General features: G+C 38.3%; 5 protein-coding genes across 10 annotated transcripts; 4 read left to right on the forward strand and 1 right to left on the reverse strand.

The window, feature by feature from the left end:
- Positions 1-1193: 1193 nt before the first annotated feature.
- Positions 1194-26051, reverse strand: pnpla6 (patatin-like phospholipase domain containing 6). 4 transcript variants are annotated; one of them, XM_056738248.1, is made up of 35 exons: positions 25941-26051; positions 23076-23158; positions 21267-21320; positions 21074-21161; positions 20708-20882; positions 20471-20611; positions 20156-20315; positions 19993-20073; positions 19744-19872; positions 19353-19433; positions 19150-19270; positions 18993-19067; positions 18781-18884; positions 18061-18228; positions 17726-17803; positions 17429-17634; positions 17137-17268; positions 15468-15591; positions 15143-15332; positions 14918-15067; positions 14771-14834; positions 14518-14686; positions 12543-12725; positions 12335-12453; positions 11956-12112; positions 11726-11842; positions 11479-11548; positions 9437-9553; positions 5969-6085; positions 4778-4926; positions 3774-3926; positions 3464-3580; positions 3087-3174; positions 2833-2981; positions 1194-2749 (listed from the first exon to the last, which is right to left on the reverse strand). In XM_056738248.1, exons 2-35 carry the CDS (start codon positions 23118-23120, stop codon positions 2675-2677), a joined length of 4146 nt encoding a protein of 1381 aa, XP_056594226.1. In that variant the 5' UTR covers positions 23121-23158; positions 25941-26051; the 3' UTR covers positions 1194-2674. The 4 variants fall into 4 exon arrangements, with proteins under 4 accessions (XP_056594226.1, XP_056594218.1, XP_056594233.1 ...); XM_056738240.1 differs by having other exon boundaries at positions 19150-19279; XM_056738255.1 differs by lacking the exon at positions 9437-9553 and having other exon boundaries at positions 19150-19279.
- Positions 26052-26903: 852 nt separating this feature from the next.
- Positions 26904-28222, forward strand: lipt1 (lipoyltransferase 1). Its single transcript, XM_056738290.1, has one exon. The coding sequence runs from the start codon at positions 27092-27094 to the stop codon at positions 28202-28204; it is 1113 nt and encodes a 370-aa protein (XP_056594268.1). The 5' UTR covers positions 26904-27091; the 3' UTR covers positions 28205-28222.
- Positions 28223-28629: 407 nt separating this feature from the next.
- eif5b (eukaryotic translation initiation factor 5B) lies at positions 28630-41253 on the forward strand. The gene is made up of 24 exons (XM_056738277.1): positions 28630-28740; positions 32464-32574; positions 32680-32767; positions 32883-33522; positions 34286-34497; positions 34576-34726; positions 34800-34892; positions 35006-35104; positions 35360-35428; positions 35813-36105; positions 36193-36300; positions 36408-36518; positions 36604-36671; positions 36761-36902; positions 37237-37368; positions 37583-37765; positions 38125-38286; positions 38414-38545; positions 38633-38764; positions 38890-38966; positions 39041-39205; positions 39310-39448; positions 40047-40208; positions 40291-41253. Exons 1-24 carry the CDS (start codon positions 28706-28708, stop codon positions 40396-40398), a joined length of 3612 nt encoding a protein of 1203 aa, XP_056594255.1. The 5' UTR covers positions 28630-28705; the 3' UTR covers positions 40399-41253.
- A 1179-nt stretch (positions 41254-42432) lies between these two features.
- On the forward strand, positions 42433-61760 carry arhgef7b (Rho guanine nucleotide exchange factor (GEF) 7b). Of its 3 annotated transcripts, XM_056773430.1 has the most exons (23): positions 42433-42505; positions 42672-43053; positions 44536-44619; positions 50554-50638; positions 50733-50866; positions 51067-51268; positions 52543-52631; positions 55949-56043; positions 56292-56387; positions 56877-56999; positions 57110-57248; positions 57355-57414; positions 57505-57651; positions 57755-57841; positions 58062-58140; positions 58219-58358; positions 58438-58659; positions 58761-58854; positions 58995-59084; positions 59753-59923; positions 60301-60400; positions 60481-60535; positions 60628-61760. In XM_056773430.1, exons 2-23 carry the CDS (start codon positions 42889-42891, stop codon positions 60748-60750), a joined length of 2580 nt encoding a protein of 859 aa, XP_056629408.1. In that variant the 5' UTR covers positions 42433-42505; positions 42672-42888; the 3' UTR covers positions 60751-61760. The 3 variants fall into 3 exon arrangements, with proteins under 3 accessions (XP_056629408.1, XP_056629402.1, XP_056629417.1); XM_056773424.1 differs by having other exon boundaries at positions 42473-43053; XM_056773439.1 differs by lacking the exon at positions 59753-59923 and having other exon boundaries at positions 42476-43053.
- Positions 61761-125748: 63988 nt separating this feature from the next.
- sox1b (SRY-box transcription factor 1b) lies at positions 125749-127479 on the forward strand. The gene has a single exon (XM_056729475.1). It carries the CDS (start codon positions 125960-125962, stop codon positions 126986-126988), a length of 1029 nt encoding a protein of 342 aa, XP_056585453.1. The 5' UTR covers positions 125749-125959; the 3' UTR covers positions 126989-127479.
- The last annotated feature ends 16700 nt before the right edge of the window (positions 127480-144179 follow it).

The raw sequence follows: 144179 nt of genomic DNA on the forward strand, positions 1-144179 counted from the left end.
ATTTAACAAAATTAGTTAAAATGGGTCGTGTAACTTTTCGCATTTAGGTTTAGCCAAGTAACGGTTCTTCTACTGGTGGTAACCCGGAAATAATAATGGCTAACATACTTTTAAAGTCTACAGAGATTCTGTTCTTTGCGGATGTGTACCAAAAGTTAAAGTCTATCTCAGACAGTTTCTGCATATCTCATGTTAATGAGTACCTACAGAATAGTGTAGCACCCTTCAAATAATCCATAATCCTTAGTTTGATCACATTTATATAAAACTGATACAGATTACACAATATAGATGTACGATTATTTCCGAAGACATACGACGCGTTCGAGAGGGATGGGGCCGTGAAACTAAGGCACATGGGCACCCATTGCAAACAAAACACCGTCATATGATTGTTTCACTTATCGCGTACGGTTCACATCCGGCATCTTTTATCACTGGGACCGCGACATCTATCAGTTTCAAACGAACTCCAAATCCAGGGTTATATCCAGCGTTTATATAACAATGCCGTGAAATGAAATGCCTGTGAACAAACTAACACACACCTCTCACTATTGCAAGAGTAACGAGCTGCAGCTGCAGGTCCACAGCGCAGCCAATCTTGACGCAGCGCAGCCTATCTTGATGGTAAGCGGGTCTCGCTTGTCACTGATACGGTTTGGTGGGCTGTTTCTTTCGGCTTGCCGAGAATTGCCCAATAAGGGACTAAGAAAAATTGTTACGAAACGGATTTTCATGTTCGAAAAAAAACCCTGAAACCTATATGAACGCTGGGGGAGTGTATCGAGATGTCATACGTCCAACTCGTTTTTTGACAAGTTGACCATGTCAAGCATGAAGACAACATACAACTTTGTAAATAAGTCAGAATGCATGAAACACCATTGCATGGCCGCTTTAAGTTTGGGTCATAAAGGCGCCCATACAAAGTAAAGTTTGTAGTAACCTTAAATCTTTAAGTTTATATACTTAAACATAACAACCTTTGTCAGTATTAATGCCTTTGTAATGGTGTGCTGCAGGAAGCAATTACATTTTTATGTGCTCTCATGCTTTTATCTCCCGATTTAAAGATTTTATAGCTAAAGAGTGCTGATGTCAACCCTCTGTGTTCAATTTTGAAGAACAAAGATGCAGAAATGCAGAGCTCACGGTTGATAAACATGAAGAGTAAAAAAAAAATCAAACCGTGACATTAAATAAGATTTTATTCATTAGAGTTTTTTTAATTCAACAATTATTTCCACGGCTTCCAACAGTCACACATGACCTTTTCTTATTCTCATATTAGACATTCTAAATGAATATTTTTCATCAGTGCAAAAATGCTAATCAAGCAAAATAAGAAACTCTCTTCTGTGTAATAAACCATTTGCATCTCTATGTTTTCGGTAAAAATCGTTAAAAAAAAGCCAGTAATAAAACAAATAAATTAAATCAAATACTTGGCAAATCCATTCAACTCTCCTGACAATTTAAAGCAAACGTCTCAGCGAAGTCACTGAGACGAAGCATAAGCGTCGATGTCTCTGTACATCTCAGTGGGGGTTAAACGTTGATTATAGACGGTGTTCAGGTTGAGGATGAATGACATTTGGATGTATAGTAGGACCTGTTGCAAGAAATCTTATAAATAAGAGGCAGCGGCTTTACACAACACAAAACCAACTGACCGATGAAAACCTGCTGTGGTCTTTGAGACAGTCTATATCTTCATGTTCAATATCATTACAGGTGTTTTGTTATTCACCTTGACGACCTGAAGCACAAGTAGATCTTCGTTTAAAGGCTAAACATAGACGCACACAATAAGCCATACAACACATTTTTTGGCATAAACAGAATTTTATAAGTTACTCAGTTCTTATTCCTCACTTTTACAACGTCTACCTCACTCTCTCACCATCTACCTCATTTCCTCATTCACACTGTCTACCTTAGCCTACTCTTTCCTCTCTCTTTCTCTTCTCTCTCTCTCTCTCTCAGTTTTTACAGTTGACCTCACGTCTACCTCATTTTCTTACCTCACCCTCTACTTCCCTTTACACCGTTATTTCTTCCCACATTTCATTGCTTAAATCAAAATGTTCCATGATATTCCTTCCTTTTAATCCATCAATACTTTAAATATTTCTTAAAACCGTTTTACTTTCACAACCATCTTAGCAAACATGACCTCCATTCATCTGAAACATTCACAGTCACTCTCCCGATCACACAGGCACACATTCCCACTCAAATTCAATTCAAAAGCAGACCTACTGAACTAGTGATGTACGGAAGCAGAAGGTTAAGCAGGTTATGGAACAAAAGTATATTGGTCTGCGGGTCGTTGCTCAAGACGTCAAGTCAGATTTGTCATCTGAGATGTTTGATATCAAACATAATGAAAACTGAATTTCAGTGGTACAGTTTCTCCTTATTGTGGGTCCAGAGTCTCCGAAGCATGCCACTGCGGTCTTCAAGACCTCAATAAAAAACACACCAACAAACGAAGGCAAAGCGACACCAGTGGGACCTTGTTAAGGTACCGTGTAATGGACAATGTAGTGTCAGCGGGTCTGTTTCACAGCATCTATGGTGACTTCCCAACGAATCCTTTTGTCACATTTCTGACGGCGCTTTACGACTTGTTTTAATGACCTTTGACCTCTACATCCACTGTTTCCTATCAGCAATCTGAGACATCAGAGACATTGGATCCCCTGGTGATGGTCTTCCTCTGACGGACCGAATTCTCCTCATCCTACACCCACACGAAAAAGAAACGTATATTTTTAGAGCGTCTCTCCAATGCATTAGTGTATATAGTCATTGTGATCAATGTACCGTCGTGAAGACGCCGTTTGGTCCCCATTCTCCTGGAGACTGGTCATCGGGGTCTTCACCCTCTTCTTCCTCCTCCTCTTCCTCACCCTCCTCTTCTCGTACCGGGTCCATACCGTCCTCCTCATACTCAGTGTTATAATCGGACTCTTCTGCTAGACGCACGTATTTATGAGACACGTACAGATAACGCGTGCATCATATTCGTAACTCGCAAAAAACAGAAAACAAGAGAATCTGAATCTCTAGAAACTGACCATCGGCTCCTAGGAAGCTCTGCACAGGTTCAATCCTCGACACTATCTCGGCTAGATCTGTGAAATCTGCACTGGGACACGTGCAGGACTGAAACAATGAAATAACATCATATAAAATACAGACGTTTAAATTACATGTTTAAATTAAATGAATATGAAGTTTTTTTAGTAGCTGATGATGAAAGTGATAAAGTATGCATATAATAGCACTTACATTCACACAAAATTGCTATATTTAAATTATTCATATTTATAACAGATATTTATTCTATGCAATATTTGTTTAAAATATACACAACAACAAAAATCTGAAACAACACAAAATATTGCATAAATGTGCACATTTGCTAATGCCTGTGATTTTAGTGGAAACTCACATCGGTCTTCTTGCTGTCATTATAATCCGCTGATCTATGGTCCTTCAGCATGTTTTCAATGATGTCACCACGGGCACACTCTGTAAACACCAGTTTACCGTGCTGGTACCCCACATCCTGAGACAGAAAAACAAATCATTTATTATTATAAATTTAACTATACGGACTGCAATGTTATTCAATACATAACCTGGAAACAAACATCAGGCATTGTGTAACCATATAATATACCAGATAAGGGAAGGACTTTATAGTATAATTATAACAAATCAAACAGAATAGTTACTGTCATGACGGACTGAGTTCTTACATAGATTTCATCAAATTTTCCAAAGTCCATGGTCTTGAAGCGGTCGATGGGTGGGCGGATGTATTCACAGTAGGCGCTCTTTTTGACCACTTCCAGCTGCCGTACGCAGGACACGTAGGCCAAACGTGACTGTATTTCAGCCATATCAGGCACCTGTGATACAAAGAGGATACACAACGTTAATACACACTACGTTTCAAATCGCCTTCCTGCTATTTTAAAAGCATTCTGAATGTGTTTCCTAAAGGAAGCTGATGAACTTAAGTCCATCATGGAGTTTTAAAGGGTTTGTAAAACTGCCATGAAATTATATTATTTACAAAAAGTAAAAGCTGGTGAGTATATAAAATGATACAATTTCTAAATATAAAATATTTTAAATAACTTCATTACAATGTTAAATTAAAAAAATATATAAAATTATACAGGCATGGAAAAAAAATTGAAGACATTTTAGAAACGATTTTCAGCTTTTACATTTACTATTTATAGGTATGTGTTTAGGTAAAACAATGATTTTTGTTTCATTCTGTGAAGTACTAACAATACTTTTACCAATTTTAAATAAAAATATTCTTTCTATTTGCATTTATTTTCGGGAAATAAAACTGGAGAAGCAGGTGAAAATAACAGAAAATATGCTCTGTATTTTTTCAGACCTCAAAAACTGTAAAGAAAACAAGTTCATATTTACTTTCAAGCAAAAAATGTGTTTAAGAAAAGTTAAAAATATTTTTTTTATGTGATAACCTCATATTTGATCATAGTTTAAAAGTGTATTGTCATGCTGCAATTCTTTCATATTGCTGTTGGATGATTTTGTCACTCCTGATGTTTGATTTTGTTGAAATACAACATACACTGGACTGGAATGGCCACAATACATCTAGAAATGCTGCATATTATATTTTTTAAGAGATTACAGCACTAGTCATAAATCACAAACCAAGTGTTAAAAATACAAATGTCAAGAAGTGTACTTATATCACGAAACACCGTCTCACCTTCACTTTCTCTGCCCACGGGTTGATTCGTTTCCACAGCAGCCACCAGCCAGAAAGACTGTCGCCATAGTTACACAGATCAGTCTCATCCTGGCTGCCCACGTCAATGGCGATGACAGCTTTTGCACCCATGTTACGCGCTATGTCCGCTGCGGGTGTTAAGAGTGCCAATGCCAACACACATAAACAAAGACGGACATCCACAGGGTAGCAGCAATAACAAAATACTGTTAATATTGCAGAAACAATACAAACATACATAATCACCAATAAACACCGTTTCAACAAACCATCATCTGAATTATGTATGTGCCATTGTCAGTTATCTTACAATTGAAGAGATTTTGAAACTTTTTTTAAATGTAAGATGTAGGATGACGTTTGTGAAACAGACTTGCTGGTGTTTCAGAACAGAGCAGGGATGGAAAAAGACAATTGCATTTAACAAACAACTATGAATAAAAAATTCAATGCATCAACCTGGAAAAAAGATGCATTTAAAAAGGGATTTTAAGTTTCAAACATATCCAATTATTTAAAGATGGTAAAAACAGGTGATATTCATGCATTTTTCAGTTGTTGTTTACACATGCAAAATCTTGTCTTTTTCCCCATCAGTAAGATTAAGTCCTCGGTTGAAATGCAACATCTAAACTTTTGTCTAATATGTTGCATTGCAAACTGAAGAACATTAGGTCATTGCTGTCTGGTGACCCAAAGGTCAGTTTTTGTCCAACTTTGTGTTATTTTCCCTTCTTTGTAATCTTGGAAGATAAAATTATTTGCATACATGAACTCAAACCAATTTAATCAGACCAATTGCACACCAGACAACATCATTTATAATGAAATCAATTTATGATTTATATATTTAACAGGCTGATGAGGAACTAGAGGTAAAGCAATAGACCGTCTAAGTCCACACCGCCTGATCCCTGCAAAACTTTGTCCATTTGTGTCCATACCGTTCCATTAAATGCTCAATTGACCCACAACCAAATAAACCCAAATTGTGACTACAAATGGACAAAGTAAAACCACTCACTCTACCCTCGAAATGATTAAGAAACACACAACATACTTACTCAAATCAACACTGCTCTTTAAAACCAAAATAAAGCAACCCAACCCAGATTTTGTTTCGGGCCTTTGAGGCTCTGGGGAGTTTGGGTTGTTCTAGGACACACTTGCCTGGCAGGTTGTTGATGTATCCTCCATCCATGAGCAGGTTTCCATCTTTGGGGTCGCAGAGGGGTGGCAGGTACCCGGAAAGGGTCATGCTCGCCCTGACATAACGCCACAGAGAGCCTGCCACACCGGGAGGGGATAATAACCTCTTAATAACGTCTAGAAAACGTGCAAATAACGTCCCAGCAACGTTCGGAGGCGATGCTAAAGTCACATATTTGGTTAGTAGCGCACAGACCAGCAGGGAGAGACAGTGATGGTCACCCCAAGGACGATGTGCGTGATTTACCTCATCCGGTGAACGCCACCTCAATGGGCGGAGTAAACAGGAATGAGGTAATAAGGCGGACGTATCTTTCACACCAGTCTCCAGTCTTTGTTTTTTCTCAACATGGAAAATGTTTGATTTGCCTAAACTAGTGCACTTATTTTTACGTGAAATCTGTCAGTACTCATAAAGGTTTGTTGCAGAAAAGGTTTGATTCATCACAATTTACCACAAGACAATCGGGATGCACTTTTTGGCGGACAGATTTGAAGAGACGGTGTAAAAAGACAGTCGCAGTGAACATATTGGGCACTGCCAGCCATTCCCAGCCTGCAGTACGACACTCGGCCAGCAGGTGTCAGGAGAGGCGCAGCAGACGGCATGGGTTGGAAGGAGAGAGTAAATCAAGAGAGGCAGGTGCATTCAACATGTGTTAAAGGGATAGTTTAGCCAAAAACTCAGATTTACCATTTATTTACTCACCCTCAGGCCATCAGATGTAGGTGACATTTTTTCTTGAGGAGAACCATAAAGAAGATTGTTTGGTAAATCCGCAGCCCTCTCTGTTTCATATAATGGGAGTCTATAGGGTCCACCTGTCTAAGAGTTCCTAAAGCACATAATTCCAAAAAAGCAGCTCCTGGCGACATGATGACATTTCGTGAAGCAAATCCTTTGGTATTTTCGTAAAACTGAACGTCATTTTTAATAATATTAGCCATAATGTGCAGCCTCTGCACACAATCGCAATCTTCCTCTTGTAGCTATTGGTGGCGGATGGAAAACCAGCGTTTAGCCCCACCTGCAGAAAGGCAGTGCTGAGGCTGTACAGAATGGCTAATATTATTAAACACTATGTTAAAATTTATGAAAATATCAAGCGAGTTACTTCGCGAAACGTTAACATTTTGCCAGGAGCCGCTTTTTGGAATTATGTGATTTAGGAACTTTTAGACAGGTGGACCCCATAGACTCCCATTATATGAAGCAGAGAGGGCTGCGGATTTACCAAACAATCTTCTTTATGGTTCTACTCAAGAAAAAATGTCACCTACATCTGATGGCCTGAAGTTGAGTAAATAAATGAAAAAATTGAGTTTTTGGCTGAACTATCCCTTTAAAGCAAAAGAGCTTTATGATTCACGTGAAACAACTGAATTGTAAAGCCAAACGTTTGTATTTGTTTACGGTTTTGTGGTTTTGATTTCTGTGTGCTGTAGGATCCAGAACGACACTTCCCTCTGTTTTTACCATTAGTCTTATGAGTACTGTGGCATTTGAAGAATAACAGCGTGATAGGCATGCAGTCACATCAACACAGAACGTAAGTGTGTGGCGTGCTCGTGACAGGCAAGCTCAATGTAGATGGGAAGTGAAGCAGCGCATGGGAAATACACAAACCTTAATGGCCAAACACAAACTATGCACAATATAAACATAAGGCGAAATAATGAGACAAAGATGAAGACGGAATAAAATATAAATGAAACTAGAAAAACATTAATGAAAAATAACAAAGCAACCGTCAGCACACAAACTGAAAGCAACAGAAACCTCAACATTATGCTTCCTGGTTGCCACTGTACGCAAATAAATATGCTTTATTCGCACCAACCTGACTTCACAAGAATTCGTAACTATTTTATGTAGTCTCCAATTCGTAGAATTTGTAAGATGTGAATTGTTCAAAAGTGTATGAGTATAAAAAAGTCATACTGAAGCCCCACCCCTTCAATTAACATCTCTGCTGTGAAAGCAAATCGTACCACAATGTATGAATAAGATCGTATGACCTCAAACAAATTAGCCACTTCGTAAAATAGTTACGAATTTCTTTAAGATCGTGTTCTTCAGACACACTAACTCCAAGGAAAAGAACTAAAAATCACTTATGCTTCTCTACTACGCTTTTCCAACCCATAGTTGTTCCATTACTCTTAAAAATAGAAACTCAAAATGCAAGATCATAAATAGATAGTCGCTTTACAAAACCGTTGTAAAATAGACAATATACATACGCACACTGTGACTGCACTTTAGCTGCACTTGGCTGCACTTGTAAATGATACAAGCTGCAACAAAACCATAGCATAATAACCTACAAATACTTTTTATTCTATTTCCATGATTAATAATATTACTAGAACCCTTGGTATCCATAACTTTGGTCTCTCTATCGCCACCACTGTTTGGAGCATAAAATTGCGGGGTATTTTACACACTTATCTTTGCGTAGGGTGAAGTCAAATGACGTTGAACTGACATTTCTCAAAAAACTGTAGATAATAGCTCAATTTATAAATCAATATGTTGCTCAATTACAGTTTTATTTTTAATTCAGGCAAAAATGTACGATTGCATACAATAATTAGTAATCGGATTCTGTAGGCAAACTGAATGCTGAATACGTGAATATTTACTGTGTGTTCACCCTAAGATCGAATTAAACTATTTGCACGGTAACTTACATCCATTGTCTATGCAAAGTCTCGAACAGACGTGAATATGCGCCGTCGCCTCAATCGCGTCTTCCACCCAAGTTAAAAAGAATGAACTTGACTGGGAAATTTGCGCAAAAAGCCAATCGAAATGTCTGGTTAGAAACGTAAAGACGCATGAAGACACTCGCCATCGCGTGATGTTTTTCTCACACAAACAAAGCCAAGTAATCAAAAGAATTAAACAGGGTCAATTGAAACTAATCAGGTACACAAATGTCAATAGGTGTAAATAAATATATATTTTCATTTTGCTTTAAATATATATATGTCTACATGAACCCTACTTTAAAAGTACAATTTTAAGAAATTTGGACAGTTCTTGGTGTCATTCATTCTCAGTACTGTACATTCATCTTTTATTTTTGTATCAAAGTCGTCACTTTCATTACACAAAATATATTTTCTACTTTTGGTCTTTTTTGGTTTCAGTGTGACCCAATCACATTCCAGTGAGTTTTAGCTCAATGTAATGTCTTAACTTTGTTCTGAAGGCACAGTCTCTCTATTCTTTCTCCGGCGTTCCTTCCAAGCCATGAGCTCCCAACATAAGCATGCAAGTTAATTTTTTCATACAGAACAAGAGACATTCAAACACACAGGGTAACTGAGTGGTCGCAGGGATGTTGGTGTAAACTGCTTTCTAAACCTCATGTTGGTTTCTAAAGGGTGGGTGGAGGGCGAAAATAGGGGCAGAATCCTGACCTGGGACATTGTTAACATAGCAACCATCCACGAGGAGGTGACCGTCCTTAGGGTCGCAGAGAGGAGGCAGATAAGGGGTATAGGAGGCACTGGCTCTAACATAGCGCCAAACACAGCCTGGCAAAATGAAGATGGACAGTAAATCAAAACTGGACAGGACACAGAGAGAGAGGAGGAAAGAGAAGACAGTAAACAACAAAAAAACAATGCGTGAGAATGAGGGGGTGGGACATCTCAGAAACATCGGGCTGCCGCTTCTGTAAACATAAAAATCCTGCCATGTGCCAATCAAATGACCTATGAGACAACAAAATCCTAAACCACCAAACAATACGTGTGCAAAAGTATATATGTCATGCTTTAATAAAAAGATCAGAACAGAACGCAGGAGATTGAAAAGCAAAAAGGCAATGAGAGATCTGCAGGCTGTTAGGTACACAGGACATTACACTAAAAAATAAAATAACAGCAGAACCCAAATGAAGCTATTTTGAAGATTGTTGCTAACCAAATAACACTAACCCCATTGACTTCCATTGTATGGACCAAAGTACAGAGACATTTCTCAAAATATCTTCTTTTGTGTTCCAATGAAGAGTCATATACAGATTTTGAATGAAATGACAGTGTATTTTTATTTTTGGATGAACTGTCCCTTTAAGAAGATTCACCATTTTGAATGGCATGAATCTTTATTTGAAGAAAAACATAAATATGTTTTTATGCGTCTATTATTTGTGCGGTGTGATCTCTAAACAATACTACAAGAAAAGCAGGAAAAGGAAATAGTATTAAAAGGGTGGGATTAAGCACACAGGTCATACGTTCTGGATCCTACCGGCGACGCTAACAGAGGTTTTACCCTCTATGACAGCAAATGGTGTTTACTTGGAACAAAGCAAAGGTATTTGAGATTAAACAAGAGAGGAAAAAAGCAAGAGAAACGATGTGTGAAAAACCCAGGTCTAGGACACAAATGCATATTGAGATGAAAGGATGGACTGACAATACGGTTTTATGGAAGAGGGAAGAGAAATATAGCAGGAGGAAAGAAAGCAGAGAAAAAGCAGTCCTTGAGGTAGGACAGACATGCAAAATGCAATCCCATAATGCATTTGGGCTACCTGGGGTGACCATATGACCACTGTATGGCCTATAAATCCAGTGGGTCAGGATATACATATAAGCAAATCTATATGTTACTCAGTAGCGTTTTGATTTTGGACAGTATAACACATCATACAATTTCCTTAAATTTAGGGACCTGACCCAGAATTTAGAGATCCAGCATACTGTATGTCATTGGTCAGATTATTAGTATAATGACTGATGATACATTAACATGTGAGTTAACAGTAAAGTGTAAAGAAACAGAATAGTTTTCCAGATTCCTCCCACAAAACCATCACTTATTTTAGACTTTGCAAGCCACATGCATCAGTAGCTTCACTTGCTTTCATTCAACTGTTACTTTAGAACTCTTATACAAATACCCAAATGACAGACTTTAAAACTACTCCAAATGTTACTGTTATAGACATACATCCCAAAACTAGTCTTAAAACAGCACAATATGTAAAAATATAATAGGACAATACAATAGCAAAATATCACTGCTCTCCCTCTGAAACCTTTGATCTCCAAAATGATTAAATACTGTTTTGTCAAAGTTGACAAGCACTTTTTTTGTATTTTAAATGGTTTGATGTGGTCACAAATTCAGTGACAAACATAAAGGGTGACTTATAATAATGATTTGAAAGAGAAAATCACAAAATATGGAGATACGAGGTTTCAGAAGGACAGCAGCGATAATACAATACAAATATAATGATATTATAGTAAAAAAACTAAAGATTATACTAAATTGTTCATTAAAATGATCTTATTTTTTAATATATTCCTAAATATATTGAAAATGCAATACTTTTACATAATTAATGGTTTATTAAAAGAAAAAATCAAAAAGTGACATGTCCCAAACACAGACACTTGAGGAACCCCTAAAGAGGTCTGAAACAGGAAGTTCTGTCATCACTCACCATCTTTATGAACCCGCATAGCAGACGCTGTGATGTCTGTGGTCACGTTGAAGTAGGGAAGCCACAAGTCCTACAGATAAAAGAGAAACGGATGAGATGTTCACATTTCCTTGCATGTAGCATCACATCAGTCTTATATGTAATCACTTAATTTGATATTTCATCCTTTTTTGTTGTAAACATTGTATATTAGAAAAAATGAAAATGAAAAAGGATGAAAGCTCTAAAAGCTGAGGTAATATCTCACCTCAATTTGTTTGTCCTCAAAGACTTTGGAGATGCTGGTGTTGAAGGCAGAGCCGGAGAACATTGATGTGATTGGATAAGTCAGATCAAGAACCGTTTTGAACACAGAGTTCATCGCCTGAAGGAAGGAAATGGGTTCAATAATTTCCTAACATGTAGATCATCTGTTTGATCATTGTTCCTATATCCAGATCAATGTACACACTGTTTTTTTACTTCCAGGCACATTACCTTAGACCACTCTCTCGCCCTCTGCTTGACCCGGACAGCACTTCTCTCCTCTGCATATAGAGCGCCGATGAACGAGCCGATGGACGTTCCTCCCACTATGTCGATGGGAATCCCTGTATCTTCCATGGCTTTAATAACACCAACATGAGAACAGCCTCTGCAAGATTGTAATGTGTTAACCAAACTGAAATGAACTACATTTTCCATTTCTTGAGCAAATTTCTCATTTACTAATAAACCACACAGATACAGGGACTAAACATTTCAAATAAATACTTGAAATGTGTAAAAAAACAGTGTAAATACTGTTGCTATCAAAACACTGCTGTGTGAGTTTAAAGTGGGACTATCGTTGTATTATGTAATATGTTGTGGTCACCTCGCTCCGCCTCCACCCAGCACGAGGGCGATGCTGTTTCCTGTAAGAACTCTGGCCAGCCGCGAGAAATCGCTGTGTCTGTCTGCGGTCTTCTCGAAAACCTTTTCATACACCTCTCTCTGGAATAAAACGACAATGTGAAAACAACGCAAAAGTGTTACGCTGTATCACGATCAAAATGCTGGTAAACTCGCATGGTCTTTTTTACCAGTTTGGAAGGGCTTCTTCGCGAGAAAATTCTACGAGGGCACTTTAGGTGAAGGTGTCCTGAGCACCAGCTTCTCATGTTCAGCCATTCCACGGTGCGAGAGGGGCCCGGACCGTCCTCACGATGCAATAGGATCAACTGCTTCAGCGCTCGAACTGCCGTGTTCTCCAACATCTGCTCCAACTGAGAAGGTTGGAACATGAAATAGAAATCATAACACGATAACTATACTAGCATTTACACCAATGCACATCAACGTTACATTAAATACATTTAATAAAACATCCCACAATGCTTTGTGTGTTAATGGCGAGGAAGTGGAGCGAGTTTCAAGTTTTAAGTTCTTGGGAGTAAATATCACTGAAGTTCTGACTTGGAGTGTAAATATCTCCTTTATCATTAGAGAGCTCCGCAGAGGCTGTTCTTTCTGAGGACTTTGAGACGCAATAAGCTTCCCCAGAGTCTGCTGATAAGCTTTTACCGCCGTACGATGGAGATTATTCTAGCATACTGCTGTACTGTGTGGTATTCCAGCTGGAAAGATCTGCAGAGGGTTGTGAAGACGGCTGAAAGGTTGTTGGTTCAGATCTCTCAAGTCTGTGTGACATCTACTCAAACCGTCTTCTCACACCAGCGACAAACATCCAGAAAGACTCCTAACATCCTGGGAATCACTATTTCACCACCCTTCCCTTAGGTAGATTGAGAGCCTAAGGAAAACGTACAAATAGACTACGGAACCGATTCTTTCCCAGGGCTGTGGATAGGTTGCAAAAGTCATGTAATTGGAATGCGTGCAATAATTATTTCGAACTGTGTTCTTTATATTTTATTTACTTATAAATATATTTAATTGTGCTGCATATTGGATGCCTCCAAAATAATTTCATTGTATTGTAATATGCAAAGACAATAAAGAACTAACTTACTAACTAACTAATAAAAGTTTTGCATTTTAAATGAACACCTTGAATGGTTCATGTTTTTGTTACTCAGACGATGTTTGCAAAACTAATATATAGGAAATGGAAATAACACTGTATTTTCTCAAATTTAAACTTTTTTTCATTTTTAAATAATGTGTTGTTAAAGTTGTCAAAATTATTTTAAATACTTTTTATTAGTTACATATTTATACCCCCCCCAAAAAAACATATTAAGGGTGACCTATAATGACCAACAGTTTCCAACAGTCAGAATAAACTGTATGGTTAATATTTCTCATTAAATATACCAAAAATGTTTATAAAATACTTTATATTAATAAAAATGTGTTAATAAAATATGCATATCTGAGGTGAAAACAGAGCTGAACACTACACAAGGGATAACTTTTTGTGTAACTTTCAATGTTTTATCGTTCATCAGTTGAAATTGTTTTTTTATTAAAAATAGACAAAAGAAAATAAATAAAATCATTGATAGTTGTGGTGTGGACTCCCAACAATTTTTATTCTGTCTCCATTTATTCAACCTTGAGTTGTTTCGAATCTGTTCTGAATTCCTACCACAGTAGGCACAAAAACTTTATAAATTTCTATTGAACTCAAAAGAAGATATTTTGAAGTATGTAGGAAAACACTTTTGACTACCACTGTCATTTTTCCTACTATGGCAGTTAATGGAGGTCAAGAACTTTTTGGTTACAAGCATTCCTTCAAATATCTTTCTCTGTGTCCATCAGAACAAAGACATTTATAAAGATTTGGAACGAATCGAGGGCAAATAAATGATACATTTAATTTTTTTAACATTTTCTTTATAGGTATCATTGATGTGAACAGTTTTATAAAACTAAATAACAGTTTAGTTTATAAATTCGGATAGCCAATGTTAATAAATGTACTGCTTTCCTGAACATGACTGTCATTTCTTGTGAGCTTTGAGCCTTCAGACGTTCGAGCGGTTTAGATTTTTTATCAATACACAAAGTGTGAAAACAAACACTAGACTCCACTTAAAAGAGGTCACGCACCTCTCCAAGTGCAGGTTCTTGGTCTCCGAGCCCCACAATGAGGATGCAGTCAGCCTGTCTAATGCATCGCTGAGTCCACGGGGTCATACCACTGTCTGTCTGATACAGGACTATACGATTGATGTCCTCCTGCTGAGCCAACCAACCCGATAACCTGTACTCATGAATACTTCATGAACACAAAAAGATAACCAAGAGTTAAAAGATAAATACAAGAGACGAATATGTATAGTTGTTGTGATGTCACACTTACCTGTCTAAAGCAGAAGCCCCTAGTCTCTCTCTGATGATGTCACTGGTCAGCAGCAGGGTCGGTCCTGATTGGAGAATTGAAGTTGGTTTAGTAACACGCTCTTTGTTATTAAGTCAAACATACGCTGTATATCCACCACTGGTGTACCTATGGCGTAGAGGGCGTGGCTAAGCTCCAAATTGAAGGCATTGATTGGCACATCATCACAAACAGGAAGTACAGCGACAGTGGACAGGTTGCTAGCTGGGTTAGTGACGTCTGGACTGGACGCCATGCTGGCAAGACCCAGTGCAGAGCCTAGAAAAGAGAAAGATGATGTGTTTATGTTTCCTTTTCATAGCATTTAAAGGAAATGACCAAAATTAAACGTACTTGAGAAAGGCCCCCGGGCCTGTTGAAGGTTCCCCAGGATCTTTTGCCCCAGCAGGTGGATTAAACGTGTCACCACCTGCGGGTATCTTCTCTTGATATTGTTGAGCGTTCCTTCCGGAAGCTTTACCAGTTCTGTGTCTCTGACCGCGTGAACCGTGGTGGCACGGGGCTGACGCGTCAAAGCCTCCACCTGAGAGAAAGAAATGAAAATTCGGCAAAGAAAAGTCAATAAGAAACGAAAATTCTTTCACATAAGATGTCGATATTTATTGTACACAACCTTAAGTTCATTTCCCCGATTTTTTTTTCAGATCTTTAGACTCACCACTCCAATGAGATCTCCTCGTCCGTACTCTCCAACCAGTTCCTTCTTGCCATTTGCTTTCCGTATGACGGAGCGCAGTCGTCCATTCAGAACGATATACGTGGAGTCGGACTGATCGTCCTGTCTACAGATCACAGTAGATTCTTTTTTAGATATGTGCCAATTTTCAATAATACAATACACTCCTGAACGAAATCTTAAGACCGGGTAAACATTATAAGTATTCACATTTCTCGCAAGAGAAAAAAACGTAGAGTAGGCAATGCCAAACAAGAACGTTTTTCAAACTGTTATTGTAACAAAATGAAATACAGCGATAACACTGTTTGTAAGTGATAATGTACAGGCAGTCGTTTGTTATCGCAGAAATCAGGACCAGGCGCGAAGAGAAGGGTCTAGTATCACACTAAAGGGGCTTATTTCGTGATAACAGCCGGCTGCTTGTACATTATCCCTCTTATTACACTGCTTCTTGCCACGTGAGGAAAAAATAGACATGAAATTGAATTTAAAATATTTCATTAACTCATTTTTACTGAATGCAGACCTTCCCTGAGGAAAAGCCATTTACTTTTGGTTTCAAGGTCAGAAACGACCTTCAAATGTCATGAAAAGGCAATTTGATCGAATCATTTGTAAAAACTAATGACATGTATGTTATTAAAAGACATTTATATTTAATTAAAAAAACCTGTCAAAATGATTTGCTGCATCCGGGTTCCTGGGTGTTATTAGTTTTAAGAGGTTGTTATCTCGAAATAACGAACATGCAAATGCTGCGATTGGCCATTCAGAATCAAACATTCCAACAAACCTTGTAATACACAAGGATAAAAGCTCCAGCAAAGATCGCAATATAAAAAATATATATAACATCACATGCATAGTTTGATTATAATAATATTTCACATGCCGAAACAATTAAACGTTAAGCAAAAATGTACAAAATGTACAAAATAATCAATTCAAAATAGCCTTTTTTGAGTTTATGACAATTCCATTGTAAAACAGTACAATTATTAAATTAACAATAATTATTCGGATACAAAGTATTGTTTGATTTTGTTTAAGACAGCAAATGTTGTCAGTTGAATAAACAGTTACACTGAAATGTTCAAGAAAATACACCTGCGGAAAAAAATAAGAGACCATTTCAAAATCTTTTTTTTCAGATTATAAAATGTACTATTTATAGTGTTTGTATGTGTTTAGGTAAAATTATATTTTTTGTTTCATTCTGTGAACTAACAATACTTTGCTTTACTAATTTGTAAAATTTCCTAATAAAAATATTGTTTCTATTTGGAGAAAATGAAAACTGGAGAAACAGGTCAAATTAAGAGAAGATATGCTCTGTATTTTTTCAGACCTCAAATAATGCCAAGAAAACAAGTTCATATTCTCTTTTAAGCAATACAACCGTAATATTTCTACACGTATTTAGCAAAAGATAAAAATATCCTGGATTTTTATCACAGTTGTCATGCTGCCAGTCTTTCACATTGCTGTTGACTTGTTGTCACTCCTGAGGTCTCATTTAGTTGAAATTCAACACACTCTGGACTGGGATGACCTTAATACATCTAAAATTGCTGATTAAATAAAATTTTGGAATGGTCTCTCAATTTTTTCCACGACTGTATATTTCAGGAAAATGTATTGCAAGTACCTGTATAGGGCACGCCCCGCTTCAACAGCCATCCAATCGATGGCGAAATCCATCTGCCGTACGAACGGTGACATGCGGGTAGCCACTGTGTGAGCCACACTGAGAACTACGCTCGGCTGCTCACGCATGATCCTGCAACAAAAAATACATAAACAATATGAACAATACTGCTGACTGGGTGATGTAAACCGCTCTAATAATGATAAGATTAAAAAAACATGGTCTTTATTTATTTATTACATCTGGTACCCTAAAGCACTGATGGTTTGTGGGATTGTTTGAAAGCACTTACTCGTAAAAGTCAGATTTGGAGATCTTAAGAAAGGTGCAGTCTCGCTCAGCTCTTATGGTGAAGATGAGGGGCTCTCCCGTCAGAACGGCCAGCTGACCCACCATCTCGCCCGGCTGGGTCACAAACAGACACACTGCCTCCTGTTTGTCAATCATCTTCTGATAGACGTGAAGGCAGCCAGAGAGGACAAAGTGCAGACTCACGTCCTGTTGAACAGGAAACACGCTCATATATTTCTGTGACTATGATTTTTTGCATTGAGGTGGAAGGACAAAGAAAATTAGAGAGCATGAGCACCTGGTCACCCTGTCGGGCTAAAACAGATCCAGCTTTAGCATGATGAAGCGTCACCCGTCCATTTAACAGCTGCGGGTCCTGATAAACAAAACAAAAAACAGAGATGATAAAAAAGTGGATCTGTTGAAATTATTTTTTGTTCTGCGTATTCTCGCCACTAAATGTTCATTGTAGAATTTGAGTTCTGGAGCAAACGTTGTTTCAACTTTAACTTTTTGGTCAAATATAAACTAGGAAAAATATGCAAAGACACCTGCAATTTTACGTCTCAGACAGAGATAGAGGCAAAAGTTACATATTGCACTGAAACGATTAACAAAACCACACACACACACCTCAATCTTCATAAGTTTCAGCATCTCTTTCTGGGCCTCCTCAAATACTGCAGTGTTTGGTCGTCCTGAAAACGACCCATAAACATTTTCCACACCCGACTCCTCCTCTGGATACAAATACACGCCTGACGGAACTTCATCTACAGTCACCTTCCTCTCCCGTTGCTCCTGCGACACCCAAAACATGCACGTTTGCCAAAATGTATATAGTTTTCATCAAATTATATGACCTCACCTATTTAATATTAATAGCCAAGATTAATTTAAGAATATTGGTATCTGCTGCACCCATAGACTTGCGCTGGTTTTATGTCCATGCAATAGAAGTGAATGGGTACCGCTGCTGTTCAGTTAACATTGTTCAAGATATCTTCTTTTGTGTTTTGCAGAAGAAAGAAAGTCGTACAGGTTTAAAATGAAAAGAGGGTGAGTGAATGATGACAGAATTTTCATTTACGGTTGAACTGGCCCTTTAAGACACTTGCAGCGGTTTCACATTTTAAATGGGCTTTGATTGGCTGTCAGTGTTTAATCGGCTGAAAAAAAACAATGACATCGTTCCTTTGGATGTGGTGCACTCCGCTTTTCTATTGCATTTTAAACAAAATCTTTATACTTCTTTCACCCTTGGTGTAAAAATAGCCTGTGTAAACATGCAAGCAACTCGGCCGTGTGAAAAACGTGCTTATCTCTGCGCACATCAATGTGAAAATAACTCACTCGAGTGAACACGGATAGAGTAGGTGCTCCTTCTTCGGCAGATACGGAAATTCGACCTCTCTCGTACGCCATGTCAAAATCAGACCGCAGACTCTTTTGCATACCTACAACACATTCAAACACAAGTATATTAGATGATGTCTGAAGGTCTCCATCACACATTTTAGCATGATTTTATAAGGGGCACAGGGATAAAAGATTTGAACAGCTACCTGCGATATCCACTGGCATCGATATGGTCCTGCTGAGGGTCGGGATTGTGCCGCCATCCCTCCCGTGATCCCCAGCTGCAGAGAAATGACATCGTGAAGATAAGAATTATAAAGTTTTGTATTGTCTGTTAAGTAAGCAGGTGTTGTGGTGCCTCACCTGTAGCGCTTTGGACAGCAGCATCGCGGTGTTTGTCGGGAACGGTGAGGCTGCCGAAGCGTCTGCTGTGCCGTATGGGGCTGGAGCGTGTCGGATGAGGAGAGACAGGAGAGGGACGAGGCTGCATGTCCTGAAAGATTAACACCAGAATGTAATCGTTTAATATAAATGTGTGTGAAAAAAGTGTGTGTGTGTGTACTCACGTGACTAAAAAGTTCATTGGTGAGCCCCAGATAGTTGTGCAGAGCCAAAACAGTGACTCTCTGAAGACGCACCATGATGATCTACAGACGGTACAAACAGAATACATGACATCACACACAAGCTGCTACAAAGCTATACGAGCTTCCCTACATACTAAATCAACATTCTAGTCGTCATGCCGCCATGATTTCAATTGAGTTTTATGTTAGTTAAGCTTACAGTGCGATACTTAGTTAGTAAAAGTATGTTTTTCCTTTCTTCGTCCTCCATCTTGAATTCATGTTTTCACTGCAAAGCATTATGGGATTGTCCCCTCTATGTATGATACAGGCAATGCTTCCTTTAAAATTAGATAATGTTAGAATCTATCGTATTTTCTGGTAACCAGACCTGCACCACTCGCACAAGGCTCTCCGGGTATTTCTCAAAGATCGACAGAAAGGCTTCGACGGGAAGCCTGAGGACGGTAGACACCTCCGCCGCTCTGGCCGACACGGTTTTGTACGCTCTCTGGTGACCCTAATAACAGAAGTTATACAACATGTTAAATAAAAAGTTGGCGGCTGTTTTTAGAGGTTAAATGTGTTCTGGGCTTGGGCAAACAGAGACACAGAGAATGGAGTTGTGGTTATTACTCACTGTGATGACATCAAGGATGCTCAGAAGACTGTGAACACTGTCTCCGGGGAAAACCTCTTTAACCACTCCATCCTTCCCATCCTGCCGAGAGAGAAAGAGAGAGAGCTAAGTCACATAGATAAGCACACACACGCATCACAATCCAGGTGTTTTTCACACACACCAGTGCAGTGAGACAGAGCTCCAGCTTGCCGTCCTGCACGACGTATATGCTGCTATCAGGCTGTCCGGGACGGAAGACGTATTCACCCTGCTGGAACTGCAGAAACACCATGTGCTTACATAGCTCCAGAAACAAGGGCTTCTCGAAGTGACCCAACACCCTGCACCAAAGAGAGAGAGAGAGAGAGAGAGAGAGAGTGAGAGAGTGAGAGAGACCAAACCTAAATGTATCACAGAGCATAAGACACTAGCTCCATTTCGATCATCGTGACAATGTTCTCTAGTGATCATAATCACACAAGCAGCAAGAGCTTACCGGACGTTTTTCAGCATGTAAAGCACCTCCGATGGCAGGTGAGAATTGGCCACATCAAACTCCGTAAGATCCGCCTCCAGAACAGATGGAGGAGGTTCCTTCATCTGTAGAATGGGCACCTCCTTCTTAAAGCGCAAAATCCTGACAGACAGACAGATCGAGATAGACAAACATGCAGCTGTGCACAAAGAATCCTTTGAGCCAAAACCACCAAATAATGGAGCCACCCAAACTTACTTTTTGGCAATGTTGAGCATCTTTTGTTTCTTTTTGAGGCGTGGCCTGGATGAGGAGGCGGAGCCAACCAGTGAAGAAGTGGACTGAGAAACTTTCCTCATAATCTTTCTCCCGTAAAACAAGACCTTGTCCCGTTTGCGAAAGCGATACTTGGGGGCTTCCTGAGCCTCCAGTTCTGAGCGCACAAACAAAACACGATAACAATTAGAAAGTGCTCATTAATCGATAATAACATTAATTAAACCTAAAACAAATATATATATTATCAATATAATATTGACAATATAATGTTTATAATATAATTCTATAATACACTAAATGAAACATGTTTTTAAGAAATTGCAAAATTGACTTTAAGGTACTTACTGCGTTGCTGTATCCTACGCAGGACAAAAAAGATGAGGGCCGCGATGAGGACGATGGCGACCCCAGCACCGATCACTATTCCCACCACCTGTGGACATAAAACACAAATGCATGAGTGATTTGGAAAGAAGTAATACAGCATAACTCAATTTTACCTGTAAATAAATCCAGTTTTAAACATGTTTTCATTTACCATGCTTGTCTGCAGCTGATCCTCCACTAAACTCTTGATGCTTCCAAAGCCTTCCTGGTGTGAAACACAAGGGGACGTTACTACAAACGATACTGATACTCATTAAAGAAATTCAAGTTAAATCATCTGGTTCATGATAAGAGTGATAAATACAGAAGAAAGACATTTTGTAACTTTCTGCTTTTCCTGTTACACCATTATGTAAACCAAACTTCATTCTGTTTTCTCTCCTCCGCACGCTCCTACTCCATCATTCCTTCATTCTCTCAGTCTTAGTTCAGTTATTTTTTTCAATACTGAATTGTTAACAAGATCTCGAGTGTATGCGCTCCTGTAGCAAACAGGAAAAGGATAGCAGTAATGCCAAGGTTTGAGTTTGAGCCCTATGAACCGTTTAAATACATATTTATTTTAAATATATTGTAAATGCAAAGGAATTTTTACTTTTAATGTGTCCCTCAAATGCAAAAAGAGAGCTTTTTCAGACTTTAAACCATAAAGCCATTGAAAATTCTGTAAATGATAAGAGCTTCCTGTTCTTTAACACGAGTTCAAGGCTTGCAGAAGTGGTGAAATGTATCTTTACATTCTCCAGTCACCACACAGTTGGGTTAGTGTGAAACCATCACAGAACGAAATACATATTTACTGGTGTTAGGTGGTCATGCAGGATTTAAATTCTCTTAGATGTCAAACATGTTTGATTTACAAGAGTTATCAAATAACTTATCATAACTTTATTATAATTTTCAGGATTGCCAGCAATGCAGGACGGTCAGAAAAAACATCTTTGAACTGAGGTATAGGTGTATTCGACTACATGCAATTTCCAAAACATCATGCCAGAGGAATAACTGATCTCTGATCAATGTTGGCATTCATGCTTCGGCTGAAGCTTCTTTTCGATAAGCAAGTCACATGGCCATCTTAGCCAATCAGCTGCAGCCAATCCACCCTGACTAAGGTTTGGAAGACAAAAGTGACATGTATCCATTGTTTATACAAGAAAAGACTGGGATGAACGAAAAAAAAGTCAATAGATGCTGTTATTGACGAGTGAACAGATTTTGCCATAGGGGACAAGACTTGGAAAGAGGGCATGGGGCATGTTGCATCATGGGAGTGCAGAACAGATACTTATCTGTGAATGAAGCGTGATGATTGTGATAGATAGAAAGAAAGGTGGAGTGTGTTTGCACACATTTACCCATAGAGAGGGAGTGTGCTTTTCACACTATGCTTGGATTGCACATGCAAATAAGGTGCATCACTGACTCACTGTCAATGCATGGTTTATAAATGAACAATTAAAAAAAACCTGAAAATCCAGTCTAACTTACTAAATAAAGTATGAAACTAATATGACACAACATCACATATTAACCCAGAGTTAAATACAACCCTGAGGGAACAATAAAGTGTTAAAAGTTCAATAGTTATGCTTTGGGGAGTGAGGAGTGAAAAAGAAAAGCAAATGTAATGGATGATAGACGGATGGAATTAAAGGGATAGTTCGCCCAAAAACTTCTGTCATCGTTTAATTAGGCCCATGTCGGTGAAAACCTGTATATGACTCGTATATAGGAGCGAAGCCGTGTAGTTAGCCGTTGTTGCACTCCGCAACCTCACCACTTGATGCCACTAAATTGTATACACTGGACCTTTAAAGACATGCAGAAAGGGTTAAGAGCAAACTGGGCCAAAAAATATTTGAACCCAAAATAGTGGTCATCTGAAGAGTTAGAGGGTGAGGTTTTGCGGGTGTGTACTGTGTATGGTCAAAAGCATGAGAGCGGTTCTTCTGCTCACCTCTGGAGGTTCTGGGGGCTCTGGGCCCGATGTACTCTGTCCCATTCTAGTTCAATACACAGCTGGGCCATCAAAGCCAGACGCTGGGAAGAAATGCAAAACAACAGGCTTCATGCAACATGCAAAAATCAAAGCACACAAACTATTACAATGTGAAAAAGCTCTTTGCTTAATCCCCTGTTATACTGAATCATTTTTATAAAATTATATACACTTGTGTCTGATTGCTATCAATTTGTCTAACGTCATTGGTAATTGAAAACAGGCTTTTGTGTGATGCTGCATTGACTCATGACACTACCCTGTTGAGGATAACAGCATAAGATGGGTTAGGTATGTTTTGATGCTTGTTTCCTGGTTTGTGCTGGTCACATGCTGGTTTAAACCTGTCATGTTCTGGTTTGAGCTGGTCGTGCTGGTTTAACATGATCATTTGCTGGTCCTTAGCTGGTCATGACCAGCTAAAACCAGCACATGACCATCTTAAACCAGCACAAATAAGAAAACCAGCATCAAAACATACCTAGCCCAGCAAAGCATTTTTAAACAGGGTAGTGTCATGAGTAAATGCAGCATCACACAAAAGCCAGTTTTCAATCACCACTGACGCTAGACAAATTGCTAGCAATCCGACACAATCGTATATAATTTCATAAAAATGTTAAAGTATTTCAGGGGATTACGTGCTAAAACCAGCACATGCCCATCTTAAACCAGCACATGGCCAGCTTAAACCAGCACATGGCCAGCTTAAACCAGTACAAGACCATCTTAAACCCGCACGTGACCAGCTTAAACCGGCATGTAACCATCTTAAACCAGCACAAATAAGAAAACCAGCACAAATAAGAAAACCAGCATCAAAACATACCTAACCCAGCAAATGGTGTTTTTTTCCACAGGGTACACATCAGCACAATCCAAGAAGGCTGAAATATCGGTTAGCAAGCAAAGTGCCAACCAAAACATTACAAATGATAGATGATAGATACAAAATCCATTCGATTTAAAAAGAGTGAAGAAAGAAAGAGAATCTCTCGCCTGTTCTCACTTATCTCCATATTTCGTGATTTTGTTTTTACATTAATCATTATGATTAGTCACCCTTTACATTTGTCACTGGGTTCTGCAAATCTCTAGCCATCAAAAAGTTTTAAAAAGTACATTGTTTTTTCCATTTCCTGAAAAACATTTGAATTTGGACATCCAAGGTTTCAGAAGGATAGCGAAATACATTTACATTTATGCATTACGCTTTTATCCAAAGCAACTTACAGTGCATTATCCTATAAATTTATACATAGGTATTTGCAATCCCCTGGGATCGAAACCACAACCTTGCGTTGTTAACACAATGCTCTTACCACTGAGCTACAGGAAAGCTGTATTAGCAATTATATGATGGTTTATATAAACTAACGTTAATATAACGACTCTCACTAACAGGTCAAACAAAGATGATAGTGAGTAGATAAGCTCTCCAATCATAATCCTTCCCACAAAGATGTCATCGCCTTTAAGAAACATCCCATAACACGCACACATCCATAAGGTGCATTTCATTCTGATCTTACTGTCCTGATTTACGCCACCAAAACATTCACATCCATTCAACCACACACACAGATTGTGCTGACCTATGCCCCACACACACAATTCACATTCATTACACAATAAGCATGTATATACCACGAGGGCCGAACGTCCAGCCAAAAAATTACACTTTGTCCCACATCACCATCAAACATCATGTACATTTAAGGCTTTCTGAGGATGATATCACAGCATCTGGGCGAGGGGGTGGATGAAGATTAGATTATCGAGAACATGGTGGATGTTTAACCGTATACACACATCTGAATGTGAGTGTGTACAAAATCCACTCCTAATGGCTGGGGTTGTAAGTAAGTGTGCTGGAGAGAAACCTTCCATTAGACCGAGCAAGTGATCGCATCACAGATTGATTTCAGGCAAACATTGAAGAACTCTTCCTTCGGCTCTGACATTCAAGAACAACGATAGGATGACAAAAAAGGGAACGGAAAACACATGGGAATACTGATAGCGGGCTGGGAGAAAAGAGAGAGAGGCTACAATGTCAGTATTCCTTACTACTCAATATTAATGTGTGCCCCCTAATAGACACTGTTGCCACTTAACAATGCCCTTAGTATGCAACTTTAAGCATTAAATAATGAACACACATACAGACACTGTCAACAATTCAATAAGATCCAACAAACCTGCAATGCGGAGAACGTAAACATCAGATGTACATGCTCAGTTATATTTTGTTTGCATAGTTGCATACTAAGTTGCATAGACATTTCAACCATGACTTGCCTACTACAGATACAACTCAGCAGTCTATACACTGGACTAACATATATGCTGGCCTGTAGGCCACATACTGTTTTAGCACACTGTACTTGATAAGCCATCTTTCATGAAGAAACATTTCAGCATCATGCGATTGGTTACACTCTTGATCTGTGATCCCTTGTCATATATACAGCAAGCATGCAAGTTAATCTGATAACGACATGATGAAACGGAGTCGCGTCCGATCAACTGATAACATGAAAACATGTGAGCTACTGAAAGCCACTTCTCTAAAGCAAAACAAAACTCAGTAGAGCAGCTGATCCCCAAAATTCAGAGATGGTTTGTGTCTCAATGTTTTCTTTTATTTGATCCGTCGGTGATGCTGTGCCGTGACCTCGAGAGATCAAACACCAACTGCGACCTCAACCGGGAAACTCTTACACAAACACGCGTATATTAAACATATTCCGATATATTGTATATTGATATGTAAGCTAGAAGGCATGTAAACATACTATAAGCGTATTTAGTTTAACATACCTGAACGCGATGATCCGTTCCGATCTGTCAAACAACGGTCATACCGGAAACCGGTAGAGAGCGCTCCGTAGACTCCGCCCACCTGGTGCTGCAGCCAATCAGGTAGGAAAGATCGCCCAATCAGCTTTCAGAAAAGTGCCTTTCTCTGATTCCGTCCCCCGTTGTTATTTACAAACCGTTTTTAGATCGCATGACAAATTTATAAGGGCATGTTTGACAGATTTTACAATAACAACACTTTTGTATGTGAAATGATTTCATATTAACATAAACATCTGCAGATAAAATGATATTTTAATAGCATAGTATGGATAATAGCGATTTAATATTTTTTCTAAATCATACAAAGCACAAATGGTCTCTGAGAAGCAGAAAATAATACTTTATTAAAAGTAAAGTTTAATCAATCATTTCAACATTTTAAAATTAAATTTAGAAATTGTACTGTTTAGGCAACGCTTGTATATAGCTGTAAAGTAGAATATGTTTTAATAAAATACTTAAATCATAGCCATGAAATGATTTTAGATAAGGGAAGTCAAGACAGAGCAACTTTTCAGGGTACGTCAGATATTAACTCAAAGGCACACAGAGGAGACTAAATTGTACACAATTTTACATGCGTTTTATACTGATTGAGTTTCGCAATATCGTTATTAATTTTAATCATTAACCACACACACAGGGAGATAATAAAATCTAATGGACGCAGATTACAGGCACTTAACAGCATGCACTACCACCTAGTGGTGATTTCTACACACGCAGACTTTTAGTGAAAAAATAAAATAATTTACATTATTAAATTATTATTATTCATTATAATAATTTTAAATAGTAACTGATTTGATTAAATTAAAAAAATAAAAATAAACGAAGGAATTATTTTGGATCTTGTCACAGCGGTGACAGTAAAAACACATAATTCAAACATCTCAAAATAAACATCCATCAATAGTTCATTTTTGCTACGCATGTATTTATTTTAGTTAAGAGATCAATTTTATTTTGATTGAATTGGTAATTATTTGACTTTTAATATGAAAGTCATCCATATGAAAGGGTATCCCGTTGACCCGGATGTCGATGTCAATAGACTCAAAGCGTACAAGTTGTAGTCGTGCTGTGATTGTGCCTTACAGAGTTTAGCAATGATTTTAAGACTGTCAGACTTGAATGTCATTTCAAGATCCGTTCGCCTCAAAAGCACCTTGACAGCGCTTTTCGACGAGATGGGAAAGGATATCATCATAAAGTCGTCGTCAACCGGTATATACGAGAACTTGGCTTTAGAAGACTGGATACACGACTACGTCGATCTGCAACACAGAAACATACTTTTATTATGGAGAAATTCGCCTGCAGTGGTCATAGGTAGACATCAAAATCCCTGGCAGGAATGTAACCTTCCTTTGATGAGACGTCTTGGGATCCCACTGGCTAGACGCCGCAGTGGAGGTGGGACCGTTTTCCACGACATTGGAAACATCAACATGACCTTCTTCACCTCCAAAAAGAAATACGATCGTCACAGGAATCTCACTGTTGTCACCAATGCACTAAAAGAACTCAGACCCAATCTAGATGTCAATTCAACAGATAGATTTGATATCCTGTTGAACGGGCACTACAAAATTTCAGGCACTGCCGCAAAGTTAGGCAGAACGGCCGCCTATCATCACTGTACGTTGCTTTGTTCAGTGGATCGTTCACTATTGTCGTCAGTTCTCAAAAGTAATAACTCTCAAATTATTAAAAGCAATGCGACCCCAAGCGTTCCTTCTCCCGTCAAGAACCTCATGGATGAGGACCCCGGTCTCGATACCGATACTGTAATGGAGGCTATTGCTTCCCAGTACAAAAAAGAATTTGACTTTGCCACTCCAGTTATCACAGTTGACCCCACTCACGAGTCTCTCATGCCCGGCGTTCATAAGATGACACGAGATCTTCTGACGTGGGAATGGGCTTATGGCAAAACTCCCAAATTCAGCGTTTGTACATCTTTTGTGGTTGACGGTGTGAACATTACACTTGACATGGACATCAAGAATGGTAAAGTAGAAAGATTTGACATTGTCATCCCTGACGACTGGCTTCCTTTGGAGATAGTGAACGAGTTCACGTCAACGCTGAATGGCAGCAGATTCTGTCCACGTGAAACTGCAGTGTTGCTGGCGGCTTTTATAAGAACTAATTCACTGGCTGCTGATATTGCTGAAAAAATCCACAGATTGTGTGAAGGTGTGATTTCTGTGATGTGAATAAAACTTGAAAACAAACGTATGAAGTTATGAACGCAGTGTAGTGTTTCCAAATCTTTGAAGCTCCCATACTCTTGGTGTCAAGCTTTAAAAACAAAGTGATTTCACGTGTAACATACACTGTCAAATACAATTATTATTAAATGTGTTATATTTTCATTTACTTTTATTATGTTCCAATACAGTACTATACAGTTCAGCCAGCACTTGTAAATCATATGGATGGCCTGTGATTTTATATTTTTTTGTTAGGCTCTATCTTTTTATGCGATTAATTTAAACGCATTGAAACAACAAAATGTGTCAAAATGAATACATTTGTTCAATTTTTTTATTTGACAATGCACACGTGTAGACTTTCCATATGGTTTACCAGTCTGCGCGTAGGCCGGAGAGTACGCGATCATTTACCTCGCAGGGCGCATGCGCAATGCAAGCACGTCTTGAAGCGCTAACACACCGACTACACCGCAACGAGGAGGTTACAGTTACACATACATCATGGGGAAGAAACAGAAAAATAAGGGAGATGACGGGTAAGTTACTGTGTCAATTAATGCGACATACTAACCCTGTTATTAGCAGGACATTTGTGTTGTGTTTTATTTTGTAGGCGGGTTTTAGGAGACCCGCTGTTAGCACCTGGCTAGCCACTGATGAACATGAGTTCATGTGCTGCTGTGACTACTAGGCCTGTCCTGCTCATCTACCTGTTTATCACGATACTAATCTCTTTTATAGAGGACGACCATAATGCGTTTCTTAATACGAGTTTAAATAACAGATTGAGTTATTTAAACAAAACCGCTGTTAAGTTTTAAGCAAGACATAAGGAGGTCCTGCAAGCCCCCGTGAGTGACACCAGCTGTGAGTGTCAGATTAGCTGCAGTTCACAATCACATCTGTTGGCATATCAGGCAATGTTCAAGCACACGAGACTAGTATTAAAGGGTTGAGATCCCTGTGTGGGTTAGCATGGTCAGTATCTCTCGTCGACTGGCAATGCAACCTCATCGTTTCTATTGTGCTGTTGCCCATTGTCTTCACTAACATGTTGCTCTGTGCCATGATGCCAGTGACTTTTGTTCCTGTTGAGACAGTGACAAGAAATGTCACATGTTGAAAATGGTAAAGTGATCTCTAAACTGAGAAACTGTCCTTCTTCTTTTTTAAAGAGACAGTGGTTTGTGAAGTCTACCATCCCCAGATCAAAAGCTGGTAACGGATTCAAATGAAACCGTAGAACTTGGAGGGCATGATGCTCAAATGTTTATTGAGTTATAATGAATTTGTTCCAATAGAATTGGTAGAAGGAAAACCAATAACTGAGGAGACAGTGGAATATAAAAATATACACTCAAGGACAAACGAAGAAAACAAATACTAAGTGTGTACAAAAAAACATTACACAATTGTAAAAGGTCAATTAACAATATAAAAGACCAAGAATGATTATAACCAGACTGATTTTGCCCCCCATTTACAGCTATATAAGGAAAATTACAGTTCTGGGGCACTTTTGATATTTTTTCCTACTATGGGAGTCATTGGGGGGCAAAATGTGTCTGTTTATAAGCATTCTTCCAAATATCCTTCTCTGTGTTCATCAGAACAAAGGAAAGCATACAGATATAGATACTCGAAGGCGAGTAAATGATGACAGAATTTTCATTTTTGGGCAAGTATCTCTATAAAAGTCTCATTATGATTAATCATAATATACACTAAAATGTGACCCCAATGTGTTATTTGTTTCATTGTTGTTATTTAATTTATATAATATGTATATTAGGTCTTTATATTATTATGTAATATTTATGGTTTGTACACCCTTCCACATTTTCAATTCTATTTTAGCTCAACTTTAAAAACCAAATTGAAGTGGTCATGTTGAGGTCACTTGATGAAATATGGGACAGGTAGTTCTCCTAGTTTGCCCCGTGTTGTGCTTTTCTCTATGAACTCAATTATAGTCACTTATAGCTGCTAGAATGACTTATTTAGCTGGTTGTGATGCTGGGCAGATCGGACTGTTCTGACTGCTGGTCCCTAATAAGTGTGTTAACCTGATATCAGTTCAGGTTCATCAGCACAACCGGTTATTGGGCCGTTTCAGGGATTTTCAAGGTGTTACGAGAGGTCCTGTCATGAATTAGTGGCGTTGTAGTACAGTGTTAAAATTGCAACACACACAGTGCTTCTTAAAGTTACACACCATCTTAGTAGAGACCTCTATCTTTGATAAGGCTTATGTTCGGATACCATGGAATTGTCCTCGATCTCTTCACGTTTCATTCATTGGTTCATCTTCCCATTAGCTGTTCTTTCATCATCTGATCTTTCTTTGCTGAGGGCAGCAGGTCTGTATGTTTGAGGAGAGCCCTGCCCTGTGACCGGCCCCGTCAATGGGTGCTTTTCCCTTTCTGATGCAATACGCATGCAAGGAGGATTTTAGGCTTGGCTATATAAAAACAGCACAAGTGTGTTTCTTCCTTATTGCAGTGTTTGCCTCAACAGGTAAGATGCTTTATACATACTTTTATTTGTCACCCAAATTAATGCGTTGTTGGATTAGGCATCTGTGTTGATTGCTTGGATTGTCATAATATTAGTTCCAACACAACTTGTGAATTAGTGAGTTTTGCATTAAAAATGGTTCTTCCTCTGAGTCCAGGGAAACGCATACAAAATGTATACATTGAATGCAGTGTAACACACTCTGGATAAAAGTTAAAACTATTAGCTAAATGTGTAAACCTTTGATTTAGTTTAGTTTTGTTGGGTGATGTAAAGGGGATAATGGATCCGGGTGTTGTTATCTTGTTTATTGCTTCGTGATTCATTTCAGATTGTACAGTATTTATTCCAAAGGTTTTTGTAGATGTGTTATAACCAGATTCATGCAACTGGTGAAAAACTTACTGTCTCTTTTTCCCTTTTTGTTCCCTGAAACTGTTTATTTTCAAAGCTTTTTTTTAAATCATATTTAAATGCACAGTATTTGTACATAAATGAGACCATACATCTCAAGTTAGTTTCTTTAATGGCGTTAGTATGCATGCAGTTTCCCTCTGGAGTATGTTAAATGTCCTTTGACCCAGTTTATGGTTTTTGTTCAACCTTCGTTATGAGTCAAAATATGACCATCCGGGGAAATAATGGAAAAAGAGTTTCAAAAGGTGATTTATCTATTTTTTACAATAGTAACCACCTGGATATTCATGCGTTTAAAGGAATGACTTTTGACAATAAGAAACCATAAAACTTTTTTAGACAAGCCATATATTTCATCCTCTGATTGACATGCAATTTAAGCCATTTTATTTCAATCAGTGTCTATTTAGTTGCTTTAAAGATTAAAGCAACACTATGTAGTTTTGTCTCTTAAATTGATTCAGTGGTAAGACAACTCTTAACGGGATGAATTATACTACCGCTGCTACACACAGACCTGCCCATCCCCTTCCTGCGGATTCCCCCTTCCAGAGTGCAACCTGCTTTATGGCATACGTCACATATTTTACTCGTACGAAAGTAAAGGGCCGACAGCCCCCTCACGCTCGACTGGTGTCCACACAAACATAATAAAACATAATTTAAAATCCAGGCCTGGTTCACTCTCGTCCTTCACTGCTGTCGCTCCTCCTTTTATGCTTCCGAGCTCCCCCGTGATAGATGCGAGACCGGTTATGTAGCTAGCACGCTATGCGCTAATGGCAGACAACCAGCTGCTACCTAAGAATCAAGTTTGAGCTATTAGTATAGCCCAGTAGTATACCGGCGGGAGCCAAAATAACACTTTAGTATAAGCAAAGTTTATGAAGTGACATGATGTAACAGCAGTTTCTGCGCTGCCCACTGGGGATGTTTACACAGTGACAGTATTTATGACACTGGCAATTGCGCTTATCAACCACATGGGGGAACCGTAAGCAACAAAGTCTCTAGTGTTGCTTTAAGGCAAAGATTTAATTTGTTAGTGTCAGTTCGCTTTCCAATCAAATATTTTTCCAATCAATACATTTTCATATGATTTGTTACATTTAATTACCCTTAAGCAGATTGTTATTTTATCTTACTTTAGCAATTTTTATATTTTATTTATATTTTGGTAAACAACTTGTAAGATTATACTTTTTTTTTTTTTTTAAGTATAAAGAACAGTTTTGGTAATGCTCTACATAATTTTTGTAATAAAGAGTAAAGTAATTTTTTTTAAACAATATTTTTCATTTATGTTTGTCTGTTCCTGTTACTAGTGCTAAAGACGAGATTGACGCACTTGCTGCAGAGATTGAAGGAGCCGGAGCGGCCAAGGAGCAGAGCAAAGCCAAGAGCAAAAAGAAGAAAGGAAAAAGAGACGACTTTGAGTAAGTCTTCATCCCTCCCCTCAGATAATCACACAAGCCTGAGATCTTCCCTCGCTGTACACTTTAAAGTGTTTGTGAAGTCCTGACAAGATGTTTGTCTTGCAGTGAGGACGACATCCTGAAAGAACTGGAGGAGCTGTCGTTACAAAATCCGGGAGGAAAGTCCAAAGAAGCTCCAAAAGAACCTGTAAAGGTAACACAAGCGCTTAGGTTTTCTTCTGACAATGTAACTATTGAGGTTAAGCTTTAATATGAGCGGCTTATGACACAAATATGAAGGTTTGCATCCCTTTTTGTTGTTGTTGTAGAAATCCGATTCAGTTGAGAATCCTGAGCCTGAGCCTACTCTGACCAAAGCAGACAAGAAAAAGGCCAAGAAGGGGAAGAAGGCTAGCCCGGAGGATGAGGAAGGTGATGAAGATCAGGGTCAGAACAACATGGAGAACGACCACAGGACGAAAGACGAAAAGACGATGGAGACTCCCGATCCTCCTGTTGCTGCTTCGGACTCTGAAGACGAGGCCTCGCGCTCACGGCAAAAGCCCAAAGCCAAGAAGAAAGGTGGTCGAAAAGGTACTTCCGACTCAGAAGACAACGACGAAGATGGTGGTTCAAAAACGGCCGGGCAAGGAGTGGGCGATAATGACGAATCGGATGACAACTCTCAAGCCACCCGCAAAAAGAAGAAAGGAAAAGCCAGAGTAAAACCAGAAAGCGAGGATGAGGAGGAGGAGGAGGAGGCCCACAAGATGAAGACGGCGGCGCAGAAGAAGGCAGAGAAAAAAGAGAGGGATAAAAAGAAGAAAGAGGAGGAGAGGGCCAAGCTGAAGGCTAAGAAAGAGAAAGAGGAAGAAGCTTTAAAAAAGGAGGCAGAGAAACAAGCCCCAATAGAGAAAGAAGAGGCTGATGCGTCTGTGGAACAGGATGCAGCTGATGTTCAGGGAGAAGGTGAGATTTACCATGGGACGTTTTCTTCCTTGGGATGGGAAATATCAGTCGACCAATGTTTTTTTTAATGACCGTTGCCGATAATACAACGGGCCTATCGGAAAGATTTATCTGACGAACGGAGAAATAAAAAAAAATGTAAATGTTTCGTACATTTTTAAATAAAATGTACAATAAGTTGTACTTTTAGACTACAAAACTTTGGAAGTTGTTCATATGGAACATTGTAAATGTTAAATCTGTAAAATTCTATTATAATTATTAAAATATCATTATTAATATCATTAATAATAATACTTATTGCTATTAATATGAATAGCTGAGGACATTATTATAATATACATAATTCTGTGTCAGTATCTGGTTGACATTTCAACAGTGTTATTTGTGGTTTTACAAACATTTTTCCAGTACAAACTTAAAATAAAATTTAATTTAATTTAACAAAAAGGTTAAACAGAAATATTGTTATTGTGAATTGTTTAGTCCACCATAATTGTGTTGTGAAAATATTATGTGGAGACAGCACTAAAACAAATGGAAAATTTGAAAGAAACCTTAAAATTACAATCGTGCAGGAATTGTTGTTATATTATATAGAATATCACTAAAAAGACTTTGGGGAAATAAAAAACAAAATTGCAGTCGCATCATTTCAGTGTATTAGTCTATCAATACCAAATTTATTTTAATGTTGACCACTGCATTGAGAACCACAACCCACCTGGTGACCTGTTTCACATTCCAGTTCCTCTTTCCACAGAGGAAGCCGATGGTGACAAAAAGAAAAAGAAGAAGAAGAAGGGTGAGAAAGAGGAGAAAGAAAAAGAGAAGAAAAAGGGGCCGAGCAAAGCGGCTGTGAAAGCCATGCAGGAGGCTCTCGCCAAAATGAAGGAGGAGGAAGAGCGAGCCAAACAGGAAGAAGATGAGAGACTGAGACGAGAGGAGGAGCTGGAGGTTCAGAGGCAGGAGCAGGTCAGATACATTTCTCCTTCTTTTTTTAAGGTTATCACAGATTATTAGGGCACCTCTGTATCATCAAATGTTCCACAGGAACGCCTGGAGGCCGAGAGGAAGGAGAAGAAGAAACAGAAGGATAAGGAACGAAAAGAGAGGCTGAAGAAAGAGGGAAAACTCTTAACCAAGGCTCAGAAAGAAGCTCGAGCCAGAGCAGAGGCCACGCTCCGAGCGCTACAGGCTCAGGGTGAGAACAACACTCATGGAGTGGCTTTTGACTTTTTAGTTGTGATATCATTGATATTTTGGTTTTCTCCCAGGTGTTGAAGTGCCGTCCAAAGATTCAATGCCAAGGAAGAAGCCTGTTTACTCTGATAAGAGAAAAAAGAAGCCAACAGTGCAAACTCCTGAAGGTTAGAATTGTCTTCTCTTGGCTAAATTGCATCCTCTATCAATCTTTGTTCGATATATAGACAATAAACATTTATTATTGACATAATTACATGCTTTACTGCTGCGTTTTAAGACATCCCAACAGAAGCTTCAGAAGTGACATCAGCCACATCGGAGACACCTAAACCAATCACAGCAGAGATGGAAGTGGACCAGCCTAAAGTGGAGCCAGGTAATGACCAATCATTGCATCCAGCATTTCAATCATGTCCCATGGGTTTATCATGCGGCTGATGGATTTGTCCAAGTCTTTGTTTGTTTTATAAAGCATGGGGGGTAAGAAAGCGCTTTCCAAATTTTCTAAAATTTTGTTGCTTTCAAGAATTCCAAAATGTGAAGTCACTGAAAAAGACATTTCCCCAATATTTCATGAATAGTGCAAAATGTTAACATTTCATAAGCCGATTATTATTTTATCTTTTTAAAGTGAAGGAACCAAAAGCGGAGGCAGCCGATCTGGACGACTGGGAGGCGATGGTCAGCGATGAGGATAAAGGTGGGGCTAAAGCAACATGGCAATCAAACACACCTGTGTTAAAGGAGTAGTTCACCTTTAAAATGAAAATTCTGCCATCATTTACTCATCCGGTTGACCTTTATGATTTTCTTTCTTCTGCAAAGGTTTTGAAAAACCGAGGGTCCCCATTGACTTCTATTTGTATGGACACACAACCAATCCAAGTCCATGGGGACCAACGGCTTTTGGTTACCAACATTCTTCAGAATATCTTCTTTTGTGTTCTGCAGTAGAAAGAAAGTCATACAGGTTTGAAATGAAAAGAAGCCGTGTAAATATTGACAGAATTTTCATATCGAAGGTGAAGTATCCCTTTATTAGACAGTGTGAATAGAAATGACTCCATTTCACTTCCCATTGCAGAGATGAAAAAGGTTCACATCGAGGTTAAAGGAACCGCAACCGCTGCTCAGAAACCTGCCGAAGATCAAGAGAACGGCAGTGAGGGGGACGACGAGGATGAGGATGAAGATGAGGAGGACGAAGATGATGATGAGGAGGAGAGCGAGGAAGAGAAAGAGAAAGAGAGCAGCAATAAGACTGCAGTGAACAAAGCGAGAAAAGAGCCGAGCTCGGAGTCGAGCAGCGAAAGCGATTCGGATGACGATCGGAGTAAAGAAGAGAGATTGTATGACAAGGCCAAACAACGCATAGAGGTAGAGTTACTAGAACGTCACAGGCATTTATTTATACTTTTTCTCCAACTGGATACTAAAACACATTTGGTTTGGTTTTGTGTGTAGAAACGAAGGCAGGAGAACCTGAAGAACATTAACCTGGACAAGCTCAGAGCTCCTGTAGTTTGTGTACTGGGCCATGTGGACACAGGGAAAACTAAGATCTTGGATAAGGTGTGTTTGGGTGGGAAAATGTTCCGACGTGAACTTGAGGACTTCGGTTTACGCTCAAATCCAGATGAGGGTTGCGTTCAATGTTTTTCATTTGCTCTGCCCATCAGCTGAGACACACACATGTCCAAGATGGTGAGGCCGGTGGTATTACACAGCAGATCGGAGCCACGAATGTTCCTCTGGAAACCATATTAGAACAAGCCAAGATGGTTAAAAATGTAAGTTAAATCTTCTGGAACACACACTTAACATTTTCTGATTTGACATTTGGTTGTTATTTATTAACGCTTGTGCGCCTGTTAGTTTGACATCGAGAGCGTCAAGGTTCCTGGAATGCTCATTATCGACACGCCTGGACACGAGTCCTTCAGGTACAAACCAAACTTGTGCATGAATACAACCTGAACTTTCAGCATATCAAACTGTGTGTGTTAAACGTGCTTGCTGGTGTTACCATCAGCAACCTGAGGAACAGAGGAAGTTCTCTGTGTGACATCGCCATCCTGGTGGTGGACATCATGCATGGTCTAGAACCACAGACGCTGGAGTCCATCAACCTCCTGAAGGAGAAGAAATGCCCTTTTATTGTAGCGCTTAACAAGGTACATTTATATTTATCATTGAACAGATGCTTTTTGTCTTTTTTTGTCAAAAATAAACTGCATTTATTTACCCTTACGTCGTTTACAAACCTAAATGACCTTTCTTCCGTGGAACACATGAGACGATATTTTGAGAAATATCCATGCAATGGAAGTCAATGGGGACCAGTGTTGTGGGTTACTAGCATTCTTCAAAATGTCTTGTTTTGTGTTCTGAAGAAGAAAGAAATTCATGCTGGTTTGTAATGACATGAGGGTGAATATACTTGGTGGGACGATTTTACATTGTCCGCTTAAGTATTTGAGCCGTGATGGCCTTGCGTTTCTTTCTCAGATAGATCGTCTGTATGACTGGAAGAGGAGTCCGGAAACGGACGTAGTGGTCACGCTGAAGAAACAGAAAAAGAACACCAAGGATGAGTTTGATGAGAGAACCAAAGCCATCATCGTCGAGTTCGCTCAGCAGGTTTGTGGCCGTTTCCTTTTTAAAAGTCAACATGAAATCAGGATTGGCTGGTTAACGTATTTTGGGTCTCTGCAATAAAGTCACGGCTAATGTCCACGTTTCATGATTAATTTCCCTCATTATAAATTCATACTCTTGCCCTACAATTTTGTAATGAAACGACAGTGTGTGTATAACTTGACAAGCTTTGTTTTGTGTGTCTTTAAACCCCCAGGGACTAAACGCCGCTCTGTTTTATGAGAATAAAGACCCACGTACGTTTGTCTCTCTGGTTCCCACTTCGGCCCACTCGGGCGATGGGATGGGCAACCTCATTGGCCTCCTGGTTGAGCTCACTCAGACCATGCTGGTCCGCAGACTGGCCCACTGTGATGAACTCCGGGCCCAGGTCATGGAGGTAAGGGGTCAAAGGTCAAGGTTTCATATGCCAAGGTCTTGTAAACTCAGCATTTTTATATTCAATAACAATACATTGTTTTTCTATTTGAGGAAAGTTGGTAAATTAAAAGGGTTAAGAAAAAAAATTAAATAAAAAAATTAATAGTTAAACCACAATAAATAGTATAATTTGTTGGCCGTCACATCATTGACTTTCCTCTGTGGAACACAAAAAAAGTTGATGGGGTCCACTATTGTTGGTTCTTCTTTTGTGTTCTGCAGAAGAAAGAAAGTCATACAAGTATGCCATAACATGAGGGTGAATGTTAATGATGAACAGATTTTCAACATATTGATCAAACTTGTGCTGTATCACAGGTAAAAGCTCTGCCCGGCATGGGCACGACGATAGACGTCATCCTGATCAACGGGTGTCTGCGGGAGGGCGATACTATAATCGTCCCTGGTGTGGATGGACCAATCGTCACGCAGATCAGAGGCTTGCTCCTCCCACCACCTCTCAAAGAGCTCCGAGTGAAGGTCTCGTGGACTTTTTATGCAATACTTTTTTATGGGGGGAATAAGTGTGACAGCATTTTTACAATTTCACGTAGTGATGCTTGCAACACTTTTACCTAGCATGACCGCGTTTTGTCTCTGTGTACAGAGTCAGTATGAGAAGCATAAGGAGGTGTCTACGGCTCAGGGAGTGAAGATTCTAGGCAAAGATCTTGAGAAGACGCTGGCAGGTCTGCCACTCCTCGTGGCCCATAAAGAAGATGAAATACCAGTGCTGAGGGTAACCACACATCTTTCCATCATCTGTTTAGCTTTGACAACCCTACTTGTAAAACATTTTTGATTTAAATGCTTTTTTTTTGTGTAGGACGAGTTGATCCGCGAGTTGAAACAGACTTTGAATTCCATAAAGCTGGAGGACAAGGGTGTGTATGTCCAGGCTTCCACCCTCGGTTCATTGGAGGCTCTGTTGGAGTTCTTGCGTACATCTAAAGTGCCTGTAAGCTTTTTGAAGTCCATTAATCTTTAAATAAATCAACTTTGCCCTGAAAAGGACTGAAATATTGAAGGAGTGTGCCATGATGAGATTGTTCACTGAGGTTGCTGTATTTCTTTGGCCCTCAGTACGCTGGCATCAACATCGGTCCCGTCCACAAGAAAGACGTCATGAAAGCGTCCGCTATGTTGGAACACGATCAACAGTATGTGTGAACACCGATATACCTTATATGACGTCTTCGTCATCATTCTAGGCATATTAAATCTTTCTGTGTAGGTACGCTGTGATCCTGGCGTTCGATGTGAAAATAGAGAGAGACTCTCAGGACTTGGCCGACAGTCTTGGCGTGCGCATTTTCAGCGCCGAGATCATCTATCATCTGTTCGACGCCTTCACCAAGTACAGAGACGACTACAAGAAACAGAAGCAAGATGAATTCAAGTGGGTGTTTTTTGCATGGATATACAATATATAAGTCTGGCGTAATTTCTAAAGAGATGTTTTTACTATTGTGTAAATTCTTTCCTTGTGTCTCTCTCTTTCAGGCACATAGCCGTGTTCCCCTGTAAGCTGCGTATATTGCCGCAGTTCATCTTTAACTCCAGAGACCCCATCGTCATGGGGGTCATTGTGGAGGCTGGAGTCATAAGAACAGGCACTCCTGTGTGTGTGCCCACCAAAGGGGTAAGAACGTTAAACACATACAACCAATAAGAAGACTGATTTGGAAGTATATTATTAATATTACACTGTATATTTGAATTCTCTGTTCTGATTGGTCAGTCACGGTATCCACGATACGGATATTTCGATATAGCCTTCTGGTATTAAGCGATGGCTAAAATACTTTTATAAGTAAATATTGCACCCCTAAATGAAAGTCTGGCATCATTTTGGGCACCATTGACTACCATAGTAGGAACTGATGTGGTAGTCAATGGTGGCCCAGAACTGTTTTGGGGCGAACTATCCCTTTAAAGGTTTCTCTATCTCTATCATTCATAATATTTTTTTTAATTCACAATATTTATGTTGCAAGTCATTTATATGCAGGATTTTGTCCTGATTTTGATGGGAGGTTGAAGATTTTAGGTTTTTCCATGCCTTCTTTTTTCTTAGTTTATTCTCTTGTGTGTTTGTGTGGTTTTTATTTAGTGTTTACCCTGTTTCAGTCCCGCTCTCGTCTAAAAGCATTTCAACTAAAGACCAACAAAGCCTCATCTTAGATGATATTGGCTTTGCTTTGTTTTCCTAGTTTTGATAAAATTGCTTGCTCTCTCAGTTTGTAGATATTGGAATTGTGACCGGTATTGAAATAAATCACAAGTCTGTGGACACGGCTAAGAAAGGACAGGAGATCTGCGTAAAAATCGAGCCAATACCTGGAGAAACGCCCAAGATGTACGGCCGGCACTTTGAAGCTGTAGATTTCATCGTGAGCAAGGTATGATGAGTGCACGTTCACGCACTTGCCAGATGTGCTGTTCGGTGGGTGTATTAATTGTGTTCCCTTTTCATTTTTGCAGATCACCCGTCAGTCGATCGACGCTCTGAAGAACTGGTTCAGAGATGAGATGCAGAAATCTGACTGGCAGTTAATCATGGAGCTGAAGAAAACCTTTGAGATCATCTGATCGCGGCGGCGACAGCTAATGACATCAGATCTCCAGTGACCCCCCCCCCCCACGCACACTTACAAACGCTATACGTCGCACTGTCCTATAGATCACTTGCGATCGCCGAGTCATCAGTGTTGCTCATACATCAAGACATTTTTACAGACATAACCTCGTGCAGTCCGAGGACTGGGTTCCATGTGTGTTCAGGGGTGAAAACTTAACTCCGCCCCCTTTTCCTCCTCCAGCTCGTAGTGAGTGATGGGGAGTGTTGGGGAAGATAAAAAGAGAAAAAGTGGGGGGAAAAAAGAAGAAAACATTGTGTTTTTCTGTGAGAAACTGATACTATTACCACTGTTTTAAACAGTGACAAATGTTAGAAAATCCTAGATGACCTTTACAACTATTCCGAACGTGCCTGTTCTCTCTGATCAATCCAGTTCATTTCTCATTCATTTCATGGATTCATAGCCCCCCCCACAGTTAAGTCTGGATAAACTCAAGCTGCTGCCTGAAGTCTGGTCTTTGATTTAGGTTGCGGTTTAAATCTATGGGTAGGAAGTAAGTGCTCGGAGGCTGAGATTGCAGATTTTAGATATAAACAACATATGACCTTGTCAGTATTTTCATATGCCCTTTCTATTTTTTTTTTGAGTGCAGTTCTTAAATGGTCTTTTTTAAGTAGACCCTACTTTATCTTCTCAGCCAGATTATTTTTTGTTTTCAGGAGGTTTCTTTGTGCTCTCCTCACCCCTCTACCCATAGTGTGTGAAATTTGGATGAAAGGCATTCCTTACTCCTTTTGAATCTGAAATGTCAAAGAAATGGATAAATGAAAATCATCAAAAATAAAGAGATGGCCTATTTATACAACACTGTTCTGGAAGGCTTTTATTTTGATTCTGGTAGCGATGGAAAGATCGCTGCTTGGGGTAATTCTATTGAATGTTGTATGAAAAAATTGTCATAAATCATAAGAGAAAAATGTCATTGTTATTTTGCAAGTATAACGTGCATTTTAATTTGCAAAATAAAAAAGTAAGGGGAAGTGCTTGACTGCAAAAACAAATAGTCCTTAATTGAGACCATTTATTTTAAGTGTGTTTTTCTTTTGAATTAGGATGAAATATTACTCAGACATTTCTTGGGCTTAAATTAAATTACCCTATAAATTGTGTTATACACACAATGTTTAAATATATTAAACTTGTGTATTTCTGTATTACTTTCCCATATACTGAAAGTGAATGAGGACTGGGGCTCTAAATGACAAGAACCCCTCTGTAAATAGTCAATAATGATGTCTGTTTGTCTCCTGGTGTCATTTTAGATTAGATTAGATTCAACTTTATTGTCATTACACATATACAGGTACAGTGTAAGGAAATGTAGTTTAGGTCTAACCAGGAGTGCAATTATCAAGTGCAGGATATACAGTGTGAATAAATACAGAATACAATATTAGGAAAATACTTTACAATGGGCATGTACTATGAAAATATGACAGTCGGTGTGTACTATGAACAATATAAACAGAAGGCTATATACTGTAAACATTAATGTACAGGTGGTTATGAACAGATAACAATATAGACTATACAATAGTGCAAGTGACTTGAGTGTGCGTTAGTTAAAGACATTAGCTATTAAAGTTACAGTGCAGTAGATGAGTTGATGCGGTTATTAAAGGTACGGTGCAGTACATGAGTTAATGCAGTTACAGTGCAGTAGATGAGTTAGTGCAGTTATTGAAGTTACAGTGCAGTAGATGCGTTAATGCGGTTATTAAGGTGATAGCTTTGTGTGTGAAAAATATGCCAACAATAATGCACAGCCAACAGATCATTATATAAAACAATGGTACATTTTCATAATGGGTTTTTATATCATCTTAATGTATGGGTTTGGGATAACAAAAGAAAGACGTGCTACAGAAGCTGAAGCATCAGTTCAAGAGTAAGATCGTAATTGAGTGTAAATTAAAATCCGATAGGGGGCGCCAGATATATTGTCTTTTCAACAGGAACGCGCTTTAGATCAGCTCGCTAATTTACATTTGTGAAAGCTTAAAGCTGTTTCTGTCGCTTAGTGAAGACTGCGAAGCATGCTGTTTAAAACCATTGAAGTGTGTTTGTTCACCTGTGGACATTTTTATATATTTTTGTTTTTTTTAATGAATTATATTTCTATTTCATTTAGGCACTGTATTTTAGTAGTACATTTCTGCGCAAATACCGAATGTGGATCAAGAAGGTGAAAATCATTATAAGCTGTTTGTTTTGGTTTAACAGGGCACAAAGCTGACATCCTGCCCCGTGAAAAGAAGTGGAGAAAGAAACCGGACCTGCTAGATACCCAAGCAAATCGTCATCCTGGGAAAGGAGGGATCATATCCCCAGTTTCACATATCCTGTGCTGTGGATTACACTGGATATCTGTCATCTCGTGTGGACAGACGCCTCCGAACTTTCTTTGCTTATGGATCTTCTGTTTTCATTGTTATGAATCATGAATTCGTCCGAGCAAACCATCACATGGCTTATAACGCTGGGTGTCCTGGATTCCCCTAAAAAGACACTGTCGGATCCTGAGGCGTTTTTACAATCTTCTCTCAGAGATGGAGTGGTTTTGTGTAAACTGTTGGAGCGACTGCGACCTGGTTCGGCTCATATGGTAAGACTTGTGTTTTAGTCGGTGTAGTTGAATAAATGCGCAACACAATCGTAAAGGGCGCACGAGCGCAGTGTATTTGTGGGTCAGACCGTCTGGCTTCTGGTTCGCTAAATTGTGTGAATTAATGATGGTACAAACGTGGATAATTCGCATATTTTGCTATTAAATGCACGACGTAAAAATAAGTGTGCATTCAAGTTTATGACACACAACAGATTTTTGGAGCGTTTGAAGTGTTTTCATGTCAGCGCCATTGACTGATAACAGATAAGAGGAAATATTTAAAGGGACAGTGTCCTTTACAGACTGGGTTCGCTGTTTGGAAAATAAACCATGATTTAATTTACATTTATGCATTTTGTAGACGGTTTTATCCATTCTGTTATACATTTTTATCTTAGTTTTTAATAGAGTGAATGTATATGTTTATGGTGGACATTTGTATTTCAACTAACGTAAATTGAATGGACATTTAATATTTTTGTTATTATAAACACAATTACATTGATTTTTTTCTCAGTTTGATTAAACATGAAATGCTCTTTGATGGTTTTTATAATGTCTAATGCTGATGTAGCATTTCCAGATCAAAATTAGGCTAATAAAATAATTGAAATGATTAATTTAATCCTCCATATTGTGTGGGAATATGTGTTATGTATATTTATGGATGTTCTCATTAATGTCGTGCAATAAATCCAAAATTAAGGATCCCAGAGAAATCATTTAGGGTAACGTTCTGGGAATCGTTGGTTCATTTATAAATTATTATTATTATAAGCTTACCATTGCGAATCTTAGAATACCAATCTGTTTTTTTAATCACTTGTATATAGTCTAATAGAGTAAGAATACTGATGTAATAATGAAGAAACAATGACACTAGATGACCATTTGTTTTGTGAGAGAACTCTGATGTACGTGCCATAAAAGCGTTTGTAATGATGCCCCATTGTTCTGGTCGCATAACTTAATTAAATTACTTAAACTCAATTGACTGGAAATTCCCTTCCAATGTCAAGTTACGTTGTTACGCGGTCGTACAAGAAAACGTACATTTGGTTTCGTTATACTGCATATTTGAGTCACTAGACTTTGCTCTGACAGGTCAGGTAATGTTTGCCTGCGCCAGCATGCCTCAAACCGCAAGCCATTAAGAGTGTTCTCGACTTTATCTAGTGCTGCGCAGATTGATCAATTTATGACATCCAGTATCGCGAGCGAAAGTACAAAGAACAGCTTTCGAGTACCTCTCGCGATACTTTGATGTCATTCAGCGTGGCATAAAGTCGAACGCACCTATTCACACGTCATTTCCGGTATTCCTCCGCCAACTTCCCCATGAAGAATAAGTGGCTTTTTCACGAACGGGGCGATGATCTCTGACATAAACAAGCGTGATTTATTCGCGTTCCTTTTCGTTTAATCCCTGAAGAACGAGTACGGTACGGCGGACGATTTAATTGTTCGTTTTATTTGCAGATCCATCAGGAGCCGAGGAAGGATAGCGAGTGTTTGAGTAATATCAAAGAATTTGTGAAAGGCTGTGCATTATATCACGTAGAGGTGAGTGGTGCATGCTTTTTGTGCGTATGTCTTCGGTCGTGCATTACATGTGAATGCTATTTTATATTTATGTAGGGATTTAGTAACATGTTTGTCTGATTTGGATGATTTTGGGTTGCCAGATTGAGTCTCAGTTGGAAATGGGATTCAACACCCGTGTGCTTTGGTTTAGAGAATCAGAAATCGCTTTATTGGTCAAGTGTGCGCAAACACACAAAGTTGTTGTGTGTTTTTTAAGCACTTGGTACATACATATACGTGACATGAGCTGGAAGAATCATAGTAAGTATAAATAAGTCAAACTAGAGGTAATACTACTACTGCTTATAATGTTTTATAACATTTGAAACAGAGGATTTATGTACAGATTTTTGCATTTAGTATATAAAGTTGTATAAATAAAATATGCATATGTATTTAAATAATACTTGAGAGAGAGAGATAGTAATTAGGAGTTGAGCAATAAATTACAGGAAAAATAAATGGTGGTGATTTCTGTGTAAACTGTTTAGGGTAGTTCACCAGTATTAAAGATTTAGCTTTATTTTTTATTAGCTTTGTTTATATTTATATAAAGCCTAATATCGCACATGTATCTGTATTTTCTTCTATCCTGTATTTATTGTATTTACGTATTAACTTATTTTCTGTATGGTGTCTCCTGACAATATAGTGATTTGACATTTGTTTAGTCAGTTTTATCCTTTCATGCACCGCTATGTTTACCTTTTGTCTATTGCCAATCTCTGTTTGATGTTTCATAACAAACACTTTCCCTGTTTGCCTTTTCGTTAACAGCATCCAAACATGTTTATCAAGTTACGGCCTTTGCTGCAAATTGTGGTGTGGTGTGACAAACACTGTCTGTTACATGACTGATTTTTTACATGTTTGATAACATGACAGTCTGTAAACTCAACCTGAGGGGTTCTGTTGTGAGATTGAATCAGATTCATCCTCACCCACACAGATTTTCATTATTTTGGTGTAAAAGAAAATTGGGATTCAGACCAGCTCTGGCCATTTAGTTTCTCTGGAAATGGTGTTTATGTTACTAACACTTTATAAAATAACTATTGACCCTTGTAGTAAAGCCATAGTAACCTCAAATTTACAACCGTCTCTTTACAAAAACGTAGTTTAACCATGACTACCAAACTTTTACATATGGTAGTCCAATGGATACAAATCCTATTCCAGCAAATAACTACAGTAACTATACTTATAATAAAGTATTATGCTATAATAATATCTATTTTATATAGTATACATTTATTGAGCTACAAAAAATATTATTGCAATTTTCATACATGAGAATGCATGCTGTTTCATGTAAAAGCATGCAATAGTACAGCTCACGGTATGCAGTCATAAATTATACACAATGAAGTGTGCTGCTGAATTGTCACATGATTCATAATTTACTGCTCGGGTTGTGTAATGAATAAAGTTCAGTTCTTTTAAGCATACTCTTCTTTTTGGCAGATCGTTTTCCTTTTGTATTACCATAATTTTATTAAATATACCATGGTTAAACTATGGTTATTGTGGTGAGACCGTAGTTAATGTGTGGTTCATTTTAGTAAGTGTAGTTCAAACCTGTATTTGGCATTTGGGTGTCATTGCTTGTAAGTGTAAATAACACTTTTGTGTGTGTTATTAATGTTTGGCGGGCGAATCGAGGCAGTGTGTGGGTAGGTTGCATTCTATGAGTGTCGTCGTATAAAACAATTATGTCTCTGTGCGTGTGTAGTTGTGTGTTTCAGGAGTGGCTGTGTCTTGGGTTCTTCCAGCCAGCTGTGAGAGGTTGAAACAAGCCCTTTATTGTGGTGAATGAAGTTGTGTGTTTGAATGGGCAGAAGCAGGCAGCTCATTTATGGTGCTTTTGGGTTTGGCACAGGGCAGAATTGAGAGAGACACTTCACACTAAATACTTCTGCAGGAGGAAGGGTTGGGTGACTGGAGGGAGAGAGAGAGAGAGCGTGCAGGAGGAAATGAAGTCTCACTGCAGTGATGGAAGATGATGTAATGTAGACTTGTTTGTGGAGAGGCGATAAGAAAAGGTGTGCGTTCGTTTTCATGTACTGGTAGAAAATGTTTCTATTTGTAATCTTGAATTAAAGGCCACGTTCCCCGCGATCACATTTTTCAACCTTTAGTTAGTGTGTAATGTTGCTGATAGAGCAAAATGATCATACGATATATTATCAGAGATTGTAAACATTTGTCTGAGCTACGCGCTAAACAACATTCACTTTCATCACAGTCCTCCTACAGCTGGTAATAAGAATTCAGCTACACACATTCTAAGATAACCAACGGTCAAATAACAGCTTTCGTGACTTTCATATCGGCTGTTTAAGTTCTTCTGTGTAATACACTGATATGTGTCTGTGTGTGCGCATACCTCTTAAACACTTCAATGAAACGTCCTTCGAAGTCCTGCTTGCAAATGTCTCCAAGTCAATCTGTTTGTTTTATAACTCAGGGCCAATATAAATTGCAAAACTAATGCTTCTGTAATTAGTGTTAATTAATGTAACCGATGACAATTCTCTCGCCATAGTAGGAAAAAAATTGCAATGTCCAACAAAGATTGACGTTTGTACATGCACTAGCAGACCTCCGTTACACTTCGATCGATCCGCATGTTTTTAACTAATAAAGTAAAGTTGATGCCATTGTTTCTGTTTATTGCTCAAAACCAAAGTTTATGAATACACTTGCACTGAGAGGGGCACAGACCAATCACAACAGCCTGACAAGCGGAAGCTCGCTGATATGGTATGGGTGGGACATCAGCGGGGAACCAATCACGACAGACCGGGTCAGCTTTACCAATCAGAACATTTCGGAAAGAGGGATTTTATATAGACCGGAAGAAATCCAGACATTTTGTTGAAAGAGGGACAGCGGTGAACAATAGACTTGAAATGAGTGAAATATAAAGTTTATTTTTATTTTTTTTAGAAACATGAACATTCAATTCAAGTTTATTTATATAGCGCTTTTCACAATGTGCATTGTTCCAAAGCAGCTTTACAGGAGCAAACAGGAAAAACAGAAAAAAAACAAAGGTAAATACCCAGCACAGTGCATGGTGTTTATAGAACAAGCAAGATGATTATAATAAATAATATCTAATTAATAAATAAATGCAGTCTCCAGGTAAGCAAGCCAACACTGCTTGACATGATTGATTAATGCAGAAAAAAAACTCGAGCATCCATTGTTTATCACCCAAAAAACATAAGACTGGCTCCTTTAAAATTGTAGAACAATTTTGCATTTTGATGTTGCCAGTCGCTCATAAACCCCTACCCAGCTACTTTTTGAGTTATTGCACAGAATGTTTATAATCCAGTCATTTTCTGATTGTTAAAAGTCGTGCCTTACTATTACCAGATTTTTCCTGTTTTGCTTAAAAACACGGTTTCTACGTTTTCTTTTATTCTTTTAACATTTTTAAAGAATTGCTTTGTTTGTTTAATCGCTCTGTTCAGCTTGACACATCTTCATTTGCATAACCCAGTTATTCTCAAATGGTTACATTGCATGGACCCCTTTGTGTGGAGTGCATCACTTTGTGGCCAACTATAAATATACTTATAATCTTAAACTTAGATCTTTAATTTAACTAAAAATAAATGATGTTAAACAAAGCTGGAGCATCGATACTTTTTTCTAGGGTTTGATTGCATATAATTGACCAAAAATGTATATATTTTATATAACACTGGTTTCACACTAAACACAAATTTAGCATTTTGCACAACTAAATTACATTCAAAATTAGTGCAAAGACAATGTGTAGGTGGCGCAAATGACGCGATTCAGGTGGCGCAATTGCAGCGAAAGCATGTTAATATAGTGTTCCGTGAAGGTTGAAATTATTTGTCATTTCGTGTCACTCACTCGTAAATAAGGATATTTTCCCGCGAGTAATAAATAGTGTGGAACGCGATTGTACGAGTTTGGTGTGAACCCCGCATAATGCCACAAAATCCATCTTGGGGCCCCAGTTTAAGAACCATTGACTTAATGGGGATTGGTAATGGGAGTCTATGGGGTCCACCTGTCTAAGAGTTCCTAAAGCACATAATTCCAAAAGGCGGCTCCTGGCGACATGGTGGCGTTTCGTGAAGTGACTTGTCGATATTTTCATAAATTTGAACTTCAATTTTAATAATATTAGCCATACTGTACAGCCTCAGCACTGCCTTTCTGCAGGTGGGGCTAAACGCTGGTTTTCCGTCCGCCACCAAATACTACAAGAAGATTGCGATTGTGCAGATGCTGCACATTATGGCTAATATTATTAAAAATGAAGTTCAGTTTTATGAAAATACGGATTTACCAAACAATCTTCTTTATGGTTCTCCTCAAGAAAAAATGTCACCTACATCTGATGGCATGAGGGAGAGTAAATAAATGGCAAATTTGAGTTTTTGGCTGAACTATCCCTTTAACCATTTTGGAAATTTATAGTTATACATTTCCTTTTTACATGTAATCCGCTAGTAGTGCCAAAATGACATGCATCAGTGTAAGAAATAGCCCATGTAACCAGCAAAAATAGCGGGTACTTTTTCACTCTTTTCATTAAATGTCCAAATTATTAGTATGAATAGGGACTGTAATTGTATGAATGTCAATTTGTCTTCTTAAATTGTAGTAAATACTGAAATGCAAATAAGCTGATCCTGTTCGGTGTACATTAGCATTCAAGTGAAGTCAAGTTGTTTTTATATCAAGCTGATTTTTGGCCAACTAGTTTTGTTTTGGAAGACATCACAGGGCTGGGCTTTAGCGTCCAGATGGTCCACAGTACAGCAGCTAGCCTGAGAGCTAGAAATACACACATATACGTATTCTAATAGCTTAGCAGAGCTACATTTTCATATTCATGCAGTCACATTTATGGAGGACAATATAAAAACTAGGGCTGTCAAATGATTAATCGCATCCAGTATAAAAGTTTGTGTTTACATAATCTGTGTAATGTGCATATTCATTTTGTATCTATAAGCATACACATGCATATATTTTAGAAAAATATCTAAATTAATAGATGTTTATAAATAATTTCAATTATTGGTCAAAATAAATAAATACCTACAAATATTTACAAAAAACATATACTGTACATGCATGTGTATGTTTTTGTGTCCATGAATACAAAATTTAATATGCACAGTACATAGACATATAGACATAATATTTTAAACATAAACTTCTATGCTGCATGCGATTAATCATTGGACAGCGGTGAATAAAAACGCCACCAAGGAGTGTTTGTGTGTACTGTTTACTTTATAAAATAATATAACCACTCTGTAAAACGTAAGGTAAATTGTTTACATGATATTTCATTAAAAAAAAATCCTACCATACTTGGTGTAACATGGTTACATTTATATTTACATCAATGCATTTAGAAGACACATTTATCCAAAGAGACTTTTATCTGTATGCCAGATTTCACATCATCAATATATTTTTATGGGACAAACTGCATCCAAGTTACTCATAAAATATTGACAAATGAATAAGATCCATTATTGCACGACCTGTGAGTCTAGCAATGAGCGGACTATTGATTAAATGTCTTGTCTTATGAATCTCTATTTAACCTTCTCATTGATTATTTCAAAATCCGGGACATTGTTTGTGTTGACATTATTATGTACTTGTGAGACGACCGACAACCAATGCAGGGATTTCAATAACTACTGAAATAATATTTCATAGTTGAAGTCATTCATCATTATGATCTTGCCAACGTTATACAGCATTTATCTGGCCAAAAGACGGCTAATGTTACATCTGTGCTTTCTTTCTGACTTAAGGTTACTTTATATATTTGTCTGTACTGTTGTGGTATCGTCTCTGTTTTCTTTCGCTTGTGTAATTGTGGCATATTTCTCTCTGCAGGTATTTGAAGCCAGCGACCTGCTGCAGGGACACAACTTCACCAATGTCTTAGACTGTTTAGTGGCTCTAAACAAAGCAACATCAGGTGAGATCTGTCTAGACACTAGATCTGTATGTGTTCTCTGACAATAGTTTTAGGTTGTGTGTATATTTTGCTGAACAGTGTTGTGTTGTTGTAGATTGCAGTAGTCTCATCAATCCTGTTTGCTCACGTCACTCGTCTTCTCTACGGATTAAGTCGTTCGATTCGCTGAACCCTCCGTCCAACCACAGCAGATCCTCCAGACTCCAGTACAACCAGTACCGCAGTCTGGTGAGCATCAAACTACAGCAAGAACCTTTCTGTTGATTTAATTTATTAAAGTGTATAAATGAAGGTCATGTGATCTAAACTTTAAAATGGTGGTGATATGAAATTCTCTCTTTATATTTATATATATGGTTGTATTGTGTAAGGTAGATGTTTTTTGTAATAAAGGTTTTCCCTCACTCTCTCTCTCTCGCTCTCTCTAGGACATGTCTGACAACAGCGGCTCTCAGGTGCTTGTGAAAGCTCGGTTCAACTTTGAGCCGACCAATGAGGATGAGTTGTCCTTCGGTAAGGGCGACGTCATCCAGGTGATACGGCAGGAGGACGGCGGCTGGTGGGAGGGGTCTTTTAATGGCAAAACTGGCTGGTTTCCTAGCAACTATGTCAAAGAGATCAAAGGCTCCGGTTAGTGCTTTCAAACCTTCAAATGTCATTGTTGCAAAATGCTTCGATCCATTTAGACTCCTGCATGACCGGACAAGCAGAATGAGCAAGATGTGTTCATAGTTACTCAAAGATCTTTAAACGCTGACGGAGAGGCCGGTGAAAGAACTTTTGACTTTACAAGCTAACTTTTCTACATAAAAGACCTGTTAAGTATGTATATAGAATGATTAGAGAAACGCATTTGTTTTTGGGAGGGCTTTTTATGTGCACAGATCGAGGCGATGTGAGTTAAGCATGTAAAATCTGCACTGGCTGGACTCTGGCCTATTAAAAGCGTGATTAAGTAAGGACTTACGGGCTTATAGAAACTGCGCCAGAAGAGAAGTGAATTGCTGCTTTTTGGAAAGAACTCAAAACATCAAGATTGTACGACCATTACAGATTTACCATCGAAACAGTATGTTGTTAAAAATAGCAGACAAAAAGGAAACAAACGTTTAACCCAGTTCATACAACGCCTTGTCTCAATGATGCAAATTAGACAAACCAAACAAAACCTCCTGACCCTAGCTCGCCGTTTCAAACATAAAAATTATATGTGTAGGGCCTGAATGTGCCTTCATCCCGGCTTGAATGGAAACACTAGAATGACATCACTACCTGCACATCCAGGCAAAGGAAGGAAACGCCATCTTCACACAAAGACAGGAAGTGCAGCAGCCAGAAGACACCACTTCCTGTTTCCTCTGAATATGGCTAGTGAGCACTTTGAGGAGCTCTGGTGGTCTTAATAACAGTATTATGTGTAAGCAATGTATATTATCTGGGTTAGTCTTGGTAACAGTATAATGATGTTATGCCCTCATGTCAAAATATATTTGGAGAAATGTCTTCTGTATCCATTCAATAGAGTTCAGTGGGGTCCAATGTTGTTTGGTTACCAACATTCTTCAAAATATCTTATTTCGTGTTATTTTGTGTTTTGTGTGATCAAGGAGGGTCATTCAATGATGAAAACATTTTTAGTTTTGGTTGAACTTTCCCTTTAAAAACTCCATTAATGTCCAAGCTCTTCCTTTTTCAAATGTATTCCACAACCGAAGCATAAAATGATGTGTCATGTTTTCCTATAAACCCAGATCCCCCTCCAGGTATCTAAGTCAAAAATTCCTCCCCCGACTGCGCACTGCAGGAGAGATGTACTTTAATATCCCATCGAACAAACAAAATGATTCCAGATGTTGCTGAAGAGTGACCTCCTTTTCTTTTGTCCTGATTTCTGTTTTAAATAGACAAACCTGTGTCTCCAAAATCTGGATCCCTGAAGAGTTCTCCCAAGGGGTTTGAGACCACCAACTTCTGCAAAACATACTATAATGTGGTAAGAGACGATCTGTAGTGACGCTTTAGCAGTGATGACGTTGATCAACCCACCGTGGTGCGAATTCAGAAGTCATAATAGTTTTGATTTTTGTTTTATTTGTTTAATCAATATTTTAAATTGACATTTATTTTTACATGAATATAATTATTATTAATTAATTAAGTACAGTATATATTTTTTTATTTTAGTTAAAGTTTTAGCAATTTTGGTCTATGCTTTTGTCAGTTAATCATTTGTTCCTTTTTTATGTTGCTGTATAAGATATCGTTTGTTTTATTTTAGTTATTGTTTATTATTAAAAGGTTTGTGATTTAAACCTATTTCAATGTATTTTTAAGGCAACATTTGAATTTTTCTAATCATTTTTAGGTCAATCTTTATTTCATCGAGCAGAAACGTTTTAAAATGTTTATTTAAGTAAACTAACATAACCTTGGCGAGTTGATTATTTATGACGTCTGTCGGGTGAAAGTGGTGCTTCTGGGACATTTGTTTTGCATAGTGCTTAATTATATATTATCATGCAATGTAAGTCGCTTTGGATAAAAGCATCTGCCAAATGTGTGAATGTAAATGCATAGATATTGCACTTATGTAAGAAAACACACACAAGCTATAATTTTGTATTTAATGATAATTTGCTATAAATCTGATTTTGTTCTCGGGACTCAATGGTGTGTTTTAGTTTGTCTCCCGATCACACTGTAAAGTAGGTCGTCCTTTCCATCTCATTGACTTTTGGGACAGCTGTGCCCGAGGGTTTGCGCTATCTGCGTGTCCATGTCAGTTAAACACCAAACTGTTGTTTTATTAGAATGTGTAGACCGCTGATCGTACGTCTCTAACGTGTAAAGTCGACTGTCCGAAGAGTGTAGACGATACGGCAGGGTCAGACAGAGTTCAGTCTACACAGCAACATTCAGAGAGAAAATCTGTTGCAAATGTGTAAAAAATGTCCGCAGCTGTCAGCCCGTCGTTGGCAGATGACCACGGTGTCACCATTTGTGTCATCGTGACTCCGCCCATCAGTTTACAGACTAACTTTGTTTATGATTAGTTGCAGCCATAAACTGCTCAAATGTGTTATTTATATTAAATTGAACCATAGTTTTTTTTGTTTTATTTGTAGTGAAACTATTGACTTTCATCTTAGTAACATAAACAAACGTTACTGCGCATGCACACTTTTGTGAGTCCAATTTTATTTCTTAAAATGGACATACAACACCATGTAACAAATCTTTATTAAACACAATTATTATACAGTAAAATAATAATACAAATGAACATTAACATAAATTGAATAAAATATCAATAGTTATATTATAAGACACTTGCAAAACACAAACCAGAAGTTAATTGGGGTCAGGCGTGCGTGAATCCTATTTTCCTGCAAAAAATAATAAATAATTACAATACTTTTACTTTAATAAAACCAAGGTTTATTTTCTTATGGGTTATAGCAGATTTTTTGCATAGCTGCACATTAAAAAAACATTTTAGGTAGTGGTGGGCATAGATTAATTTTTTTAATCTAGATTAATCTAGATTAATTCCAAGATTAATCTAGATTAATCTAGATTAAAATGGCTCATTTGAATTCTGCCGAAGGCATTCAGAATATGTGTTCTACCCAAATAATGACTAAAAGTAAGTCTTTGAGAACGGGTTTCTCAAGCCAGGTGGCGCATTAGACCAGGGGCTCATCTCCTGTTTCCAAAATGCATCACAAACTGCTTGAGAAAGCTTTTCTACTATGATAATTGGTAATGAAAATTAAATTATGTTCAATAAGATGAACTTGTGTTTACTTCCGCATTAGCTAAGGTATGATTTGCGTTTAGGTGGTACTTGAGACTGGAAGAGCTCCTACAGTACATTTACATTTAGTCATTTAGCAGACGCTTTTATCCAAAGGGACTTACAAGAGTTTAGGGAGCAACAAGCGATATGTCATACAGGAGCCATAATACATTAGATCTCAATACAAAGTTACTGGTTTCAACTAAAACTAGACCACTACCTGTTGAGAGAAAGTGTTTTTTTAAACCAATTCCGCATTGCACAAGGTGCAAACAACCTTAGTCTTGTCGATGTTTCTATTGGGAAGCTTCTTAAAAATTAATATTCCCTGAAGCAAACCCGGCGGCTTCATAGCTGCATCCATGTTAGCACGTCACGTTTGATGCGGTAATTTCACAGAAACGTTATGTTGTGTTCAGACCAAACGCGAATGGCGTGTCAAGCGCGAGTGATTTATATGTTAATGCAAAGAGCCAATAGATCTACTTGCTGCGCGAATCGCGCGAATGAAGCCCTGATTATGAGATGATGAGGCGGCTTCTGCTTCCGCGAATGACGCGAATCACGCGAGTTGAAAAATCTCGTTCTCGCCCCGTACAGTGCAGTTAAGCTGGTATACATCCGCGCTAAAATATCAAGGTGAAAGTCATCATAGCTTGCGTAGTATAGGCCCAGCTCCCAACCCAACTTTGAGAATAGATTAACGGCGACATTTTTTTTATCGCGCGATAAGAGTCTCACTGCGTTAACGGCGTTAACGCCGTTAACGGCCCACCACTAATTTTAGGATATTTCAAGCAATTCCATAGAATTATGCTGAAATGCATATTTGGTTTGTGTTTCAGGTCATGGATGATGCTTTTACATTTTTTGCGGATTTTGGTCTAGAATCATGTTTTCCAGTGTAATTTGGCGTTCTTGAGTTTTATAAACCTAATTTATCTAGCAAAACACGTACATAATTCCATTTGCGTGGTCTGATGCACTTTTAAATTCAGTTCGATTCTGTCTTCTACAATAATCCAGTTTTTGGAAGCGAATCACAGCATTAAATGCGGTTGTGACTGATATGACATCACAGGTATATACTGACTAGATATGATGAGTGAGGTCAAGCAGATCTGCTCAACCAGGAGAATTCAAGTCAACTCAGATTAAACTGAAATCAGATGACAGGAAATGGCTGGCCTTATTCTGTCATTCTCCTCTAACTGCAGAAATAATGGCTATGTTGAAAGGTGTGTGTGTATTTGATCTGTTAGTCATAAAACACAATCTTATGCACATCTCTTATCTGTGGTTTTATATTAAATGTTGAGCATTGTTTCCTGGAAGCAAACACTTGCGACCCCGCCCCAATGTTCGTAAGGAATATTGTCATGATGAACCCATGAGTTACCTCCTACACCTTTTTATGTTGACTAGTAGTTCATAGCACACTTTCTTCTTTTGTAGTTTCTTTAAGGTTTCAGAAGTCGTGATGTTTCTGTTACTGCTTGTCAAATGCACAGGTGGTTCAGAATATCGTCCAGTCGGAGACGGAATACTGTAAGGAGCTCCAGACACTCCTGTCAACGTATCTGAGAGTGTTACAGCCCACAGACAGGTACAAAAGCACACAGAATTCATAATTAAAGGTGGGGTAACAAAAGCTATTGTATATTATATTGGTTTACGTTTTTTAATACATTTATATATATATATATATGTTCATAATGATGCATGTCATTTTCTATGCCGGTGAAATAGTGGTGTGTGGAATTTTATCAAAGGTGGAACTTGACTAATGTTTAAGAATCACTAAACTAAAGATATTTATAGATTTGTACTCTCTCTCTCTCTCTGTCTCTCTAGGCTCAGTGTGTCAGATATAAGTCACATCATGGGCAATTTAGAAGAAATCAGCACTTACCAGCAAACACTGGTGCATTCATTGGAGGAGAGCGTCAAGTAAGGCTCCGGTCACGTTTGCTCCATTGACTTTTATTCATATGCAAGTGAATGCGAAAGACCGGATATGCAAAACCGTCCGAAGATATTTTGCAATGTAATAAAGTTCAAGTTCGGTGAACTCTGACCTGCGAATTCGCATCAGAAGATTTAAACATCACAACGTGACCTCTCGGTAGAGAGATGTACAAGATGGAGGAATCACTCCCGCCCATTTTTGCAGCATCATCTTAACGAATTTTCCATGCTCAAAGTCTAGTGTGACCGCTGCATAAGACGGTTGAACACGTTTTCTTATTCACTCTCATTCATACAACAGCGACATCTACTGGCAGCTAGCAGTAACTCTGCTCATGTTACCAAATCTTGTTCTGGCTTTTAGTGAAGAATGCTTGGTGGAGAATGTTGGTTTTCTCATTGTATGTTAACTTTTAGCCTTTTTAGTCACTTCTTCATGGATTCATGAACTGTGTTGATGGGTTTGTGCAGAGTTCCAGAGAGCCAGCAGAGGATGGGAGGCTTCTACCTGTCTCTCGTTTCTCAGCTCAGGAGCCTGTATGTCACCTACTGCTCCAACCATCCATCAGCTGTCAATGTGCTCACACAACACAGGTGCGTAAACATCACAACACAATACTGCTTCTAAAGTACAAAGAACAGACACATGTTGGCGCTCTTGTAGATGAACTACACATAGATGACCATGTGTTGTGTGTGTGCAGTGAGGAATTGGGAGAGTTCATGGAAAGTAAAGGTGCCAGCAGTCCTGGAATTCTCACACTCACAACAGGCCTGAGCAAACCCTTCCTACGGCTGGAGAAATACCCCACGCTGCTCAAGGAGATGGAGCGACACATGGAGGTACTGTTGTGTGTTTGTGAATGAATGCTCGACAATATCCACTGTGGCTTTGCACACTTCGGTTGTCCCCTGTAGGGTATAGAAGAGTGTTTTTAACTCTCCACAGGAGCTCCACCCAGATTATCCAGACATTCAGAAGGGCATGACCATATTTAAAAATCTCTCGGTGAGTATACTTCACATGTTTAAAGCCCAAAATTCGATTGTTTTTTCACTGAGGTGTGAAACGGCAATGTGTTTGTTCTCATGGCTTTAGTCCCAGTGTCAGGAAGTGAGGAAGAGGAAGGAACTCGAGCTGCAGATTCTGACAGAAAACATCCGTGGATGGGAGGGGGAGAACATCAGGACCCTGGGCTCTGTTCTCTACATGTCTCAGGTGTTCATCCAGAACCACGGCGCTGAGGTGAGTGACCTGATTATTTTTTAAAGCAGAGCTCAAAGCTGAAAATATTCTGGTGTCTTGTAGGTTTCTTGTTCATGAAATGTTCATCCATGTGTCTCCTCAGGAGAAGAACGAGCGATACCTCCTGCTCTTCCCTCATATTCTCCTCATGTTGTCCGCCAGCCCTCGAATGAGTGGTTTTATCTACCAGGTGCTCTTTTACCGTCATAGAATAAAAACATCATTGTTAAAATATATTTGTTATAATGTATCACAATACAAAATATTCATTCTCTTAGGGCTTAGCTTAAATCTTAATTTTATTGTTACATCCCTATATTACTCTCATTTATTAATAGTCTGCCTGTTTGATTGGTCATGCATTTGCAACTTTTATTAAATACTTGCTCATTGGCTTATTGACTACACAGGGGAAGCTTCCACTAGCAGGAATGACTGTTAATAAGATGGAGGACAGTGACGCCACAAAACATGCTTTTGAAGTATCTGGTAGGTTTCTCGCTCCACTTTGTCAAATGTGAATTTTTAATGTTATTATGCATGCGTGCTAACGATGTTTCCATGCAGGACATTTGATTGAGCGCATACAGGTGATCTGTAACAACCAGCAAGATCTGCAGGACTGGCTGGATCATCTACACCGCCAGACCAAACATACCTCCGCCAGAAACAGCAGTATCAAACTCCAAAGCGTGCCGTGCCATACGGTGCGAAATCATGATTTACGATAACAGTGTATGCGTGTAATTCAAAGTCTGTTACTCATTTGACCTTCTCCATCTTTAGCTGCCATCCCACCCTGTCACCCCGTCCAGACACTCGGAGAATCGAGGTGTAAGCGGATCTCCAGTTTACCACACTCTTCCTCACTTGTCTACACACGGTACCCCTCACAGTGCTATGATGTGGGGGCCATTAGAACCCCCCAAAACCCAGAAGCCCTGGAGTCTGAGCTGTCTCAGACCCGCACCACCCCTGAAACCCTCAGCTGCTTTGTGCTACAAAGAGGTATCATGTTGTTTGGATAAAACAATGTGCTCTTTCCTAACAGACTTGCAATGAGATTTCTTAAAACGGTCTGTGTTTGTTATTTTGCATTTGTCTTTCAGGATCTCAGTCGAAGTCCTAAAAGCATGAAGAAGCTTCTGCCAAAACGGAAACCTGAGAGAAAGCCATCTGACGAAGAATTTGCGGTTAGAAAAAGTATGTTACGCGGTCACATTTTAAACTCATAAATGTTATTGAACGTAAACACTTTATGCACAAAATGTTCAGTTGGTGAAGTAAAATGTCAAAAATCAAACGGTTCAATTGCTTAACACGGTCGTTATTTCTCCCATCAGGCACTGCAGCTCTGGAGGAAGACGCTCTGATCCTTAAAGTGATTGAAGCGTACTGCACAAGTGCTAAAACTCGACAGACGCTAAACTCAAGTAAGCACAATGTATTCTTACTCATCCATCTAGGAGTAACGTGCTGCTGTGTAGTTTAAACATGTTTCTGTGTTGCTTGCGTTTTTTTGTATGCTTTTCGTTATTTATCCACACTAGCGTTTTCAAGCATTTCCAAAAGTTGCTGACACTGAAACATTGATGAAAATATGCAGAGTTTGATTGAACTGAAAGACACATATAAGTCTTTGTAAAAGTTAATCGGGCCCAACACAGACACTTGGTGGGACCCCACTCTTAAATCCAAAATCGTCCCTTATTTTTTAATTCAGCCTAGAAACTCTCAACAATACAGCTTTCGTTGTCAAAGTCATCTGTCTTTGACAAACATTCTTCTATTAAAATATTTATTCTGTCTGTAAGTTGTACTTTTCTGCACTGTCATTTCTAAATGTGTGTTAACTAACTCTCTGAATATCTTCAGCTTTTTTAACACGGATCTTTTTTCTCTCTTTCCCTACCTTCATTCCCTTTCTTTCTTTTTTATCCGCATTCTCTCTGCCTTATGTTGACCCCATTGTTTTTTTATTCCCTCCGTTGCCCCATTTTATTGGGTTCATTGGCCTCTTCCTCATTTTACTCTTGGCTCGGTCCGGTACCACAATCCCTCCCGTTCCATTTGATTGGTTTGCTCCCCCATCCCTTGTTAGCATGGCAGGGCACTGATTTGATGCATAATCATGTACTGGCTGATGTTAACCAATCGTGTGTGGATGCTGTGGGTTGCCGCGGCAGCGGATTTCCCTCCTCTGACCAATCAGAAGACTCGGACTATGACAGTGTTTGGATAACTCACACTAACAGAATGGGTTCTATATCCCGTAAGAGCTGCTGCTCCAATAAACGTCACAGTACATCATTTTATTTTCTCTACATTGAATGTGAAGAGCTGTTGGCAGGAGCTTTTTATAATTCCATGTTCTCATTTGGTTAGCGATGGATGTTTCTGGATATTAAGCTGAAGTTAAATGATAAATGAAACAAGAGCATAATGTCATATTAATCATTTGTGTGTCTTCGTAAATTTGTCCATGCAATACAGAATAAGTTTTATGTGATGGATGCGCAAGAGAGAAGATGGAGCCTGTGAAGGCCAATAAGCTATTTTTCTCAAAACTATAGTTCCCTCATAGAAACATAGAAATGTTTTGATTTACATGATCTGTCTGTTAATCTTTCATTGATAAACCCCTTGCAGGATCAAGGAAGGAGTCAGGGCCACACATGCTTTTTCCTGAGGAGGAAAAAATCATTGTGGAAGAGACAAAGAGCAACGGTCAAACCGTAATTGAAGAAAGGTGAAAAACATGCATCCAAAAAGCATTTTGCCGTACTTGTTTCTTGATTCCTGATAATTGAACTTTCACATTCTTTGAAGGAGCCTGGTGGATACAGTTTATGCTTTAAGGGATGAGGTACAAGAACTCAAGCAGGTGAGTACACATGCAACAAGGTATTTTCTCTGTGCACATGGTCGAATGTTAAAATCTGGTGCCATGACCCGGATTCTCTTTTTCATCGCCAGGACAACAAACGAATGAAGCGGAATCTTGAAGAAGAGCAAAAGGCGCGGAAAGAGCTGGAGAAGGTTGTCAGGAAAGTATTGAAGAGTATGAACGACGCGTCGTGGGATGAGACTAATTTGTGAGCCAGTCATGTGATGTTTTATATGGAAACCGCATCTGATAATTGTGTCTTACCTGAGTGTAGAATCAGTCTTAAGTCCTGACCAAAAAAAAAACGTAACTTCCCCTCAGTCACAGTATTAAGCCTTGTTTTTATCCCAAACCGTTTGTTTGTCAGTGCCAAGCATCTTGTCGGACCTGTTTTCAAATATGCTGATGATAAAGAAACTTGAATCTGAGCATCATCCACCTCAGAAACAAACTTCTCGTCTCCAAATGACTTCTTGCAGTTTGATCATTTAGTTCACGATCACAAATACAAACCGCATTGGTTCCCAGTCTGAAACTGGGAGTCTCAGGGATGATCCACATATACTGTACCTTACGATGTTACCAGGCCTGCATTACTGCTGACTTTAGGAATCTTTAGCCAATAGTTATAGTAAGTGATGACATTCATTATGATTTTCCAATGGAAAAACCTCGCAATACAATACTGGAGACAATTCTGAGAAAACTAGTCTTGTTTTATAGATAATTTTTTTTGTCACATTTCAAGGTTGGTTTAAGAATAACCTGTTTCGGTTGCTTTATTGCACCTTACAGCTTTTATCTTTTTTACTTTTATGATGATCCTTTACACTAATGTAGATTGTCGATCCACAGATTTGTGTTTTGTACAGAAATAATCTTTTTATTGTATTATTTAATGCTCAGAAATGTGCCTTTGGAAAAAGAGATTTCCAGAATTTTGTCAGCATTTCTAGCTCCGTCAGCATTTCACAGAACCTTTGTATGCGAGACTGACTTTAAATTAACACTGAATCTGTGACCCGAAACTGTCAGATTATATGAATTTTATGTGTCCTCTAATTTATGTATTTAAATGAAATGTCTACTGCAGAATTACTGTATATTGTATAATTCTCGATAACTTCAATTATTCTCTTCAAAGCACTCTTTCTATCTTACTCTCTATTACCTGCTGATTGAAATAAATAAATACAAGTTCTTACTGACTCTTCAAATGGGATTAGTGTCCGACTCTTTCTTGTGTGCATCAATTTTTATTTAAATTTGTCAGAACTGTCATTGGATAAGATTCATGTGTCACCAGGTAGTTGGGTAATGTGAAATAAAAAATATCTTTGCTGTTATGTTATCATGCTGTTTCTTTTATTATTATATTTATTTATGTAGACTTTATTATATTATGTCTATAAACTAAATATAATACAATTATGATCGTAGTAGATATGTAGTTTTGCTTCATTCATATATCCTGTGGCCCAGATTGTTTTCACTTGTTTTTGTTAGCCTTATTTTCCTAATAGTAGCCATTTTGTTTCTTTTGGTGTTCATTTTTGCACAATACTCCTGGGTGAGTTTTTTTGTTTGTTTGTTTCTATTAAAATGCTCTTGAGAAGAAAGATGGACTACAAGACAATGAAAATGACTCTCTTTCTGCACCGCTAGCCTTTCTCAGTAAACCCATGAAACTACACCATTTGTTTATTTCTGCTGGTCCATAAAACTCTTTGTTCATTTCACAATTTTTTCTTACTGTCGGGGGTCAGATGGATGCTGTTGAACTGCACAGATGCGGAGAAAAGTGCATGACAAGACTGAGACATGTAGACATGTTTGTTTTGGATAATGGATTCGATTTTTGGTTTAATGTGTATTGATGACAGAATGTTGATCTCCTCTAATCTCTAGTTTTTAATGAAATAAATGTGTTGTTCTCCAAAAAAACATTCAGCAGTTTAATGCATCCTGGTTTGAGTATGTTTTTAGACAAACTACGTCACTTTGTCACTTGTATTTGTTGTATTGTGTGATATCTCGGCACTGTTATATTTCAATGGTGCCGTGCAGGTGTTGTAAAGCCTTGGATGTATTTGTGTGTCGAACATCTGCTTTTCCAACACTTCCACCTCTACCACCCTATTATGACAAACAATGACTCACACTCATTCCAAAGACTTCTGATCCTCAGGGACAGCAGTGCATTGTGGGAGATTTAATCACTGGCTCGGGCTCCTGCAGAAGGAGGCAGCCTGTTCTTTTGTGGCGACTTTGACATTTCCAGAAAGACTGATGTGTAGGACACATTAACATAAGGACAAAGCCCAAGGTACTAGAGAGTTCGATAAAAAGAGGCAGAAAATGTTAGCTGTCACTTAATTGAACGTTTCGGTGCTGTCGCAAAAGTTGTGTCATTGTGTTAACCGCATCCAATTCCCAGCTACAACGACTGTACGTGGACCGTTGCACGGGTATGAAAGGTCTTATTGTTTCTCACCTCAGAAATGATCAATCTTTCCACCGAAGAAAAAATGAAAATTCTTCACCATTTACTCTGCCTCATGTCATTCCCGTTTGACTTTCTCCTGCAGAACACGAAAGAAGATATTTTGAAGAACCAAAAATCGTTGCCCCCTTTGACTTCCACACAATTTTGTTATTTCTTCACGAAAGACAACAGCTCTGCACATGAGAGTTGTTGCCTTTACGAAGAGACGGGCCGAATTTCGTTCCTTGTATGGCCGCTGACTGCCTCTCAATGACTCACAATAGAAAGGATATAATTTTGCAGATGTTGGAGAAAAAGCTCAAATGTCAGGCTCTTTTCAGACTGTCAGACCTGCCTTAGCCCAGGGATGAATTATGGATCAGTCACCTTTGTCTAGCGCTGAATATTCTTACATAAATACAAAGACTCATAAAACGCATAATAGAGCATCTAATTCATCTGTTAGTGGCCAGATCAAACGTTGAGATAACCATTGGGTTTTTCTTAGCAACGGGCAGGTAAATGAATATCACCTTTGTGATGCTGTCTGTCTGTGGCGTCTGGTACAAACGTCTGATTTACTTCCTAATGCTGTGGGCCGTGTCCATCAACACCTACACAGAGGTTAAAGGTGACAGTGAGTCTGGTATGGTTTGATGGTGCTGGCTCAGGGTGATGCAAGGAAGTCACTGAAGGTGTAAAGTTAAAGTTGTTCTGGAGGGTTTTATCTAGTTGCTTTAGTCAATAGTGCTGAACCCATCTGTCTGATGTTCTGATGTCCTTAATCTGCTTTGAACAGTTTCCTCAAGCAACACAACCTCACATTCAGCATCAGCAAACCAATGAAGAAAGAATGTCATTTAAATTCCATTCCATTCCATTTTCTACCGCTTATCCGAACTACCTCGGGTCACGGGGAGCCTGCGCCTATCTCAGGAGTCATCGGGCATCAAGGCAGGATACACCCTGGATGGAGTGCCAACCCATCGCAGGGCACACAAACACACTCACTCATTCACTCATTCACTCACGCACTCACGCACTCACGCACTCACACCCTACGGACAATTTTTCCAGAGATGCCAATCAACCTACCATGCATGTCTTGGACCAGGGGAGGAAACCGGAGTACCCGGAGGAAACCCCCGAGGCACGGGGAGAACATGCAAACTCCACACACACAAGTCGGAAGCGGGAATCGAACCCCCAACCCTGGAGGTGTGAGGCGATTGTGCTAACCACTAAGCCACCGTGCCCCCCGTCATTTAAATTGAATTTCAGAATATTGTGTAAATTAAAAGAGTTTAAAAAATTTCACACAATTCCTTCCATCCTTCGTTCTTTCTTCCTTCTTTCTTTCTTCCTTCCTTCCTTCCACGTGCTCTTTCTTTCTGCAAGTATATTGCAAGTATATATTTTGCAATTGCAAGTATAATAGGGTGGTCGTGCTTTTCTTTCTTTCCTTCCTTCCTTCCTTCCTTTTCTACCTTTCCTTTTCTTCCCTCTCCTTCCTTCTTTCTTCTTTCTTTCTCTCGCTCTTTTTCTTTCTTTGAAAGCAATTTCAAGTGCAATACTGCAGTCATGCCATTCCTTTCTTTCTCTTTTTTCTCTTGATTTCTCTTTCTTTCTCTCACTCTTTCTTTCTTTGGAAGCGAGTGCAATTGTAATACAGTGGTCATGCCTTTTTTCTTTTCAGTCCTTTTTGTCTTTTCTTTCTTTCTTTCTTTCTTTCTTTCTTTCTCTCTTTCGAGAACTCAGTGTATTGTTTCTTAGGTCTAAAGATACCTAACATCTGACACCATTAGACCTATATCTGTCAAAATGAATGAAAAATGTACCTGGTACAAAAACAAGATAGCTTCACTCACAAGCCATATAGTCCATAAACCTGTTGCTGTCGTCTCATCCAACTCAAAACTGCCTGTTTTCTATACCCCAGACACTTCAACAAGTAGTGAACATTTATATTTGACAAGGTGCTGTGGGGTGTAAGACATCTTATCTCCAAACTGCCATTCATGCCATGCTCTCACAATACCTTCTCAACTTTGAAAATAATAAAATACATAAATAAAACGATGCAGCAAGGGTGCATAGGATGAAGCGGGTGCTTTCTTTTATTTGGTTATTGTGCAAAATAGCTGTGCAATGTTTCTTTGCCAATGGTTTGCTCTAAAAGCTTTTCCCCCTGTCAGTATGAAAGGAAAGCAATAAAGGTCTTTCAATGGGCATGAATAAAACCAGGGAGAACAGAGAGAAGCCGCTGGGGGTTTGGCCGAAGGGCTTCTATTCTTTAGCTGGTAATCAAATTGAAGCTGAAATGAAATGAAGGTTTCTTATGAAAATAGCCTTTGTTGACTGGAAGGCTGGTAATTCATAAACAATACATACGGCTTTTGTGAGGATAATAACATATTCATGCTCGCAGAGAAAGGGAAGGAAAAGGAATTGGAGAGAGAGCGAACGCAAGAGAGAGAGAGAGAAAGAGAGAAAGAAAGGGAGAGAGAGAGAGAGAGAGAGAGAAGCGGTGAATAGGGCTACAAGGGTTTGGCTTACCAGTCTCAACTACTGCCATTGCAATAACTGATGTTACTCCATGTCACCGCTCTGGCAGATAAACCTGTGCTTTATAACTAGTCCAGAAGTATGAAAGGATGGAAGTGCATCAGATGAACATGTAATTCCCCTGAGGGATTGAACGCTGGAAATGACACCGCGGGGATGAGTTTAAAACAAGAAAACAAAAAGGATGACATTTGGGTTTACAGTCAGTTGCACATAGACGGATGGGATGATGTTTCCAAAGAGGACTTTCACATCAAAATCTGTCGTGCAGGATAGACGGAGGAACCAACCGCTGTTGTACCCATGAACTGACGAAAAGATCAGATGGTAAGTAATGAACTGAATCAAGGTGAAGTGATTTTGACAAACATACAACAGTATGACAGTCTTGTCAGTGAAGATAAAATTGTTCCAGCTTTCCAGCCATGGGGTGGCAGGGTGATTTTATTCCAAACGTGTTGGTTTCTCTTTGATGTTCTGGGGACTTTTTAAAGTTACTCTAAGAAAGTCAAGGCTACCTGGTGAACCTGTCTGACTCTGTAACCTGTGTGCGTTACCTAAATGATGATTGACAGCTTTCACATCTCTAAATTTACATTTTAATCCATTCGTATCTGTGTATAAGTATGAGTATCTTTTTAAAAATGCATTTAGTACATAAATTAAAGAATAATTCTGACTATTGGAACGCAGTGAGTATAATCTTAATATTTAAATTTGTCTTATAGAAATGCATTCGCAATTAATGATCGCGTTTGAATGGTTAAACGTCACAATATCTTTACATTTACACATTTGGCAGACGCTTCTATCCAAAATTATACTATACATTTGTTTTAAAGTATGTGCAATCCTTGGCACTGAACCCATGGTATTGGCGTTGTTAGCACTGAGCTACAGGAAAACATATGTCATTTTGATTTAAAGTAGAAAAAAATGCATTTGTCAAGAAAATAAAGAGATGCTGTATACCATCTCCATCAATAAAATATTATATTCATATTGGAGACAATCCTGAATTTAAACTCTTTATGACATATAGACCTGCATCATATGACTGTCCATACTATGTTTAAATACGTTTTACCGTGTATTTTAAATGTTGGCATCTGTGAACTTGCTATCATTGTTTGAGTAAGATTGCAGAAACGAGTGACGTTCCCTCCCTCACATGGCAAGTGCATCTTCAGTAAGAAATAATGCAACTATACGCCCACCTATACCGAGAAGCACATCGTGTGAACAGAGACAGGCCTTTTGTGACAATGCCAGGGAACAAAAGTGTTGAAGCTCTGCCTGATGGTTTGTTTAGTTGTTATAATGGGATCAGCAGAAAGTAAGTTGCCTGAGGAAAACAGAAACAGAGAGAGGGATGGAGAAGGCGGAGTGGAGTATGAAAGACGAAAAAAACTGGTATGAGAGTGTAAAGCGGATTAGAGAGGTAATCCACTGGAAGAAAAAACACTGGAAGTGTGAGTGGACGAGAGAGAGAGAGATGGTGGTTGTGAAAAGTGAATATTTTTTGAGTCGTATGTGTTAAGTAAGCACCCAACAGGTATTTTTATACCAAAACGTTTTAATGATGTCACAAACTTTTAGGCATTTTACAGGACCCTCTGAAGAAAGTTGTTAGTTTGATCTCTACCTTCAAATCTGTTATGGAATTTTGGTTTAAATAGGCTTTGATGTTGCATTTAGCAAGGATAAGTAGAAACATAGGAAACCAGGCATTGCAATACGGTCTTGAGTTTATTATAGTTAAAGTTCATTCTGTATTCTTAACATGTGAGGACTGGTACCATCAAAATTCAGGTCAAGATCATCTATGGGCATCTTTGGAAAATCTTATAAGACCGAAACAGCAGAGAAAAATCTGCTGATTTGATCATTTAAATGTGATTGATTTATATTTGAATATATTATATGATATTTACTTCATTAATAATTTCTAAATCAAAAGTTTCAGAAAGCGGTCCTGTAGCTCAACTGGTATGGCAATTAACCTAAATCTTGGGATGCTGTGCACTGAAAAAAAAAATGTTGGTTTGTTTCAGCCTTTGGTTGGGAAAAATATGGACAGACTCAACTGTTTTGGTTTACATTAACCTATTATGGGTTGTTTACGGCCGTGGTTTGGTTGAAAATGAATGTTTTCCAAGTTCTTTAATCCAAAGGTTAGGATTATTTGTATTAGCCAGCAAGGAGTTTATGTTAGGAAATATTACCGAATAAGAAATGCATGTAACATAATATTTAACTATATAAGTCTCAATCTTTGTGTGAAAGAAAGGATTTTAGGCTGTAAGTGTTCTTGCATTTAAGTCAAATACCAGTAGATGGCAGTGTCCTCCAGGACATGGCAGGTTTTACAATCCCATTACCACTTCGGAGTAATGAAAATAAGTAAATGCTAAAATCATTATAAAAATTATGATGCAGTTATTTTGATAACAAAGACAAACTAAAGGAAAAAAAAACCTCAAAGTATTTCTGCATTCTCTCATAATCTCCTCAGGAGTTCAGCAAATCTCAAGGAACTCTTATAAAAAAAAACATTGCTTCTGGAGTGAGGTGCAACAAAAATTCTGTTTCACAACCAAACTATATTTGAAGAAAATAAAAAAATCTACCAATATAAATAATGCTCAGTTTAAATTTCTGGCTAAATTTCTTTCTTACTGTAATTCATTATAAAAAACAGCAGAGGGCGACTTCGTTCTGTCAAATTGTTTTAAAGCCTAAAGCCAAGAATAAATTGTTGGTTATTTAAATGGTTTGGTCCATGAAGTTTGGAACGAAATATACAATCATGTAGTTTAAGTCTTTGCTCAATATTTAAATTAGACAGGCACATATAGCCTATCCCATGACAAACCTGTACAAATATTTGGAAAGCATTATCAGCAATTTACATCAATTAAATAGAAGTTTATTTTGAGTTAAGGGAATAAGAGAAATTGTTGTCATAAATTGTTTTTTCACAGTGAAATATTTGTTTCAGCTCGTCTTTAAACAATTGCAACTAATGCTGCAACAAAATCCTATGAGTGACTAACAAACTTGGCAACATAACTAACACCGACAAGAGACAATAGAATGTATTATGGTGGATTCAAACGGAACGCGGCAGTGGGTTTTTTACGTGGTATATCCGCCTTAAGGCTATATGTCGATGCTGTTAAAAAAGTTAAAATATTTTCTATCTTCAGCTGCGCCTGCCGCAAAGAACTGTGCCAGTGGAAGTTGCCCACGTTTTGCCGCTTACAGCACGTTTCCCTTTGAAAATGAACTGGAAAAACGCGACTGTCGCGTACCGTGTGAAACCACCATTAGAACCATTACACTGGATGCGGCGCGGTGTGACCATCCCATTAGAACAAGCCGTGTGTCGTGTCGCGATGGTCGCGTCCGGTGTAGAAAACAAAGACAAGTAGAATATTAATTAAAATAATTAGTCTTGGGTAAGAAAATCTGAAAAAGTAATTAATTACTAGTTACGAATTACATATTCAATAGTGTAATTAGATTACTCTACAAATTCCTCTCTCCAAACAAAAAACTCATAAATTGAATTACTTACTACCAGTGTTGGGTGTAACTAGTTACTAAGTAATTAGTTACTGTAATTTAATTACTTTCCCCTTGAAAAAGTAAAGTAAGGGATTACTCATATGTTTTCTCTAATTTAATTACAGTTACTTTTGATGTACCTAAACTAAATACTTTGTGAAATATATGCGTGTGCAATAGTGTAATTGACATCAAAATTCAAAGTCTTACTTTAAAATCTGTGCTCACATTTGTAATACTTTGGTCAGTTAATAATATTATTTATTTGAATGAATTAAATAAGCCGTTTCATGTCTATCCTTGAATCACTTAACTAATCAAGGTCGATGTAGGATATAGAAAGTAATTAGTAATGAGTAACTAAATACTTTTTGGACAGAGTAATTTGGACAGTAATCTATTACACTATTGAATATGTAATGAGTAACTAGTTATTAATTACTTTTTCCAACTTACCCAACACTGCTTATTATTAATGACTTTCTATATCCTACGTCAACCTTGATTATAATTGATTCAAGGATAGACATGAAACAGCATATTTATTCAGTCAAATAAATAATAAATGGGTCAATGACGTTACATGTATTTTTTGTGTCCAAATTCATTATTTTCCTAAAAAGAATTTGAATAAATACATGTCATATATCAAATGGATCTACAATATGTCCTTTATAAGAGACCCTTTTCATTTTATTGAAATTCAATAGATTTTTTGAGTTTTGGTGTTTGAAAGACCAAAAATGTCAGGTGGTGCGACCATCCGAACATACAAACAGAGAACAAAACTGAGAAATAAATGTTAATTTTCTCAGTAAAATTCTTAATAAAATATTTTGGCATGATTTTATGTTAAATTTCTTATATATGAGGGGAAAAATACTCAGTGCTAAATACATTAAATGTATATTATTTTAAATTAATATATGGTCGCACCACCTGACATTTTCTGGGTGGTAAAATCAGAAATCTTGTTTAATAATGAATTAATGCTCCCTAAAATGCTGTAAAACCAATATAAATCAACACTAAACATTTTTTTGGACATAAAAATACATTTTCAAACTGTTTTGCTTAAAATATTTTTTTTTCTTCTTATAAAATCTTATTTGTCATTGACCCAAATAACGATTTATTATTAACTGACCAAAGTGTAGAAGAATACATTAAAGCATACATTTATTAATACTAATAATTTTGATTTCATTTCCACTATTAAATATATTACACAGCATTTAGTTCAATTACATCAGAAGTAACTATACTAATTGAGTTACAGAAAAAATAAGAGAAATCCCTTACTTTACCCTTTCAAGGGAAACGTAATCGAATTAGGCTACTTGAACACCCAAGACTGCTTATTTTTACTTGAACATTAATTTAGCATCTTTGCTGTGCGTGGTTTTGGGATTGTCTTCGCTATTCATCTTGTCATTCATTGAACAGAATTTCTCTCAAAGACCGTTTAAATAAGTTTGGTTTGGCTTTGCACATTGTCGATAACAACTCTATCACCTGACCCCCAACCACCAGCCACAAAGTCAAACAAATATTAGAGGACTTCTAATAATAATATATAAACGTCGACGCGCTACAGCACGCGCCACATGTATCTGTTGTGACAAAGCGCGCGAAAGTCTAGACGCGCGTGCAGTGTGCCATTGAATGCGCGAAATTACCCGCCGGACGTCCTGCCGTCATACACTGAACGCGAGATCTGTAAACAGATTACTGTAAACAAGTCTCCAACGGGTCCGTTGCCCCCACAGTCTAGCAGAATCAGACAGTTTTTTTTTATTATTGTGGGTGCCATGCCGGGCAGTGTGCGGGCACAACGTGACCCGAGTTCAATTGTGTTCGACATCGTTAGGGTTTGCGTCGTATGGTTAAAATGCGCTTTTATAGCGCACCACAGGGGGAGCGAACAGCATAGTACGTTTAGAACTATTATCCCCGCGGACGGCTCCTGCCTTTCCATGACTGATCTGTAGATGCCTCGTACAATTAGCCTGTCCACCTTGTGCTCTCCACGAACAACACCCCCGCTGGAGGGGTTAAAAACAGGCGGGAAGGGACGGGCCAAGTAAAGTTTAAGTGCGTCACACAGCTGCTCGTGAATTCCTGCACGGTTTTTGATTGCCTGACAACACGTGGCAGTCAGACGGGGACAATGGCGAGGAGAACTAAAGAAAACTTCTACAACTGAGATCGTGAGACGTGGCCAACCACTGCGCCTCTTAAACCGTGTCGGAGAAAAGGCCGTGACGCAGCAGCATGCCGCGAACTCCACCGGTTGCCATGACAGCCGCAAGCGCGCGCTCTGCGTTTTAACCCCACGCGCTGCCCGCTTAAAAGTGCACCCCCCACCTGCACATCGTTTTTGAGGACCCGAAAAAAGACAGGTATCCAAATGTCAAACGCTTGGTCACCATTATTCGTGTTCAACGTGCTGTTTTTGTGATTTAGAAAACGTTCCTGAAAAGGTTCACGTTGTCTTGGGTTTCTTAGATTCTGCAAAATGTCCTCGTCATAGGTGATAAAGATCAATGCATCTCGTCGTGCACTGTAAACACATTGTTTATGTATACATTTATGCAATTGACTCCAGAAGAACTTCCTGTTTCAGATTTTTAGAAATGAACAGAATTTAAAACAAACATCTTTAAGACCAGAATGTGTGAAAATCAAATCAATTAAACCAAAACTATAAAAAAACGATACCAGACCTTCATTGTTTACGTCTTGTTAAATGCTCTGTAATGCTATGTATGTTTTTTGCCCGGGGATCGAACCCCTGATGTTCTGCTAACACAATGCAATTCAGCTACAGAGACCGAGACTTGTTAAAAAAGTTAATATTTGTTTTATATTTTCACCACAAAGAACCTTTTGTGAAAATGTTCTTCGGATGTTAAAGGTTCTTAATGGAACCATTTAGACAAAAACGTTCTTCTATGGCATAAACACATTTATTTTTAACAGTGTAACGTCACTGGTGCGAAAGCAAATCGTACTTAAAGGTTCGAATGAGATCGTATGAATTCATTCGAATTAGCCAAATTTACGTTTTTGCCGTGAGATGGTCGGTATTATAATAAATGTTAGACGTTGGTGGTTCATATAAGATAATACATTATCTAATGTAAATACAACCTTATTGTAAGGTGTTATTAAAATATCTATAATGTAGCTTCAAATGTTGAATAGTAAAACAATAAATTCATATCTCAAAGCATGCTTTAAAGCGAAGAAAACTCCATAGAGCTCCATGTCTTTCTTCTGGAGCTGTGTTACTGAAGCAGGTGCTGCTAGCATGGGTTATTTTCCTCTGGTGGGTGTTATTTAGCTGTCATAGACTGAGGGCAACGCACCAGCAAACATGACAGAATAAGATCAGCTTGCGTTCTTCCAAACGGGACAGACTGTTAGATCGCCTCAATTCTTACTCTCCGAGGAATGATAAACGGATAGTGTTTGAAAGAGAGGGTTTGATAGAACTGTTGATTGTGGCCCTGAGCTAATCTGTCAGAGGAACCAAAGGAAGAACAAAAAACGTGTTATTGTTTTTGACTTATCTGTAAATTACAGTACAATTGCTATTCGATATTTCCTTTGAGAATAGAGATCCAAAAGGGAATGTTAACAGGTTGCATTTCTGGTTTAATTAAGATAATTAAACTCAGGGTCTTATGCGCATTACCTGTTCTTTTAAACGTCCGTGTGCAGTTCAAAGGCACAGCATTAAACGTCCTTCTTTGAGGACTATAAATTCATTGTCTACCCTGAAAGGCCTGATAACCTATTCACAAACAAGCACTAAAGATTTTGATAGGCTAATGGAAAATAGGTGGGCCACGCACTTCTTTGTAATTGGCCGTCATAAATCTGAAGAGGCCCTGGCAGCGATACAAAGCGCCGTTATTTCCTTCTTTCTTCGAGTCGGCCCCTACCCATATATCTCACCCAATGCTCAATGGCGATCTGAAGGCTGTGATATACATGTTACCAACAAGACACATGACCGGGGCTCGGTGACATCGATTGCCTCGCACAATACCCCGTTCGCGGAAACGGGCAGCCTTGGTGCAATAATACTGCCCTGTTTCTTATCGAGATCTCTGGTGCACATGCCTCTGTCAGAGGACATTAACCTTGCCTCTTTCATCCTGACAGCGGTGATTAGCACAGCGGCCTGATGCTGCCATTGATGTGGCCGCACAGGGCCAATGAGGTCTGAAGAGGGGAGACAGGATAGACTGAGCTGATTATCGGTGGGGCGGCGGACAATCTGCTGACAGGCGAAAGATGCCTCGCGATAGCGTTTTACAGTCAAATGAGGCGTTTTTTTAGTGTAGAAGTCAATAAGAGTGTGTCCAGAAACAGCAATGGTTGAGCCATACATTGTCTGTTGCCTTGCCAGAAAACACAAATATAGTGGTGTGTGTTATGGTCTGATGGATTTTTCTAGTATGGTGACAGCACTTCGAACGATAAAAAGCTCAATTTATATTAGCTAGCATGTGCTGATGTTTAGGGCTTGAAATTTGCGAATATGCACGTCACATCTCACACAAGGTTTTTATTAGTAGGCTAGTATTTGGAATATAGTGTTTGACCGTCTGATCACAAAAAATTTGGTTATCTGAACCTTTTTTTTCCAGAATTTCCCCTTATGGCTTGGTAAGGAGCTGTTGATCTACATTCTCACAAAAATGTATAACTATTTTTTGGAGTGGTTAATTCGTATGAATTTGTACACTTTAGCGTGATCTATTTTTGTGCCAGCGGTGGTTAGGTTTAGGATTTTGAGTTTTGTTAACCTTTTTTACATTTTGTAATCTTACATTTGTTGCAAATTCATAAACTGTAATTGTTTTGCTGCCTTCAATTTTTAAGCACAATCAAATGTCTTTACAAGACGTCGCTGTCCTTTCAAAACCTTGGATGTTAAAATTTGCTGTTCCATATTCTGGTGACAACACGGGGGACTAATAATAATGATTTAAAAAAAAAATGAAATAGTTTTAGAAGAACAGTGGCAAAGTTCAGATTAATATTTTAATGTTTTTACTGAGTACTTCAGCTCATTTAAATAAATAATGCAATTTTAACTTTTATTAGTTACAGCAACGTAACAGTGGTCAAAATTAGAGATGTACCGATATATCGGCCAATAATCGGTATCGGTTGATAAAAGCAATATTCAGACTGTCGGCTATCGGTAATTTAAAAACGTCCGAAGATCAGGGCTGATGTATCTTGTCAATCACAAGAGGAGAGGAAAATGCAATATATTTGGGCTCTGTATATAGAAAATACGAAAGCGTGCGTAACAAACAGGGTTTCTGCCAATCTCATATTATTCTTGAGTACCTACAGAGTAGTATTGCATACTTTGTGTCTTCGAAGAGTATTGTCCGGCTTCGCTGGAGACGGGACGGCTTCATATATCAGTTTCAAACGATCTCCAAATCCAGCATTATATCCACATTCAGAAAGTTAAGAAATATTAGTGTAATCTTTATAATTGGTATCGGCAGATATCACTCTAAATATCGGCAACAGGTATCGGTGAAGAAATGTATTATCGGTACATCTCTGGTAAAAAATTTAAAAGTGTATGAATTATAGCCACCTCGTAAAATAGTTATGAATTTCCGTGAGATCGGGCTGGATCCTTTACTTTAGTTCCTTGATTCTACCTGACATGTTAAGTTAAACAAAAATAATAAGAAATCATTGAACCACACATAGACAACTGTGCAAAAGTGTTCTTGAAAAGCTGGGTCAGTCAAGCACAAATCTTCGTCTTCTTATTTGACATTCAACTAATACTTTCAGTTACCGATAACACAGCACTACCCACACATCTGTTTATCAGATTTGACCAGATTTATCACATTTTGTCTGGTTGTCTCAGTCAGGCGGTGAATCACTCCACATTTCAGTCCTGCGTGTAGTTCTGTAGCATCAGTCTGTTGTTCAGGTAAGCCGTTCTCTTCCTCTCGAATGATTTGTGGTTGTGATCAACAGCCCTCCTGACAAGTGGGTGACACTTGTTTCTAACCCTACCTGAAGAGAGATCGCTGGTAGTTTGTGTGGAGTTTGATAATTGCGGCTGTTTGTCAGAAGTGGTGATTCCAGCCGTAGAGTGACTCTGACTGAGGTATTTTTCTGTTATTACAGAGGAGCTCTGGAGAGCACTGAACCAGTGAACCAGTTTATTTAACTTACCTTATATACAAACTATATATTTTGTGGTTGTGTGATTGAAGTTAAGATGTAGCTTTTAAAGAAACTAAGAATAATTGGAAAAATTGAAGAAATGTGTGTTTCTTATAGTTATTGTTTGTTTGATATAAATGGTTAGTATTGTTTCTGTACTCTAGCTCAATTCCAATATAGCACTATGTGCATCTGCAAGATGTCTGCCAAAGATCTGGAAAACATCTGCTGTGTAAAAACATGTGGTGAACATCTTAGAAAGAGCAGTTTTACGTTCCTTTTAATTCATAAACATCTTACAGACATCTTCTCGATGTCTTTAGGACATGTGACAGGAAATGTTACGGAGATATGTTGCAGATGAGCAAAAAATCAAATGTGTAGGAAATGCAAATGCAATGCAGACATCAAATATATGTCTGCCAGATGCATGTGTGCTATCAGGGTTGGTAGTTTTGCGTTGGTGGTTCCCAGCATGCTATTGAAATGCATAAATTTAGTTTCAAATAAAAAAGTTTCAAATGCACGTCCTGTGCACACCTCTAGAGGGTGCCACGTATTACTAGATTACATGGTGTTCTTCTGATTGTTTTTTAAATAGTTATTAATCGTCATTTCAGATAGGTGCACATGAAATGTCGACCCATAAGAACAATTGTAGAATGCATGTAGCTTTAGCCATAATGAGTGAAATATGGTTGTGTGTGTGTTTAAATCCAACTGTGAAAACGTTTGAGAACCTCTCATTGTAGGGAAAATGTCAGCTGTCTCTTCAACACCGTGTGTGTGATTCATCATGAGGGTTTCGAGCCCTTGTTTAAACACCTCAAGATTGTGAGACATAATTCCCAGCATATCAGTTTACACAATAACACAGGAAATCACGTCGGCCGCATTGTCCGCATATCTCTACCTCCTCAGGTAAAAGGACGACGTGCGACGGCTCAAATTTACTCGTGTTTACTTTCTAAAAATCGCTCTGCGCCCCCCACCACCCCGTCCCTCCTCCTGCCGCCTCCTTCCCCTCAGCCCACCCAATTAAAAAGCGAAAGAGGGGGAAAAAGCGCATTGCTGCCTTGCAAGTATTACTTATCACATTAATTAAAAACCGGTGGCACAATGGGAGCCCGCAGCTGCAGAGGAAAGCCGGGGAAATTAACAAACGTTTGATTTGTTGTGTTGTGGATGTGACATTTATTATACAGGTCAAAGTAAAACAAAGAGCAAAGCCCAAATATGCTAATGGGGATCTGGCAACCTGGGGCAGTTGTACAAACACGGACGACTGGCTTAATATTTCGTGTTTATAACTGTTACCAACAGCATCACGGAGCAGGAATAAGGAGGCCACGTGTTGCCTGCTGATGTTCGATAGCAAATCTAGATTGATCTTGACAAATCTTGAATATTTGTGTTTTTGTAGTGTTTTATCGGCTTGAAATCACAAGGACTGTAGAAGGTCTTTATCCAGTGACCACTGACAACTGGAAAAGTCATTGAAATTGATTGGTCAAAAGGTGCGGGATCCCCGAAGAGGGGTCAACATTTTCTTTGACAAAGTGTGACTAGACATTATGCAGATTTCACGGAGCAGCAGGCATCTGAATCATCCCTAATGGTGCGGGCATTGATTTGCTTTTCAGGGTGGCCGGGGGGAGGGTGATCGGGGGTCACTATCCAGGAATGCACAAGAACTGTAGCGTTCTGTTTACATAATACATTCCACTTTTACATTGTAACATTTTTCTCTGTGTTTCTCACAGTTACAGAGTTTATAAAGGCAGGTTGTGGAAGCTGCCATGGGGAGGAATCTGGTGTGAAATGCTCTCAGTAGTCATGCTAACTAATAATGATATGGTGAAAGATGGAGTGGTAATGAGTAAAAGGGCAGAAGATGACAGTGAGTGATGCAGTGTGTAATTGCGAGTCTATCAAGAGGGATCAAGACAGCGGGCTTGTGCCGGGGGAACTATTGAAACGCTGCCCATTTGCCTGATGCTGCACTTTAACATGACCCCGGTGGCAAAAAAAGACAATTTAAAGACTTCAAGTGCAACCCTGGAAGCTGCACACCAATTAAGGTGTCCTGATGGATTCAGGGGTAATCCAGGGTAATGTGTCCATCTGTAACTCTCTCTCTCTCTCTTTATTTTCCGTCCTATTCTGGCATTCATGAATTACACGCTTTCCTCTGAACATGAAACCCACTTAATTCACTTTTCATGCATTCAATTTGCAAATTCATAAATTTTAAGTCAAACAAGAACCGTATGGAAGTGAGCAAGATGAATTTGTATCCTTAAGTAAACGGTTTCAACCACTTGGGAGTAAATTAAATAAGTACATTTGGAACCTTTTTTTATATAAAAGCTTCAATGTTGGCTCTTTAGAAAATAAAATTATGAGAATAATGTGACCTCCATTAAATGTTGTTTCGAAGGATTTATCACATATCCTTCTGCGGTTATCAAGGATAAAAGCATAAAAAATTGAAATGTATGTAAAATCATTAATCTTAATTAATTTTACTGCCATTGGTGATGTGATATTAATGTACCAGCGCAAGTATTAACCAGCTTGTGCTTAAAGGGATAGTTCACCCGTTTGTTCATCATTCATCAGTCTTCTAATTGTTTTATACTTTCCTACGCCCCATAAAATAAAAAATCGTAGCTTCTTATACTGTGATAGGCCGACTGAGACCAGTTTTTACTGCACCTATACATTGTTGTTCTTTTGTTGCACAAATTGCTTCTTTTGTTTTGTCTTCTTTTACTTTTGCTTTAAGTAAAAGCATCTGCTAAATGACTAAATGTAAATGTAAATTCATTCACCCTCGTGTCAATGCAGACCAGTATTACTTTCTTCCGCAGAACACAAAAGAAGATATTTTGAAGAAGGCGGTAACCATTCAACACCTCCGTTGACTTCCATGTATGGACACAGATCCACAGAGACATTTCTCAAAATATCTTATTTTGTTTAACAGAAGAAAACAGGTTTTGAACAACATGAGAGTGAATAAATGATGAATTCATATTTGTTTTTGAGTGCACTGTCCCTTTAAATCAAGAAAAAAGTGCTTCACACTTTTGTGACATCCTTTTTAAGGGTTTTAGGACATTGATAGCAAAAGTAATAAAGTAATACTTTTTGCCTGAACTTTAAAAACCTACATAAAATCTGTGTAACACATCAGTTGTCCATCCGCCTAAATATTGTGTGTGCGTCCCTCTTTTTCCCTAAACTATTTAGTTAATTCCCTGTCAACAGCCGCAGCCTCCATTTCCCGATGTTTTTTTCCCCTCACCGCAAATGATAAATGACTCGCGGTCGCCAGATTTTCATTAAAACCCCCGTGTGTCACATTTAACCTGCGTTTGCTGAAATCAATTATCTGGCTATCACTGGGGCAGACGCTTCGGGGGAAGCAAGAGATCGGCATCCCTTCATCAGCGTTTCAATTAGGAGGTAAATAATCAGCATTTGAAGGCCTCTCTCCCTCTTTCGGTCCCTCCCTAGAGTCCTCTCTGTCTTTCCAGAGCGTATTGGCAATAGGCTGATGTCTCAATATGGTGTTTAATAGACGTTGCAGCTGGGGTGAGAAAAAAGTAGATTTATTGACGCTGTTCTGGAATCAGGACCGCGGCTTCTGGTTTGAAGGGTTTTAAGGAAAGGAGGCTGATCTGGGAACAGCGCCGGTCTCGCCACCTGGTGATAATGTTTTGTTTGGTTTGTCTGTGTTTAGTAGCTGCTGAGCTCCCAGAAGCCCCTGGGGCACATGGATGGCGTGATGCCAGCGTGGAGGTGCGGTTTCTGAAGAGACATGGCTGTTTAGACCAGAGGCAACAGTCTGAAGGGTTGGTGGTGTATATTTTTGCGTCACTATGCCTTTAAAAGTGTGTTTTATTGGGCTCATTTATGTTCAAGAAGCAGCTGGAGGCAAGAGGTTTCATTCACACACACATTAAACCGGTATGACTTAGTTTCTTCTGCAGAACACAAAAGAAGATATTTTGAAGAATGTTGGTAACCGACAACACTTCCTCATTGACTTCAAGTCTATGGACACAAAACCACTGAGACATTTCACAAAATATCCTCTTTTGTGTTTCGCAGAAGAAAGAGTCGCACACAGGTTTTCAACGACGTCAGGGTGAATAAATGATGAAAGAATGTATTTGTATTGCTCATAAGGCCCCTCACAGACATAATTCTCATTGATATATTTGCTGGCATCACAGCCGTGCTTGAACTTTACGGATTGATGTGTAATTTCTGTGTTTGGCTCTGTGTGTGTCTGTGGTCGTCTTGGCCGGTACCGTTCCACTGATTATCACAAACAGAATGCCGGAGAATGCCAGCGTCAATGGCACGGATACTGACACACTGTGTGGAGAGACAGAAACGAATCGACTTTGGCATTTAGTCAGAAGGGAACCTATTATTACAGAGAGCCTCCATCGTAGACTCACACTTGTCTCGCTTTCTCTTTTTTCATATGCGGCCTTCATACAGACCGGATGTATATGTTCACACAATCCCGTTTTGTTGATGTTTGTATGGACCAGTCCACAAGTTCACACCTGATTTTTGATCTCTTTCTACTCCACGACAAATTACTTTTTCTGGGTTCTGTTACAACGGTGGGGATTGATCTCACACCCTATGATGTTTTAGAACTGACACAGATCAAAGCTGGTGAATGTCTCTTTCTCTCTCCGACCTGTCCAGTTTTTGAAAGTCTCTATTTATCGTCTCCTGTCGTTTTTATTATTATTATTTTGGAATTGCTTCATGTTCAGGTATGAATGTATTGCTATCCAAAAAGTTTTCTGTTAACAAAAAGTACTTTTCAATTTGTTGTTTTGGAAGGTCAAACAAAGTCTTGGGCAAAACTTTTCTATGAATGATTAAAATTAATATAAAAACAGCAGATTTGGATGCTGGTCTTGAATTTAAGATTTGAATGGCTTTTAAAGGGATAGTTTACCAAAAAATAACAATTATTCATCATTTATTATTCACCCTCATGACTTGTATGAGTTTCTTTATCCTGCAGAGCACTAAGAGAGACATTTTGAAGAAATTGGGTACCAAACAACATTGGACTACATTGAATTCCATGGTATGGAAACAAAACCAAAAACCATGTACATTTCTCAAAATATCTTCTAATGTGTTTCACAAAAAAGTTTGAATGCCACGAGAGTGAATAAATGACATTATTAATGAGATATGTCAGGTATATTCCTTATCCAAAATTTTCAAAGTCCTGTCATAGTTTTTTGCATATTAAACACATAAAAAACAGCTTTGCATCACAAGTTCTCAACGCCGCATGTTGTGATTCCTCACGTGTGTAACCAAGAACAGCTAATTGTCAAAGAGAGACAGCGTCAGTGCTAAGCTCTGGGGCATCCGTCTGTTTGTTTAGCATTCACTGGAACCTCATTTCGAGAGAGCACTATTTGTCTTCGACACACACACCTGCCATGGAATATGAGAGTGAATTCAGCATCCAATTATCCAATGCAGAGAGAAACAGAAAACGGAGAGAGAGAGACGGGTGAGAGAGATGGCGTGACTGCGCGTGCTTCTGTCAATATTTGCTCGTCCCTCTATTAATGCACAGTCTTCTGGGAAACATTTTGTATTAAGTGATTTGAAACCCTGTTTGCATATCAGTCGTTTATATTACACAAGGCGTTTCTCAACAGGTGATATTGAGACTGACTTGGATGTTTGCCATCACAGAGGAACATTTTATTGCTTTAAAGTTCGTTTACAGCTCAGAAAACTTCACAATGCCCATAGTTTCAGAATTCCTTAAGATGAGGCGTAAAAGATAACACAATTGTGAAGCGTAAATCAACGTAATATAGCTATACAAAATAATGTACATATAAAAAACAAATAAAAAACATTTTTTTGAATTCATACTAGGGGTGTCACAGATCGACAATAACTATGATTTTAAAAACCACGGTTATTGATATTGTGCTAATTCTGCAGATATCATAATATCGTAAACTATTCAGCACCCATTGAAAATGCCTTGAGAAAGGTTACAAACAAGCTCATACTTTTTTAATTTCACGGATGACATAATTTATTTCTTTTAGAAGACATTTAAATAGCACAGCAATATTATCATTGGGAACAGTAACTGCGTAGTGAAAATATGATATTGTTACAGCCCTAATGAGTTCATCTCGTATGTTTTAGTGTGATCTTTCCCCAACAAAAAAATTTGCTTTTTACTTTCTGTCTTATCTCGCAGTACAAATATATGCAAAACAAGACACATTTAATATAAGAGAAATAAACTTGTTTAAAGTTTTGCTTTTTTCCTAGTTTATTTTTCTTACCCAAATGGCAATTATATTTGCTTTTTTCAAGCAAATTTACTTAATTTGATATATAGTTTATATTTTAGAAAACTAAATTTAACAGGTCACTTTTCTAGTCAATAAAAAAAAAGTAATATACTAAGTAAGAAGTTCATTTATTTGCAGTGATCAGTCTCGCAAATCTGTGTTTGTTGGGGCTTCTTTAGAGAACTTCTCTAAACTTTAATCCGCTTTTCCTTTCCTTTAAGCGTATGTTTACAAGTGATGTATTCAAGAATAAACCTGATTCGCACACACAGCGTTCAAGTTCAGATGAAACTGAATTAAGAGGCGTCCCACCATCTGCTTTTGATGGGCGCCGGGTCCAATGCAAAGTCACCCTTGTCATCCACAGCTGTTGCCGATAGCGATGTCAAAAATCGTCCGCCTTTGTGTGACAACACGGTTAATTTATTAGAGATTGATTCTGGTTCTCTGGCCCCATCAAAAACTCTGAGGAGGTAATTGAGGTTGAAAGCTCGCTATATTTCGCGGCTCCAGAGTATGATGTGATTCTTTTATGGTTCATTGTGTGTTTACAATGTTGAAGGACAGACCTTGAGATATAGATTCTATAAGAATCATGTCAAAGGAGGCCTATACTGTCAGTTCTGTGTCTTTGTTTGACTCAGACAAGGCCGCGTGTTAGCGAAACATAACAAACCACACAGAGCACTGTCGAAGGACAGATTTCAGGATTCTAATGCTGCTTACAAGCCGACATTGTTCTCGATGAACACTTGAAATCGTTTTCTGAATGTTTAAATCACAGTTTTAGCTGCAGTCCTAATTAAATCAAATCATAATCCGTGCGTCCGAATTGGCGGGACTGGAAAGCTCAGGTGGTTTGTCGAATCAAAGTGACAAGATAATCTTGGTTTGTGAACGCATCTTTCGCATCGGCATCTTTGAAACTGGGCGTGTGAGGCGTTTGCCACCGCCTTTTTAAACGAAGCGAACTGTTCTCCAACTTTACACGGCATAAATGAACAATTAAACCTAATCCTTAATCCGCCCCACATCACCCAAGCCAAGTTTATTTTTATATGGCACCCGGCCCCTTGCCAAGGAATGCTGGAATGCAGTTCAACGGTTGTGCTAAAACCCTAAAAATCCATAGATTGTTCCAGTCAACCCAATTACAAATCCCTACACCGGTTTGGTCATCAAAATCCTGGAGCTCTGGAATTTCAGGTGGGATAGTATGATGATTTGTAGGCTACTGATATGAATTCAGCTAGTCTGAAAATTTCAGGAAATATAGAATGGACTATTTTAATTCTTCATTTCAACACAATCTCATAGCAATACAAGTTTGCTTACTTATACGAATTTGTATGTAATCTCATTTGTATGTTTTAGTATGACCACCAATGATGGTTAGATTATAGGTACGATTATTTTTTAGTTTATTTATGATTCACATGGATTCGTACAAATTAGCCATGCCAGCTGGCTATAGTTTGCTAACCATACATATAAATGAATAAATCATTTTGATTTGAAACCTACGTTCACGACTAGCTTGTTAGCGTTCATTTAAAGCATATAAGCCACAAACATTTATATTCCAACACTTATTGCTAAACTAGCGCTGGTAAGATTGATAGGCAGAAAGTTCAAGTTGACGATCAAAACAACATCGAGCTGCTAAAGAATTTATAGAGCCGTTGAGTGAACTTGTATATTCAAAACGAGTTATCATCACCAATCATTAAAATTTCATTGAACCAGTTAATCAATCAGCCCTCATTCTTTCAGCATGTAAGGAGATACAGAACGTTCACGGTATGGAGTCATCCGACACCCGTTTCCACGTCAACCCCTCTCCATCCCTCTACATACCGTTCTGGCTGAGCGTCTCGCTAACTGTTTTTTAATCAACTGGTTTGCATACGGAGTCCCCACGGGTCAGTTCCTTGGAGAATACGGGGTCATCGGTTCCTACACAGCTGACTGGGTGGCCAGAATAGGAGGAGGGAATTTAGGGCGATTTACTTCACCTGCTAGCTTGATTCCACACAAAGGCATTAGCATTTAGCGCATTCAAACTCTTTACAACTTTAGTTATTTCCAGGCAACTATTTATAGCGCTGTTAAGAATTATGGGTTAACGCCATGAATAGTCGCTATTTGTGTGCAGGTTGGTGGCCATAAACACTGGCGAATAATCCATGCGGGCTGCGAGGACGTTAGTAATCGGGGTGATGCACTGAATGTGGGAATTACAATGGCGAAGAATGATACCGACGTTCTTGGGAAAATTATAATATACTTTCTGGGTATCACAAACGCACAACGCAATCCCACAGGGACGGCTTCCCAGACCTGGTGGATAGACACACGCATTAACACCCGTGACTTCCTCTCGTCTCTCGCTGGCTTGGAAAAATAAAGATGTTCATTAACTTAAGGGGATTAGCGAACCTTTGAATTATTTCTATGATAATACGTGGCTGGGGGTGAGGAGATAACTGGAGGCTCACCTTATCTTCACCGACACCTTCAATGTAGATCTCTCACTGGAATTTGCACCTAATGTGTTGTTTAACTATTTTCTACCCTACATTTCGCCGTATTTGAATTGTTACTATACAATATAGTATTGTGTGTATTGTATTGTAGGAAAAAGTTACATAGTTGTACATTTTATTTTATATGCTTGGCATTTTTAAACATTTATAAAGATAAAGTTTCTTAAATTGTTACTTTTCCATACAGAATTTGTGGAGGACAAATGTTGTTGGACAACAGGCATTCATAGATATACTGTAACTGAAGGCCTGGCCATAATATAAAAGATTTTAAATGAATTTAGGGCCGTTATGAAGGATTTTTTTTCCATTAATAAAATAGAAAATAAAATAGAAAATTCAAGCAATTTATTTTCAAAATGAATGAAATATAACTGTCAGTCTTCGCATTTAGAGACTAAGGATGTGTGTTATATTATTATTTTGAAATATTCCTATATACGAAATATTTCTGAAGTTTGTCAGGAAATGTCGAAATACAGTAAGTTGTCGATGACATTTATGTTTATATACAATAATATTTGGACAGTGCAGACCAGACAGTTTCATTTTAAGTTGTGGTTTTTATTTGAAATCACACAGTTTATTCTCTTGCTATAGCTATTCCTAACCATTCATTTCTTCATATTTTCCCCGAGGTACACAGATGGCTGTAGACCTCTCCAAAAGTCCTACAGCCCGTACACTTTATAACAATAACCGAACAGACACGCCTCTTCCGCCAGAATCCGAAAAGAAAACTTTGTTTTGACACTTTTGATTAAGGAGCTGCGGAGGAACACCTGTACATCTGCCTGCACAATACCTCTCTCCTCCGGGAGATTGATTTTTTCCTTTTTTTTACATTAAACCCCAGGCTTTTGTCTAAAGCAACAAGGCCTTTTGTTATGCTAACAACCCCGTGGAAGATTTCCAATTCAATTCCACCTGAGCGCTGGTCAGCTCCGCGCTTCTTTTGTACCCTCCCCAGGGCCCCTTCTTGTCTTCTAAACGGCAATTTAGCGATCACAGCGGACGGAGGGAAATTGACAGACGGAGACGGAGGAAAATCTTTGTCATGATATTAGAGCGATCAAGTCTAATTCCGTTTTCCAGTATTAGTTTAGGGGCTTTAACATATACTCGTCGCAGTAATATTAAAGATTTTAATGCTTACATAAGGATAAAATCCACTGTAGATTCAACACACATACACACATGATAAGCATGACATATAAAAGCATCAATCATCTTTTTTATTTTTTTTACATTACCACATTTCTGTTTCATATTATCTTTGCAATATTTTAACTAGGTTATCAGTTGTACTTTAAAAAAAATCAAGATCTTAAATGAGCTAGCCTTAAATATAAATCAACTCTGGATGCTTCTTTAATTTTTATTGGATAAGACAGCTGTCTAAAAGTCAGATGAGGTGCTGGGAAGCATCAAATCACATTTCTAAATTTGTTATACAGTTATTTTGTTATATTATTATTAGTTATTTTGGTGGTGAACTTAGAGAAAAACATTAGGAAAATATAACTGCAACAATTGCTTTTGAAGACATGCAGCACAGTGTCTAATATTAAATATTAAATATAATCAGATTTCTTTTTTTAATTTTGATTACATGATACACTTTTTAAAGTCGTCAGGAAAAAAACATTAATCTTTTCCCTTAACACAGAAAATCTAAGACTACAAATTGTTTTCTGCGCAGTGATCAGTGTTGGGTAAGTTACTCTAAAAAAGTAATTAATTACAAGTTACTAATGACATATTCAATAGTGTACTTAGGTTACTGTTCAAATTACTCTCTCCAAAAAGTATTAAGCTACTCATTACTATTTACTTTCTATGTCCCATATCAACCTTGATTAGTTAAGTGATTCAAGGATAGACATGAAACAGCTCTCAATTCATTCAAATAAATAATATTAAAGTACTTAAAGTACTCTTATTCACTCTGTCCAAAGTATTACAAATGTGAGATTATACATAAAGCACGGATTTTAAAGTTAGAGTTTAAATTGTGATGTCAATTACACTTTTGCACACGCATATATTACGCAAAGTATTTAGTCTAATAACATCAAAAGTAACTGTAATTAAATTACAGTAACTAATTACTTAGTGACTAGTTACACCCAACACCGGCATTGATAATAGAATACTTTACATCACCGGAGTGAGTTCACATGTGTTTGTTTTGTGTGTTATCTATATTGCATACAAATAATATACAATAAATCAGATAATCTGCATACATTCTCAATTCTGATTCACGACAAAAAGGTTACAGCAATTATATTTTGGGCAACCTATGAATGATACTTCTCTGAGGAACTCCTTGTTAAGTTTGTTGGAATTTAAAAGTGATCGTTCACCCAAAAATGTTGGCATCATTTACTCACCCTGATGCCATTTCAGACCTGTGTGACTTTCTTTCTTCTGCAGAACACAAAAGGAGATATTTTGAAGAACTTTGGTAACCAAACAACATAGACCCCCATTGACTTCCATTGCGTGAGCACAGATTCACGGAAGCATTTCTCAAAGTACCTTTTGTGTCATACAGGTTAAGAAATACGGGGGTAAGTAAATGATGCAAGAATGTTCATTTGTGGGTCCTATTTCTTCTTCACTATTTCTTCAAGAATAAAAATTGTGAGTCTCTCTCTATACAGTAGAGTAAAATAATAGCACTCTCTCCTTTCTCCTTCTGTTCAGTCATGACTCTGAAGCTCAGCTTTTACAATCCGCCGCACTCATCTCAACCACGAAAACTCTGTCCATTTGAGCCGAGCTTCCTGAGCAGCAGGCGCAGGGCAAAGAGATGTGAAATTACACGTGGCAGCGACGGAGGTGAAGTATTTTGCATGACCAGAATGCACATGAAAGTGTAGCGCTCGCATCCGCCGCCGAACTCCCTCTTTAATGTGATACCAGTAATGGAAGCATTTGGAGATGAGCTGCGTCTTCCACATCAAAGCTAATCGAGAAATGGAAGCCAATTGGCGTTCGGCCTTGCGAGCGATAGAGACGCGCACAAAAGCGGATGAGCTCTCTTCCTAAGAGGATAGATGCAAGAGATGAGACCTGACAAGATCCCGAGGAAAGAGAGGCTTCTCTTTAAAAACACATACAAGCCGTGTTGCTCGGCCAGGCCGCAAAACGTCTAATGTCATTACGTTCGCCAGCATCAAAAGCGGCCCAGAATATCTATGTGTGCTCCTCCCACCCCCCCATCCCTCTCATTCTTTCACTGCATCACAAACTGACATGTAAATGGACTGTCATTAAATCCTATTAGTTTGGCCTGTCATATTACAGCGAGCCAAGTCCTTTATTAAGTACTTTGCGTGACTCTTGTTTATATCCAGATTAGAGAAGAGAGCGAGATAAACAGGCAGTATTGGAGGTAAACACGGCGTGGACCACTGTCTCTTGGATTCAACATTGTCTGGGGATTTGGGCATCTGTGGGTTTTCCGGGGGGGGGGAAATCACTGGCTTGTTTTGTGAATGTCATGCACTGTGAAAAAGTTTTTCTGTAATTTTTTTTTACAGATTTTCCACCTAAAATGATGTCCAAAAGGGTAAAAATACAGAAAAAGACAGCAAATTTACAAGAAAAACTGGGGAGAAGTGTCATTTTACAGGGAAAACCCTTTACTTTACAGTTTATTTCAGGCGCCCCAACTGCGGCCAGCTGTGTCCAAGCAGTCAACAAGACAACACATTTTCAAGAAAAATTAGGAAATCTATTTAATATACATCCATGTATCCTATAATTTGACAGAAATACGGTATATTTCTATTTTTTTCCTCATTTACAGTGTGTGGTTCTAGATTTTAACATTCAATTAGAACAAGGTCATATGATTCAATTAAACACGCAAAATTTAATAGACGCCAGAGGTTTTTTGGGTGTTCAGTACATGGGAATTCTTTAGATATTTGTATTCAGGGGTTATTTGATGGCATCTTTGAAATAGTATACAGTATATACACACATTTCTATTGAATTATGTAATAAGGATCAAAAAAAGGAAGAAAAGAAAGCTTGTTCACAGTTATGCCCTTACAATAGAAGACTTTGGTGTAAACCTCCGTACAATCTGTGAAACGTGAGTTTATGGATTGAGACAGAAAGAGAGAGAGAGAGAGAGAGAGAGAGAGCAGTGAAAGAACTGGTCTCGCACTCTTTCTGTCTCGCTCTTCATCCTCATCTTCATCGAACTGTCAGTCACCGTAGGACTAATTCTCATTAAATGAATTACGACCACTCAATTGAATTATGATCAAACGCTCTACAGAAACTCAATTAGCATTGTTTTGATCCCCGGCAATCAATTGAGAGATGTCTCTCCACCCGCATCATCAGCCAAATTAGGGCCAAATTCACTATTAAAGAACGAGTGTTTTACTCTGCAAAATTTTGTGCGACGGATACATTTTTTATTCAGGGAACACCTGCTTAAACTTGAATATTATCTGTGTTTGCCTTCAGATTTGTATTCAAAAGAAGTGTGATATCAGTCGTACAGTCTAAATAAACACACGTTCAGTACGTTCGCTTTACAGAATGATATGGATTTGTTTAGGAGGGTTAAGCTGAATCTCTGTCATGATCAGATTGCTTTTCCTCATGTTATCAAAAACAACTCAAAATGTCCACCACAAACTTATAAAAATGTGTTTGCATTTACAGAACTAATGTCTGGTCAATAATCAATAAGCGATTGGCAGTTGTAATAAAAAATAAAGTGCTTAGTAATTGAAACAACGTCTGCTTTCTGTCCTGCTGTGTGCTATTCAGGATTCAGGAAAACTAGATTGGAAATCTGGACGTTAGAGTGATATGTAAGACCTGTGTAACATTCTTTCTTCTGAAGAACACAAAAGAAGATATTTCGAAGAACGTTGGTAAGCACACACCATCGACTCACATGGACTTCCATTGTATGAACATAAAGCCACTTCTTTTAAAAAATATATATATATCTTCTTTTGTTTTCCACAGAAGAAAGAGTCATATTAAGGGTTTGTGCGACATGAGGGTGAATAATTGATGACAGATTTTTTATTTTGATACGTTTTAACAAGCTTACATTACAAAATAAACTTGATACCAAATTTCGTTTCATTGATATTTCAAACTTTTCTGATGCCGCATGTGTATGTTTGTCTTTTGATGTGGTGTACATGTGTGATTCTGATCCTCTGAGGAGTGGAAGGGTCTAATCCGTTGCCCGAGGAGGGTCTCAAAGCTCTAAAACTGTATTATTTGTGCTGGCACTAATGCATCCAGCTGAGGGTGGCGATGAGGGCGGATTTGATGTTTTCAGAGTGCCAGTGAATGAAATTCACAGAGAGCTAAATATATTCATCACATAAAGACAAACACACATCCTTTAACAGGCTGGAGTGCCCAGAGATTATGGGCGAAAATCCAAAAAGCATCCGGCTAGATGCATGCTGGAGTTTGAAGGTTTCGTTTTTTCGTCATGGTGAGAGTTTTTACACTAACCCTACATAGAATCTATTCTTGGTTTTTGAAAGGATGGATTTCAAAACATTGAAATTGAAAAATGTTTGGATGAAGTCACATTTTTAACTTGTGTAGTCTGCCTATGGATGTTGATTTATCCTCATATTCCCATTGCACAATATGTCCCCTGTATGAATATAATTGCATACTGTGTGATCCTTCAAAATGTCGTCATTGTTTTTGGCATCTACTTGATTAGTTTACCACTATGAGGCTGAAAATTAATTATAGTGATTAAACGGGATCCTAGTTTTAAGGTGATGCTCTATCATTACATCAACACATCATTACATTCAGTCAGACCCCGCCTGCTTGCATGGTAATAATGGGATTTAAATATTCCTAATATTCCTGTAATTTGATTGGATAAGCAGATTTTCCAGAGTGCAGATATTTTGTTTAACGGTACTGTGATGTTTTACTAGTCATATCACTCATGGAGTGCTGAGAACACAGACAAGTGGAGTATACACTATATGGACAGTATATGGAAGTGTTCGGACGCCCCATCTCTAATAAACATGTTTATCTATTCCAGTGATTTCAATCTAAACAAAAATTACTGCTATACCATAAAATACCATATTAAATCATTTTGTTTCCAGCTTTGTTTTTCGTTTTTACAGTTCTGAAATGAGCCCTGTGCTCAAGTCAGTTGTTTGGTTTGTGTGATGAGTGTTTGGCACAAAGGTGTTCCGCTGGGTTCAGGTATGGGACCATTCAAGTTCTTCCACACTAGACTAAATCAATCATTTCATTTTGAACGTTGCTCTGTGCAGAGGGACATTGTCATGTTGAAATAGAAAGGGCCCGGCCCAGTTCATTGCTATAAATTTAGAAGCACACAATTCTCTAGAATATCATCATATGCGGTAGCATTAAAGGCGCGGTTTTTGATTCACAGCGGCCACTAGCGTTATATTATAGATTTGCAACGAATCGCTCAGTCCTAACACAACGGTGCCCACCATAGTATAAAAAGATGTCGTTCTCATGTTAACGCAGGGAAGAGATCATGCGGGCATAAGAAAGACTGTAGAAAGAGAAATATCTTATTAAAAATAATAATACTCATAGATATCCATGGAGATACTTTTCAGCAGAGAGTCGTTGTTGGAGAGAAAGATCGACTTAAAATCACCACCGCCGAGGAGGTTGATTTGATCTATGAAATTTGTACTAACAACACAATCTCTCGACTATTTGACGAGGTGGCAAACTCAAATTAGTTCATACGATTTAATTTGTGTTTTAGGATGATCTGCCTTTGCTCCAGTGCTGTTTTGGTTACGTGTGGGGCTATATTTTTTTCTTTTCTATTAATCGTATGTTTGTGTGAATTCTTACAAAATATTTCTTGAATATCAGAGAGCAAAGATTTTAGAATCAAGAATTCAAGTTCAATTCAAGAATTTGTGTCATTTTTGACCTCAGACGACCCTTATAAGATGACTTTTGGAATAATTTTAAATAATTTTAATCATCTTTTACCTGTTAAACTGAACTGACTGAATTTGACCGAACGGTAACATGTCCCTTATGTTTATTAGCTTGGCAACACTGCAGGCTTCTGATTTTACCACTCTACCCTCCTCTTGAATAATTACACAAAGAGCGCATGTGAGATGTGTGTGCGCACGACCGTGTGTTTGTGAGATAGTGGGGCTGGTTTCCATAGCAATGCGACCCAAAGTGCTCACAGGAACCTAATTGGTATGCTTCTCCTGACCGCCCTTATTGTAGCCACACTAATCATAGTCCTTTTGTAGTAATAAAGGACGGTACTAAAGAAATCTCCAGCCTAGCTAGGGTTTTCCTGTCCTACGAGCGCACCCCGCCCGCCCCCCTCCTGCTTTTCTTCGAGCCTCTTCAGCCCTCGGGATCTAGTGCCGTGATTGGCAGTTGGACTCTGAATAAAGTGGGAAAGGTTCGAGAGTCCTTGCGTATGTTCGAAACCTTTCGGGATCATACCACCTGCTTCACATCCTGCTTTGAAATAGAAATCTTACCTCATTCAGCAGGACAACTAGCCTGGACAACTAGTCCAAAATATACAGTGTGTTAGTGTCCGTAAAAAATATTGCTGTCGAACGCCATGAATAAGATACAAAGCAGAGGCTGATATTTTTTAAATGGTCACTGAGTATGGGTGCTTAACAATCAGAAAATGTCGATTGTCAGTTCTAATATTTCAAACTTAATATTGCATGATGAGTTTTGTTTTTGTGAGTGTATATTCTTACAAGACAAGATACGTTTTATTTATAACAGGTAACAGGGTTGCAAGTTAAGGCCAAATTTAGTAAGCACTCAGTGGAGGCTATCTAGGATTGTATCGAATTTGTAGTAGCAGATACAAATTTTGTTTAAGAAAAGCATTTTTTATCTTGTAGACTTGGTAACAGGGTTGAATGAGTGTATTTGTGTGAGTTATCATTTCTAACAAGACCAGATATATTTATTTAAAACAGGTAACAGGGTTGAAAGTTATGGCAAAATTAACATAGCACTCAGTGGGGACTGTTTTAGTAACAGATTTTTTTTAAAGAAAGATTTTTTTGGGGGGGGGTAACAGGGTTAAATATGCTTAAATAATGAAAATTGTGTTTTTTTTCCAATGCTATTATGTTAGATAACAATTTACCTATCATGTCTGATACTTTACAGACGTTCATAAGCATTCATATGAATTATAAATTGCGAATTGAATGATTGAATAAGATTGTGTTGAATTTTGGCCGATACCGATTTTAACATAAAACTATCGTTTGATAACGACATCGGTCAATTTGCATAGTACTTTACAATACTAGCTATTTTTTTCTGCACTAAATTAATTTTACTGAACATGAATTGGATCCATTTAACATTTTGAGATAGGCACAAGTTAAGTAAAAAATACAATAAGACAACATGACAATCTTCAAAGGCAATCTTTGCTATACAATAATTGACAACATCAACTCATATTTGACTTGAACATTTCTTTAATAAACTTAAATAAAATCTGTACGGTTGCAGTTTAATTATTTTGCTCAGAGGAAAACGTTGGATTATTCAGATGTGCAACTCATTGCCTCCATGCAGTTATATATAAACCATCGATATTGGCCTTTTTCATGCTATTACCGATATGCCGATATGCCGATGGTGTTTATTAAATTAATCCAATATCGGCCGATTAATATTGGTGGCCAATACATCAGTGCATGCTTAGTTGAAAGATACTATATACTACTGAAAGATATATCTTAAGATACTGTCAATCAAACATTATTATTTTGTTTTCCACAGAATTTCTATGTACAACGATTATCATGTTTCTGTTGTCTTTTGAGCCCACCATTGCTTAACAGGTAGCCCTGCTTCTGCGCTCCCGTTTCACTCTAGTCTTTTTAATGAGTTTCTTCAATCTCCTGGAGGTTGTAAGGACTAATTTACAAACGCTTCAAATAATTTATAATTAGCATGAGTGTAACAATAATTGTCTTGCTAATCTGGCGGAATAATTAGCGGTGTAGCATGTAGCGGGTCCTCCGCGCTCGAATGATCCCTGCAGGACGTCCAATGTTGACTGTCCACTCAAGGGGGGCTCATGCAGAGAGTTCAGACCCAGACAGAGATGTCTTTGTTAGACGGCGGTTTGTGGGTGGCCCATCTTTACTTTGGGAATCGGGTCTAGCGCTTGTAATCGAGCTGCTAACTAATGAATGGACGCAGTGTGCAGAGATGTGAAGCTGTGAGTTTCGCGATGGAGGTTTGGTGTGATCAGCGCATCAGCACTCATTCATGACAGTGAAAGGTTATCTTTCTTTGATAGTTGGATTGTTCGTGAGGGGCTTGAGATGCACCTACTGTAATCGTTGACTGTTAAGTCCGATAGGGTCATACCTGCACTGTCTCCACATATTGTCTAAAATTCTCAGCACTGACCTATTGCTCCCATAACTTGGGATAGAAATTCCCGGCAGACAAGCTAGGACAACTCCAGTGCCCTCTAATTAGACTCTAATGTGCCAAATTGGTGGAAAATTAGCTGCTAATAATCCTCTAATTCGTGTCTTACTAATGGGCTGTTATCTTAAATTGTTATGTTAATTGAGGCTCCATCATAGGAAGAGGTGATCGCCCTGTCACAGGTTAATGCAGGTCTCTCTTCGTCTTGTTCTCTACAGTTAATTCTGTTAATAAAGTATACCGTTTCAATTGTCTTCTGCTGTTTCACCGAATACTCACCAATGTACACTTTCACGTAACCCTGTTATCTCCTCTAATGGTTAATGTAGTAAAGTATTTTAAAAAATATATTTGAAATTGTTAAACCACTTAGAGCTGAAGAAATGTGCATTCCTATTAATTTTAAGTGGATCTCAACTGATGGGCCGTGACCCGAAAATGGTTTATGGTCATGTAAAGCAGTGAGAAACAGTGCTAAATGCTAATTTTAAAAACGTTTACTCGCCCTCGTGTCATTCCGAACCTGTGAAACTTTTTTCATCCGAAGAACACAAAAAGATATTTTGAAGAATGTGGTAATCAAACAACATTGGTACCCATTGAATTCCATTGTATGGACACAAAACCATGGAGACATTTTTCAAAATCTTAAGGATTTTTTTATTCAGGACAGTGGAGAACAGGGATGAGAGAGGGGGAGTGGGACTGGGACATTACCCGGGTCGGGCTCGGTCCCGGGTCCCCGCAATGATATGCATGTCTGGAGCATGTGCACTGACCACTGCACCAATAGCAGTGATACATACGAATGGTTTGTCTTACGGACATTTTTTATTTATGTTTTGTAGAATAACCGATTACAACATTGTACTGGATCACCACTTGACGTCCAGTGTAGACTCTGAAGCAAAATCCGGTAGAAGTGTCATCCGTATGAAGGCTCCCTGCAAGGTACTTGCCGTTTGTAAAATATGCTAACATATATAAAGAAATGGTGGGTCTCATGGCCTTTCGCTGACATTTACAGCTACCGGGCAAGGACACGGCCTTTTCTTTCTCTCCTCTTTTTCTCAGCTAATCAGGTGGCTTGAATAGGAGCCAGATAAGGCCATTGTTTGCCCTGACAATGTCCTGATGGTTTAGCCCTGTGGAGATCGTAGGCAAGGTTTCTTCTTTTAAAAGAGGTGGGCCACCAGAGAGAACTCATTACTGTGGAGCATCCGGGTTAATTAGTTGGCAAAAATGCTTCTCGGGTGGATGGAAAAAAGTAACATAATAGTTTTTCATCTTAATAAGTCACTTATAACTCTAATGTAGAGTTTTCAGTGTGGTCAGTTTCTGTGCGCACATAGCTTCCCAAAACAGTTTGTATTTTGTGATGAGATATTGTTACACTGTACGGGGTAAGTTGTCACGTTGGATCCGATTATTAAAGGGCCTTTTAAAAAGTGTTTTAAGTAGAGATGTACCGATATATCGGCCAATAATCAGTATCGGTCGATAAGAGCATTTTTTTGAGAAAATGTTAAGAAACATCAACAGTTTGAAAGTTTAATATTAATAGTCATTATATGAATTAATAACATTCACAAAGTTAGGAAATATTAATTTTATCTTCCAAATTGGTTTTGGTATTGGCAGATATCAATCGGCTTTGGTGGAGAAATTTAGTATCAGTGCATCTTTAGTTTTCAGGCCAATGTTGAACACAACATGTTTGTGAAACAACAAAAATATTCAAGACTGTAAATGTTGTGATTTACAAATTGTCCAAAATTGGAACGTGTAAATATAACTTTCCTGCATGTAAAGATATATGCCAGCAACAATTTTTTTAAGTTGGTCAATGTGTTCAAAAGAGGGAAATATGAAAGATCATGCTTCTGCATGGAGGTCTGTCTTAAAATGGTGAGCGTTCAGCTGTAAGTCTCATATTTGGCTCATATAACGTTCCCATCAAAAACACATGATCCTTTCTTTTATCCCGTGTTTCAATAGAGAATCTTCTGTTGTGTATGTTTGCTTCACCCACGTTCAGTAGGGACTCAACAGATTAGTATCACGCGTCGAGAGTACCACCGATGTGTTGTTGATGTCATCCTGACAGGTTTGTTCGGTTTCTTATGCTCTCCTTTTGTTTATGTGTGCCACATAAAACGTCCTCCCTCTTGCCGTAGGAGGATGCGAGAGCGTTTCTGGGGTTGCCTCGAGCGCCAAGCGAAAATCCTTTCCGTTATTGTTCATCAAAAGAATCCAGACATCGCTGCTCCCACTTGTGACAGAAGCGGTGCTCTCATCATTGTTGTCGAGCTTGATTTGTGGATATAAATGTTTGTAGGCCATTTTTTGGGGAATGCATCCATAGCCTGACAATCTTTCAAAAATGAAACGTCTTTGACCAGACATTCTAAAAATGTTCATTTTTCTAAAATCGTTTATCTGGCATTTTTAGCACAGTGATTTCTGCTTTCTCAAAATACTCAAATGTTTAACTATTAAATGTAATGTCTTACTATTTTTGGCTTGGTCGGGCTTACCACTCATGTAAGACAATTGCATGTATTTTTGTTACTTTTGGAATAAAGTGCAACGGAGAATTGCATGTGCCTATTTTGTGACTGCACAATCTTTATGCCTGCATATCATACGTCATTTTTTGTAAGATGTGACTGGTTGCAGGGCGTGTGATACACAATCTAACATTTTAAGACATTTTTGTAAGATGTGACTGGTTGCAGGGCGTGTGATACACAATCTAACATTTTAAGACATTTTTGTGAGATGTGACTGGTTGCAGGGGGTGTGATACACATTCTAACAACAATTTGTAACTACATTACATTTGTATGCATTATATTTCTATTCGTAGGTTTAGGGACGGGGTTAAGGGCGAAAACACATTTAGGCACTAAAAGGCGATTTTGTCCAAAGTGACTTACTGTCAATAAAGCGATACAAAAAAAATAAAGCAATATTGCATTTTTCTAATATTTTTTTTATTTTTTATGAATCAAATAGAATGAATTCATATGCATTACCAACCTCACAAAAAAGTAACAAATTCCCCTGAGGTCAGGTTGAATAGGCCTATCCAATAGATACATATATTAAAAAAATAAGACCTGATTAGATGTTTTTCTTTCCTCTGCTATATTTAAAAACCTGCTCAATTCTATTTAAAATACCCTTGCGTACAAAAATGTTATAAAATGACAATCTTATCGTCTGTAAACATGAACTATAAACTTGTAAACAATTATGTAATTTTTGCAAGGAGTCAAAAAAATAGGCGATAGGGTATCAATTCTATTATAGATATTTATCTGTCAATCATCTAATTAATCACATCTGATTAAAATGAGTTTTATAAAACTTGCTCCAAAACTTAGCTGTATTATTTAAACTCTGTCATTTGAATAGGAATAAATCAGCTAGAAAATAAGAACAGTTTCCAAGATGAAAGCGCTGGTACCAGTGAGAGAGAGAGAGAGAGAGAGAGAAGATGCAGGGCACTCGGCCGTTTGTGCAGTCAGGAGTGTCAGTAACATCAAAGGATTACTCCACTTCACACTGTTCATGTGCTGGTAATTTGGGTAATTCTATTGTAGGGTTTGTCGATCCTGAAATTATGGGCACTACTGTCCTCGCGTGCCATATAATTTACTTGTTTCCTACTTCTCCGAATGAGCAGAAAGGGAAGCGGCAAGCAGGCTAGATATACTCGGAGGAGAATTGCAGCTATTCTTCCCCTATATTTTGGTCTTATGTAAAAGTGACACGGCCAGAAAGAGATTCACTCCCTTTCATCTGAACCGCAATTTTATCTGCTGGTAAAAAAGCCACAACAGGCAACAACTCAGCCCTTTTTTAATCTGCCTTCTCAACTGATAAATTTAAACCACAAAAGACCTTCTGTGATATTGTTGCTATTATTTTTCATTTAAGACAATGAATGAATGATTAATAATTGTATGTGTCAAATATATCTTTCAAAGCATACGCATTATGCAAGCATTCATTCCCTGTGAAGATAAGAATAGCACACAAGGATGTAAACATGTTTTCTGAGACTGTTAAGATCTGTTACAACGTCTCTTTCCTCTTTGCCATGGTGACTATACGGCTTTTGTTTTTTGGTCTCTGTAGTAACCGAACCAAAGGCAGGCACAGAGAACAGCAACACTTAAAATCAGTATCAAGAAATGTGGTGCTCAAAGGGACTTTATGGTCATTACAAACAAAGTTTGCATTTAGATGCACACAATAATGTACTTATTAGATTTGCTTTTTTAAACATTTATTGAAGCCGAGTCATAACCCCTTATGCATAAACCAGAACTATGCCTTTGTCTGATTATTGGAAGCCACTGGGGGGCAGAGCTCCTCCTGGATGAGGAGATTATTTTCTAATTTTAGTCTATAATTTAATATAATTGCATATATATATATATATGAATTGATATTTATTCCTAACAGTAATAAACTGTCAGTGTGTCTGATTTTTACAGACTATGACCCACTGTAAATATTTGTTTTATTTTCAAGTAATAAATATTAAGTATTAAATAAATATGAAGAAAGTATTAGGGTTTCTCATTAAATGTTTTACAAATAATTTTTTCCCTTTTATCACAATATAATGCATTACAATTAAAGGGACATAGATTTATTATTTATATAAAAATACTTGTTTTATCAACTAAAACATTTTTATATTTGTTCTTTTTTCAATTGGTTTAAGCGTGATTTATTTTCATGCGCATTATTGGATATATTGTCTTATAAGGGGTTTTGTGTAGTGGGTAAAGAAATGTTAAAAGTCCTTTCATCCTTGCTTTGAGTAAATCATGTGTTAAATAAATGTTACGGATAACAGAATAAAGATACGGTAACAGAAAGAAACCAATAAATTACGAGATAATTACATATGGCTACAAAGAAATCTCTATTAAACACATATGGAGGAAAATTAAAACTCACTTCAAATATAGAAACAGTTGAGGAATTCATGTAATGAATCTAGATAAAGTGTGAAAAATACAACTAGAAAAATGGACATATGGATTTGAGGGGTTCAGTCGTAAGCTTTTCACTTTCCTCACTTGTTAAAGATCAGAGATCTTTGAGAATAAAGACATAATGGTATAAACTACAGCACGTACATGTGAAATCACTTGATCTACCTCTGTAAGTACGTGTGGATTGCAGGTGCATATACTCTCTCACAAATCAAGTTTTTTTTTCAGAACAAATTGAGACGCATCGCAACGGCCACTCAAGTGTGATGTGAAATAAATGAAAGAGGCAGGACACACACAGACGCACAAATACACATTTTAAAATCAACTCTGACAGCAGCAATAGAGCAGAGCTGACAGTGGCCAGTTAGCCCAAACCGCATCTACCGTCGTTATTGATCCATAATCCACCTTCACATAAAACACCCAATTTCATCTAATGCCTATAATAACGCTGCATTCAGACTCAAGTAGCCGTCAGAAAATAGGGGCGTTGTGTCTGATGTCGAGAGAGACTCACATCAGAGAAAGAAAATGGCAAATGCATGTTTTTTATTTTGCTTTTTGAGCAACATGCAGGGCTAGAGTATGTATTTATTTGATAAATAAACATCTTATTATTCTCGACAATTAAACAATAATCCCCTACATGTATCTAAAAACTACATTTAAAGAAAGGACATTTAAAGTGATCATACTATTTAAAATACATTTTTTGCTTTAAATCTAATAATGTCAGCATGCTTAGGTCTGGACGTTGGGTTGGGAGTATAGTAAATATTACATTAGCAATATGCTGTGTCTTTGAGAGATCTTCACTAAATACAACTTCAAAGACCCGCTTGTGTGTATTTAGTGGGGAACGACACCCAATTCAAATTACCTTGAAGGTATGGTTGTGTTTCCATAGCACACACACACAGTATTGTCTCTACTAGATCATTGCGTGTCTCTTATCATAGCCAAACAAGTGTGCTCATTAATAGAGGTCCACACTACAGGCCTCTATACATCATTGCCACGATTGGGAGGATGGCTAATCATTCAGGTGCTGTGTAAGAAAAAGCAACCGTTTAGTCGCACAATTCAAAAATGATGTGATATCAGGTGTATTGGTTTTTAATTTTCAACCAAAACTAATTTTCTTATAGTTTTCTTAAAGGTCCAGTATGTCACTATTTGGATGATCTATTGACAATAACGCAGTATAATATACATAGCCATGTCTTCAGAGGTGTATAAAGGCCTTACATAATGAAGCGTTATGTTGTTATTACCTTAGAAAGAGCTATTTCTATCTACATACACCGCAGGTCCCCTTACATGGAATTCATAATGCTTTTTTCTACAGTAGCTACAGAGCTTGATTTGTAAATATGTTATCTCATTTGACAAAGAAAATGTAACAACATCGTTGTGCTGTTTCAGCCACCATTGTGTTTCTAAAGAGAGGGGAAAAAGTAGGTGGAGTGAGCCGTTGGTTGCAATCCCTAACCTCACCGCTAGATGTCGCTAAAATCTCCTGATTGGGACTTAAGTTTCTCATTTTCAAAGATTCTCTGATTGTTACTGTATTTTTTATTAATGTTTTAGGGATAATGCATGAACTTATCATTTACCTTTTTATAGCAAAATGTTTCAAATGACATTGAAATGAAACTGTTTCCATTTAGAGATAGGTTGGCTCTCAAATTGTCATTTGCAAGATCTTACATTATCCGCTCCTATACCTTCCGTATTAGTAAACACTTTTTGTGTACATTTTTACAAACTTTTTCTCATTTTCTTCCATATTTTGAACGATAATAATTTTACCAAATTTCGAACCAGAAACACATCAAATGTCTCTATATTATGTTGTTTAAAATATAAAGGAATTCATACTACTAACTGCATCTACCGTACACTGTAAAAAAGAACATCATGTTAAAGTTTTTTCTGTTATTTTTTTTAAATTCTCCACGCAAAATTTGATTACAGATCTTATGTACTAACAGATTTTTATTTATTTATGCATTTTACGGTAAAATGATGTAAAATGACTGAAATTCACAAGAAAAATGGGAAAAACATGTAATTTTACAGGGATTTTATTTTATTTTACAATTTTTTCTGGTTGCCATAAAAAATGTTTTAACAAGATTCTTTTCAAAATTTAGTTTGAAATGCAGTCAAAGACTGTAAAAGTACAGAACAAGACCGCAAATTTACAAGAAATACTATCTATTATATATCCTGTGATTTTACAGAAGAGCAATTATTTTGCAGTATATAGTCTTTTTTTACTTTATTTTTTACAGTACAACCCTTTGCTTTTAGGTTGTGGTCTTGTTGGTGTTCAGTTCATAGACCTACCGAGAATCATCTCACATACAGTATTGTTAACACTTTAATGGTTTGCGAATCCTGAGAGAGGCATTAATGAATTAAATTAATCCAAATAAAACATAAAATCTGAAGTAGAAAATTTCAGAAAGTTGCGTAATGTGACAATGGCACAACTGCGATTCAGCCAAGCGATGGCAAACTTTTACAAGCACAGGAAGAGAGAAGTTCTGTAGGTTCTTGGCTATTAAGTTGGATGCGTCAGATTGTTGTCATAAGGAAAGATTTTGCCTCAATCCTTTTTTTAAAAACACAGAAAATGCCAGAGATGCTGTGTTCCGCACTGCTGCATGCTCAGCTAACTCTGCCTGACGCCAACCTCCGGTCTCCACGCACAGCACTGTCAAAACTACCCAAAAAAACTGTGTTAGGAAATGTAATTGATGGTGCAGTGTATTTTTTCGTGATAATGGGATGTCAAATAGTTTAAATGATTAAAACTATTAACAAGTTAGAAATGAATGAAAAGTGCACCCCATATCGCCCCCCTTATTCAATTTTTTTATTTTATAACATGGATCATTTATGAAAGAATCATGGCTTGCTGGATATGGTGCTTTTTAACTTTTTACAATGGCATTGATACATGTACATTTGACATTTTGACATTTAGCAGATGCTTTATTATCCAAAGCAATTTACAAAAGTGAAGAAGCAATTAAGCAATAATGACAAGTGCATGGATACAACAATTATTATATATACTGTATATATGTGAGAAGGATAGGGAAAATGGAGATGTAGTTCTACTCTTAATAAATAAAGACAGTGTATTCATTATTGTAAACTAAAGGCTATTTTCGGCTTTTCACTTTTGATTTTACTTTTTCATATGATATGATCAGAATCCCATTAAGATAAAAGATGTATGAACCAAATTTTCATACAATCCAGCTGAATGAATACAAATCGTTAGCTTGTGAAATAGTTATATAGTCCAATTTTATTTTTATCATCCAGCACAACAAACAAAAGTTCCCGTGCACTTTTTAGATTTATAAACTGAGGGATTAAAATGCAGATGATCCAAACTTCTTCTTTCAGTATGTTTACTTTAACATTTTTGCCTTTTGTCTTTTTCTGACAAAGTTCCATCATAACACAGGTGTAAACAGGAATAACACCTCCCACTGAGAGTTTGTTCGGAGGAGCAGATAACGTAGGACGTCCCTACCTCACGTAATCTCCCTCTCATAAAGAGGAAAAATCAGCACTCAGAACGAGAAATACACTACCGCCAGCCATACAATTACTGGATTAATCATGTTATTCTATTGCTGAAGCCCTAGAGAGAGAGAGATGAGGGGGTGACATATTTTGTTAAAGATCTGCTTTTTCAGAGCATTTTCCAAATGGCTTGTTAAAACCGAGAGGTCACGGGGTCAGGACTCTTAATTACACTCGAATGCGCTAGAAACAGCCAGAAGAGAAGCGGCGGAGAAAGACTGAAAAAGAGGACGCGTGCAAAATGATATTGCAGGAAATTACAGCTTTGGTAATATCGCAGAATCCCCCCTATTTCTCTATACAATGCAGATGAGGCCCACAATCAGGCCCGCCGAAGGTGTCGATGCAGGTCCTTATTAATAACAATACACCAGAAATGGCCTCTCATGCAAAATCACTTTTTTTTTCTCTCCATGCAGAAAGGAAAAAAACAAGGGACGTGTTTCATAAATTTATTCTATTTTACCATTTACCATTAAAAGCTCATCTATACACTTTTTCTGATAAAACTTTAAAGTTTAAATACATTTAAAAAATTCTTTGCACTGAAAAAAGAAAAAATTCGTACTCAGCATTTTATGTTGCATTTTATGTTCTTTTATGTATTTATGTATTTTATGTAACATTTTATGTTGCAAATATCAAAAATTCGTAAATCAAGAAACATTAACTTACACTTTAAAGAATAGAGTAAATTTATGTTTGAAAAAATCTGCCAATTGGGTCAGAAAACACTTGAATAAGGTACTTAAGAAAAAGGTAAAACTAAATTATATTTTAGTTAATTGTGGTTTATTTTTCATACACCGCTGGCAGATTTTTTGCTTGTTTTCTTTTCTTGAATTTCCTTCTCAATCAAATGTATCTTGATTAAAGACATTTTTGCACATTTGTTCGAGAAAACAAGGTAAAATTGCTTTATTAAATTTAAAATATTTGCTGTGTAGTTCAAGTTTTTATCCCGTTGAATTAAAACGGAGCGATTATAGATTTTCTCCACATTTAAAGGGTAAATATTTTTTCATTTTTAAGGTCCTACTTTGATTTATGGATTGTCAAACAACAAGTTTACGTACAGACAAGGTGTAAAAACTTTCTTTTTCTAATAATAGGAAGTTAATATAACCTTACTTCTCAAATGATTCGTTAGGGATTCATCCCCTCCTTTCTGTCAGCCTACTCTGATCTGATTGGTCAGATGGTCTAGTCTGCTGTGATTGGTCTGCCGAGTACAGAGTCACAGTGTTGCAAATGGAACGTAAGCGGGCATTACATCGAGTGATGCAAATTTAACAGAGAACTGATATTAAAACGGCAGACGACTCGTTCGCGTGATTCAGAGTCGACTCCTTTTTTCCCCGAGCTAATAACTTTGCTATTTGTTCACTTTATTTCATTACTTGCAATTAATTTGAATTTGTTAAAAAGGCATAAATAAATGTATTTTCATTTATATGCGTTGGAAACAACGTCAGTAACGTCACAGGATAATTTTACTAACCGTCATATTTCAAATCCACTTGACTTGTTTTACAGAACGCCATAAAAACCCATTAGAAGGAAAAATCACAAATGGGATCTCTTTAATATCACAGTTATTCCTCCTCCACATAAATGTCTAGGTCAATCGGCCCATGAGTCTTATGGGTCAACTTTTGGAAATTGAGATGCATACATAGAACCTAAAACCTAGAACCTGATGAAATAAATAAGATTTACATTGATGTATGGTTTGTAAGGATAGGACAATATTTGGCCGAAACACAACAATTTAAAAATCTGGAATCTGAGGGTGCAAAAAAATCGAAATATTGTGAAAATAGGTTTGTTTTAACGCTCTCTATTGGCTTACTGCTGTTATGTTGTTGTGAAGAGTAGATGAACCCGAAAGCTGAAATTCTAAGCTTAACATATACCAAACTTGAGTTGGTCATTCCCAAAGAGTAGGCAGCAGCGGGTGAAGTATGCAGGCGTGTTTCTGCCCATGAACTCGAACATTTCTCTTCAGATTTACCGCAATCCAGATTATTTTACACCCTATAATCAACGTTAATTTTAGAGTTCCATACTTTTAAAGTTTTTTAACAATCATCTCATTTGTCAAATTTAGTAGAAACTTTTAAGACGAAGACACTTAAATAAAACAATTGAAAAACACTATTCAAATCCCTAGTCCAACGAAGGAGCAACCTATATGAGAAAAAATACTTTCCTCTGGGAAATAAAAAGACTTTTAGTTTGCCTAACATCAGGTCTTGTAGATTTGGAATAACACGAGGGGGAGTAAATAACGTCAGAGCGTCTAGTTTTGGGGATGACCAAATTGGGATTTCCCAAACTTTCCAACCTAACCAATTCCTGCCATTGTCTAACAGTGATCCCCAAAACAGACCATCATCTTAAAACAGGCAAACAAGTCTTTTAAAGGTCATCCTTGAGCTTCTCCGTCCAAATCAGCACATGAGCTCGGCCGCCTCTCTGACATTCTAACGTGAGTGTCGCCGGCCCGCAGTCCCCCCCCCGCTCCCCGACGACATGATACGTGCCGTCTGATTTTACATTCATACCACGCATATTAATCAAGTCGCCCTGGCGTTGGCCGGTTTCGTCCCTCTATTCCGTCTGCCAATCTGCATATCCGCATATTACAGGCGAAGGGCCCCGTATTTAATTTCCTACAGGAGCAGATAATGATCGGCTTGTTCATGCAGAGGGGGGCCTTTGTCACGAGAGGTCTGATATTTCGCATGGAGTAGGAGCGCTCTGATTAATGCCGTGCCAGGCAGATTTCGCCCGCCTGGCGTTTCATTACAGGCGAGGTGATGAAACGACTCGCGGCGGATCGGAATCGAGGGCGATCATACAGATTTACAGATGCCGTTTTAATATGTCTGAAAACATCTGTGAAGGAGCGCTGGGGGGTGTGGGGAGACGTATTAGTCGGGCGATAGGACACCCGCTTTTGGACCTTGTTAGACACTTTTAGAAGGATTTAATGATTGAGCTCGGACAACTTTAGCATAACAATTTCGTTTATAAAGTTACACTTGTTTCTTTATAAAATACATTGAGGAAAGCAATTAATTTCCTGTAATTCATGTTCGGATGCATATATTTCTCAGAGGCCTGGCTGTTCTCCCGTCTGCCTGACTAAACAGGCACCGCGTTGAGGATCACACGAGAGCACAGAGGTACAGCTGCCGTGCCACTGTTTGACTAAATGAAATTGATTTAAAAGCATTGTAGTCCTGCTAGATTTACACAGCTTTACATCCAGAGAGCCCTCGCCTAATTAAAATGTTCTGCAGAACGAGAGAAGTGTTTGTCAGCGGATTGCACCTGCGGGAGAAAGTATTGATGTTTCCAAAAAGCAGCCAAAATTTGGTTTGCCTGTGTTAGTCTGCAAAATCTATGCGTTATGTAGAATTAAGTTGCTTATTTTCACAAAAACTTTGTATGACGTTGATGTTATGGTATCAAAATTTTAAGGACATTTTTGGAATGGTTTGAGTGTCAGTGAACATGTACTGATCCGATGAAAGGTTTGGAGGCACACTACTCTTATTGGCTGCTTTTTCTTCAGTATTTGGTCTTCCATCTACAAAAGGAATTTTAGTCACTTAAGCATACACCTTGAGATTGAAGCATTTAAAGTTTATTAGAAACATTTAAGTCAAGTGTTTCCAAACTTTTGACTGGTACTGTTTTTAGTTAGTTGTACTGTTTGGTGCATGAAGTTTTTGATGGAAGCGCTTTCTAATTTTCTTCCAAAAACTGGCGATCTTAAAGTTTCAGTTTATCTTTGTACTAGTTTGAATTACTTGTCATGTTATGTAAGGTGCTGTATAGATGGTTTCATCGGATGCACGTGCCTGGCCCGAAGTTTACTTCCGGTGTGTGTTTGGTTATAATTTAACAATTTATTTAATATTTAATTGATATTAATATTTATTTGTATTGAATTATAGTGTTAAATTAAAACTACTCTTTGCGGAGGTCTACCGGCAGATAAGTTTGGGCCACATAACGTTTGTTTATTTTTTTGCTGCTGAAACCGTCTAATACTCGTCTGTTTTAAAAATCAGTTTGTTTTATAAATATGCACTCTGCTTTCTTGAGCTAGCATTTATTTATGATAGATTACGAGAAATATTGTACTACTTCATGGGTTACACACCAAGACAAATGAACTAGTTGAAGCAAAATCGGATTTTAATACTGGCAAAATCATAGTGTATATCGGTATGTAATGTACAGACGGTTGTTATTGCAGAAAAAGCCCCGACAGTGTGATCAGGACCCCGACGAGAAGCAGAGGGTATTGTAGTAGACAGAAGGGGATTATTTCGCCATAACAGCCGGCTGCTTGTACATTACACCGCTTATTACACGGCTACTTGCCACAAAAGAAAAAAAACTGGAAATGAAATGTGAATTTGAAATATTTTATTAGCACATTTTTATGGAATGCTGACCTTCCCCGAGGAAAAGCTGCTTACTTTTAAAGCTAAGAAAAGATGTCCAAATGTCACGAACAGGCAATTTGGTTTAATCATTCGTAAACACAATGTCATATATGTTATTCACAGTACATTTAATTTGTCTAAAAACCTGTCAACCTTGCTGAGTCCGGGTTACCATATGTTATTAGTTTTGAGAGTTTGTTATCGGGGAATAACAAACCTGCAAATGTCGGCACTGGCTTATCAGAATCAAGCATTCCAATGAGCCGTGTAATAAATTGTAAATATGAATCTTAATAATATTAAATAATATATCATTAACAGTTGGTTATTTTTGCTGTGTCACACCAGACAACACATGTATGGTATATGTGCCAAACTACCCATATCTACACAGGATTTCAGAAACAAATGCTTCTCGAAAATCTCCCCTCACGAATGCATTAAATTGGTCACATGACCAGCAGGTCCGGTCCACCAGATTAAATTTTACAATGTCACTCTATTCCATTGTTGTACCGTTTGACCTGACCTGAAACAACTATAGATGTCTGGAAAAGTGAACAAACAATCGTTGAGCCAAACTGAATTTTCTGGAGTCACAGCTGTTGGACATTTGTGTGAATGTTAACCGGTTTATAGTATTGATCGTACTGAAGCCTCTTCTGATACTGTAGGAATAGACATTGTAAACAGCCGGATAAACAAAAAACAGGATCATCTGAATTCTGCATATTCTGCATACGGGTTTATTCAATATTGTGTCCGTACTGTTAAAAAGGTGTACGCTTGTGTAGTATAATTTAACATATGAACCATCATTGAGACGTATGGAAAAAATGTATTTCTTAACATGCTGATTTTGAGCTAATGTCCAGATGACGGTAGACTAACTGAATCAGTTTCAGACACAAATTGGTCCACAGAGAGCGACCGCATAACTCCGTTTGCCCATCAATTCTCCATCTGTCATAGTTTAGGTCAAACTGTCATCCAGTTTGCGATGCCATTGTCACAGGCTGTCGCGTTTACGAGTGTGATGTGCCGTGCCGTATCTGCCCTCACAAAAGGAAGTCCAATTTTCCCCTCTGTGTTACTTATCTGATGGTCCCAGAAATTTCATTTGATTCTAATTTTGATATGCGGAGTGCTTTTTTCGTTGCTTTTACAGACTTCGGAGCTGGCCTTAGACCGGTCGGCCTCCAGTAATGGAGGTCTTGGCGAGTCCGCTTGACAGGATCCCTTTTACATCAAATCCCACAAAAACCAGCTTATTAGCCTTGAATGGTTTTACACACATCTGGATGGATAATATGGGAGCTCGCAAGGCCGGGACTTTATTAAAGATGAATGACTAGCATGTGCGCGCTAATTGTGAAGGTTGTAATTAGCCTTGTGCCGGAAGGTTAGCGGCCTGGAGAAGTGGCCCTCCTCCTCTCGTGCAATGTCACACGCACGTCTGGGAGAAAATGCAAATCTGAGGTTTGGCTATTGTGCCAGCGGACCTTGGACTAGATGAGGGTGAACCTGAAGAGGCAAAGAGGGTACGAGAGAAACAATGATCTGTGATCTGTGCCATAGAAAATGGTGAAAGTAGGAGATTGAGGGTAGGATGGTACAATGATGAGACGGGATGTGAAGGCTTGGAAAAAATGAAATTTCCAGGCATTTGCAATGCTGGATTGTGTTAGAGGAATCATTCACTGTCAAAATGAAAATTCTGTCATCATTTTCTCACCTTGTTGTGATTTTAAACCTGTGTGATTCTTTCTTCTGCAGAACACAAAAGAAGATATTTTGAAAAATGTTGGTAACCAAAAACGTTGATCCCCATTGACATCTATTGTATGAACACAAAAATTTTCTGTTACCAACATTTTTTTAAATATCTTTTGTGTTCTGCAAAAAAAGAAAGAAATGAGAAGAGGGTGTGTAAATAGTGACAGAATTTTCATTTTGAAGGTGAACTATTCCTTTAAACCGTTCATTTTTTTCAATGTACGCACACATTTTAGAAAGGGATGAGAAGTAAGGGGGACGAAAATGTTCAAATATTTAAAGAATAAATAAAAAACACGGAAGCCCCTTTTCTGAGCTGCTTCTTAAAATCTGTCTTTCTTTGTTTGCACATTTCTGTCCCTCACAACTTCTGAATGGTTTACATGATGAAACGGTGGCCGCTGCACAATAGACTACATATCCGTCCAATGTCATGGAACGTGAAAGAATTCTTTGTTTCCACTTTTCTCGCTTTCCATCTACAGAATGCAGCAGCGGTAGTGATAAATTGTATTGAAGGAGATACTGCAAGGTTTTTTTTTAGTACCAAGGAGTACCATTATCTCATGGTCTCTGTGATACTGGATGAAATCAAGGACAGTAAAAAATTTCTGAAACTGGATTGAAGTCCAGACTTTTGCGCACAATGTTACATATTTTGTATTGATCTTGTATGGCTTTTATAATATTTATGCATTCAAGATAAAAAACAATTTCAGTATGTGGTTCCTGCATAGAATCAAACCCATAACCTTTGCATTCCTTACAGAATGCTCAACCAATTGAGCTACGGGAAAAAACTATATAATATCGTTTTTTTTAAGTATTTTTTATTGTCCTATCTATTTATCAACTGAGAACTCTCTGACTCTGTTGGTCTTGTGAAACTTTAGCAGACCTCATGTGATCTTGTGATAATAGCACAGGTCCACGTCCACAAAAACATGTCAGACTCAATCCAATTCAAGCATCGTGTGTCATTTACCCATCAACCTGTCTGATTCCCTCCAGTTTACGTTGAAATCTAGAAATACCAGCAGACTGAAGATCGATGGACCTGTCTGTGATGCTCAATTCATCACTGTCTGTGTGATTTTAGACTGATGTATCAATCCATCTGTACATGACAGAAAAATCATCTGGTGTGTAGTACCCGTATAGATTTTACCACTCTATGAAATGATACATTCTTCAACAGAAATGTCAAAAAATACAACGAAATGAAATGAGATAAAATAAAAAATGTAAAATAAATATTTAAATAAAAACTAGTTATTAATTATTTTTAAGTATTATTAATACAAGTATGTACAAGAACTTAATCATGCGTGCCTGTACACCCAACTAAATTAAATTAAATTAGAAAAAATAAAATATAATACAGAACAAAAATTAAATTAAAAATACTTTATAGAACTATATACAAGATCAATATACTGCATGCCTGCACACCCACGCATACAAATGTCTATTGCTGTTTTCTCTCGTGATTATGGAAGAAACTGCTCAAGGACCTCTACATTTGTACAAATGGCTTTTCACAATCTGCATGCCTACCCCAGAATTTTTAATGCCAAGGATTTTACATGACTTAGCTCATGTAAAGTTTTAAAAGCACCCACTGAACTATCTTTGCGCATTGATCCAAGATTCTCATGTCTTTTTGTCTTTCTTGTACTATCTGTTCTGCTTTCTTAGTCTGTCAATTACCAATGAAAAAAAACTTAAAAAACATTAACCTAAAGAGCTAATAACTCTGAATGGAGCTGACTGAGTCCACATATTTGTTTTCAACAAAAGCTGGTGAAAGCCAGCTAGCATCTTAAAGGGAAAATGAGAGAATTCTTTAGTTATTTAATGTCATTTTAAACCTGTATAACTTTGTTTGTTCTGCAAAACACTGAAGATGATATTTTGAAGAACATGAGTATCCAAACAACACTGACTCCCATTGGCTTCCATTGTATAAACACTAAACCAATGAGACATTTCTCAAAATATATTTTGTGTTTCACCTAAGAAAGAGTCATATAAAGGTTTTGATTGACATGAGAATGAATACATTATGATATTGAATGTTTAAAGTAAAAAAAATCAGATATATAAACAAATATCTCAATTCTCCAGAATGCATCTTGTGGGTTTAACAGAAACAGGCAAATCTGACTTTTATAAATGCAACACTACACTTTGCTCCTTTAATTTGGTTAAACATTAAAAAATATATATATTATTTGATTTGTATGATTTTACATTGTAACTTTTCATCACAATTAAAATTAAATCTTGAAATGAGATCCGCAGGATGCGCTTTAATCGCGGCTGTGGTCTCTTCGGTAGTGTCTTGTACCTTTTTGTTCAATTACTACATTCTATCTGCCTCACATCATGTGCTCCCACATAAAACTGAACATCAAGTGTGTTACGCATGCATTTGAGAAAAATCCAATGTGCATAATGGCATTAAAACTGTATGAAACTTATGTCATAACACAAGATGTTCATAGTAATCAGTGTGTCAAGATCTTTCAAAACCATTTAAATTTTTACTACACACCTTCATGTTCTCTATGTCGGAGTTTCACAATGTAATTAAATGCCGCGACGTGCGCTGAAGTATCAATCTATTTCAGTGATCATGTAAGCATTTTTTGTGGAATTGAAATTCATAATCGTAGTGTAATAGGTGGATGGATGGATGGAGTGCAAATGTGTAAAAACCAAGTCGTTCACCTGTTGTCAGGTGTCTGTTTGCACTGGGTCAGATATCAAAGAAATATAATACGCAGGGCATCCTCGAAAAAATCTACAAACAACCCTCCCCCCCCACACACACACATTGTGGAATAACATCAGATCATTTGATTGTCAAAAATGATGAATTAAGAGCAGTTATTGTTTATTTGGATTTGTGATTCATAAGGTGATATGCACAAATATGTTGGAACTTGACCATGTCTCTGTCAGTGAGAGATATAGTACTTTGATAGGTTTCTTATATCTGTTCCAAACTCCGTCATTATCCATTTCTGTCGGTGTCATTTTAAGAAAGCATACGTCCACTTTGGTACAGTAAATGCTAGTCATGACCAGCCTCATGAAACTGGCACCTTTTAGTTGAAAATGGAGTGAGCAGGTGACTGTATTTAAGTGTGAGTCTGGGTGAGAGCAGTCAGTAATTGTAGTGATTATAGCCTTTGCCTTCCCTTTAGCCTCAGATGCAGTAACCGAGCCATTACAACACTATCCTCTCTACATTATCTGACACAAACTATGTCACACTTACACACTTTCAGTCTCTATACTTCTGCTTTGTAAGTTGTACTTGAATTAAATAGGCACATTGTCTAATCGAACTGCTCATTACTTCAGTCGACGTAGAGATTAAATTCAAACCATTTTTCCAGATTGTAATTATGCTTTATTTGTTAAAGCTTTCTTTCCGAGTCTTTGCATAGCATAGGCATCTAAGGTAAGTAGGCTTTGAAAACTGAACAAAATTTCCCACAGCAGTTACTTGTGGGAATAACTCCCCAAAACTGTGTTCATGTGCATGTTAAACCATGATCTGGTTTTCCTTTCCAAAATGGAGGGACATTTGTGCATGTCTTGCCACTCATAGACTGTTTATCAGTTCTCTTAAAGTATAAGTTCCCTATAGGAGAATATTTCGGCTCACTCCTTAACTGTGTTAAAAACACTGAAGGATGGGGGATTTTAAGTATGCAGCTTGTTTTTAGGTAGCATGTGATTGTTGTTGTTCATGTTTTTGAAATTGTATGTCAAGATGGATGTCAATGTCTCTATATTTACTACAAAACAAATTTACCTGCGGGTATAAGTAAAGTAACCTAACTTAATTTTATATATGAGACCACACCAGCATTAAAGTTTTTACTGTAATATAAATTGAAAATTGTGAAACGTGGACGTAAGGGACCGTGTAAAAAGTCAACACATCGTTTTAAAATGAACCTGCACTTTGATTGGTGATGACGGTCAAAATTCATTTCATAAAGTCATTTTGATGTTATTTTTTTACAGATTTTCCACGAATAACTGTAAAACTGTAAAACTGTAAAACTGCTGTTTTTTTACAGATTTTTTTAAATATCGAATTACAGAAAAATACTTAATAAATTGACTTTTATTTGCAAACATTTGTGCAAACTGTGTTATAGAGTGTACCTATACTTTGATGATTTGAAAATGTGTATTTTCAAGAATGTTTCTTTGTTCTTTTCAGACAAAATAAATACATAAATAAATCTTGCCTCAACTCGAAATATTTTAGTGACTGGTTACGTCTAAATTTTTCTTTTGGCACAAAAATGATCAATTATAATTACAATTTTTACAGTTTCAATTTTTTTTCAATTACAAATTACACAAGTTATTGAAGGTCCTTAAATTATGAAACGTGGACTCAAGGGTCTGAAAAAAGTCAACACATCGTGTTAAAATGAACCCGCACTTTGATTGGTGATGACGGTCAAAATTAATTTCATAAAGCCACACACAATATATAAATGAGGTTGTTATTTTAAAGTCCCGGTGAAGTAAACAATTTCAATGCTTATTTTCCATGAAAAATTGCAGTGTTTATTGTTAAAAGTGTATCAATGTGGTTCCTTCTCTTTTTGAAACTCATGTGCCCTTTCAGTTAAAATCTGAAAATGCACTTCCGTCCTTTAGTGACTGTCCATCTTAAATGACGTATGTTAGACGACTTGGGCGGAGCATCTGCTAACTCCTCCCCTTCAACCGTCAGTCTGCAGCCAGTTCCATTTCAAAATGCAAATTCTGTTTTTAAACATCAAATCGCAGTAAAAAACGCAAGCCACGGCCACTATTTTTCTCATTCGAAATTCCTTTTCACTTAGAAATGCATCAAAATACGGAAGTAACATCGATCGCAACTTTCAGTTCACAAGGACTAAAAAAATCGCTATTTATTATTTGAGAAGCAAAATGACTTAATTATTTTTATCTTTTAAAAAAATTACATTTAATATCTTGAGTTCATGCTTAAAACAAGAAATAAAGATATGCCACTGGGGCAAGAAACTTGAAGGAAGTATGAATTAACTTGAAAGCTTTTTTCTTACCTCATTGGCAGATATTTGTCTTGTTTTAAGCATTCCCGCAATTCAATTTGACATTTTTTCAGGAACAAGACTTAATATATTATCTAATTTTACTTCTGAAATTAATTTATCTTAATCTTGTACAACAGCCTCGAAAAACGTGTTGAAGGGAAGAAAAATACTCAGATTTTTTTATGAAAAGGCTTTGATTCTGAAGACGCTATGCAGTTTTAATGAACATTCTGGCATATTTGAATATATTAGGAATTCGGCTGTGTCACTCCTATACCAGACTCAGTGTGTGCAGAACAGGAGTGAAGATCTTGTTCATCTGCGGACTGTATGTGGATTGTCTTTCCAATTAAATCTGCCTTTGCTTCCTTAATTTCAACATGCTGTTCAGACTATTTATCTTACTGCCCTTTTGTCTTTCTGTCAAAACTGTGATCCTTTCATCATTCTGCAGTCTTTACCTTGTCTTTATTAGTTGGGTCTGATTCTATCACTCATATGGTTAGTCCGGTACTCTCGCGAGCTGTTTAACAGGAGGGACAGCGAGCGAATCACAAGTGTCTCCAGTTAATTACTCTCGCCTTCAAGTTAATTAACAGCGAGTGTGGAGCAGTGGGGAGGGTAAGACGAATTAAAGCAGCGCTTAAAAACAACAGGATGAAATATTTCGACCTGACTTGAGCTGAAATTGTTTTGTCACAGATGAGCCGCGAAACATGTAGAAAGCTATAAAAAATAACAATGTCTCAGAAAATGTTTTGAGAAAATGAAACCCAAAGTTTCAAGATGTTTTACATGTACCACCATACTAAATGTTTTTACACCGTTAATGGACACATGGTTGGTGTTGCGATGACCATAGCGTTGACAAAGGTCTTTTTCTCTGGCTCTCTCTGTTTGTCTCAGTGTGCTTTGACAGCACTGTGACACACATTATGTTTTGTTCAGCCTCTGGTTGTTGGTAACCTGTATAGAACTGCCTACGTAATCCATTCTATTAGAGGAAAACATCCTGGCTATTCTCTGATGAGTGACCTCTTCGCCTATGTTCACAGGCACTGCTTTAAAGCTTTTTCAGCAGAAAGATCAAGCTATTGTGTTAAAGCAACAAACAGTTACAACAATGTAAAAAAACGTAATTTTGATGTTACTTTTTTTACAGGTTTTCCACGTATAACTGTAAAACTGATTTTACAGTATTTTGCTGTTTTTTTACTTTTTTTTTTTCATTTCAAATAAAAGAAAAATACTTAATAACGTGACATTTATTGTGTGCAAACTGTGTTATAGACTGTACCTATACTTTGATGATTTGAAAATGCGTATTTTCAAGAATGTTTCTTTGTTCTTTTCAGACAATATAAAGACATAAATAAACCAGGCCTCAAGTCGAAATTTTCTGGTGACTTGTTACATCAAATCTTTTCCTTTGGAACAAAAATGATCAATTATATATTATCAATTTTATCAAATTTTAAATACTAAAACTTTCTTGCCTGAATTTTAATCCAGATTTTACTTTATTTCATTGTTTTATAATGTTGAAAAGTTTAAAAATTGCACATGATTATACATTGTTTAATAACATTAGCCTCATTCAATGGGCCTAAAAAATACATATCGCATTAATTTCTTAACTAATCATGCAATATAAAGTGCTTCAAAAGATGAAATATGCTTCCATTTATCCACACTTCGATACACCTTAAGCACCCAGCCTCTTCCGTCAGGTGTTTATCCTCCATAACATCAGCATTTTAAATCTTTTTCAATAAAAGCATCTCTCCATCTCAACAGAAGCTGTATGTTTTGTCTATGTAAACATCCTGCTGTTGTATACAGTGTTTTGATTGACGTTCCAGACAGACAGACTTCAGATTTTCAAGGCCCGTCTCTATTATGCGGCATTACGATATGTCTGCTCGTCTATGTGCACAGGGACTGTTTGTTCAGCGCTCGCAATGGCCGATCCGGTGTGTTTGTATATGTGTTGAGCATGGGGAATATAATCTTGTGTAAACACCCAGCGCGTCTCTCAGGTGGAGTCTTATGAATGAGACGAGAGGCCTCGGCACACGTGAATGAGAGCGTTCTATCTGCAGGAACAGGTTGAAATCGACAGCCTTTGAAGAAACACAAAACAGCTGACGTGCTGTGACTTTTTTGTTTAATGCATTTTTCTGACATCCGTTTGACCAGAATCCTCAATGACGATCGTCCTTTTGCCCTTGATATAAGGTATAAAAACCTAGGTTTTGCCCGTTAACATTCTCTTTTATGTGATTCGGTAGAGAATTGTGCTGGTAGAGCCACGGTCATTGGTTTGAATACCAGGAATCACATACTGATAAAAAAACTGTTGTTCACTTTGAATCGAAGTGTCGGCCAAATGCATGTTCCATTCCATTTTCTACCGCTTATCCGAACTACCTCGTGTCACGCGGAGCCTGCGCCTATCTCAGGAGTCATCGGGCATCAAGGCAGGATACACCCTGGATGGAGTGCCAACCCATCTCAGGGCACACACACTCACTCATTCACTCACGCACTCACACCCTACGGACAACTTTTTTTCCAGAGATGCCAATCAACCTACCTATGCATGTCTTTGGACCAGGGGAGGAAACCGGAGTACCCGGAGGAAACCCCCGAGGCACGGGGAGAACATGCACCAAATGCATGTATGTAAACTTAAATGGAGCTTTTTGTGTAAACATATGAAGTATGAAGTATGTAAGTATGAAGTGTTTCTCCTAGTGAGTTTTTTACTTGAAGCAGCAGTTCAACCAAAACATCTGTTATCATTTAGTCACCCTCGAGTTGTTCCAAATCTGTTTAAATGTCTTTGTTTTGATGAACACAGAAAAAAATACTTGTAAGAAAGCCTGTAAAAAAAAATGTTGAACACAAAAGACGATATTTTGAAGAATAGGAAAGCAAACAGTTCTGGGGCACTTTTATCTACCACTGTCTTTTGTCCTACTATGGTATTCAATGTTGGCCACGAACTGTTTGGTTACAAGCATTCTTCTAAATATCTTTCTCTGTTTTCATCAGAACAAAGAAATTCACACAGATTTGTAACAACTGGAGGGTGAGTGAATGACGACAGAATTTGTATTTTTGGGTGAACTGTCTCTTTAAGTTTGGGCCACGTAACATTTGTTTGTGTTGTTGCCCCTAAACCCGTCTATATAAACCATCTTCTCACATACTGTATCATATATAATCTATATCTAAATGATATTAGCATTTATAATCCAAATGAACCATTACAATCTGACTATTTCCCCACCTGAAACGTTTCTCTCCTGTACCTCGGCTCTGTTTAAATACTCGACCTGTTCCTGCAATCTGATGCTGCTGTATCAAGGGGTCTAACCCTTTACAAGACAAAGCCAACACGCTCTAACCCCACAATAATGCCGGACCTCTGGGGAATAAAGCTGGTCTCTTTTTCCCACATCCCACTGTGCTCCGGGGCGCCTTTTTGTTTACTCTGCCCTCACAATGAGCGCTATAGTACCCAGCGAACGCGCTTGTATGGGAGTGTTCTGGGCCTGAATGTGCAACCAGCCACCGGCCTGCCCTGAATAAGCCCCCTTTGAATATTGCCAAGACCCCCGCTTCCATTGTCCCGCATTATTCCCCGTACAATAGATATCACACTTTGGAAGTTATTTTTTAAAAAAGGGTTGGGTGAATCAAAATAGTGCTAGCTTTTAGCTTTTGTTTTCTCTCTCTCTCTCTCTTTCGTTCGTTTCACACCTCTCGCTCTCTTTCCCGTTTGCTTCGCGCCCGCCCCGCATTCTCTCGTCTCTCGACGTTTTTTCCCCAGTGCCTCATTCAGAGTTCTCCATTATAGCGGCAAATTAAATAAACCACTCCATTGCCTAAAGAGGCTGGGGCCCTGACTGAAGCAGCCTAGTTCGCGAGCACCCGAGGCAGTGAGGCTGGCGGGTGAGCGAGATGGGAGAGAGCGCACCTCACCGGGTTACCGCACTTCCTTCAAGCAGAACGAACGAAACACTTTGAGACGGAGCGGAGGATGAGGAGCGGATGGGGTGGGGGGATGAAGAGAGGGTCCCCACCCCTCTGTCTCCAATGGAGATCGGGAGAAGCACAAAGGATCTCGTTCTCCTTCCTCTAGCCCCCCTCCTCAAAGGCCAGCAGGTACGGGGCATGGACATTTTCTGAGGTGGGTCACGGGATGCTGGGGAAGTTGTGGGGGACAAAGGGGGTTTATCAGAAGACCTCTTCTGGGGAAAGGTTAATTGTGGAGCGGCTTCACAGAAGGACGGAGGGAAAAGAAATGTCAGGGGGAAGACGGCCGCCTTGACCGAGGAGAGAAACTGTCTGATATCAGTTTGATCTATGTTGGGATAGATTTCAGTCTGCAGTGTGTATACAATCTCGCCAAAATCCAGATGTAGTTTTGTACTTTTTGGGAAGAGATTTGGTTAGATGTGGGCTTTATCGTTCACTCGAAATAAAAAATAAGGTGACCATTTATTTACCCATTTTGTTCGAAACTTGCATGACTCTTTCTTCTGTAAAACACAAGAGAAGATATTTTGAGAATCGTCTCAGTGGTTTTGTGTTTATACAGTGGAAGTCAATGGGGGTCAATGTTGTTTAGTAATCAACATTCTTCAAAATATTTTCTTTTGTGTTTTACAGAAAAGAGAGTCAAACAGGTTTGAATTACATTTTATTTTTATGGTGAACTATCCCTTTAAATGTTTTGTTATATATTATTGTTTGGTGAATATAACTTTTAAAGCAACAGGTGATGATCCAAACGATTCTTAAGGGCTGTTTATGATCTCATGATTTCAGGTTCCAGTTTGCGTAGTGCTAATGTTTTTATGTCCGAAATTTGATTTCAAATTACTATTTATTAATACTTTTTCATGCTCGTGTTTTTCTTAATATAGCCTTATTTTTCTCACTCCACAATGTCTTGTGCAAGATTAAGTCCTTCCACAATTTTCCCTTCATCCAGAGAAACATCTCCAAGCCATTTGTGGTACCTTAGAAAATCATTTATGAAGAGAGAGAGAGAGAGAGAGAGAGAGAGGGGGGCCCGGAGAGAAACCGAGAGAGTGATAAAGAGACAAAACAAAGAGAAGGAAAGGCCAGGTAGTGAGAGGTTGACTTTGAGCACCGCTGAGCATTGGCCTGTATGACCTCATTTAGAAACTAAAGGAGGAAGAAGAAGAGGAGGGCAGTTTTAAGAGGGGCTGTCCCGCTGAGCAGCTCACACTTAGCCCCGCTGTGATGCGATCAGGGCCCAAACTACCGTCAGACAGGGGGTCTGGTCCACTCCTCCCTGTCCTTTCTGCCAGAGGAGTAAAGAAAGAGGTCCAGTGAAAGTTTCACTCTAACTGATGGAGAAGAATAGAGAGCGGATGGGTGGGAGGGGAAGAGAGGGGGACTAATGCGGCCCGTGGGAGGATTATGGGTAAAGTGCTTGAGATGTAGTGAGGAAGTGTGAAAATTGATGCAGGAAGGGAAATGTAAAAAAAAGTTTGATAGATTTAGGGAATTTGACTGACAGAGAGAGAGAGAGAGAGAGAGAGAGAGAGAGAGAGAGAGAGAGAGAGAGAGAGAGAGAGAGAGAGCAGGGGTTAGGGGCTCCCCCTGAGGTCTGACATTTGAGACTAAACATTGTTTTATGAGTGTGGTTAGCATGTCAGGTCCAATTTGTTGGCTTTACAGGGCAGGGTTAAATGAGATTAGCAGCTTTACACACGTTCACCCGATTCCATCGCACTGGATGCTCACAGTCACCTTTTCTGTTTCCTCTCAGCTGGGGCACGTGAAAAAAAAACGTTTTATAAATGGTTTAATATACAATGGGGTCCAAAGTCTGAAACTACTTGCGACAATGGTTCACTTTGAAATGTAATAAAGTAGCTACATGAAAAGACATTTGAAAATTTCTTTGTATTATGTTCAAAACCAGATGTTATGATCGTATGACGTCTTGGATGTTTCTTCATGAATTAACTTTTGGATAGTGTTAAAATGGATGTTGTTACCAGTTTTGTTTCATTTGGATTAGTGCAGAATCACACAGATTTCACATTCATTTAAATCCCATATTCTTAATGTGCTCTCAAGCTTTTAGATTCTCAAACTTTCGTGTGAGATATGAGTACAAATATATTATTTTCTTTTATTACAAAGTAAATGTTTTATTTAAAAAAAAACACAAAATGGATGATTTGGACTGAATAATAAAGAAAAAGTCGTAAAAACACAACAAATGCGACAAAATGATCTTCACTGTGATGTTTGGTTCCCCAAACAAATATTCAGTCAAAGGCTCTTATGAGAAGCATTTCTTTCTTAGTTTTTTTACAATGTCCATTTTTACACCGCTTCAGATGTTAAATGTTCTTTATGGAACCGTTCAGGCAAAAATTGTTCTTCTATGGAATCATGAAGCATATCGTCGCTGTCCATTCAAAACCTTAATGTCCACATTTGTTGTTTTTTGGGAAATGGTAAAACAATTGACTTTTTTTGATTAATGATTTAACTATGACTATATAATGACTATAACTATTTAACTATGATTAAATACTGTGTTGTCAAAGCTGACAAGCACTTTGTAGTTCCTTTGTATTGCTTAGATATTTCCAAAACCCATTGACAAACATCAAGGGTGACTAATAATAATGATTTATTGCAAAAATGGACAAAAAATGTCTTCTATTGAATCATGAAGCATATCATTGCTGTCCTTCCAAAACCTTGTATGTCCAAATTTGTAGTTTCTTTTGGATATGGAAAAACACTGGACTTTTTAAATGATTAAATACTGTCAAAGTTGACAAGCACTTTTTAGTTATTTTTCACTGCTTAGATATTTGCAAAACCCCTTGACAAACATCAAGGGTGACTAATAATATTAATTTATGGAAAAATAAACAAAATATGGCTATACAAGGTTTCAGAAGGAAAGCAGCAAAATTTAAGGCTATAAGAGTGTCAGAACCCAGGAAAAGATGGGGATCCCTTCAATAGACCTCAAGAAGCTAGTTTTAATTTGCAAAATTTGCAAGAATTGCAATTATATAACAAGTCTTGTTATTTATTTTTTTTACTTTATTTTCATAATTCTCAAGGTTATACGTTTGTGTTAATCCACAGTTTTGACGGTTTGTTTATATTTCCAAAATGCCAAAAAAGTATTAATAAGTATGCGAGTAAGTGACCCTTATCCTTATAGTGTACGATTTACGTTTAGGCCACATGGTATACTGTATTTGCATAAGCACTAACTAGACTACTGTAACTCTCACATCTCCAAATGTGTAAGTGTCTGTTGTAGCACATCTCCCTCCTCCCCGCTCTGCTCCAGTGCTCATTATTGCTCTGGCTCATTTCTCTCTCGCTGAGCGCCGCAGTGCCAGGGCAGCATCGCATTTAATTTAATTAGCCCAGCTGCAGCGGCGCTCGAACCATTGGCTGGTATTGTCAGCACGTTTGGTACCGTGGCGCACACAATCACTGATTGCTTTCAGATAGGGAGAAATATAATTAGGGTTTGGGAACGACGGAGAGCAAAGGAGGGGCCGCTAGGGGTATATTAGTGCCTTATTAGTTTCATTTGAAATCTGTAGATAAATAGGAAAGTTTTATTTGAGGCGTAATGAGATTGTAGCTATTTGGACAAGGACGGCTGACCCTTGTACATGGATTACTGAGGGATTATGGGTAATAACACGCTCAGCTGTCAGAAGTGGGATATCGATATTAGGGAACTTCACTGAACGTTTCTTCACACCTACGTTTTCATCTTTCTGATGACGTGCGTGCACATCCAGCCAAGACTTTTACTCACGCATCTTTTCATATGTATTCCATCAAAAAAGTGACCTGTCTGAAAGCAACGACACATCAAAAGCACATCGGCTAACAAGGCCCAGCTGCTAAGTGGTTATTAAGCAGAGATACCTCTCTTTCTCCTTACTGGTGCATAGCAACAGTACAGAGACCCAAAGAACCATTTTACAGCACGCCAAATATCGCCACCATACACATGCAATGAACCAGTTAGGTATCCTGTGTGACTTTCTTCCTTCAGTAAAACAGAAAAGATGATATTTTAAGGAACGTAGGTAATCACACAAGATTGGTCCCCATTGACTTCCATCGCATTGACACACACACGACATTTCTCAAAATATCTTCTTTTGTGTTTAACAGAAAACAGACCCATATTCTGGTTTTAAATGACATGTTTTTACATTTTTGCATCCTACACCATGTGAAGAACTATTAACTGTATTTGATGCATTTGGATTTTACAGTACCCAATGCCCATACAGTAGCTGACGGGCGCCATGATGGGGAGCTTAAGCAAGCCATCTGCTGTAAAAAGAATGCCTTTGATACCATTAGTCCCCGCGGCGCGCTAACATGTTGTTTCTAGAAGCTTCAGCTGATCCTGTGAAGCCGACTGCGGTGGGAGACAACTGTGGGCTTAGAGATTCCTGTGCTAACAGCAGGGAGATGTGCGCATGCAGGCGGAAAAAAACATACTGGCATCATAACTCCAGTGTGTGTGTGTGAGGAACCTTTGGTCCTCTTATGAGCTGCTAATTTAAACTGTTTACATGGATTTATGACATCCAAACCTCATTTGCTTTCAGTTGCTTTTTTGCTTCATAATCTTTTTTAATATAGAAAATAAAGTCCCGGACAGGGATCTTTGCACTCTAAGATAACTGGTACAGTATAGCTGAACATGCAACTGATGATTTGTGTCTTGATAAACAGCGGGTTGGGTTAATGGCGCAAGGGGGTATTATGTGTTTGTGTGCTTTGTCACTCCACACAGTTTAGCGTGAACAGCCCTCACCCCCTTCAGCTCCCCATGGCTTCTGCTGCAGGGGCATATTTCTGTGTCAAAACAAGTGCTAACAGCTTTATTTCAGAGACATCATTTCTGAAGCTCTGACCCTTAACAGCACCTTTTTAGTGATGTAAAACAACGTTTCGTGTTTGTTTCATTTCAACGCTTTCTTTAGGAAATGCAGACAATTTGCTATTTTAAAGTCTGACATGCTATAGCAAAAAAATACATGAATTTTTCGCTTGCTGAGTCACGTTACCTCGATCCTTGTAGAGGAAGATACTGTACTAAAAAGACCACCGTTTTGTTTGCTGCCCTTGGTACTGTCTGTCGTTTTTCAAAGCAAAAACCACATTTGTTTTCTGCATCTGAAAATGGAAATATTAAACCCTTCTACGTCAATCTTTAGGGTTCGTGTGCCATAGTAAATAGCACATAATTATCAATTGTGTGCTGATGTGCTCTAGTCGTGTTATGTGACTGTGTTGAAGGCTGGGTTAAAACCCCACCATTTTCTTGTTTTTAATTGTAGTATAAAATCTGCTGTTTGTGGCTTGTGTTATTGGTGCCTTAAAATTCCCCATTCCTGCCTCTGTAGCTTTGAAATGCTGAGATTATATTGTGTGTTATATTGTCTCACTCGTCTAAGATTGTTGATGTAGTTGAGGGTCATGTATAGGTGGACAAACTCTGTTCCAAAGCACAAGCCCATCATCACCCCCTCCTCATCTCTTCACACTGCTCTTGTTGTGCATTCAGAGTGTCGGTGTCAACGTGTAAATTATACGGAAATAAGTCTGAAAATTGAAAACGGGCCGAAATGTATGAGAGCGCGAGAGGCCCTTCTCCCTCCCTCTCCGTCCAATTATGTTGAAAAGGCGGTGGAGAGCGAGAACAGGCGCACCTGACAGATGTTGACCGTGTTTAAACCCCGCGCGCTTTTACAAGTTCAAGAGACTCTCTAATTCACTTTGCAGTCGGGACATAACGGAGTGACGCCACTCACAGATCGACGCGCGAGGATTTCAGGGCTTTATCGGCTGTTAAACTGCACAGACTTGTTTCCTTGCACTAGTTTTGTTTTGATCTAAATGGACATGCACTATTGCGTAAGACGCGCAAAGGTCTGTTTGATTCCAGAGATATTTGAGAAGAAAAAAATTGTTCAGCTTCGTATAAAAGCTTCAAATATATAATACATGTAAATAAACGTTGCGTATTTATATCAATTTTTTTTTGGAAAATCAAATAATATTTTGAATAATAAATATTAACTTTTTTTACAGTGGGTGAAATGATTCAGTATAATTGCAGGTCTTTTCCAAATACATTCCTATTTATTTATTTTGATCCATTTTATAAGAAGTATCTATATATGTGTATAATGATAATCGACGCCCCCTTTGTATGAATGTTTTGTGTGTTATTTTACACATAAAATGGACCGAATGAAGGCATTCTCCATCCCAGCCCTCAGCCAGAAAAAACGTATTTTTTCTTCACCCTCAAAGTATTGACTTAAATTATCCGGAGACTATTGTTAAACCAGTTGTGCAATCCAACAAATAACGCATAATTGCATAATGGCAGCGCCTTTTCCACTTCCACGGATGGGTATGATGATTAAGACATTAACCACCGCGATATTTGTTTTTCGCCTCAGTTAACAATTAATGGAGATATTCTGAGCAAGTCTTCTGTGAAATCTGAGCGATGTGTCTGCAACTCCCTCACAACGCCTCCGTTTCACTGGCATGCGCAACAACGTTCGGGCAGCATACTTGGTATCGTGCAGACGTTCATTTCATTTTGCTTTATCCCATTTCAGCCTGTTGGCCTTAATTCTTTCTGCGTAAATATTTTTCTTTCGGGTTGCTCGATTGCGTATACATCTAAGTTTTGTTTTACGAGTTAGTAAAGTAGTCAAGAAAATGTAGGAGATATATTTAAGATGTGATATTCCTCGTATGTTTACGTCCGGTAGACGGCGATCACACGCTATAAATTCATACAATACACGAGTTAACCAAATCTATTTCTATTTATTCTCACCTTTGAGATGACCTAAATAACTATTATTAGGTCAAAACAAGCAGGAAACAAGTTATATGTGAGTGGGTTTGCATTCAAAATCGGCTTTGTAAACGGCCTCTTATTTGTGTTGTGTGTGATTTTGTTCCTTTGTATTCTTGTAGTAATTATTGTAGGCTATATACCCGTGTTTTAATTCGTGAATTGTGCAGCTTATTGTTTTAAATTTTTAGAAATAATTGTTGCTGTTTTTTAATTCAATGTCCACGTCCCTGATGTTATCTGGAAAAAAGCTAATGGTTTTAGTGCAACCTTGGGTAATATAACAACATGTTACACCAATTATTACGCACATTTATTTGTTGCCTATCCACTTGATGACAAAGGGGCACATGTGGCACGTGCACTGGGCGTGAGTCACCTGCTTCTCAGCAACCACCACAACAGGAAACACCTGTGGCATATATTTATTGGAAGGGACTTTAAAATAAGAAAACGCCAGAAACCTTTAAAATATATTTAATGGACGGTTTCACAGTTTTTTTAAATTGATCTTCACAGATTGTGTTTTTCAAGGACTTTTAAAGGACCGTCGTCGTCTTAATGTGAATATTAGTTAAAATACTTGACGGACTATAATTATTATGATTTTACAAAACGAGATTTTCGACGAGATGATTATCCGTATACTTAAATATAAAAAACTTGTTGCTTTACCTTATGTTGAAGATCATGATATCTAAAAGGGAAATGAACAGTCAATTTTAAGGGCAATGATGTAACCGGTCGATTACTTTAGCTGTTATTCCAGTGAAAACATCATTTGGAGATCATTTTCCCCAAATAACATTTGTCAACGGTTTGTAGCCAACTGTTTACCTTCCGCGCTCTGGAGAAAAACCTTCAGCTGAGCCCGCAGCGGGCTCGCTCTCGCCCGTGCACGTCATTTGACCGTGAGCCATATGCAAATCAGTCTCATCCTCCAACGCCATTGGCTCTCTCTCACTCATTTATTCCCTGTCAAAGCGCATCATATGGCCGCTCTCCCACTAACTTTTCTACCCTGCCGCTGAAAGTAGCTCAAAGACTGGATGTGAAAATCAACACAAGAGGGAGTGTGAAGGAAACTAAAGGGAGACGAGCATCTTGAAATTCATCATCCTTAATCTGTTTGGATTGTACCTCCGTTGCTTTTTAGGAGATTTACGCACGACGGAACGGGGACGCCGAAGCTGTATTGAGTGCATGTTTCTGTGTCTGAGCGGAGTGTAAGTGAAAGCCAAGTGAATGTATAGCATGATGATGGAGACGGACTTACATTCTCCTGTGCCCCAGACCAACACGAACACGGGCCACACGGGACCCAACAACGGGAGCAAAGTTAACCAAGACCGCGTAAAGAGACCCATGAACGCATTTATGGTCTGGTCCCGGGGTCAGCGGAGAAAGATGGCTCAGGAGAACCCCAAAATGCACAATTCGGAGATCAGCAAGCGCCTCGGAGCGGAGTGGAAAGTTATGTCCGAGGCGGAAAAGCGACCCTTCATTGATGAGGCGAAAAGATTGCGTGCCATGCATATGAAGGAGCACCCGGATTACAAGTACCGACCCAGAAGAAAGACCAAGACGCTGCTCAAAAAAGACAAATACTCGTTGGCCGGTGGCTTGCTCACTGGATCTGGTGGCGGAGGCGGCGTGGGTCTGGGAATGGGTGCAGTAGGGGTCGGGCAGAGGTTAGAGAGTCCAGTGGGTCATGGTGGTAGCGCCGCGGCGAGCTACGCGCACATGAACGGATGGACCAACGGTGCGTATTCGGGCCAGGTGGCGGCAGCCGCGGCGGCCGCTGCGATGATGCAGGAGGCTCAGCTCGCCTACGGTCAGCACCCGGGCAGCGGTGCGCATCACCACCACGGGCACCACCACCACCACCACCCACACAACCCGCAGCATATGCACCGCTATGAAATGACTGCTCTCCAGTACAGCCCCATCTCAAACTCTCAGAGTTACATGAGCGCATCGCCGTCGGGATATGGGGGGATATCCTACACGCAACACCAAAACTCCAGCGTGGCTTCGTCGGGGGCCATCGGCACACTGGGATCTCTGGTGAAATCGGAACCGAGCGTGAGCCCTCCTGTTACAACTCACTCTAGAGTGCCTTGTTCCGGAGATTTGCGAGAGATGATAAGCATGTACTTACCGACGGCGGAGACAGGTGACCCGTCCGTTCAGAGCAGACTTCACGCTGTGCCACAGCACTATCAAAGTTCCACGACAGGCGTGAACGGAACAGTTCCACTGACGCACATGTGAAACGATACGAAACTCAGACTTAAATAACCAAATATGTACCTCTTTTAGAGCATCACTACCTTTTTTGTACAGAATGTTTGCTCTTGTTAATTTGAAGGTGATCTTATTTAAATATAAAACTAAAAGACTGAAGAGTGTCGTTGGGATGTCGTCTGAAAAACGTATTTCAACAATATGACATGGGTGAGATTTCAACGTTTGCTAAACGCGAGTGTTTGATTCAGATTTATTTGGTGTGCAAGTTTAAAAAAGGAAAGTGGGTGATACGGTGTATTGTTTTTAAAGTTTTCTATTTTAAGGGTTTTCTCTATCCCACTTTGATTCGTCAACACGTGAGTTGCTGTATTTGATTCCATATTTGTTTGTTGTATTTTTTCTTGTACATTGTGAAAATATTACATAGAAAATGTAAATATAATTTGGTTTCGCAAGCAAACAAGGAAACGTTTTGCATTGATGTGAGAAGAATAAATTTCACAGCTTCGGCTCCGATTGTGGAAAATATTTTCTCTGTTGTTTTGCTTGCTCTGTTGTTTTCTAGAAATCAGAAAAGTGATGACTCGTTATACGCCTTCAAACAGTTATTTAGTCAAATGTGATCTTATCTCCTTTGACCTTTCAAAGAAACTCCTGAAAGAAACATCATACGAACAAAAACGAATATTAAATGTGAAATATTCTGAGCACAGATTTTTCAAAACAGCATACAAACAAAAAAGATATTGAATGTGAAATATTATGAGCACAGAGTTTTTATTAAATGTAAAAAAAAATGTGAATTCATATTCCTGTGACGAACAAATACAATTGTAGGTGTCTCAGTACAGAATAATAAGGTAAAAGCTAAATAAAGGGGAAATATCACATATGTGTTTACTCCAAAATCATGTTAAATATTCGCCATAATTGTTTACATTTTTTGTGTCATTTAGATGCTTTGAAATCTACAAAAAAAATTGATATAATTGTTAATACTTATTTAAATTAGAACACATATCTCTTGTTCATATGTAATTAACTGCATTGCAGTAATTGGAAAAAAACTTTAAAAGCTATTTAGAAGTGTTAAAAATATTAGGTTTGCTGTTATATGAGGATTTAAAGTGTTTCAGACAGCTCTGTCCAACAAAAGATCGTCCTCTTCAAATATATCAAGCTGTGTACAATTGAAACCACTTGGATTGCTGAATAATTATTATTTGTTTGTTGATCAGCTGTTCTGTAGAAAGGATTGTATAACCTGACACATCACAATGAATAATTATTATCAGCAGAATGCCTGAAAGCATTATTACCCTATTCCTGAGACTCCATTTAAATCTGGTGAGAACTGACAGTTTTTAAATATAAAAAGTCTTGTGTATAGGAGTGTACTCTTGAAGTAATTCTTGAGTACTACCATGAATCTCACTCGGTGAAATTATTTGACAATAGTTGAGCCCACTGTGACTGTGGTCAGCTTTAGTTAAAATTCTCAATTGCTGCCATCTAGCAAATCTATTCGGGAAACCTTCAGTAATTTGCTTCCTATAGAAAGCCTTGATGCTACTGTGTCTGGTTGGGTGGGACCGGAGGTCAAAGTTCAAGACCTCTCATAATAAAGAGTGTCCAATGAAAAACGAAGAATGACAAATAGAGCGCAAACTACATTATTCATTGTTGAATGGATCAACCCCTGTTTTCCCCGTGAGCCCCGAATTATTCAGACATGCTTTAAATCCGATCCACTTCAATTAAAGCCGTCTGGGTAGCCCGCGAGCCACTCGTGAACAATATTTGCCGGATGCGTAATAATTGCGTCTTAAACCTCTCAATGGAATACATTTTTTACTGTATTTCCACCTTTGATATGCACTTTAAGCGCAATTCTAATTCGTTTGCCTCCTGGCTTATTTTCTGTCACGAAAATTGACAACCTTATTTTATTATAATTGAATCAACGATGGGCCGTCAAGCAAGCGTTGCTCGTACCCTCCGTGGGGTGTCGGTGGGATTAAGATGAATGCGGAGTGCGTGGCACAGAGTGTTTTGTGTCAGGGAGAGGGGGGATTAAACAGCCCTAAAAACTGAACCCCCGGGTCAGCAACGAGTCACATTCTTGTTACAATGACACCCACCGGAAGAATGACGTTACGCGGGAGCTTTCCGGCAACAAGTGGCAGGATTTGGGGAGGTCTTTCAACCTGTTTTTTTTCGTGGACGACCGTGCGAATATATGTTGGAATAATTCATCTTTTAATTGCGTATTATTTTTTAAATAGTATATCTTAGACAAATGAATTCATATTAATTAATATGTGTGCGCAGAGGCTCACTTAAGTCTAAAATATTTATTTACAAACAACAACAACGTCACAATTATTTTAAATGGTCACCGTGCCGACAATAAGATATTTATTGTAGATCTATTTTTAGATGGATAGCACCAAAACAAAGTGCTGTCAGATATATAAACTGAACGTTTCAGTGCCTTTACTTAGTTATTTAAAAAACAATTTTTTTCCACACATGTTCCTCAATTCAAAGATCACTGAAATATGATGGTGTGTCGCTGCACTTGTAGGGCAACGCAAACAACACAGCTGCTGTTAGCAACAAGGATTTGCATCCAGACACACAAAGAGCGCGCCCAGCATGGGCACCTCTCCAGCAGACTGAGAAACCTCTTCGCCATCACCATTTCCTTCACTGTTAGAACGAAAACAACTGCAACATTTCACTGGTAATTTTACAGACACCACGAGTTTCAGCCCAGTGAAATTGTGGAAACGCGCTTGTTAAAACGCCGATCCCTTGTACCCGCTGTCCTAAATGTTCCTAATTAGCATGAGGTTTATCGTACCCCTGCATATTTTCTTGCCTCCTCACAAAAAGCTGGTTATACCGTTCTGCCGCAGAAGATTACGGAGACAGATTGCAGAGAACGAATGTGCGGCGGCAGATTAGGGTCGAATAGAAACGGCAACCGGGCCAATAAATTCCTAGCGCGCGCCTTATCGTGCAATTACACGTTGACGCGTTTAACATTCTAGGTCTTTTCCCTTAATCCAAGAACCCTCCAAGAGGCGAGAAACGTTTTGTGGTGTAGTCGTTTCAGCATCAAGCGCGTGGTTAATTATTTGCATAAAGCTTTAAAACGGTGCTAACGCGTAATATCAGGTGACAACTGCTCGCGTTACCACAAAAACTTTTCCTCCACCACCTTGAACTTAAAAAATAGTGTATTTTGTGTTTTATCAGCTTGTTCTTTCAAAATAAAATATATTTTTTAGGGAACCTTGGAGGTTCTTTGAAGAACCACTAAGGATTATTATATGGCATTACTGCGAATAACGCTTTTAGCACCTTCATTTTTAAGAGCGTACAGTTTTGCTCTTAATCACAAACATTTTTTTAGCAGTTAGGGAGTTCTCTCCCTCTCTTTTCCCCCCTTTACCAGTGTCCGCCTGTGCAGGGTCCTGCTGCGAAGCGATTGTGAGAGACTCTGTTGGAATTTGGCAGCGTGGCGGCTTTGGAACGGCGCCCCACGCTGACTGTCATTCAGCGGGCCTGCGCGACTCACTGTGCCGTTGGGAAGTGTCGCTCATCCGTGCACTCATTGGCCTTACAAAGCTGATTACAAGCATCAGCGAATTCCTGAAGGCAATGAGAGGCGATGCAGGTGCACGAGAGAGAAGTTCCTGGTTGGAACTTGCATGGATGTAGCTTAAGTTGAGAACATTACGAATTCAGGTACATTTCTTAGTTCTATTGGGTAAAGTAATAACTCGTTTGGAAAAAGAAACATTCTAATAAAGATGATAAAGTTTACGATTTCTTTAAGAAAAAAAAATCTGGCTGAGTGCACCATTGTATGAGGTCACTGCTAAATGCCAAGAAGTCTCAAAGAAACAGTAAAGGCAGAGCATTGCCTCACTCACAGAATTCTGGATGCTCAAAAGTGTTCCTGGCATCATTTTTAAATGAATATTTTTAAAGCCAGATGGGTTTCAAACCATTAGAATAATTAAGAATGAGATTTATTATCAAGCACGCCTGCACGAAAATGTGGCTGTTTTAAGAGAGATGTATATAACATTTGAGCAAATAATTTTAAATTATAATTTAAATCAAAATAAAACAACGTTTTACAGATCAATTAACCAGTTCCCCAAAGGAGTATAGACAATTCAAGCAGAAACCAAACCCAAACCTGAAAAGTAAAAAAATTTTAAACGGCCACCAACACGTTTTCTAAAGCAACCTCTATCAAATTGACACAGAATAGGCTAACAGTTAGATGTTTTTATTTGATCTTAAACTCATAATGATCTCACACATCTAAGATATAGCTACATATACTCTTTTTGTATCTGACACACTTCAAAACTAACAGCAAAATTGACATATTCATTTTCAATTATATGATTATTTACATAGGCTACTAGAACATTTCAAAACGTTTCCAGAATCGAATTAAACAGTGTCACACAAGTGTTTATTAAAACCAAGAGCAGAGCGATCACTACATCATCGGAATCTCTCGCATATCTCTCTACATCACGATCCTCAAAGGGAGATCCGTCACCTGAAGGCTGTCACCCCGCTGTCACTTGGCGATTATCGGACAAAAGAGCTCTCCCGGACGGTCTATGGCACTCAGTCAGCCACAACGGGCTATGCAAATGCCCGGAGAAGGCGAAAAGATGGCGAACAGTGCGCTCAATTGTTCGCTGGATTTCACAGCTTTCCTGCGCAGCTGCGCCTCTGCAGTTACCCGGGACACTATTTTGCATTCGCCAGCAGAATCTTAAAAAGTCAAAGCTAAATAGCTTAACTTGTTGTTACCGCAGAGAAAGGGGAAATGCGTTTTTTTATTTATTTGTTTAGTCTTACGTGCCTTTTTGTATGAAATTACTAGAGAGTAAAATCTAACCCGCTGTCATGAACTGCTCACGTGGAGCTGTCCAGGTGCTGAAACCAAGTAGTGACTTTCCCATACATTCCACTTTAAAAGTTTCTGTACTTTGCAAAAATAGAATTCTCAATAATCCGAACAAATTATGTCTTGCTTTTTCAGGATGGACGTGTCCAAAAAGTTGAAATGTTCAGTGTACTATGATAATATGTACTGCATTACAGTGCGTAAAACCTCACCTCTCCTCTGGCTCTTGGCTTTGGTTGGTCAAAACTGCCAAAAAATAAATGGGTGTAAATTAGTCCCATTTGTAATTCCTATAATTTCCCATGAGGTGCCAGTGCAGCTCATCAACGTTAACCAATAGTCATACAACACACTAGACTGTGTCCTATTTAAGTTGCATTTCTTTACTCCTTATCAGCTGCTTAATCGTGCTGCACTCAAAACCCCCCTCCATCCCCATCTCCTCCATATCTGCCTGTATCTGTCGGATCATTTAGTTTAATCCTGTTACGCATCCCAAACTGGTTCCCTACGTGGGGGGACATATATTGCTGCGCTCCCGCTTTGAAAAGTTTCATTCCGCCAAGCTTAAATATATGCTTTTGTTAAATATTTGACGACAGTCGTCCTGACAGAATATAGGTTTTGCTAATATGGACTGCTTTGGTTTATGAACGATTTGTTATTAATTATAAAAGCATGTACTTCAAATCAAAGAAAGTAAAATTAATAATTAAACAGAATAACTGATGTAGTATTAGGGACACACACAATGTTTAGGTCTCAGTGTGGTTCTACCTTTTATCTTTTTTTGTTACAGTAAAAGTGTATTTTGTAAAAGTGATAAAATGGTTTGGATGGGATTAAGCCTGGCTGGAGAAGATGAGGAAAGTTTGATTTATACAGTTAGAACAGTGACATCGAAAGAGAGAGAGAGTGCAAAAAGCAGTCAATGGAGGAGAACAGAAGATAAAAAAGAAGCCCTATAAGTAAATAGCAGTTTTCTGTGATGACAAGGTTCATCCTCAATGCGTCCAACCTTGAGAGATCTGACAGAACTCATCTCTGTACAAACACACTCTTTAAACTCTTTCTTTGTCGTTTCCTTTTTCAGTTAGATTGTTATTTGCATCCCTTCTTTCACGCTTTTATAATTACAGCCAACGTTTAAAGCCTATTTTTTTATTTCAACTGATCAAGTAACCATAAGCCTACGAATCGGTATTGTTAGCCTCATAAAACACAGAGGCCTTGTGTTATATTATACGAGACGGATTTCTATGGATGTTCAGTGATTATAACATGCAGATCACACACACAAAACACAGTTTATCCCTGATTTGGGGTCAAGTCTCAATCTGGAACCTCTTTGAGTCTTTAAACTCCAAACCAGGAGTCTTGTTTCAGAGCCATATCTTTGCTGCTTGACACAATGAACTTGACAGACAACCAGATTTTCCTGCCGAGGGTCTGGTTAGGGTTACCCTGAGCTTATTATGCCATGTGTAAAAGAAAGAACACGTAATGGAGTCCGAGGTGGGGTGGAGGGCCGCAGACTGCGCCCTTTATTCAGCTCTGCCTGGATTTCTACCTGAAACTCGGATAATTGCCACGGCTCTATTTCAGATGGCGTTTACCTCTTCAGAAATAATCATGCGATCGGTCTGCCCTCACCTGGGGCAAAAAGAGCACAGGGCTATCGGAAACTTCTTTGTCGACTTGCATGGCTTAGTTCTCTGCGAAAACCGTTTCGACAAAGTTGCACATAGCGGTCACTAACATATGTATAATGACAAGCTTTAGTCACCAAACTACCGATTAATGTACAATTTAGTGTAGAATCAGTAGTTTGCTCCGAGACTACGAGTTGTTACAGTTCCCCTTTATCTGATCAGAGATTTAAAAAGCAGGGAAAAGGGGAGGCGTGGAGCACGAAAAAGAAAAACGTTTTCTAGCCCATGGCGATAGCAGACCTCGTGGATTCCTGATCGGTACGCCTCTATTTGACTGTAACTATTTCCAGACCTCCTGCCTGCTTGCTTTGCCTATAGTGCGAGCCGAGCCACAATAGCGTCCCGCCGCGCTGCTCCGGCTGCCTCCGTGCTTTCAGGCAGAGCAGAGCCTTGCTGCCGTGGTGATTCATTATTCCGTTGCCCCCAGTGACCGAGAGCAGGCCAAGCCCCCTCCTGCCAAATAGACCACTAAGTGGCAAGAGACGAAATGAGTGACATTTCCTAAAAGTTCTGACCTTTGTTTTCCCATTGAGTCTGAGCTGGAGGAAAAGTAGAGCGCACTGCAAGCATTGCACACAAACTTTAAAAGCACATACTTTTGCTTTTGAACTGCCTTTGTAAGTAGGCATACGATTCGTCTTTGTAGATGTGAAGGAAACTCACCTGGAGGTTTGAGGGCGACACTCCTCATTATTTAGAAATCTGTCCCGGAGGCGTGGTGAATCTCTTGAGGTCATGTTTGGATCCTCCTAAAGGAAAAATGTCTGTTGGAAAACAAATCTTATCTTTACTGAGGTTGAAAAAACACATACTGAGAGTATTGACTTACGTTAATGGCTATTAAAAATACATTATAATTGAAATGAAACATGAAAAAAACACTTTGTATCTCAATTGGTAAAAGATTGTGATTTTGAGTCCCACATATTAAAAAGAAAAAAAATGTATTAACTGCCAAAAGCGTAAACGTAAATGACTGTAATATAACCTGTTTAGGATTGCATGTGCTTAATGTGTAAAAAAATCATACAATATAACGATATGATCTCCATATGTTTTGGTAAGGGCCCATGTAAGGATTTAATAAGCTTAAAAACCATGCTGATTTTATAAAAGGGTCCATGCTAATCGGCTTTTAAAAGACGCGCATGACGGGAATATGAAATGTACTTTTGACACGTGCTTTTGTGCGCGGAGCTCGCGCTGCAGTGGTCCCGCACCTGCGTGTCAGAGAGTCCGGAATTGCGCCACGTTATAAATGGCGCTGTTCTTGCTCTCTCCGTAGCCGTACGCTGCGTGCGTCTCGAATGTGAACCGCGGTCGCCACTTTAAGCCGCTGACTCCAGACCTCGATAATTAACGTCCTGACTGCCCACCGAAGCCCCAGAAATCAACCTGGCCATGGAGGCTTCGGCTGTAAGGACCGCAGGGCGAGATCTGTAGGTCACACGCAGGCGCGCACCCGCCGCGCTCGGACCGGCGCTAATTGGTCGACTAATTGAACTCTGCGTGAGGCTGTGCTACGTTCGCGCGCAATCAACATGTGTTTCAGGTGGTGGAGGATTGAGAAACGTTATGTATTATTTTTAAATTCATATTTCGTGTTTGCCCCTCCCTCTTCAATCTTTAAAACTCAGAATATTCGAATTGAATAGGGATTGAATAAAACTTTTACAGCTTGTACGATAACACAAATGCTTCTGTCTTTTACATCTGCAAGACATATTTTGTTGATGTTTGCTCATCTACAATATGTTTCTGATGTCAAATGTCATAAAGACAAGATGTCTGTAAGACATTTATGATTTAGAATGGATGTAAAACCGCTCTTTCTAAGATCTTTATCAAATGGCAGATGTTTTCCAGATCTGCATACCTTAAGGAGACATCTTACAGACGTACCTGTACTATCTGGTGCTATTCACAGAAAATCAAAAATGGCAAAGTAATAGTGTCGTTTTGGTATCCTATTGATCTACAATTTAATACCGAACATCAAGAATGACTCTTGTTTAGTCAACATCTTTGACACAAAACAACGTTTTAAGGTAAGTAGGTGATGTTAAGAGAAGAACACTACTTTTCAGAAAGTTTAGGTTGTTTTCTTCATTCTTTATATTTTTCACATTTGAGAATAGCAGTACATCACAACTATGGAATAACAGAAATACTACTGGAATGTGATAAAAAATAGCATCTACAAACCTAAGGTTTCACCCTGTGATGCTATTTATACAGCAGAAGTTCATTATACGCTCTTCATTATTCTATCTAAGTTGTGCATTTCAAAAAGTTTTAAATGAAGTTTTTGTTTTGTAATAATCATGTTTCAATTATATTTTCTGCACATTGCTAATTTCGAACATTCAGACATGTGCCTTCAGATCAAAAGGTTTTCAAGATCATGAAAAACATTTTAGTCATGTGACGTGAGCCTCAACTTTTGAATAGTTGTGTATTTACTGTCTATCTGTAATGCTGAAACAAGGAAATTGCGCTTTTTTGCTGATGGAGCTCTATAACCACATTGTTCTCCATCTTTAATAAAGAAGACCTATTGACCCAAGAGAAAATGAAGAGATGGTCACATAAAAAATAATCCCCACTATAAATAAGACACACGGTTTTCTCATTTGTGACACACGTTTCGTCAAAGACCTGCAGTTTAAATGTTACATTTAAAATAAAGTAAACGTCCATTAGTCTAATGAGAAACCTGGACTTTTCATAAGACATGTCATAAGAAAAATGAAAAATGTAGTCACCGATGGACTTCAAGGACACGCCTGGTAGGAAGCCAATTACCTGTATAGCAATAAAAACTAACTAATGGACTGACTCAAATTCAAAGCAAAGACAATGACCTGACCCTCGTAGTCTACAGCAACATCCGGCCGTATACATTCGCCGAAATGTGTGAGATACTCCAACCTCACGGCCAATCAGATGAGAGCAATCAGCTTCCGAAACCTCCTGCTCTATCGGGCTCATTTCGTACCTTTTAACCTCTCCTCGCTCCCCAGGCTTGGCTTTTAGTATGACAGACAAAGTGTGTAGGCAGTATGTAATGGAGTGTACCCAGCGGGGTGCTGGCTGCTTTTGGAAGTCTGGGTCTAATGTCAGATGAAGGGGAATATGCAGGGAGGTAGAGAGGGAGCTGATGTGCAGCGGCCCCAGGGGACTGCCTTAAAAATTAAGGTGTCCTCTTTTTAAACGAACAATTGCGCTACTTCTGCCACTCTCGTTTCTTTTCTTTCCTTACGCTATTTTACTCTATGGATTTCATGCATATATTTAACACCCCAATGTAAAAAGATAGAACAATGCCTTATATTTTTATTTGTTTGTTTCATACAGGTGCGTTATGTCAAACACATTACAAGCTCTGACAAGCCGAACTGCAAAACACAAAAGGAAGCTTCCTGGGTTTCAAGCATCCTCGAAAAGGTTGTATTATTGTTGACTAATTTATAAACATAAATTGTAATGTCTCACTTTTTAATCCAGTACATATTTCTCAGTGTGGGTTTAAAAGTCATTTGTATTCTAACTAAAAATGCTGGGTTATTTTCACAGTGTTGGGTCAAAAAAGGATGAACCCAGCTGTTGGTATAAATTATCTCTGTATTAATATTTGTCCCAACAATGGGTTAAAAGAATCAGTAAATAAACCCACAGCTGGGTTTGTCCCTTTTTGACCCGATTGTGATTTGAAATAACCCATCAGTTTATAGAGTTTTATTGCAAAGTATTCAGCGGGGCATGTTGTCACAGCCAAAGCTGTTCAATTGGATTTAAGGGATAGTCACCCAAAAACTTAAATCACCTTATGTTGTTACAAGCCTGTATAAATTTCTTTGTTCGGCTGAACCCAAAGAAAGATCTTTAGTAGAAATTTCAGTATCCAATCAGATCTCATCCCCCATTTACTGCCAAGGGAAAATAAATTATATGGGAGTCAACGGGGGATGAGACATTCTTCCAAATATCTTCCTTTGTGTTTAGCAGAACAATGATGTTTGAACAATCTGAGGGTGATTAAACCATGACAGAATTTTCATTTTTATGTAAACTGTCCCTTTCAGTAAGCTATATTCAAATAGTAAAACAATTGTGAAAGGTAAAATGCCAAAATAAAGGAGATTTTTCCTTTTTTTACAGCTTTTCACCAGACAACAACAATGATGTGTTAGTTAGACGATACAATGACACCGTTCCCCAATAAAACGTATAGTTACACTTGGAACTAGATATTTGAAAGCAACATACCGTGTCACAGCTATAAAAAAGATTTGTCATTAGATTACACGAAAAGCCATTTGTTTAAAAGACACTTTTAAAACGTGTGTTACAGTATCAACACTATAAGGTTACTTTTTGTCATTATGCATTTCTTACAGAACTCACTGACTGCTTTTGTTGACTGTTCTCACAGATCAGCGGTCTGTCAGGAAGTCCTTCACCTATGTGGACACATCTACCTGCACAAGTGCCACATGAAATATTCTCATCATTTCATCATAATTCAAAGACAGCAAAACCAGGAGGATGAGACCAGCAGTCCTCATTTACTTACCAAAACGTACTAAATGGCTCTGGGATCATTTTTTAACTGCTGAAGTGATTGACCTGCTATTAGAAATCATTTTTAAGCATGAATAGAAGTGAAGTTATGAGTAATTCAGTTCATCTGTAATGCAGGAACAGTGCCCCCTTTTGAGTGGATAGACCCTTGATCTATAATCCTAAATATGTTTTCTTCGGCTCTGTGTGTGTTTTCATGTCGTCTGTATGTGTAAAACTCTAATATGTTAAAAATGTACAGTGTATATGTATCATACACATACTATACTTTTATACAACACTCCTATAAATCCAAACAAAGCATATAACATTTAAAGGGATAGTTCAACTCAAGATAAAATTGTCCTCATTTATTCACACTTATTTAGTTCAAAACCTGTATTATGTCTTCTGTGGAACACAAAAGAAGATATTTTGAGAAATTTCTCAGTGGTTTTGTGTGCATACAATGGAGGTGAATGGGGTTTAGTGTTGTTTGGTTACCAACATTCTGTAAAATACCGTCTTTTGTGTCCTGCTGAGTAAAAAAAGTCGAGTACGAGTTTGAGATGACACGAAGGTGAGTAAAAATAGATGAACTATCCCTTGAGGGTGAACTATCCCTTTAAGATATGGGGTACCAACAGAAGTCTTTATCATAATCCTCAGAAAGAGAAAGCAACCGTAATGTTTTCATCTACGGATTACAGTTTTATAATGCTCGTAACACTGTACTTTAAAACTTGCTTATCTTTTCCTGTTAGCCAATCGGCTGAGAGGACAGAAACTTACAGGTGCTACTATATCAGGCTGGTTATAATTAGAAAGTTACTTCACAATAAAGAACATAATAACCAACTTTTTATTTTCAAATAAGAACCAAGCATTCCAAAATAACAGATACTAAAATTCAGGAATCAAAAATACCTTGTGGATACAGGTCATTCATCAGGGATGCTGTAGCCCAAGCATCCCACAGCTCCTTAGATCTTGGGAGTCAGCCAGGAGAGGTCAATCATCTGTAAACCAATCCAACATGAGAGTGGGAGGGTTGCAGGGATCATGTTCCGGTTGGTTTGGGATCTATGGATCTGCGGGGCACCAGGCGTCCTTCAGCGTTAACTGAAGTCAAACATCAACAGTCTCACGTTAACCTGCCTCTGATGGAAACGATAAAACCTCTCAGGGAGCAATAATGAAAAAGTCAAAGCGCTTGCGTTTTACAATCCTGCCTGCGTTGACGGCTATGACGTATTTAAAATGCTAAGATGTTTTTTTATTAATACACATCTTTATTGAGTCACTAATTGGAAAGCGTGCACGGTTGAGTACTGTACACCGTTCCAAAACCTAATGATTTCAAATGTTGAAATCATGTTTTATTAATATCCAATTACAGTAGCAATGGAAATGATCTGTCCGCAGGTTGCCGAGCATCTGATTGAAGTCTTCTCAGTCTTTTGAGTGTATATCTGATGTGATATGATGTAGCTCAGGGACGGCACTTGAAGAGAGAGTCTTCGGAAGATCAGAGATACAACTGATCCCATAATAATCCCATGATAATCCTACTGTGGGACAGCACTTCATCACCCAGTTTGTAATGTGATATGGATAAGGCCATTAGCAAGCAGCATGAGCATAATACTAATACGCCATAAGCGCTGATACAACACAAACACAGTCTTACTGCTATTCACTCCCAACACTCAGGTCACATCTGTAACAAAACATGCAAATTATCCATTTTTTCATAGTAAATTAATAAAATGATAAATATAAACTTACTAGTTACACTAAAAACCAATGGTTTTACTAGCCGATATGTAAAAAAGAAGAGTGGCCGAGGGATTTAAATCAATTATTCATCCTTATGTCATTTCAAACCTGTATTTTTGCTAAAAAAAAAGATACTTTGAGCAACATTGGTTACCAAACCACACAGACCCTATTGACTTCCATTGTAGTTTTTAAGACCACTAATTAAAAAAAACATACATTAAAATGTAAAAAAAATTAAATACCTGATTTTGCATTTCACAGAATGGAGTCATATGCAGGTTTTAAACAACATGAGAGTTAGGGATTTATCAAATGATATTGATTTACACAATATTAGTATAACCTTAAAACACACTTTGAGCTTAAAACATATTTAAATGTTTTGTCTATTAGCACTGCTGTTTTTAGATTTAGAAACAACATATTATCTCAATATTTGACCTGGTTGGAGTAAAGACACATGCTATAAATCAAAGCTTTCCCTATACATCCTCCTTTTACATGTTTAGGATACTCATAACCAGATTTTTGTGTTTGTGTGTGTGACTCCCACCGTAAAAGCCTTACATTTTTTGGTGTATCGTTCCATTTATTAACAATACCCATCAATGTCTTCCTTTCTGTCATGCAGCCAAAGAGCAACTTTCATCCCATATCAGGTGACCGAGGTCAAGTATGTTGTCTACAACAAGAAAGATTTCGCCACGCGCACACATACTGTACAAACACATCATCAATTACAATCCATGTTTGATCAACAAAACTAAAAGATGAATTATCCCATATAAACCTGTGACACTGAAATGCATGTTTTTTACTCAAAGCAGAGTTAAATGTCGTGCTGGACCGCCATGCAGACCACCTCAGGCCCTTCAGAAAAAGTCCTGGTTTAATCATGTCGTACAGGATTGCGCGATGAAGACCTCCGTGAAAAAAGTGTTTGCGTCGTAATTACTTTGGCCTATTGGTGACCCCCGTCAGCAAAGCTCAAATACATAAATTCTGAATATCGTGTTGATGAATTGAGTTCGCCTCTGAAGAGCAAACTCGGTCGATAGCGCACGGCCTGAATGACGCTCAAGGCCGCGCGCCCGCTCCGAATGTTACGGAGTTGATTGGGTCAATGCGCGCACACGGAACACATCTGTATGTTTCCTGTGTTAGAAATGTGTGTGTGAGATGGTACCTTTTGTAGAAAGAGCCAACTCAGCCTTGTACTTCGCTTCGCCCGTCACCTATTTTGTGCGCTTGCGGCATTGAGAAGATGTGCTCGTGCCAAAAAAACAAACAGTATTACAAGGTTACCAGACGCGGAACACAAGAGCACAAGTTTGGATTTCGTTCACTTAAGTTTTTTGTGAAAGATGCGCGTTTTGACAAACTGTCAATCGGGGGTCGAATCTTACCTTTCACTGTAAACGCTTCTCTCTTTCTTAAGACAATCACAGACTCTTACACAACAAGGTGATAAATGCTTCTTCATTATACAGTGACGTCATATAGACAAACAAACGGATATGTAAGGAAATGTTTCTTGGATGTTAAAGCTTCTCCATGAAACCCCAGTCTGAAATGGAAACTTTATTTAATGGGTGATTTTAAGAGATTTTCTGGGAGGATTGAGACTCTTTCAGACGGGACCCCGGGCACCTGGTAATTAAAATTTCTAATCCTCCCCAATTAGCCATCCGCGCTCTCAGAGGCCTCTCGGCCACACTAGAAGTGCGCTAGTCATCTTTTCATTAGCGTTCTGTAGAACGGGCGACTCTCGTGGCAGTTCTGTCCCGACAAAAGAGGCACGAACATCTGCTGGAGGTCGTCCGACGTTGCCAAGACCACCATGCCAGGTGCAGCTTTTACTGAGAGAGCGTTTTCCAGTCACCGTCACCTGTTTCTTTGTGCGGCACCAGCTGAGCGTGCAGGAACCACAGCTGCCTCGAACCCGCATCCCCATCTTCTGTTTGTTTTTCCTCCAAAACCAACAAGTCACCGGTTTTAGTCTGTTTGCCTCGGGCTTGATTGTAATCGAAACCTTTATTCGACGCCTTGGGCACATACACGGGCGTACATCATATTTTAGTTCAGCGAATTAGTCGGTTTTAATGACCTAAAGCAAGAAGCTTAGCAGAGGTGGGGGTGTGGAAAACAATCGACCCCGCTGTTTTGCTCGGGTTCGAGCCCGTTGAACTCACTTAATTGGCCGTGTAATAACGTCGACCTGAGGAGGGCTTACGTCAAAGGGCTCTGCCGCTTCCCACAGACCCTAGGGCCAGCGCCAATCTCGCCCCTTGTTGAAAGACCGGCGGGGAGAAAAGCGACACCGTACAATGTCTCGCTCGAGCGCCCGGGTGGGTGAAGGATTTCACCGTCTAATTAGGCGCGCCCTCGTTTCCACGGCCGCGCACGGCCCAGCAGGCCTGCTGAGAGCGCGCATTGCGCAGCACCGCGGGTAGCTCCTGCCTGATTACCACATTGTTCTAGTGTTTATTATCGGTTATGTTAATTACTTGTACGAATAATGTCTATTAATGTGTTACAATTGGACGTTGTTTAAGTCGTATTGTGTTTACATGCGTGAAAATGAAGGTGCGACATTTCGAAAGGATTTTGTTTTTATAGGCTAATTAGAGGACAGGTTGACACTCACAACATACACGAGGAGAAATACACATTTTTATGAATAAAAAAATGGTTATTTGGTAAGAAAACAACGTGATGCTCTTTAACTTAATTTTAACTGATTAATAAATAACATTTTCATATTTTAAGTGATAACCCATTTTTAAAAAGGAGGAAATGAACTTACAAAACAACTACCAAGGCTTTATTACAAATATTATGCTTTAAGTTATTTATTGCGTTAGCTAGTAAAACCATAATAACCTCAAATTTTCTATAGTCTTACAGCAAAACACAAAAAATCATAAGGGCGTGTCTACTGCCATCAGCATCGAAAATTCTGTATAGGCCTTATTATAAAACAAATAGTTTTGTGTCTATTTTCAGGCATGATTGTTGGATCTTAAAGATAAAAACCAGATTGTTATCGTGCTTTTTTAAACTTTATTTATAAAATTTTTGCAATCTTTGACAAAACATTTTATACATTTAAGTTAAAGCTTTTCACACATTATAACCCTTTACAGCCAAAATAATGAAACAGCCAAAATAAAGCGAAATTATAAAGCAACATTAACAAAAATTGAGTCCAGACAATAATAAGTAATAAAAAAGCCAATAATGATACTAAGTACAAACAAATAATTATAAATAATTAATAAGCATTTTTAAATCTTAAGGATGTTATACACATTTACAAATGCAATATCTGAAAAGGAGAAAGAAGAAAAGGAGGACAAATGTTTTTTTACAACACAACAAACTAAATCTTTTTAGTCTGACACTTTTGTCACTGTTTGTCAGTAGAACAGCGCTCTCCTCTGGCAATGCATTAAAACCACTCATTAAAAAACACTCTCAGAGAGGGAGAGACTTGTGACAAGTAGTTCTCATGTCTTATGCAGATTTGAACAGCAGCTCTTGCATCTCTACAAGCTTAATATTGTTATTGAGAATTCAGCATCTTTAACCTTTGGAATAGTTTGGACAGATTCTTTATCAATAAAGGACATTTTAACAAGGAACTTTTTTATTTTGAAAATTAAATTTTATTTTAAAGAGTTTGTCCGGTAGCAGAGAAGGCCGTTCACTTGAATTTGTAAAAACCTCAGTCCTGGATTTAATTTTCTATATTGGCCTTTAAAGCCACTTACGTGTTTTGACTCCATCCTTAATATGATCAAAATAATATATAACGCATTTTCTTCTTTTGATTTTCAATCTTCTAATGTCTCTTCATGCAAATCGCGGCTTTCAAATCAAAAGCTTTTCAACCCTATCCATCCTCTCTTTTGAAGGTCTGAATAATCTCCTGATATCGTTTATCATATAATACATGCATGTCTTTCCGCTGTTCTCTTCATCAGAGGATTACACTCAGGCATTAGATCAATGCACACAAGACTAGATGAAAAAAAACAGTTGTTACTGTAGATCATACAGTTGTTTTTATTTCATAAACATATAGCGACTCTTCTCTATCAGTGCACTTCTGAACCAAATCTAGAAACACCATCAAAAGAAATTTCAGTGCAATTTGTTTTCTTTTAACACAAGGTTAAAAGGGGACGGTATGTCAACTCACTTGCTC

Source organism: Triplophysa dalaica, chromosome 2 (genome assembly GCF_015846415.1).
Source record: "Triplophysa dalaica isolate WHDGS20190420 chromosome 2, ASM1584641v1, whole genome shotgun sequence".
NCBI lineage: Eukaryota > Metazoa > Chordata > Actinopteri > Cypriniformes > Nemacheilidae > Triplophysa > Triplophysa dalaica.

Coding starts and splice junctions, on each gene's coding strand:
- sox1b (XM_056729475.1), top strand. CDS start 125,960: ATGTATAGCATGATGATGGAGACGGACTTACATTCTCCTGTGCCCCAG.
- pnpla6 (XM_056738240.1), bottom strand. CDS start 23,120: ATGGGACAGAGTACATCGGGCCCAGAGCCCCCAGAACCTCCAGAG. Junction 19,068..19,149: donor TGCTGTCCAAAGCGCTACAG/GTGAGGCACCAC, acceptor ATTTCTCTGCAG/CTGGGGATCACGGGAGGGAT. Junction 3,927..4,777: donor CGTGGGCAGAGAAAGTGAAG/GTGAGACGGTGT, acceptor TTTGTATCACAG/GTGCCTGATATGGCTGAAAT.
- arhgef7b (XM_056773430.1), top strand. CDS start 42,889: ATGAATTCGTCCGAGCAAACCATCACATGGCTTATAACGCTGGGTGTC. Junction 56,044..56,291: donor GTGTTACAGCCCACAGACAG/GTACAAAAGCAC, acceptor CTGTCTCTCTAG/GCTCAGTGTGTCAGATATAA. Junction 60,401..60,480: donor CAAACCGTAATTGAAGAAAG/GTGAAAAACATG, acceptor CATTCTTTGAAG/GAGCCTGGTGGATACAGTTT.
- eif5b (XM_056738277.1), top strand. CDS start 28,706: ATGGGGAAGAAACAGAAAAATAAGGGAGATGACGG. Junction 34,893..35,005: donor AACAGTGCAAACTCCTGAAG/GTTAGAATTGTC, acceptor CTGCGTTTTAAG/ACATCCCAACAGAAGCTTCA. Junction 35,105..35,359: donor CCAGCCTAAAGTGGAGCCAG/GTAATGACCAAT, acceptor ATCTTTTTAAAG/TGAAGGAACCAAAAGCGGAG.
- lipt1 (XM_056738290.1), top strand. CDS start 27,092: ATGATTTTAAGACTGTCAGACTTGAATGTCATTTCAAGATCCGTTCGC.